The 120,808-nt window shown below is 45.1% G+C and overlaps 11 protein-coding genes and 1 long non-coding RNA gene across 16 annotated transcripts; 6 read left to right on the top strand and 6 right to left on the bottom strand.

Moving 5' to 3' along the window:
- Window positions 1-1,764: 1,764 nt before the first annotated feature.
- Window positions 1,765-9,496, top strand: LOC131266385 (nucleolar and coiled-body phosphoprotein 1-like). Of its 3 annotated transcripts, XR_009178369.1 has the most exons (7): window positions 1,765-1,935; window positions 2,617-3,276; window positions 5,357-6,128; window positions 6,165-7,261; window positions 7,360-7,548; window positions 8,070-8,670; window positions 8,760-8,885. XR_009178369.1 is itself a non-coding variant. In XM_058268882.1 (5 exons), the coding sequence occupies exons 1-5, from the start codon at window positions 1,834-1,836 to the stop codon at window positions 8,913-8,915; spliced, it is 3,012 nt and encodes a 1,003-aa protein (XP_058124865.1). In that variant the 5' UTR covers window positions 1,765-1,833; the 3' UTR covers window positions 8,916-9,496. The 3 variants fall into 3 exon arrangements, 1 of the variants encoding a protein (XP_058124865.1); XR_009178368.1 differs by having other exon boundaries at window positions 5,357-7,261; XM_058268882.1 differs by lacking the exon at window positions 8,070-8,670 and having other exon boundaries at window positions 5,357-7,261; window positions 8,760-9,496.
- A 17,884-nt stretch (window positions 9,497-27,380) lies between these two features.
- LOC131265132 (uncharacterized) lies at window positions 27,381-39,658 on the top strand. Its single transcript, XM_058267394.1, has 4 exons — window positions 27,381-27,404; window positions 27,618-27,993; window positions 34,356-34,524; window positions 39,466-39,658. Exons 1-4 carry the CDS (start codon window positions 27,381-27,383, stop codon window positions 39,656-39,658), a joined length of 762 nt encoding a protein of 253 aa, XP_058123377.1.
- A 2,784-nt stretch (window positions 39,659-42,442) lies between these two features.
- Window positions 42,443-48,603, bottom strand: LOC131261848 (serine/arginine repetitive matrix protein 1). The gene is made up of 5 exons (XM_058263689.1): window positions 48,216-48,603; window positions 47,032-48,049; window positions 46,615-46,813; window positions 45,922-46,518; window positions 42,443-45,764 (listed from the first exon to the last, which is right to left on the bottom strand). The coding sequence occupies exons 1-5, from the start codon at window positions 48,225-48,227 to the stop codon at window positions 43,505-43,507; spliced, it is 4,086 nt and encodes a 1,361-aa protein (XP_058119672.1). The 5' UTR covers window positions 48,228-48,603; the 3' UTR covers window positions 42,443-43,504.
- Window positions 48,604-48,807: 204 nt separating this feature from the next.
- LOC131263176 (ribosome biogenesis protein BRX1 homolog) lies at window positions 48,808-50,339 on the top strand. The gene is made up of 2 exons (XM_058265337.1): window positions 48,808-49,072; window positions 49,150-50,339. Exons 1-2 carry the CDS (start codon window positions 48,881-48,883, stop codon window positions 50,182-50,184), a joined length of 1,227 nt encoding a protein of 408 aa, XP_058121320.1. The 5' UTR covers window positions 48,808-48,880; the 3' UTR covers window positions 50,185-50,339.
- A 31-nt stretch (window positions 50,340-50,370) lies between these two features.
- LOC131263175 (phosphatidylserine lipase ABHD16A) lies at window positions 50,371-53,587 on the bottom strand. Its single transcript, XM_058265336.1, has 9 exons — window positions 53,176-53,587; window positions 53,034-53,087; window positions 52,639-52,952; window positions 52,424-52,563; window positions 52,099-52,352; window positions 51,667-52,016; window positions 51,454-51,593; window positions 51,232-51,368; window positions 50,371-51,156 (listed from the first exon to the last, which is right to left on the bottom strand). The coding sequence occupies exons 1-9, from the start codon at window positions 53,233-53,235 to the stop codon at window positions 51,046-51,048; spliced, it is 1,560 nt and encodes a 519-aa protein (XP_058121319.1). The 5' UTR covers window positions 53,236-53,587; the 3' UTR covers window positions 50,371-51,045.
- Window positions 53,588-53,944: 357 nt separating this feature from the next.
- LOC131263491 (uncharacterized) lies at window positions 53,945-55,189 on the top strand. The gene is made up of 2 exons (XM_058265696.1): window positions 53,945-54,169; window positions 54,244-55,189. The coding sequence occupies exons 1-2, from the start codon at window positions 54,038-54,040 to the stop codon at window positions 55,096-55,098; spliced, it is 987 nt and encodes a 328-aa protein (XP_058121679.1). The 5' UTR covers window positions 53,945-54,037; the 3' UTR covers window positions 55,099-55,189.
- A 122-nt stretch (window positions 55,190-55,311) lies between these two features.
- Window positions 55,312-58,517, top strand: LOC131261966 (NF-X1-type zinc finger protein NFXL1). Its single transcript, XM_058263846.1, has 5 exons — window positions 55,312-55,870; window positions 55,932-56,384; window positions 56,457-57,115; window positions 57,190-57,946; window positions 58,019-58,517. The coding sequence occupies exons 1-5, from the start codon at window positions 55,385-55,387 to the stop codon at window positions 58,427-58,429; spliced, it is 2,766 nt and encodes a 921-aa protein (XP_058119829.1). The 5' UTR covers window positions 55,312-55,384; the 3' UTR covers window positions 58,430-58,517.
- A 48-nt stretch (window positions 58,518-58,565) lies between these two features.
- Window positions 58,566-60,033, bottom strand: LOC131265131 (uncharacterized). The gene is made up of 4 exons (XM_058267393.1): window positions 59,989-60,033; window positions 59,630-59,915; window positions 59,043-59,565; window positions 58,566-58,974 (listed from the first exon to the last, which is right to left on the bottom strand). Exons 1-4 carry the CDS (start codon window positions 60,031-60,033, stop codon window positions 58,566-58,568), a joined length of 1,263 nt encoding a protein of 420 aa, XP_058123376.1.
- A 366-nt stretch (window positions 60,034-60,399) lies between these two features.
- On the bottom strand, window positions 60,400-61,796 carry LOC131265419 (solute carrier family 66 member 3). The gene is made up of 4 exons (XM_058267679.1): window positions 61,686-61,796; window positions 61,106-61,575; window positions 60,926-61,046; window positions 60,400-60,850 (listed from the first exon to the last, which is right to left on the bottom strand). The coding sequence occupies exons 2-4, from the start codon at window positions 61,493-61,495 to the stop codon at window positions 60,723-60,725; spliced, it is 639 nt and encodes a 212-aa protein (XP_058123662.1). The 5' UTR covers window positions 61,496-61,575; window positions 61,686-61,796; the 3' UTR covers window positions 60,400-60,722.
- Window positions 61,797-63,459: 1,663 nt separating this feature from the next.
- Window positions 63,460-93,601, bottom strand: LOC131266475 (F-box/WD repeat-containing protein 7). 3 transcript variants are annotated; one of them, XM_058269019.1, is made up of 11 exons: window positions 93,495-93,601; window positions 91,872-92,495; window positions 87,234-87,262; window positions 67,057-70,578; window positions 66,860-66,973; window positions 66,258-66,776; window positions 65,980-66,161; window positions 65,662-65,887; window positions 65,368-65,578; window positions 65,113-65,284; window positions 63,460-65,017 (listed from the first exon to the last, which is right to left on the bottom strand). In XM_058269019.1, exons 4-11 carry the CDS (start codon window positions 70,510-70,512, stop codon window positions 64,906-64,908), a joined length of 4,992 nt encoding a protein of 1,663 aa, XP_058125002.1. In that variant the 5' UTR covers window positions 70,513-70,578; window positions 87,234-87,262; window positions 91,872-92,495; window positions 93,495-93,601; the 3' UTR covers window positions 63,460-64,905. The 3 variants fall into 3 exon arrangements, with proteins under 3 accessions (XP_058125002.1, XP_058125003.1, XP_058125004.1); XM_058269020.1 differs by having other exon boundaries at window positions 91,872-92,515; window positions 93,495-93,561; XM_058269021.1 differs by lacking the exon at window positions 93,495-93,601 and adding an exon at window positions 93,225-93,324 and having other exon boundaries at window positions 91,872-92,515.
- Window positions 93,602-93,999: 398 nt separating this feature from the next.
- LOC131266499 (uncharacterized) lies at window positions 94,000-96,023 on the top strand. The gene is made up of 2 exons (XR_009178370.1): window positions 94,000-94,060; window positions 94,308-96,023. It is a non-coding gene; the product is annotated as an uncharacterized LOC131266499 (long non-coding RNA).
- Window positions 96,024-97,505: 1,482 nt separating this feature from the next.
- On the bottom strand, window positions 97,506-101,748 carry LOC131266487 (melatonin receptor type 1B-like). The gene is made up of 3 exons (XM_058269032.1): window positions 101,178-101,748; window positions 99,325-99,497; window positions 97,506-98,225 (listed from the first exon to the last, which is right to left on the bottom strand). The coding sequence occupies exons 1-3, from the start codon at window positions 101,746-101,748 to the stop codon at window positions 97,506-97,508; spliced, it is 1,464 nt and encodes a 487-aa protein (XP_058125015.1).
- Window positions 101,749-120,808: the final 19,060 nt, after the last annotated feature.

Raw genomic sequence — 120,808 nt, 5'->3', positions numbered from 1 at the left:
AATATGTTCTACTGTCGTTATTCAGCAGTTATTTTAAATTATGACCGCACTGTTTGTTCAACTAACCTTGTTCATCGCCTGGCAACTAGTGGTGGGTAGATTCGACAAAAAATCGGAGCCGCTTCCAAATGATCCACCAATATCGGAAGCGGCTCCATAGGGTAGGTGCAATACTCCGAGCTCGGAACCATCCGGAGCCGTCCGGAACTGACCGGAGCCAGAGCCGTCCGGAGCCGTCTGGAGCCGTTCGGAGCCGTCCCGAGCCGGCTCCAACTGCCGACTAGCGGCTCCGGACGGTTCCGGAAGGAATCGTGGGTTTTACTAAGGCTGGTGTCAGTGCTTTATCGCACGATGTTTTGTCGGACGACAGGTCCACCAATTTTTCTGTATTTTTTCAAATTCTACGACGATTAAATAAATTTTATTATTTTTCTTAAATGAAAGCCACAAATCCGAGTTTATAAAGTCCAACTTTATTGACAGATAACACACAGAATACAACAGACAGTTGTTTGTTGACAGATTGTTTGTTGACAGCGGTAAAGCAATGCACGAGTTTCAGTTCGGTAGTGCATCAGAGCGGATGTTAGCAGTGCACAAGTTTCCTGAAAGGGTTAGCGGAAAAGTAAGGTTACGGCACGACCGCGTGGTCACCCCGAGCTGGAGCTCAGGTCAGAAAAATCCTAGCTGCCGCACATCTCGTTCTGTTTGAGTCAATCAAGCGGACCACGAGTTCTTGTGTCCTGACAACGGAAGGAATTATCCCTCCCGTGGCCGGCGGGTGGACATATGGCTATTATTAGCCGGTCCTAAAGGACGAGCCCCTTCATAGGAGTTCGGACAGAGTCGGTACGCCTCTGATTACGAGTAAGGGAACAAACGTTCGACTTAGCGTAGGAGGATATACCCCGACTCGCATAGCGAAAGAAGAAGAAGGTAAAGCAATGACACCAGCCTAAGCCGGATGATGATGATTTAATTATTTATAGAGGTTTTGAGCCGGGAGGCTTCTTTCACCTCTTAGCCTAAGCCGGAATCGGAGCCGGTTTAACACGTTGACTGCCACGCTTATTTTGGTCATGTTTCCCGGCAGGCCAAACTTTTTCTTCATACAATATCGCTGGCTATCATTTTTGATAGCCATGGCCTGCTGGGAAGTGCACAGGTGCTCGAAGCGCACACACACAGCTCGGCAATTGATATTTTTTTGGTTTTTTGCCTTTAACACCTTATTGTTTATTTCTATTGGCGTTATTATTAAATATATAGCGCCTCAAGATTTCTCCAATAAACGGCTTACGTATTAGCAGCGTGACTGCATCCGTCTCGTTCACCCAATAGACACGCAACGACATTTAGCGAAAGAGACAAAGCGATTCACATGTGATTCAATAAACAAAAACCTTCCACTAAAACAGCTTGTAACTTTTTTCATACCACAGTTATTGTAAAACCAACCACAAATTAAGCTAGACAAGAGATGAAACTATGTAACTACCAAAGGATTTGTAGGTAAGAGTTGTCATTTAGAAGATATAGTACTTCAAAAATCATGGTAGGTGGCTATCAAAAATGATAGCCATGGCCCCCCAGGAAACATCACTGGCTATCAAAAATGATAGCCATGGCAGTCAACGTGTTAAAGGTGTTCGGTAGTAGTTCCGGGCGGTGGGTGCGGTTCCGAGAACCCATCACTACTGGCAACACTGCTGACAGTTTTGATCTGTCAGTTTGCGAACGACAGTCGCAGTTCCGCATTTCCCAGTTCGAAGCACATTCTTGTGACAGACATCGTGCAGTGCAGTTCATTGTCTGTCTTTTCATTTGTTCATCATGGCTGCAATAAGTGAAACTGTCCTCGATGCGCTCGTGCTAGAACATTTGGCGACAAAAGATAAAACCTTGGCAGATATTTACCAGAAAAAGTACAAATCGGTAAGTGGTTCATCGTGCTGGGCGTGTTCCTTTGAAGTGGGCAGAAGGCGACAATAGTGCGACTCTTAACCTCAATGCGGAGCACCGGCCGGGGGCTTTTGCTGTGAAAACACGTGTTGGCATGAGGTGTGACGCAGTAGCTTAATTCGAGTGAAAAATGAAAATCGGACAGATCTGTAGATGCATTTTCAGGTTGAAATCATCACTACAGTGAAATGTTGTTCCGAAATGTGGTTTTTAGGCATTTTTATGATGATTTCGTAGAAAATCAAGATGGCGTCTTCAATACCTCGTGTTAGCTATCATTGCTGGCACACGCGTTTTCTACCCCACGGCTACCCCCCGCATCGATCATCCATGCATCCGTCCGCTTCATCAATGACCGCGTGGTTTTGGTTGACGCGGGAGACCTTGAAATTCGGTGTAATTTTTAATACTTCCTGGTTCCGGAGCTATGCACAGTAGGGTTGGAGGTTATAATTCACACTCTTTTCCCTCATTCCAATGCTCCTAGATAAAACCACGCGGGAATCGTGACTTGCTTAGAGAATAATGAATTTTTTATTATTCTTGTTTTGGCACCGATTCCAAACAGCTTATGTTTACTCTCTTGTATTCTTTTTATAGTGGTTTGTTAGTTTCTGTAATTATAATTTGTTTGTTACCAATATTTATTCGCAGCCGAAACTCCCCAAAGGTTCACCCCGTCTGGGTGAGATCGTGAAGCACTATCAGGCCACCAAGAAACAGCTTGTGTTGCCCGGCAAAGCCGGAGCAAAGGAAGAATCGTCTGAAGAAGAAGACGAGGAAGATTCCGATGATGATGAGGAGGAAGAGCAGGCGGCAGTAACGCCGGCGAAAAAACCCGTGGCCAACGGTAAGGCCGCCACGAACGGCAATGCGGCTGCCAATGGAAAGAAGGCTGCTGCATCGCAGGAAGAGGAGGAAGATGATGATGACGACGATGACGATGATGATGAGGAGGAGGAGGAAGATGACAGTGAGGAAGAGGAGGATACGCCAGCAGTGAAAGCCCCGGTCAACAAAGTGTCCCCGGTAGTGGCCAAGCAACAGCAGGCGGAAGAGGATGACGATGACGAGGATGACGACGATGATGATGATGATGAGGATGATGACGATGAGGATGAGGAGGAAGATGAAAAGCCCAAACAGTTGCCGCTTGTTAAGCCGGGACAAAAACGCAAGGCCGACGAAAAGCAGAACAACGAAGAGGAGGATGATGAAGACGACGAAGATGAGGATGAGGAGGAAGAGGAAGAGGCCGAAGAGCAGAAACCTCCAGCGAAGAAAGCAAACAAACAGCAGCAGCCTCAAGGCAAGGTAAGTGAAGTATAATTTTATGTTTTTTGTTTGTTAACGATAAACCAATTTGAACGCAATCTACAAAAACACAGTTGTGGCCATAATCATTGAAAGGCGAGATTAATTTCGAACTTTTGCTTTATCTCATGGAAACGCAGTCCCATGGCATTCCTTGTCACTGTCTTGTAAGGATTGTCAGGGCCGTTAGTGTATGTTTCTTCTTGGCGTGGAGAGAGGGGGGGGGACTTGGCGAAACACAATTGATTGGAGCTCTTCAGGAGGGCTTAGAAGAGATCAATAACGACTTCTACTCCCTTAATCAGATGCTCCTACAGAAAACCACGAGGGAATCGCGCCTTTCTTTGGGAATGGTTTTATCCTTGACCACCCTCCTGTGTTGGCAAAGATTCCGGACAGTTCATCCGTGTAATGCGCATGCGACGATTCTTCCAATTGTATTTGGTAGTATCAGAATAGCTGGTTTATTTTCCCCTTCAGTTACCGATGGGAAGAACAGAAATAGAGAAAAGTGCACTTCATATTTTATTTGCCGTTGTCGTTTTTGTACAGGTTTGTTTTAGTTTCCGTGTACTAAACATACCGTATCTCATTTTTGTTCAACACAAAAATCTCAACAACTGCTATGTTGTTTTTCGGATTGCTTTTCCGCTTATTTGTTTAAACTAAGATTGTTCCTTATGGTGTAACTGTGGGCTGTGGAAAGTGGCAAACAACGGCCATAACGGTACGGGTATTTTTTAATTTTATATCAAACGATGTTGAACGCAAGTGCTAATATTTTTCTCTATTTCTCTTCTTTCTCGATTCTCTCGCATTCATTATGACAGCACCAAAACGACCGGAAATCGTTCGGCGGTTACGACAACGGTGACCAGTCGAATAACAAGAGGCCGGGAGATTGGGATTGCCCGAGCTGTGGAATGTCCAACTTCCGAAGCCGAGCGAACTGCTACAAGTGCCAGGAAGCCAATCCGGATCCACCTGCGGAGAACTGGGCATGCCCAAGCTGCAGCTTCTCCAATTTTGCAAGCCGTTGGAGTTGTTTCAAGTGTCAAACGAAAAACCCGGACGATACCGGCCGTCCAGAACGGAAAAGCTTCGGTGAAGGAGGAGGACGAGGTGGCGGCGGCCGCGGGGGATTCCGTGGAGGTCGTGGATTTGGTGGTGGCCGTGGAGGTGGTGGTGGATTTGGTGGTGGCCGTGGAGGTGGTGGTGGATTCGGCGGTGGCCGTGGGGGACGTGGAGGTCCCGGTGGACGTGGGGCAGGAGGTCGGGGAGGAGGCCGAGGCTTCAATCGAGGAGGTGCTGGGGGCGGCAACAACAGAAAAACTTTCGATGAGTAGTGACCATATTCAGTTGGTCAATTCAATATATCCTGTTAGTTATAATGTTTGAGTTCAGAGGATTTAGATTGTATTTTTTTGTTTTTAAGCAAAACAAACACAACATTTTCTAAAAGCAACAAAGCACCTCGGGTATCGAGTTTAGGAGCGGCCATTTCCCTATTTGTTTGAGCCCTGCGTTGAAAGGATATGCTTTTTGTATATTAGACAGACGTGGCATTTATTACAGGATAGAAGTTTTAGATCAGAACCGTTCAGAAGTGAGGCATATTGACATGCACATGAACGGCATTCAAGAGAAGACAAGTTAAAACCGATGTCATGCGTCACTAGTTGATGTTATAATTCACGAATCAACAAGATAAGGATTTTTCTAGAATTAAGATGAAGGTTTTGTGTGTTCTGAAACACAAAAAAAATAAGGATTGAACCCCCTCCACAGCCCCAGACGTTTAGGAGAAACAAAATTGTACTGCATCGGGCAACTAATACATTACATAGAGTTTGTATTATTGCTGGTGTTTATAACTACACTCTTCTATATTGTCATACAAATATACAACTACAATTATCTCACTTAACACCGAAAACAATCGATAGAGTGGCTTTTATTTCTGTGTGGTATTATTCTTCATCAAAAAGGTGGCGAATAATATGTTTATTGATTTTTATTCCAGTTCTGCTTTCGGTCGTATCATATTTTTTCTCATATCATCAAATTTTATTTTATGTAGGTCCCTACTAAACCTGACAAAACGGCCAACGGTAAAGCGGTCCTCAACGGCAAACCGGTCCTTAACGGAAAGGCGCAAGAACAATCCAAGAAACCGGCTACTCCTAATGTAGTAGCAAAATCGCCAGGAGTTGTTGCCAAGAAGGCAGAATCTTCAGACAGCTCGGATGATAGCTCAGAGGAAGATACTCCGAAACCGGCGGCGAAGACTGCAGCGCCAGCTAAAGCTACGCCTGCTAAGGTCGCTCTTGTGAAAGCTACTCCAGCTAAAGTAGTAGCGAAACCAGCAGCCCCTGTTGCCCAAAAGAAGCAGGAATCGTCGGATGATAGCTCGGACGATAGCTCTGATGAAGATGATGCAAAGCCGGCGTTGAAAGCTTCGGCAAATACACCAGCAAAAGCACCTGCTAAAGGTGCTCCTGTAGTTGCTAAGAAACAACAGGAAGATTCGAGCAGCGAGGATTCGTCCAGCGATGAAGAAACTGCGAAGAAACCAGCCGCTCCTGTGAAAGCTACTCCAGCAAAAGTAGTACCAAAACCAGCAGCTTCTGTTGCTCAAAAGAAGCAAGAATCTTCAGATGATAGCTCTGATGAAGAAGATGCAAAGCCGGCTTCGAAGTCTTTGGCAAATACACCAGCAAAGACACCTGCTAAGGTCGCTCCTGTAGTTGCTAAGAAACAACAGGAAGAATCGAGCAGCGACGATACATCAAGCGAAGAGGAAACAGCCAAAAAACCAGCTGCTCCAGTGAAAGCAACACCAGCAAAGACATCTGCTGCTCCAGCGAAAGCAACACCAGCAAAGACACCTGCTAAGGTCGCTCCTGTAGTTGCTAAGAAACAGCAGGAAGAATCGAGCAGCGATGATTCATCAAGCGAAGAGGAACCAGCAAAACAACCTGCTGCTCCAGCGAAAGCAACACCAGCAAAGACGCCTGCTAAGGCCGCTCCTGTAGTTGCTAAGAAACAGCAGGAAGAATCGAGCAGTGAGGATTCGTCAAGCGAAGAGGAAACTGCAAAGAAACCAGCTGCTCCAGTCAAAGCTACTCCTGCTAAGACACCTGCTAAGGTCGCTCCTGTAGTTGCTAAGAAACAGCAGGAAGAATCGAGCAGTGAGGATTCGTCAAGCGAAGAGGAATCTGCAACGAAACCAGCTGCTCCAGCCAAAGCAGTTGTAGCAAAACCAACAGGAGTTGCTGCTAAGAACCAAGAATCTTCGGACAGTTCGGATGACAGCTCAGACGAGGAAGATGCGAAGCCAGCCGCGAAGGGAGCTGCAAACAAATCGGCCAAGGCTCCGGTGAAGTCCGCTCCTGTTACTAAGCAAAAAGAAGCATCGAGCAGCGACGATTCTTCCAGTGATGAGGAAACTGCAAAGAAACCAGCGGTTCCAGCTAAAGCATTGGCAAAACCATCTGCTGGTACTGCCCAGAAAAAGGAAGAATCTTCGGACGACAGCACGGACGATAGTTCTGATGAGGACGCGGCGAACTCTACCACGAAAGTAGCAAAGAAGGCCCCCGCCGTTGTGCCGGTAGTTGTGAAGAAAAAGCAGGAGGAATCAAGCAGCGACGATTCATCCAGTGAGGAGGAGAAGGAAACGGCGAAGAAGCCTACAGCCGCTTCAGTTGCCAAACCAGTAGCATCATCCACTGCCGCTAAAAGGAAACAAGAATCCGAAGAAAGTTCGGATGACAGCTCTGACGAGGAACCGGCGACTAAGAAACCTACTCTAACTGCATCAACACCGAAACCGGCCGCAACAAAGGCGACAAATTCTGGCGACACGAAACAAGCGGCGGGTCAAAAGCGCAAGGCTCAAGATAGTCCTGCTGTAAATGCACCAGCAAAGAAACCCTACAGCAACTTTGTTCGAGCTGCTGATCAGGAAGGAACCATCAATAAGGTAACTTAAATTTCTTCGTACTGCAGTTTGGCGCCCAAAATTGTCTGTTACCAACTACAAAAACATTATTTTTCTTTTCAAAATAATCATGTTTGCAGTTTGAAACGCCCCCGAACAAAAAAAAAATCAATCAACAGAACGGCTCCAGTAGCAGCGGGTTTGGAGGAAGTGGACGGAAATCATTTACAAACAGCGACGAGAAGCGTGGTGTAGAAAGGTTTCGCCGAGTGAAAGAGGAAGCCATTCAGATCGACAAAAGGCTGAAGGATAATTCCTACGAAGCCAAGGTAAGTAGTGAGTAAACAACGTGGTGCTTCAACGATAGGTTTTGGGAGCATGGGGGTAATCATAATTTACGATTGTTGGTCATTCCTGTTTGCTACATCAATTCGCGAAACAAAAAAGCACGGAAACTGGTGTTTAAGACAGAAAAACACTACAGAAAGCCCTCGATTGGTAGTCATGGCCAAAGCAACGGGCAACACGCCAATCTACAAGATTGCTTATCTTCATAGGTTAGGTTCAGCACGATACTCGCTAAACTGGTCACTAGCGACAGGTGCTAGTTTTCCCTTTCCTAATCAGTTGCAATAGACCGGTAAACATTACAGATTATCATCGGTTACGAAAGGATGTAAAATTTGGGATCAAATCTTCGAATGGTCCAAATATCCATTCAATTGTTTTAACCCAATACGGGATGCAAATAACTGTGGATTATGATTTCTTCCTTCTCTTGGAACCATTTGAGTGAATTAAGTAAATCACACTTCTTTCATCCTTCACCTTCCTCCTGTCTATCAATTAGAAAAAAAACATTAGCTTTCTGGAGCAAAAACCAAATCCTAATCAAACGAATGAGCCGAGAAAGATGAACACACGCCATGGCGATTGGAAGTGCACCGGTTGTTCCGGTATCAACTTTACCACCCAAACCGCATGCTCACACTGCAGACTGGCTCGGAAAGGCTGGAAATGTAAAAATTGTGGTGAATCAAACGACGTGAAAAACCGACAGTCGGATAAATGTAAAACGTGCGAAACCGATGCCCCCTACGTCATAGCTCGCGTTGTCAACAGAAACCTCTTTTGGCAATGTGAGAAGTGCCAGCAGTGGAATAAGCCTAGCTTTGATTTTTGTCATTGCAAAAGAAAGGAAATCGAAGAAAAGCGTAAGGAAGAGGAAGAAAAGCGTAAGAAAGAGGAAGAAAAGCGTAAGGAAGAGGAAGCCAGAGCTGCAGCAAAAAAACAAGCTAAAATTCGAAGGCCTGGCGATTGGGTGTGTGCAGATTGTAAGAAATCGAATTTCTCAAAGAACCTGAAGTGCGTCAGATGCTTGGCACTAAAGCCACTCTGAAACCGTTAATGTCAACGGGGAATGATCGCTAGTCGTAAATTATGTTTCCAATGTACGTCTCACTGTAAATAGTTTAGTCACCTGCATAATATATAGGCGGGCGTAGGTTTTCAAATTTTATTTGTTCATTATATTTCCCAGAAAAACGCCCATGGTGCTTACGGAGAGAAGGCGAACATGGTCCTGAAGAATGTAAGGGGTAAAATGTTCCGCCACGAGAAGACGAAAAAGAAGCGCGCCGGATACTTTGGTGGGATGATCGATACGTCGGTGAATTCGATCAAATTCGACAATTAAAATAGGCACCATCAAGCTCGTCAACGGAGAGAACGCCTGGCACATTCACTCGCTTCTTTTGGGTATATTTTATCATCCGTTCATTTGTTGTCCAGTGTCTCACGTTTAGTCGGTCCTTGGAGCTGCGCGTGTGTTTGGGAGAAGGAAAAATATGCTACCGTCTGAATAGTGGTTTCTGCATTATATGTAACGAAGTCGTATTGTTCAATGCTTGTTCAACGAGAAATTGTACTTCGTGCAAACAGTACTAGTTTATAAGCGTCACATTCTTTGCATTAGAGGAGTCTCTATCTGTGGGTAAAATAATGGACAGTGGACAAAAGTGAGATCAGGTGTATACTTTTTATCTGTATGAGTACATTATCCTTTATAACCGTTTTGAATCAATTTACCACACAACCCAAACAGGAAGTAGATTCAGGACAACAATCTTGTTCTTGAGTATAAATGAGTATATAAGTATCACAAAATATGCTATTGTGAAAACTAAAGTGGTAAACATGAACTACGATTATTGTGTCATTATATAAAACAGTTACAAACATACATAAACAGTACAATAAATCTGTCACACAATAGAATCTGCGATTTCAATTGTTATGTGTGAAATTATTTATATGTAGCGTTAGGCAAAGCCGAAACCTAAAAACATTTTCAGTCCATTTTAAACGGTAGCGACTTTCATCGATTGATTACATTCAACCATCTTAGTTACACTAAACTTAAAGTTGCCAGATAAAGGTTTTTCATTCATGGCATGCGACTTTGAGGCAACGTTTAAGCTTCAACCATTCGTTCCGATTTAACTCCAATCCACTACAATACAATGAAAAATAATCAGAGCAATAGCAAGTCTTATTAAAGACGAAGAAGAAACTCGTATTCCCATTTGGTATTTTGTTATAACAATTGCCGGTTTGATGTTCAACGGGTATTTGATAAATAACGTTCAATGAAAGTCGATATTGTTCAAACTGGCTTTAATATTCATTAGTTAGGCGACTTCTTAATCATTCAAGTCTTTCCTTTTGCGGAGTATCATTTCCTTCCCGCATCTTGAACTTGAACCAACCGCGCGTTTTCCGGGATTTTCCCACCCATTGCTCCTTGACCGAAGGAATAGCTTGTTTTCGCCAATTGGAGAGGCCTTGCGTTGAAAAGGGAAACTTGATGCGATTGCAAAAGGTGAGCTATGGGTTTTATCTCCGCACTGATGACCGAGCTGAAGTAGTCGTACAAAATGTAGCCAGTGTAGGGAGTATTTATTTGAAATGTTCAAACCGCCACGATTATCACTAAAGCTCGCGGATTTGGATGGCGCGTTGAATGATCGCTACCAGCAGGCTTCAACGCCGTTGGTCTGCACGCGCAGGAAGACCATCAAAGCTGAAGAGAATGTTGGAGAGCGATCGAGCGAGCAAGAGATCCGCCGAGCTGCGCGATCATATGAGAGGATCTTATGTTGCTGCGTCGTACGCCAAGCGTTTAGCTTTCTCGACCTTATGCTAAAGGTGAGTGGAACATCTTCTCCGCTCTCGTCGCGTGTTGATCGAGCGATGATCGCGCGCATTCCAGAACCGGAACGGAAGAAGGAGAGAAAGACTGACGAACGACCGAAGAGGATTGGGTGAGAAAGCTACCGGCGGTGGTTGTGGGAAACCACCACCGTGCATGTGTACCGCGGTATACCACCAACCCGAACCCCTTGGGCACCACCGCATTTTTCCTTTGCGCCACAGTCTCGGCGTGTTAATTTGAGAGGTTCGCCTCATTTGCGCCAGCTCAGTTCTGCCCCGACGTTCGGCTCGTGTGGACGGATTTCTTCTGCGTACGCGTAGTGAGCTTGTACGGGTTTCTGCATTTTCTTTAGCGTTTCTTTTCTCAATCTGCTACTGGGTGCTTTGCTGTGTGTCCGGGTCGACCCGGATCTTCCCCCCGGGTTGGTGCTTCCCCAAGGAACTTGAACCATACCATCCATCCCCGGAAGCGGTTCGCATTCGATGACGGAGGAAGGCAAAAAGACTCACTTGCATTAAACTGACGGAAACACGAAAGGAACGAGTCACATTCTGTCCGGATTCCAGGTGTGGACCGAATCGCGGATAGCAAGTGTGTGTTTTAATTGTTTTGAACCTTTCGGAGGGTTTGGAACCGTGCCCAGGGATCACGTGCAGTGCGTGTGTATGTGTATGTGTTTGTGTTTGTGTTGAAGAGAACAGGCTAAGGTGCATCCTGCTCGGAGGCTAGGGATCCTCTTCACCAGTGTATGCGTGTCCCTGTGACTGTCGGTGTTGGGTGCGGAGATTCGGTTTTTCCCTCCGCGAGATCAGCACCCCACGATCTCTTTGCCTGCTTTCGTGTGGTACCTGTTCGATGCGCAAAGGCAACAACCTATTTACTGCACCGTCAGCACCGGATTTCTTACCTCCGTGCTAGAGAGTGAACCTTTCCGTTAGAAAACATTCAGTTAATTAAAAAGCGAACAAGAAAATCCCTTAGAAGAACTCCTTGCCGGTGATGATGAATTGAACCGAAAGTAAATTAATTTTTTTAGGACATTTTAAAATCTTCACGCAAGGAAAAATATCCACGAACCTGAAGTTAAACGTTTTAACCGGGGAACGAACGCCAATCAGGGTACACATTTTGAAGCTACCGTTGCAAGAATATCTTAACAGAAATCACCCATTCTTCGGCAAGCAGCAGCAGTTGGCAACCGGAAGTAAAAGCGTCCCGCATTCCCCTCGGCCAGAGGCAAAGTGGTTCAGTGCTATTTTCTTCTCCTTAACGCTCCTTCCTATTCCTTCTCGAGCAGCATCAGTAGCAGCAGCAGTAGCAGCAGCAGCAGCATCAACAGCAGCATCAACAGCATAAGGCAGCAGGGTAATTGACCTGCTAAAGAGTGCACAAGATACGAGCGAAGCGAGAATAAGAATTCAGTGCCGGTCGGTGTGTGTTCGAAGGCGATTGTGCGCTCCTCGTCTTGTGTGTTCGACGGTGTCCGTCTGTGACGAGTCGGGCGGAGGCAACTCCAAACCGCCTACCCCGGACCAACCAAGATCTTCTTCCAACCCCCGCGCCCACCACCCAGGGTTGAGGAAAAAAAAATTGCGCGCGGACGATCGTTAACCTGCCGCTTGTTAATTGGCCTGAAATGTGTTGTTGCTGAAATTATACGCAAACAGGCACACACACACGCACACGCACCGACGCTCGTACACACACGCGACTTGTGTTTCCCTTCATCGATCTAAGCAGGCCCTCAAACACTTCAGGAAAACCATCGGTAGTGTAGGCTGCGGCAGCATCACCATCATCATCATCATCATCATCATGGAACAGCGGTGGATTTGCTATTTGGCACAGGTAAGTGCGTTTAAGATAAGCATCCGGCCGCCATTGGCCGCCGGTTTCATTTGTGGGGCGAAGAAGAAGCAGTTCAAATTTTCCCTCCAGAGACCGGCCCACTCGAAAAACCGTGGCCACGAATCTCTGGGGCTTCCGTGTCCGAGCCAGCTGCTTTTCTCCTTTGTTTATTTTAATTTCGTTTCCTGCTCATTCCCGGGCATTCTCCGGGCGAATGGGTTTTCCCACTCGCCGCAATTACCCGACAATTCGGCAATCCGGTGGCCACTGCACTGCCATCCCCCTCGCTTCCCCCGGGTGGCATGGTGTGGGCATGGCTGGGTTTAACAAAAAAAAACGGGATCATCGCCGAGCGAGAAACAAACGTCCAGATCCGGATCGTGGAGGGCCCTGGCGTGGTAAAACTTTCTCGTACCGTGCAGTTTTTTTCCCCCCCGGACGAGTGTGCCATTTTTGGTTGCGTTTCTTATGCTGTTAATTTAAAGTGTTTTTGTTCAGCGAAATACGGGTCAAGAATAAAATTGCCCAGTCTAAGCCTACTAAACGCCGCAAACCTCGTAAAGCTCGTGCTCCCGTTCAAACGATTCAACTCTATTTTGGGGATCAATCATCATCCATCACAGCCGCTTGAAAGACCTTGTGTTGTAGGATTCCGTCCAAAAAGGCAGAGCCTACTTCCATCACTACCATCGAACCTCATTCCCATCTCCATGGTGCTACTACATGATGCTCATTATGAAGATGAAAAACGCGATGGTACAGTTTTCGGGTACTTCCCTAGACAATGATCTGGCGTCTAGGGAACAACCCGCCCATTGCCAGGGGGCGGCCATTCCCAACAGTCACCTCAATTAGTCAAATGTTGTGTGCCGAGCTTCATTGCGCTTTCCTCACCCCTCCAGCCACGTGGGGGAGCGAAGTGAATCATTCGTTATCCGTGCACGATGAAGCACGATCACTTCATCTTCTGTTTTGGGGCGGAAGAGTTTGCCCACCGATGATTCAACGTGTGTCCGTTCGTCCCTCGGTTGACCGAAATGCGCCCCCCGTTTGCGGGAGCTTTCTCTTCTCTCTGTCGGGCGAAACTCCGCCGCCGCCGCCGCCACGGAAAATCCGACCAATTTCCACCGCTTGAGTCGCAAAATTAGTCAGCGGGAATCGAGTTGGGCCGGGGGAGTAGTAGAGGGGGTAGCGGTACCATATAGTGTCGGCGAGTTTTCCGAAACCGAAGATCTCGGTGCCGCGGATCCGAACAATACGCTGCTGAAGTGGAACGAAATTGTCGAATTCGGTTCGAAACTTAATGTTACTTTACGAGTGTTGGTTTTTATGGAAAATTTAACTAGAGCACAATTTTTATCAATGCGGCACCACGAATCACACGTTGGTGGAGTTCTCTTTTTTTTAAATATGCTTTGTAAAAATTATGTAAATGACAATCTTTTGTATTATCAAAGTGCAAAACTCCTTGGTGTTCCTCCTCTATCATGTTTTTCTTGAAAATAAATGAAGATGGCCCAGATTTGGATATGAGTATTGCTATTTCCTTTGCCCAACACTAACGATTTTTTGTAGAAGAATATTTACATACATAATAAAAAATAATAATAGAAACCAACATTTGCATTGCATCTGCCTTAATGGTAAACCAGTATTTCTGTTAAATCCGGATGTGGTTTTACTTTTCGTAAAAAGGTTTTAGGAATATGCTGATTAACTTCGGCTTGAGAAACACGTCATGATTAGATACGTATATTTCATAGATTTAAAAATCGTTTTTGAAAATTAAAGCAATAATATGTTGCGCTACATTTCTTCAATCATTGTTTGGATGTTATTCGTTCAGTCACGGAAAAAAAATTACCATTGGTGTCGATTTCTGAATTTTTGAATATTGAACCAACATCAACACTGAAATAAGAACAAAAGCACATGAGTAGTGCATCGGAGACATGCAGACAGTCATAATGACTCCGGATGATCGGCCCCCGGGTGGACTTTCTCTTGTGTGGCGCGAGCAGGGGTTTAAGGAAACCATAATTTTCCTACATCGACTATCCATTGTTGTGTTTTTTTTATTTCGGCATAAGACGACCGCATCGGCATAGACAGAGGTGTATCATTTGACGTAGGGCGTACGGCATTATGTTTTTCCTCTCGAGCAAACGAACGATCGGTTCGTTTGGGGGCTCCAATTTGCATACAAAAAAATCGTTACTTTTCACGATTTCGTCAGCGTTACTGCGCGTGGGGTGAGATGGGTGGAAATACGCATGAAAAGAAGCGGGAGAGACACTGCAACACGCAGCGGTGTTTATGGTGGATTGTCTTCCCAAAGGGCTCCCCCCCGACCAGTCGTTCGATTGTTCTGGGAAGCAAAACCGCGGACGGATGGGTTTCGTCGGTTGGCTTCTCCTGCGCGCGCGTCCTCCGCCGGTGACAGATGACCCTGATCCCGGGGACCTGTAGGAACCTCCGCACTGTAGACGCTGGCGTACCTGGAAACGTACGAAAGAAGTAAATCAAAAACGAGCGGACCAGAATTCAACCAGCCTGGCCCATCATCCCTCTCGGCTGGCAGAGAAAACTGGTCTGCTGGTGCCAGTACGAGCCACAAGCCAACGCCAAGCCGTCGTCGCTTTTCGTCGGCGTGACACCGTTCAAGTTCAAGATCGCACACGATCATCTTGAGCGAAAAAGTGCGGCCCCACGAACTGGTCTGCCCCTTTCGGGGACCAACATTCAACGGGGAGCAGAAGGAGCTCAGAGTAGAGTGGAGGGGTTGCGCTGCTCAACGGAGCAATTTGTTGTCGGACGGCTTTTGCACCGGCAAACGACGACGACGACGACGACGACCAAGACGATGGTATCGGTGGCAACCTTCGAAAAGTGTGTGCATTATATCTTGGAGGTTCGTTTCAAACCTAGCCTTACGATGGACCATAAAAGCCTGTCTTAATGGCTGCTTTTTTCGCTAATGCTTCCCTCTCGTACTAGACGCTGATTGTATCTATTTTCGTTGAAAAATATGATAAAAAGTCGAAGAACCTATTTATCCTTTTTTTGTACAGTAAATATCTCCTCTACAACTAGAAAATCACCACAATAGAATGATTAACCTCGGCAAAGTTTGTTTCAATAGTTAATCGACAAAGTTGACATTCAAATGCCACAAAACGCACAACCTAATCTGGTAATAAATGTTCCAAGTCACACTTTTTTTTAGAAAAAAGAAAAAAAAACACAGCCAAAAAGGAATAATCAAAGAACACATTCAAGGTTAATACGGCAGACATTAGGGAGTATAAACATAAGTACACGAAAAACCCAAACCAAGCCGGTTGAGGGTTCGTCGCTTATACCATCACGTAAAACTTTTCTTTTTAGTTTTTGAGTAAAATCTCCAACTACAAGTTTTTCAGTTCACAAATAAAATAAAAAATTAAGGAAGAAACAAATACCCGTCCGTCCACGATGCACCCACTCGATCGAGGACAATCGGGCGACCCAAGTAGGCCATCGGTTTTCCAAATCGAAACCCTGATTCGGACGGGGCATTCACTTTTCATATAAATCGGTTCACGATCGAACCGGGAACCTGTTCCCAGAGGTGGAGTGGTGGCATGGCAGATGGTGCGTTTGTGTGTGTGTGTGTATGTGTATGTGTATGTCCGGTCCTTCTTCGGAGGAAGCCTGGCGCGTAAATGAAAGCCGAATCGATCGATCGATCGATCGGTGGAATCGAATAAGAAACGCCCGCAGAATGCCCGGCCCAATCTGGCGTACACCAACACACCACACCGACCGAGCATCATGGGAGGAGAAGGAACCGAGCGGAATTGGCACGTTTTAAACATTTATAATCGATTACAACGTGTACGATCGCGCGGAGTCGAGGCGCTGCAGGGAGGTTGTTGCGGTGAGGGCCGGTTTTTGCTTTCGATTTGGTCGGAACGTAGGTGGCCGGTGGGTGGGTAATGGGAAGCGGGTGGGCCGGTTTTTCGGTGGCGCTTTTCGTGCCGCACCGACCGACGGCAGGTTTTTCTAGGGCTCAAGCAAGGGTGGGCGAAAGTGAAATTTTTTCCAAGCATAAGCTGTGAGCCAAAATTTATGTTGCAGCTGGTGCCGAAGTCGGACACACGTGGACAGCATACTTTTAAGTTGGCAGACGCATTGTTGGCAAATTGTTGTAGAGGAGACTGGAGAAAACTGTAATATTGAGAATTTTTGAACACTGGATTTTAATTTGAGTAAAATATAATGCAGCTCAGCTTCAACATTCAAACGAATTAAATACCAAATGAAAACATTTAAAAAAGTTTCACCAAAAGCGTAACCTTTATTGCATTGTATCATGGCTGGACCAGTGGATATAAAATTGTTTTCACTCAAACGCACTTGTTCCACAAATGTACGCATCAACAAGCATAAAACAAGCCTTCGGTGCGGATTGTTTTCACCATCGCATGTTCAAAGGATGGCCATAAATCATCCAGTTGCACCTTCCTGTCAAACAAAAGCACATCAATTGGATGAAATGATATCGTTAACTTTCTTAACTACCTCACTTCTGCTCGCTACCGATTTCGTCGCTTCTTGCGAAAGCTTTCGACGCACAACGCTACTGACGTATTTTGGTGAAATTGCTAAACTATATAACCAAACACACGCCCACCAACGGATTGATATTGTTGAAGCGCACCGGCGAATAAACTCATCGCCGATGGATGGATGGATTGCCCTAATCTTCACAAATGCCCTCATCATCGTTTGCTGATGGTTACCTTTTCCCCGGTACAAAATGGACCGCTTAGATGGAGGATCGTTTCATAAAGACATAAAACAATTCCACCTGCTACGATACGTCGATGAACCAATGGCGAAGGCACGGTGGTGGAAAGCGACGTCCGGCAAGGTGCGCAAGGTTGAAAAATGCCCACGGTCAAGTTCAAACGGTGCCCGCTGGCACGCTGGGGCCCCTCGAGCGATCCGATCCGACGAGGGGACCACACACAACCCGGGCGGCAATTTCAAGGTTGCGGCAGGAGCAACGGCGCGTATCGCGACGTGTCGAGTTGAAAGCATGACTGGTGGAAAATCAAACGGAGGAAAGTCGGGACTAGCAACAAGTCGAGTAGAGAAAAGGCGATAAGCCAGCATGTAAGCTGCTAATGGTGAGTTGTTTTTGTCGTTTAGCAAAACGCTGCATTTAATTTATTTTACCGCAACGAAATAATCAAGCGGGTTCGTGTCTTTCCTACCGCGCAAGTCTTTTGATTTAAATCGTGCGCGGGAGGCTATTGAATGTTTTAATTGTTTTCCATTTTTAAAGGCACCCCATGAGAAATGCCACTGCTTGTTGAGGGAGGGTTTTGAAACCGCCTTTTTCACCGTCACTCCTTTTTTTTCCTTGCCCAACCGTCTCTTCTCCATTTTGCCTTGAAAAAAGATTGACGAAAGAAAAAATAATTAGCACCAGACGGCAGTTGGAATTTGGGTCATCCTTTTTTTTCTTCCTTCGTTTTTTTGCTTTGCTTTCCGACCAGATCCACAACGCTCGAAACGCTAACGAACCAATTTTCGGCAGCAAAATCTATCGCGACGCATCATCGAACACCGGCAGATAGCGCTCGGGGTTTTGGCCCACGCGGACCCGTGGCGTCCCGTTATCTCAATTGCTTTGCCTCCGATTCTGTCACGTTGTCATTCGGTCTATACGCATTTATCTTCTTTTTTTTTGTGTTTGATTGTTTCTTCAATACCATTTCTCGTCTAATTCTTCCTATCACCGTTTTATTCTACTCGTACTCTGCATCGTCGCTTACGTCTTTTACGTCTTAATGCCGGGTCTAAAGTTTTCCCTCATTGGAAAGCAACTGGGGTTGATTTATCTTGACCACACATCACCGTGTGTTTTTTTCTTTAGCGTATTTTTATTAGAATAATTTGTCAAGCTAACTGGGAAAAGCGGTACATTCGATGGGGTTTAGAACCGGGAGGGAAAATCACCGGCCACGACATGTTCCATCGAGCTGAAGAATAAGGGAAGAGTCAAGGGCGGTTAGAAGAGTAATTGGCCCCGGTAGCTGCTGTCGGTGGACGGACACGAGTTGACGACGTGAATGGTTAAGTGTTTCCGTTTTCTCGAACGCTGTGCGATTGGGTTGTGTTTGCGTTCTTGTGCTTCTTTTTTGTAAAAGATTTAGTTAAGTATCACTCCTAAGATTAAAAAAAAAGAAAATGCTTTTCGATGATATAAAAATCAGGTCTAAGACGATGACCTTATAAGATCAGGTTAAATGTGCATAAACTGGAATTCGTTATCGAAAATTTAATACAAACGTCCTCATCAAGTAACGAGCTAACGGAATCTAGAGCACTCAAACCATTAGAACTGGTTACATCATGTGGTCCAAGTGGGATGGGTTTGCAATGCCAAAGCCAAATAAAAAAACAATCCTAATGTCCATCCTAGCCACCGTCCGCTACCCCAGTGTGCGAAAGGCTCAACCGGCGCGATCTGGCTGGCGAGAAGCGCCGTTAAGCATATGTGGCCATCACATAGAGAAACGGAACTGTAGAACAGCTGCAGGAGAAGTGGCAACGTTCGCGGGCGCAAGGCGAGGATACCGTTAAATTTATCTCCACTGTTAACACGAAACAGCTCCGGCAAGAGGGGAAGGGATCGGAAGGGAAGGTACGATACTGGTTTTCCGCGGACGTAGACTTTGGGCTTGCAAATGTACTGAAGTAAAAACTTGTGCGCTTGTGAGGGTGACAAACTTACGTGGTTAATGTTTGCCCGTCCGCAAACAACCCTTCTCGCTGTGTAACCGTTTCTTGGATGCTGGCAAATTTCGTCCGGTAAGTCAATGACCCGGTCCGGTGCACAAACGTCTCTAAGTGGGTTCCCTTTTTTGGGAACGATCCCAACCCAACGATGACACCTACGCAGTTGGACAGTTTTTAACACCCGATTATGGGGTCGATTTGAATAGGATTAGATCGGAATCGGGTTGTGGCACGTGGGACGAGCTGGAAGGAAGCATAAATCAACCGTGTTACTGCCAGCCTCGGAGCTCCACACGCCCCTTCAAACACCTTACAGCTCCAATCCCTCGGGATTTTATCTTCCCTCAGTGGAGCTGGATTCTGTCGCTGACCCAAATATGAAGTGTGATATTTTATTCCTCCCATTCATTCTTGGGACCTTGGCGCTCGGCCCGTTGGGGTGGGGTTTGGAAAGTTGAACGCTGCGAGCCGAGCAGACGGTAAGGGAGTGTAGGGAGAAACGCACGGAACGCATCGAAAATGGGTCAAGCAGTGAGCGGAATGGAGAAGAACGAAAACTCCCGTCCCGTTGGGGAGAAACAAAAGTAAGCTTCCTTTCTTTACGTTTCGTCCGACTGTTTGATTGTTTCCTTCGCGTTTTCGTCAGCCACCGCGCGCCACGAAGTCACGGTCCGACGTGTGACTGGAAGATAGGGTGATCGATTAGGGAAGAAGGAAGATCATCTTGAATTGGCAGCAGCGAGAGGAGGCCTTATCGGCTCGTGCGATTGGAATGGAGCCGAATGGATTGGAGAGTTTTTTGTTTTGGGCTTTTCCCTTTTCCCCAACGCCAAGGAAAGGGAAGTGGGGCATGAAAGGCGGTTCATTAGCATAGAAACCTATGCACCGGGATTTGTTTCACACACAGGTGCGTCACAATGTTGGCCTAGTTCTCGCTCCGGCCGATGCTGTAAGATTCCGTTCTTTATTGCTTGCGGTGGCTTACATTGGGGTCTGATGTCTGCAGCTGCTAATTGATGGTATGTTGTGTAACAGCTTTTTTTGTTCTCCCTCCTTTCGGGAACCGTTATGAAAGTGATGAGTTAATAGATCGAGAATCTTTTCGGTGGGGGGGAATAATTTTCCACGGAGAAACTAACGTGTGAGTTTTTGGTTTTTTGTTTTTGGAACTTTGTTTTACGGTCCGCGATTTGTTACCCGTTTTATTTCTCTCTCTAATTTTGTTTCGAAAGCAATACGTGGTTGCAATTGTACGTCTCAGAATTATCTCTTCCATTACATTCTGTTACATTTATCGTGCTACGGTTGAGATGTATTCATTTCTTGCTCATACAGTACCTGAACTTGTTCGTAAGTTTGTTCATTTTTTTTTTGTTGAAAAAATATTGTTCTACTGTTTTCACATTATACGCATACTTTTTACCCCTGAAATCATAAAACAATACTGAATACATGAATTTGTATTGTTGTTTTTGAATACTTAGGCTGGTGTCATTGCTTTACCGCGTCAGGTTTTGACATGCGAAAATGTATGGGATTACGCATCCAATTTTATCAGTCAACAAATTTGGACTTTATAAACTCGGAGTTGTGGTTTTCATTTAAGAAAAATAATAAAATTCATTTAATCGAGTTAGAATTTGAAAATTGCAGAAAAACTGGCGGACCTGTCGTCCGACAAAACATCGTGCGACAAAGCACTGACACCAGCCTTACTTTGTACCATATTTGATATAATTTGCATATAAGTTGCTTGAAGAAAAAATTTGCGATAAAAATTTTGCCACGTGGTAATGTAGGTGCTGAAATTAAAATCATGTTAATTGGATTTTGTACACCTATTAGTTTAATGATAAAGTTCTTACAAGCCTGCTGTAATGATCATTTGATACAATAATAATCGTAAGCTGGTGGTTGTAGATTTTAAAATAGAAAACAAATATACAACCGCCTTACATTTATTGTGCAAATAAAAAAAACAAGCCGAAAGTAAAACTAATTGAAGTTCATGGTTAAACCTCATCAATTTTCCATCGTCACTTACCTTTATTTCTTTGAGCTGGGAAAATAACACTTTGTCACTTTCTCTACATTTGTTTTTTTTTAATCTGAGCTAGGAAGTAATCACGCTATGGTAATTTCCAGCGGAACCTCTAATCGAATCAATAGTGAATGGTCGGAAAAGAAACATTTGCAACCTAACGGCCACCGGCGAGAAAACAGCTGCCGCCTTATGTTGCAAATCATAATTTCCCCACATTCGTCCCATATCACACGGGTTCGATGAATGCAATTTGCCTGCATAGAATAGCCCCGCGAAGCCCTACGTTTTCTCTACGTTTTTTCTTTTCTTTCAGCTGGGCAGGTTTCATTTTTGTGCTCCCCACGATCCCTTCGCCATAACCTCAACCTTCTCGCAAAACCCTCATCGAACGGTGTCAACTTTCTTTCCTCGTACACACCACCCGCGTCACCGCGCTGTGTAAAAACAACTCGTTGAAGTCGAAAGTTTTCGTTTTCCGAAACCACCCATCGAGTTTTCCGCCTGACCGGGGAGGGGGAGCGAAAACCTTTTGATCTGTCGCTGGCAAAAGAATTTCCCGCACGATTTGCATATGACTCTGGCGGGAGAGTGGAGAAGGGGGGGTTCTTGCCATGATCAAACTTGCCAGATGGAAGAAAATATGCCCGTGAGAAACCTGGAAGCATGCCAATAATGTTCAACTTCCCTCTCGGCATGCAATCAAACGGCACAAGACGGCACTAACTGGACAATGTACGTGTGTTTCCCTGTGAGTGGAGTGTATGTGTGTGTGTGTTTATAGATTCCCCTCCTCTTCCCTCTACCTTCTACCAACGATGCCAACGGCCATCTTCAGCCACCGGAGGATCGACCGATCGAGTCATCTTCATTGAAGTGGCGTGGAAAGGCGAAAAACGGGGTCAAGCTCATCAGGCGGGCGGAAAACTGCCGAGGCGGGGAGGGGGATGGAACATTTTCCCCGCCGACGGTCGGTCGCCACGGGGGGATGGAATTTCCATTGAAATTGAAAACCATAATCACCACCACGCCACCGTAATGGCCTAAGACAGCGCGTCAACAACGTGTGAAGACGCTTCCTCTCTTTCTCAAAGTAAGTGTGTGTGTGTGCCTCGCACTTACCCCGGGCTGAAATGGTGGAAAATCGATTGCGTACAAGAAGCCGTGTACCGCAGTATCTCCGTGTCAAGCGGTCGATTTGTATTGCCAACGGTCTCTCTTTCCTTTCGTTGGATTTGCTGGGATAACTTTTACCTTCCATCCGGTGGATGTGAGATACTGGTGACATTCCCAGCGCCCCTGGGAAGTACCGTTTTTCCCCTGCTGGGAAGTGGAACGTACTGCGTTGTGCTAAAGGGCAACAGGGCACCGATTGGCGACAACAACGTGCACCACGCCATGGGAGGTGTTTGCGAGCCGGAAACGTCGACACGATCAGGACATTCCGTTTGCCGGGAATGTTTCCCAGGTGCGAAACATTGAAGGGGAAAACATGGCTCAAGTTCTTAAGACAGTGTGCATCAAGCTGTTTTAAAGCGGTTGTTTACATGCTACAAGGGGCAAGTAAATATAAAACATATCTTAGCACAATTAAGTGCTTTGTTTTAAACTGCCACAACATCGATACAAAACTAAGAATGCTACATCGGTGGATTATTTTGGATTGGGTATTAAGAGATCTCAAATACAACAATTCTTTAATGATTTTCTATGTTGCTTTAATCTTTTAATAATCTTATTTATTTATAAATATTTACCAGATAGCGGTAATATATTTCCATTGATTATAATTCAAGTTAAAGTCGCAAGAACTCTTCAATGACATTGTTTTTTCCAATCGTAGAAAACACATATTCTTAAATATATTTTCACTAATTTGTATGAATGTTCTAACAAATAATATGCTTGGTTTTATTCAAAAGATCTGCTTTGAAACAACTAGTTTCAATAACCAAGACATCTAATCATTATAATTATTTTAATTCATACTGGAATAATCGGGTGATGTTACCTTTCAAATATTTGTTAAATTAATTCTCTTCAAAGTTTCCTCATCGTACGACGGCTTTTTATCGAAATTTTACAATATATTTTTATTCTAACAATCATCTTGAAAGTGTTCACAGATAAAAAAAAATGCTCAAAATATGCTTAGATATGTAAAAAAAGCATGTTGGGAATCACCCTGTCGAAAAAGGACCTAGCTTATGTGTTTACTTCTCCAAACCATCGGCTATGGAGAACGCCGCCATGCAAAAATTCAATTTTTGTACATTGTTCCACCGTTCGCTTGTGGGTTGAAGCATCTTTTCAATAAAGCTTTCTTCTTGCCACCTTTCTCATCTATTCACGCCTGCGACACATGCAAATGCTGTCGATGCTTCTGTCGGTTGGTAGGAAAACAAAAAGGCCTTATGATGACGGACCCACTGGAGGGGAAAACTTTCGATCGTTTGGCGGTTCCTTACCGTTGCTGCACCAGAGCGGGTTGGCGTCTCTTAGCATATCCGATTTGCATTTCCCTTTCTCCGGAACATTGGCAAGGAAGGTTTCACTTTTCGATATTCGTTCAATAGTTTTCACTAGGATACAAGACAAAAAAAAACCTTCGACTTCTTGTATCCTGTATTTAGTAAACCAGTCTCTATTTGTATGAATGATCAATAACAAGTTGTGTTTGATTATTCATTTCTAAAATACAACCGCAAAACTACCGTTAAATTGTCCCGGGGTAGCGATACGTGCAAACATTTGAGAGAAAGTGCTTCAAACGATCATATCGCGTGTCTGGACACGTTCTTGGCTTTATGAGGAAAATTTTCCTTCATAATTGGCAAACAAGGGCTCCCGAAGGGCAACGGTGTGCCAGCATGCACGATGCACGAAGCTCATTAGGTTAGGACAGAGACACTTTTATCACAGGCAATCTGATAAATTGTGGCAGGTTCGCTTCAGCAGAGGCTGTTTAAATGTTCATCCATGTGGCCTAAAATCGTGCATCGAAGGATGAATAGTCAAACCCCGTTACATTCCCGAAACAGTTACGGAAGATAATGAAGCGTCAGGTAATCTGTTTTGATCAATGAAACATAGATGGACTACGCTACTGCACGATAGTAAGCTTCGTGATGTAATGAAGCCCAATTTCTCCAAGGTGGAAACAATCTGTAAGCTAATCCATCGTTACCATCTGGGAACACTGCACACTCCGGTGAAAATTAAGCCAAGAACTGGCAGGAAATTTTCTTCTCATGGCGAAAGCCGATCTCAAAATTGCAGATCGAGCGATCTCGCGTTTCCGACATTGCTAATTATTACGGCATTTGCGGAGAAAATTGTTGCCGAAAAATTAGCAAACAGGAGAATGCAATGTGTAAGTTTACAATACAAAAATGAATAAATAAAATAACAAGATCCCTTTAAATGGATCCTCTTTTGGAAAGTTTGCCTATAAGCAAACTAAGCATATGCTTGGGGCTTCCTCCGGCTTTCGAGAGTCTCGTACTTTTTGCCTATGTTTTTATTAATTTTTATAATTTAATCTTTTTAATTTGTCGAATATTTGCTTGACTTAGTTAGATTTGACCCGATCACATGATCTAAGGACTAACTCACTGCTTCATTCTGTTTTCTTGTTCTTGCATCTTATGTTCCACGTAAACTTTGATTTTCTCCAGCTGCTCAGTGTGGAACTCGAGCGACAATTGTAGATTGTCTAATATTTCCTTCCGAAAGTCGATCATAATGCGAACGATCGCTTCCATCACGGTTAGCATATTGGCAGTAGCTTCTCCGTCTGCTGTCCACCCTATACGCACCAAATGACACATAATCACACACAAAAACGCCCTTTTTAACAGCATGTTTCACAAACTTGCAGTATATGGCCGAAACCCAAGCACACTTCTAAGTTTAATACTGTGCTTTGGGTTTTGCCACCAGTTTAACTCTAGACTGTTCCGTCCAACCTTCTACAAAGAACCGAACTTGTAAAATTTAAGAAATATTGCTCGAGTAACGAACGATCGTACCCTATAGTTAACTTCGGTTGATTTTACTTTTATAAAAAACTTTTCTTAGTAATGACTTCGATGGCATTTTTTTAAGGCACAATTTGAAGGTTCATTTTAAGATTTGTTTTTATAACTGGATGATTTTTCGTTGTGTTCTGATGTTTTTTTTTGTGTGGTTTAATGTGATTGTTGGGGGTCCGCGACAGCCGAGCGGTAGCGCCGGTTAGAAAATCGGCCCATGAGCGTCGGGGCTCACCACCACGACGGCGTGGGTTCGAATCCCAACCGAGACCGGACCCTCCCCTGTACGAGAGGACTGACTATCCACGTACGACAACAGGGAAACAAGTCTCGTAAGCCCTTAACGGGCAGGCATGACCAAGAGGTCGTTACGCCAAGAAGAGAAAAAAAAGAAAATGTGATTGTTTGTCACATAACATATGTACAAAAACTTTTACATGGAATCAAAACTTTCATATTTCACTTTCTTCCAAATTATAAAACTTTAGCGAAAATAATAGTCACCTCTCACTAACTGTTTGTTACTTTAAACTCAATTGAAAGTCTGAAAATTTTAAGGAGCTTATTGTTATTAAATGTTCGATTTCAATATCAGTGAAGTGGCAAAGAAAAAGCATAATTTTATTCGCACAGAAACCTTTACCAGAGATATGCTCTTTGCTACCCATTAAGGAATGAATTTAGGATAAATTATCTGCCTCGACGTATCTGTTAATCAAGAGGTAAACATTATGTTGAATAGACGGGCCAAGATACTACGATACAGCTTAATTTTTTCAATTTTCGTTAATTAATTTATCTGGCCTTATGGCCTACATAAATCTTAAGACTAGACTTAACAATTAAGCGCGAGCATAGCGTAAAATATGATAAACCGAATCCGCAGTCATATTAAAGTCCAAGGAATGCGTCAAGTTATACACGGAGGCCATCCGGAGCAATGGATCACGAGCACAAAAAACATTACGACGAAAAGGAACGCTTAACAAAGGTCTAGATCTGAGGGCTCGACTTGGTGCGTAGAAATCGATTTCTGCCAGAATAAACGGAGTATCAATTTGGTCAGTTAGCAATTTATGTAGAAAAACAACCTCGGAAATCGTCCTCCGGCGTTCCAACGTGTTAATACCAAGCAGCAGGCACCGAGTCGGGTAGTCCGGCAGGGACGCACCGTTCCACCAGGGAAGACGGGCAAGAGCAACTCGAGTAAACCTGCGTTGGACAGCTTCTAAACGATCGATCCTATTTCTGTGCACAGGTGACCAAACCACAGACGCAAATTCGACAACGGGTAACACTAAACTGCAGTATAAAGACTTAAGGCACATCGGATCACGGAAATCTTTGCACGCACGCAACAAAAATCCTAGCATTTAGTTCGCTTTCACTATAGTAGCATCCACATGCACGTTAAGGCTAAGCTTAGAGTCTAGTAAAACGCCAAGATCACGTATGACATCACAGCGAGAAAGATCAGAGTCACAAAGCTTGTAGTTAAAGGTAATCGGTGACTTTTTTCGCGTAAACGAGATGACAGAACATTTACTAACATTAAGTGACAAACCGTTGGATAAACACCAACAGTTAAAGACATTCAAACAGTTCTGGAGTTGAAAGCAGTCACTTGTGTCGCGAATAGTCAAGTACAGTTTTAGGTCGTCAGCGTATAATAACATGGAACAATGATCTATGGCTAGGGTGACGTCATTAATAAATAGAATAAATAAGAGGGGTCCAAGAATGCTGCCCTGAGGTACCCCGGTCTGATTTGAAAACGCGTCAGACAAACTGTCGCAAATCTTAACTCTAAGTGAACGATTAGACAAGTAAGACTCGAGCCAACAAACAAGGTCCCAGTGCACTCCCATTTTCGTCAGTTTCTTCAGCAGGATGGCAATGTTAACGGTATCGAAAGCAGCGTTGAAGTCAGAATAGTCAGCTTAGATCTCGCCTTTAGCCAACGATCAAATCATAGCTGAGGAATCTTCACTAGAGTTTCAAATTTATACCGGAAATGCCAAACAAAGAAATCACGAAAAAGAAGGACTGAAGCGTGAGCTGATGCTAGTCCCATTTGCAGTAATTCCAATTCACCGCCGGGAAAATACTAGGTTAACACCTTAGCATGAGACCTGGTGCTTCGTGCCGGGGATGCTTATGACGTTGGGAATTATGCTGCTTGATGCCATTTTGAATGTTCCGATCGTCAAAGGCATTAGCCCTCCACAAGGGATGGTTTATTGTTACGGTTGCACGGTAGGTTAATTAACCTCACGTGTGAATTGGTGCAGCTAGGTTGAGGTGATCTCGTGGTTTCCGTTAGTGGGTGATCCAAGAAACGCAACATATTTCGAATGCCCGGAAAAAAGACAAACCGTTACTCAGTAATTGAATATTTCCACATCAAATGCAGATTTGCTTGTGTTATCTTTCCTAACCGTGTCCATTTGTTTCTCTCCCATTCGGCAGCTTGTCACATTCCTGCTTCTCCCCGCGTACGGTCCACAGCTGGTCAGTTCGTCCGCCCGGGCACACACGCTTTGGTCCGACGGTCCGACGAATGGTGGCGCGGCTCCGGAACGATGCACCAGCAGTGGCAGCCTGAAGTACCTGTCCGGCGACGCGCTGACGGACAGCACGAACTGCATCGGGCCCAACAACGCCCCGTACCCGGCCAGTTTGGTCGCGCGGACATTCTCCAACTGGGCGCCGGGAGGTTCGTCGCGGCGCGGAAGGATGAGCCAACTGCCTACACTCGACCCCAAGCTCACCCAGAGGGCGCTCCTGCAGGCCTACGGCGATGCTAACGAGGCGGCCACGCTCGAGACTGCCCGGACACGATACAGTAAGTCCATGCCATAGTAAAGACATTTTAAAACATTCGGCAACCGAAAACAGCTTTTCTATACGAAGATCTTTTCTATGTAGTTTTTTTAAATCATGAGTTATTACAAAAACCTTGTGCCTTTATGACGTAAACATTTCTTTTTTCAGCTAAACGTTAGATAAATTTTTTATCGTATTTTTTATTAAATTATGTTTATGTATTTTTGTCATGTTTATTCAAATACATGACGTAAATAGAGGAATTGATTCCGAGAAACAATTATATTTAAAAACAAATTTTATTTTCAAATACCGCTGGTTCTGATATCGAGGTGTTTTTTTTATTTAACTTGAGTTTCATGGTTTCAAAACTATTGCAATTTATCGTTTGTTTCGTTTTTTCTTTACTTTAATTCGATACTTCAACTTAATATACTACTGTGTCCAAAAAGTAAGGTGACTGTGGTGCTCAAACGGGGTGCGTCAAAGGTATTGGTGGATTGTTATTTTTTTATTCTTGCTATATGTGTTTTTGATTTTTACAGCAAGTTTCATGTAAAAATATTCATCCGGATAGGAGATACGATTTATTTTGTGCGCTACTACACGTATGACCCTCGTTGGGCTAGTTTTTCAGTTCTGGCTTATTCCTGGCACGGTATTTATTCGAATGATTGGTTGTTGTACAGTCTGAAGCATAGTTACAAGTCTCGTCTAGAGTAATAATGCACTTCGTCTTGTCAATTTAGTCGGATAGCGCTGTTTCACTCATTTCAACGCAACCCCTTTTTTCAAAAAAATTCAACGATATTGGTACCAGTCGAGTTCCAGGCCCAAAACCACCTCTAAAATTATATTTACTGATACTTTTGATAATTTATTATTATCGGTGAAGTCTCTTATCATCAATCGACGATTATTTAACATTGATTCCCTAATATTTTGAACGTGAGCTTCGTCAAATGAGGAATCGTTGAGGGTAATGTGTCCCATGACGCCCTTTTGGCCATTGTGGCCCAGGCGGCCATTTTGGAATTCACTAAACCCCTAGCAAACATTTTTTTTTCGACATTACTGCATCACCAAAAGCTATTTCAACGAATCCGCAGCTAAAAATTAGTTACGCATACAAAATTTTAAGCAAATTCTTTGCTCCCCAAATGTGGCCAGGGACGAAAAACGAGGGTCATACGTGTAGTAGGCCACAAAAAAAATCATATCTCCTATCCTGATGAATATTTTTACATGAAATTTGCTGAAGAAGCCAAAAACATATATTTCATCATTAAAAAAATAATAATCCGCCAATACCTTGGACGCGCACAGTTTGCGTACCAAAGTCACCTTACTTTTTGGACACAGTAGTACAAATCAACAGTCGCAAAAAACGGTAGCGTACAGTCATTGCCTAACCCTGCACAAACAGAGATAAGAATGTGTTCGATTTTTTGTAGACTTAAAGACTTCTCATTTTTCCAATTTTGAATAGTTCTTGAAAAACTTTGAACAGCACTTGAAAAGTTTGAACATTATAATATTGCAGCCGATTAAAACAGCCCATATGTTATTTTGCTACAATTTTTATGAGTTTTGCATAAATTCCCCCAAACCGGACATTCCGTTCAAGCTAAGGCCATAGGAAGCATTTGAAGTGTTTGTTTTGCGAAAGCTTGTTAGAAAGTCATCTCGAAATCACACTTGACATGGAGATAAGCAATTGGCAGTACTTTAAAAACATTTCCTACGAGATGATCATGGTCGACAACTTGATCCCCGTTTGCTAAACAAATTCCAGTCCTCTACACGTAACATGAGGGTTTGAAGACAATTAGTGTAAGCAGAACTTGGAAAAAAAACGTTCCCAAACGTAGGAAAACATCCCCTCAATATCGATCTGGTAAAACATACTAGGCTTAAGTGTTTAAACACCTAATTCCTTACAATTTTGTTTTGTACATAAGACTCTTAGCTGTTGGGATAAATTGCTAGATAAAATACCTTTCGCCCCCCTCCCTAAGATTAGTAACACGTGAAACCCGTTCCGCAACGTGGTGGTCAAGAAAACCGAAAGCTCGCGTGGTGTATGGAAAATGTAAGTCTCGAAGAAGAAAACAAACCACGCCACCTGCGCTGTGGCGCAAACCGGAAGTGAATGTGAAAAATTAATCGCTTTCGATGTGCATCGAACAGAACGTCGGAGGGTGGAGGAGAAGATGGAAGCAAAACTCACTTTCCCGTTCGTCCAGCGCTGGGGCAGGAAAAGCGAAGCTAACGGGCCGGCCTACCATTTTCACGGTTCTTTAGCACCTTTTTTTCCGCTCCACCTTTCAACAGCCCTCCCTCTAGGGGTGGTGACGTCGGGAGCCGCTAAACGGGGCGCACTTTATGGTCAAGGCAGTGTCGAAAGTGCCCACAAGCTTCACAAGGTTCAGGGTCGTGGTGGTATGGCATGCAAGCGATTGTTTTCGCGTTCCAGGCGTGGGAAAAACTCGACACATCGATCGTACCGAATCGTGACCATTTGGAGAGATGCTGAAGTTCTGCAAGGTAAAAGTTGTCACTGGCTCGAAAACCCTTAAAGTTGTGGTGCAAAAGTGGCGTGAGATTTAATTTCGCCACTGTCCGACCCGAGTAGGTCGTCTCGTGGTGCGCGCTAAATAGGGCGGTGAGGGAATGGGCTTTCCACTCTCCGGCTCGATGGCGTGCGGAATTTAGCGCAACCCGAAAACCCGGCTTCCGAAGGGCTCCAACGAGGGCAACGACTCTACCTTTTTTTTCTTTTTCCACCCACCAAGCGGTACGTGCGCGTGAATGCGTGCGAAATTTCCACAATTTCACATCGATTAAAACAAATGACCAACGCGAATTGCACGCCACTGTTAGGCTACTCGCTTGTTGTTCAGGTGCTGTTCGGTCTGTTAGTGTCGATTAATGAAGTTAACCGGCAAGATTTCGGACGAATGATGTTGAGATTAAAATGGGTAACATTTGCTATTTTTTGTGTACGAAACATATAAAGCCCATTTTAAACGATAACAACTCTCACTGAACGCCAGATGCCTTCCGGAACATCACAATATCATGTATTGTCTCAAATTACCATGGCAACTAACGACACATTTTTCGTTGTCAATTTAAATTTATGTTAAAAGGTGCTTGTATTTGGTTCAGAACGTGTTTAAAAGTAAATGATGAATGAAAAGTTAAAAATATGCATTCGCAATTTACAGTTTTCTAACGAACCAACAATGTTGCTGACAAAAATTACCATGGCAACTAACGACACATTTTTCGTTATCAATTTAAATTTATGTTAAAAGGTAAAGGCTTGTATTAGGTTCAGATCGTGTTTCCAAGTAGATGATAAATGAAAAGTTACAGTTTTCTAACGAACCAACAATGTTGCTGTCAAAAATTATATGTTTTATCAGAATACATTGAGCAAGAAGGTCTCAAAGTGTTTAAATATTCTAAGAATGATTTCAAGACGGGCAAGATCGTTTCCTTCGATGGCTTTTACTCTTTCTTTTGAACCGCTACGAATCGTTGTAACGGATCTCAAGTAACTGTTCTGCCAATGCGCGTCTGGTTTAACATACTCTTATCGACCAACCGGAAACACACGCCTCTTGGGAGGTGAACTGGCAGGAAGATGTTAACGTGACAATATGCTAATATCATCCCATCTGTTTGATTAACACAACGCCTCGGGGTTCTAGAAGCGGGCCCATGAACTTGGTTGAATAAAAACTGTCTTCAATGAGTCACAAGATATCGTTACGCAGGGTAACAAACACTTAATTTTTTTTGTTAGTACAGCGATGGTAACATTACGAAAAAGTTCCATGGTATTTTTTGCTTAAAATATTTCAAGACATGATGAATCAAATTGCTTTTGTTCAAAATGTTTGTGTTACTCTTTAGCACGCTATTTTTCCAGTATTACTTATCTCTGGCTTCGGTTGAAAGTTTCTTGAACCCACCAATTTGCACTCGAAATATATGTGTGATATTTAAATTTAACCATTTCAAAAATCTTAATTTGGAGTGTCAGAAGTTGTTTGGTTAAACAAGGACCTATTCCAAACAAGGACTTATTCCAGAAAAATCACTAATAAATCAAGAGGGCCCATAAACTCTTCCTAGCCCAATGTGATGGAATGTAGTTAGTATTCGGGACATTTCTCAGTGCTCTCTTTTATGTGATTGCCACGATTAATGTTTCTTTTCACAATTTTCAACACGTCAAAACAGAGAAAAAAAATGTTTACGCATCATTTTTTCTCACCAAATTTATTTAAAAATGTAGAAATATAGAAATAAACATTTTGCAAGACACTTTCATTTAACGTTAAGACGATATTTTGGTTATACTAAAAGAAGCCTTTTTGATTATGATAACAATTTCAATGCAATTTCATAGCTTTGATACATCTGTTGAGGGGGATATTCTATCAAAAATTCATTGCAAATCCTACGATTGGCCAAGGGCATCCGAGAGCTAGTTAGAGGGACGACTGCGAAACATCATTGTTGCTGATTTCAACGAGTACAAATGTCGAAATGAGTCCCAATCCAATCCATAATGCTTATGATCACCGTTATGTCTATATGGTCGATATGGGCCGTTCAAATGACTGCAATATAAAGAAAAGAAAACAAAATTTGTATGTGTTGAGACACGATATGTGTGGCTATGTTTTACATGTGGTATACATACGAGTCCCAATCGTTTCTAAACCACCATGCTCCTTCTAAGATTCTAGCAAGGTTATGATCGGATCCACCATTATCTTGATCAAATGTAGAGAAATTCTTCCCATTATGGACTTCCAACGAGTCACCAGCGGTACCCGAATACTTTCCCACGGTGAGCTTGTACTTTTCCTCCTCGCTCGCAATCTTGAACTCATCATAAAGCGCATAGGTTGAGTTTCCTTCGAAATCTTCCAACAGCACCAACAGCTCGTGTCTTCTCGATCTCGTCATAGCATGAAGCTTTTCCAAACCCAGCCAATGCTCTCCCTTTATGTCTCCAAATCCGTACTTGTACATCGTCCAGTTGCGGAAAAAATCGACGGACCCATCAATCCGTCGCTGGAACACTGTGAAGTTACCGCCGAGGTTGAAGTTGTTTTCAAAGTTACAAAACACCAAGAATTTTTGTGCAATGTTTCCATAAGGACCAACGTAAAAAATTCCTGAGGACTTAGATTTCATCCGGTCACATGAGCTAGGAACCAACACGCTGCTCATCTCATCTAGTGCTTTTTCAATACTCATGATTTGTTGAGAAGTTTCATTGCAAAGTTTATTTGTATCTTCCCGAAGCATTTTGTTCTTTTCGGTGCTTTGATTATTCAGGTTTTGTATTTGAAAGTATAAGCTATTATGTTGTCGGTCCAATGTGCTATTTAGCTCCTCACGAAGTTCTTTAAACCTTGATTCAATCTCAGTTTTCATCTTTTTGTCTTGTTCTTCTATCATATACTTCGTGTGTTGCTTTATTTCCTCCAGCTGCTCCGTGTGGAACTCAAGCGACAGTTGCAGGTTGTCCAAGATTTCCCTGCGAAAATCGATCATAGCGTGAACGATCGCTTCCATCACGGTTGGCATATCGGCTGTAGCTTCTCTTTCTGCTGTCCATCCTAAGCACACCATATTGCACATAATCACACACAACAGCGCATTTTTAAACAGCATGTTTCATAAAATTGCAGTCATGGCCGAAATCCAAGAAAATTCAAGTGTAATACTGTGCTTTGGGTTTTGCCACCAGTCTAACTTTAAACTGTTCCGTCCAACCTTATACAAAGAACTGAACTTGTAGAATTTAAGAAATAGTCTTCAAAGAGTACGAATAACATTTTATCTTGAATTTGAGCACGATAATTTTTTCCAGTTTTTTTATCTTTTACTTCGGTTGAAATTTTCTCGAACCCAAAAATTTGCATTCGAAGTATATTTGTGCTGTTTAAATTTTCCCGTTTAAAAAAAACTGAATTTTAAAGTTTTTAACTTCCCCAACTTTTTGCAGTGTTAGAAGTTGTTGGTTAAACAAGGTCCTACTCCAAATTCTAATAGTATAATCTTGGCGCATAAACTCTCAAACAAACATCTATTACGATTCTGTAGCCAAACTCGGGCCTGCTAGTCCAATGTGATGGGATGTAGTTAGTATTCCACTGGTTCCCCAATCCCATGGCGATCTAAACTTAGAACGAGTTAAGCCACCTGAAGAAAAATGAGCGAAAGAAACTCCACGGACGGAAGGAAACTTTCAATTTTAACCTCACCACCATCAACCGTCGGCACATTATCCATTCTTCCCGGCACGTCTTCTAATCCACGATCGTTTCGATTTCCATTTCTGCCCCGAAGGTCGCTCGCTGGACGGCAGCCAGTGCCGGGACACGCCGTCGCGCCTGTGCAAGACCCGCTACAACACCACGGCCCCGATGTACGGCGTCAGCCTCACTTCCGGCCAGCCGGTCACGATCGTGCAGAAGTTTCCCGATCTCCTGCAGCAAGTTGTCTTCGAGGTGTGCGAGTAAGTATCCGGGGGGGAATGGGGCTGAAGAAGGGAGCACCGATTAAATTTATTTTTATTGCAACTCCATAAATCAACAGAATATGATTTCTCCCGGCCCCGGGTAGCATCCACCGTATCATTTTTCGCCGGAAAATCATCGCCGTATCATTTTTCGTCGGAAAATGGCGCGCCAAAACAGAGCAGCCAACCTCCATCCCCAGGAGCATTAATTTATGCGTCGTGCGACAAATCGCGTACATTAACATACAAAAGAAGAGCGTACATTTAGCGTTTATTAGAAGAGATACAAACGCCTTATTGTACGCTCTCGTAACGTTTCGACCTGGCGGTTGTCTACATGTAGGCGCTAAATTTAAACGGTTTTTTCGGTTTAAATATTCCAAATTCCAATTTACTGTTTAATTTTCGGTTTTATTTTTTTTTTTTGTTCATTTCATTACAACATCCATGTTTTTTCAAATTATGTCATCAAATGAACGGTATTTGTCCTGAACGTATTTACGTTGCTCTCATGATGGTTCTAGGTTGTGAAGTCTGTAAAATAAAATACCCTATTATTGCAAACGTTTCAAATATTTAAATGCATACTTACATTGTTTGTTAATTCAACTGCTGTTAATAAGCAAGCTGGTGGTTTCATCCATCTTTTAGTTGCTTCGCCTTAGCAGGTGCTGTCAGTGAAGATTATTTATTTACATTTATAAAACATGTTGAGAGCGGCAGAAATATTTGATTAGTGAAAAAATAAAAATTCCACTATTCATAAAATGTAACTTACACAAAAAGGAATGAAGGCTTGCGCTGTTTAATACACACAACGCATGTAGTCTATATACAACCGGCCGCATGTTCTACCGGAAGCCGGACGCCTGCGGCAACTTGTGCAGTAAGGAAATTTTCGAGCCGGAAATTTCAGAGCCTCTCACACTACCTGAAGATCAATCAATGGGCATGAGAAAAGAAAGATAAAATTGGACAGCAACATAACCTCTACCTATACCTGAGTTTCCCGGGCAGCGACACGATTCCGTTCGGTATACGGGTGATGGTCAGCTAATACGGGTGATGGGGTGATCCTCACAATTTGATTCTTCTTCTGGTTTACGTCACACTTACTTGTTTCCAACGCGCAAACACTGTCCGCGTCACTGGTCGAAACAGCGATAACTGGAACAGCAGGGTAACGGTGCTACCTTCTTTGATAAGCTCATCAATCCTGCAATAAGACTTTTATGGGTTTTATTGATTACGCACCATACCAACATCAAACTGCATCTAACTTACCAACTGCCTCCTTACTGCTGGCTCAGGATGTAAGAGTGGAGCCGTAATGCACAATGCAGTTTTAACTTGACTGAAATGTAAACAACTACATTCACCTTTAATTCTCGTGCCAAAGTTTGCCAAATGATTTATATTTTCCGTGTAGAGAAATACCTTTATCGTCTTCATTTTTACACTGTACATTAACTTTTCACGATGATTCTGCTGTTAAAGCAAAAATATTCTTTCGAATGGAGTCTTCTAAGCGCTGCGCACAAGTTTGTTTTGGTACGAAGACGTCAAACAACAACAAGACCCAAGAAGAGTTAATACGGAGGTTACCTCATATAGCATCTGATTGAATTTGAATGTGGTACTGAACAAGAGTTTTGCCTACTGAGATGAGAGGAAATCAATTTTTCACCATCACAACCAACAACATTTCGTAAGCAGACGACAATGAGTGCAAAAAAATACGTTTAATGTTTTCTTTTTCAATCAACGCTTTTTGTTCTAGATGAACCAACCTCCTTTTCATATGTGTGTTGCGCGGAGCACACTAGCGCCCCTTCTGGTTGTTCCTGTGTGACGCGGATGGTTTGAGAACCTTTGGGGTTATAGCCGTCCCCAGCTACGTTAAAAGATGCGATCGTACGATAGCCATAGTAACGATTCGTTAATCGATGAGATGGGCAACATAACACCACAGCATAACGGCTGTAACCCCAAAGCTTCCCAAACCATCCGCGTCACACAGGAACAATAAGAAGAGGCGCTAGTGTGCTCCGCGATACACACACATAAAAAGGAGGTTGGTTCATTTAGAACAAATTGCGTCGATTGAATAATAAAACATTAAACGTATTTTTTGGACCACTTTGTCTTCTGCCTACGAAATGTTGTTGGTTGGGATGGTGAAAAATTGATTTCCATGCACCTCAATAGGCAAAACTGAAGTTTAATACCACATTCAAAATTCAATTAGATTATGAGGTAACCTCCGTGTGAACTCTTCTTGGGTCTTGTTGTTGTTTGACGTCTTCGAACCAAAACAAACTTGTGCTCAGCGCTTAGAGGACTCTAATCGGTAATAAAAGACTGTTTTTGGTTTAGCAGCAAAAGCAACGTGAAAAGTGAGTGTCCAGTGTAAGTTTTGAAACATTAAACATGTTTTCTGTACAAAGAAAACGTGGATCGTTTAACAAAACGGTACGGGAACCGGTAATTGAGGAATGTTTGTTTATGGTCGTGAATGCATTGTGCATTTCAGTCCCACTTCCTTATCCTGACACGGCAGAGTGGTTGGTAAGTTGAATGCAATTGTATTTCGGTATGGTTCAAACACAATAAGTGCCAACAATATCTTATTGCAGGTTTGATGAGATCGTCAACGGAGGTGGTCCCGTTACGCCTCAGTTCCAGCGGTCGCCGTTCCGACCACTGTTTGTGCCCTGGAATTAAGTAAGGGTGGCGTTAGATGGTGGACACAAATAACAAGGTGTAGAGCGACTCCACTGAAGGAACCGGGACGTATCACGAGGATCACACCGTATTTCGAAGACTACCCCAGGCCGACTATGGGTAGACCATTTTGCATTATACAGAGCAAGCCGGCATTCCGTATTGCGTAAGTAATAATAAGTAATTTGTTATTACGTGGTTGGCGGAATTTTCTAGCGGAATAGATTGCTTACTATTAGCAGTAATATCATCAAACAATGTAAGTATGTTATTAAATTTCAGTCAAACTTTTGCAATAATGTGGCGTTTTATTTTACAGAACCGGGAAAATCAACAATTTAAGTTCATCGACAGTACATGAGCGACAAAACTAGTTAATTTTAGAAAATTAAGATTTAAATTTGTTAAAAATATGGGTGAGGTAATAGAAATAATAAAATGATTCAATAAAACTAAAAAGTAACAGTAAATTTGAATTTTCAATTTTTAAACCGAAAAAACCGTTTACATTTAGCGCCTACATGTAGGCAACCGCCAGGTCGAAACGTTACGAGAGCGTACAATAAGGCGTTTGTATCTCTTCTAATAGACGCTAAATGTACGCTCTTATTTTGTATGTTAATGTACGCGATTTGTCGCACGACGCATGAATTAATGCAGCTGGGGGTTATGCTGTGGTGTGATGTTGCCCATCGCATCGATTAACGAATCGTTACTATGGCTATCGTACGATCGCATCATTTAACGTAGCTGGGGATGGCACACGTGATCGATCGAAAGTTTGCCACCCGTTAAATGTTTCCTTCTTTCCAAACGCCCCGCTTTGTTGTTTCGCGGGCTACTTTGCGGACGATTACTTATGCAAACAGTTCCAGCGCTGGCCATTTCTAGCGTGGTCGGATACATTCGCGCATTTGTGGTTTCACTCGTTCCGCCCCCCGTTTCGCCGTCACACGAACCACTGTGTGTGCGCTTTGTTTTATATCGCGAAATACTTAATGCCGCTTTATTTGTCCACCGAAAGCGAACGAAAGAGCGTGACTTTCGGACGATGGGAAAGTTTTAACTTTTACTGCCGTAGGTTTCCCTCCCCCTTCTGCCGCTTATCGTGCGAATTTATACCGGCATTAACATATCGCTTGGCTGGCCGGAATTTAGTCGACTATGGTTTCCTTTTCTTCAGCCTCAGCAACCAAGCGCCGTTTTGCTGGCCTTTAAACTTGACCGATTTTCTCCCGGGGCGAGGGACATGGCCGGTGGGGGATGGTTGGATGATACATATGTGCATTGAGAGTTTGTCCACGGCGAAATTCTGCATCGATTTCGGTGCACCGGTACGGTGAAGCGAAACCGGACAGACCGTCCTTCGAGGACGGGTGGATGACTTACTTTCGTTTGCGTTGACTTTCGAGAAATCGTCGCCTACCAAGTAGCAAGCAATTTTTTGGGTATTTATTTGAATACGTGATGAGAAAAATCAGTAACCTAAATTATTTAGTTTTAGGTAGCTAAAAAACATTAAGGTATGCCTTTCTATATATGGCCGCGGGCCATATGCTTTTCTAAAGTAATGTAAAGTAAAGTTACATAAAAAGTAGTTGAAGACAAAATATTTTAAACCGTTAAACTTTTTTTTAACATTTTCATATTTATTTTTGTTGAATTTTAAGTTTATTCAAACATATGTATATGTATTCAAACATATGAATTTTGGGGAAGAAAACAACCCTGACGTCGCGAAGAAATCCGATCAAAATTGAGATGGGTTTTTGTATGAAGCACTAAAATTTTCGTACGGGCCCGATAAAGTCAGTTGGCGGGCCGAACTTTGTCGACCCCTGGTGTAGAATATAGATTTAATTTTAAAAAATGTCAAGGATAAGTAGCTTTAACTTTCGATGTTAGAATTTAAAAAGAAGAACGAATTTAAATGCTGTCATAATTTATGTTCATAGATAAAAGTGAAAAAAATGAAGAAATATTATCAAACAATTTTATTTTGCCTAACCACGAACGTTAAATTTGTTTCACTATGTTTTCATGAAAAAAACTGCAATGAATTAGAGATAAGTCTTAGATAAAAATAGAAAAATCATAAGAGCAAAATCTCGAGTTTCTAGAAATCGGCAGAACGGAGAATATCAGGGGCGTTACAGTAAAATAATTATAATAATACTAATCCAATTTTTTCCATCGACTCCATCCCATCAACAGATCGTCCGAATGTGATGTCGTGCGAGGCGAGTGCACACAGACGTACGTGCCGTACCTGTTCCTAGTGATTCCCCTCGGACCCGTCACGCTCACCGGCCAGGACTACGTGCTGGTGGAGAGTGGATGTGTCTGTAAACCGAAGTACGCCACGGACAAACCGCGGGAGACGGGCGGCGGTAACTTCATCCCCTAGGGCGAGCTAGATCGGAGGCATGCAGTGGCGACTCCTATACCGAACACAACCCGCTGACACGGACCCCGCTTCAAAGGGTCACTAGGAGAAAAATTTAGCTGAGAATCCAGAGTAGAAGCTGGAACACTGGAAACACCCGGATGGGGGTCGATGAGAAAAAAACGGGGCCCACAACGCTGGCCAGGGAAAACGTTAGCTGTTTTAAATTATTTGACACTCGTCCTTTGCTCGATCGCAAAGTACATTCTTTTTTTTCCTCGACGCAACAAAAGACGTAAATGACGCATTTTTTTTCGGATAAAGAATGATATTGAATAATGTTTCGTTCGTTTCGAAAGGGCGCAATCATTGGTCGCCAATCCTCCAAGGGCCCTCGCTCGAGCCCGGGGCGCGACTTATCGTAAGTGGAACGTGAAACATGGCCGAATGGAATAGCCTCCGGCAAGGGAACTAATGTGAGTTATTGATAGGTTTACGTAAGAGCAGCCGCCTTTAGTATATTTTTTGTAAATACAAATAAATATTTCTATCCCTTACACTGCACTTGGCTTTTTATCTCGGTGCGGGAACGACCGGAAAGAACGGAACTAGTGATAAGAATGTTTTTGACCATGGAGCTTAATGTTAAAAACAAAACTAAATGAACGCATACGCTCCACAATGGCACACCATACAGATGTGATTATCGGACTAAAATGAACATTTACAAAAACATTAGCAAAGAAGAAGAGGCGTCCATTTAAAATGATCAATATCATCACTTACATTATGTAAAAGTTTTATTCTAAGATATAACGACTTTACCAGAGAGAAAAAAAACAGTAAGATCCGGCGTTCAATTCTAGGCAGTTCCTTGGAGCATATCATCCATCCTTACGCCAACAAACAAACGAAGTTTGGCTTTCTTTCGCGATCCATCCAATGCAAGACAGCCGTATGCAGTTTTCAATCTTTTTTTTCTGAGATACAGTGAAATATTTTCTATGGTTAATCTTTATTTGTGTTTCGCTTGTGTGGTTTATGCCGCAAGCCGCAACTCGTCGTGGGTCGTTCATGCTTGTTGGCGTGGCGCCAAATTCAGACCCCCACCCTTCCCCCCATCCCGAATGGCGGCTCGTAGTGAGAGTACATTGTTTTAGCGCTATTTCTCTTCTTCTGGATGCATTTCATTCTTCGATCTGCCTTGCCCTGTCGTCTGCTATCAAGTTGGTGTCGCTTTCATGCTTCACTCGAGGAGAGGATTTAATTATTTGTGGTTTTCTTTTTTTTAATTTCTTTTATTACTTTTCTTACTATCGGTAGCCAATTCATAGTCTAGTTTGGTCACTTAATCGCTAAGAATCTTGGTTAATGTCGTTTTTTTTTACTCCAATACTAAATACTACGTCTCATCGCATCACAAAAGGACACACACACACACACACGTACACACACGCACACACATTACACGGCACACACCGCGGTCAGCCTCATCAAGGAGCCAGCAGAGAACGGGAGAAAGCGACAAAGAAGTTGTCGTACAAAAGGCAGGAAAAAGACAAATACAGCATAAATGTCCTTTTAATTCCGTACATTAGTTTATACTCAAATTGTTGGGAATATGGATTAAAAATTGTCTATGAGAGATAAGATTTACCAAGTCGTTTAGTTCAAGCGAAACGATAGCTTCTTTTGCTTTCATGAATGAATTGATTCAATTTTTCAATATGATTGATTTTGGCTAACTTGCCGGTTAGAAAATCGGCCCATGAGTGCCGGAGTTAACCACCTCGACGGCGTGGGTTCGAATCCCAACCGAAACCGGACCCTCTCCTGTACGAGAGGACTGACTATCCACGTACACAAAGGGAAAAAGTCTTGTAAGCCCCTAACGAGGGCAGGCATGACCAAAAACGGTCGTTGCTAGTGTTGTGCCTTATGAATCTTATGGTGAGAATCATTCATATTCATCTTTCACCTAAGATTCATTCAGATGGATTGATGAATCATTTGGGATTCGAATCTTCAACCGTTCATGATTCTTCCGAAACCTTAATGAATCTTTCATGGATCATTCACGAATCTGCATGATTGTTTCATTGGCGTGGATCATACGATCAAAAACAAACATAAAAGAGGTTCCTCTACCCATTTTATTCTCATCACTTTTCATCAGTTGCTGAATCTTTGAGATTCATGAATCTCTCATTAACACTCTGCCGTCCGGATACACGCATAGGTGTAATTTCCTTAAGGACGAGCCCGTACATAGGAGTTCGGACAGAGTCGGTATGGCTCTGATTACGAGTAAGGGAACAAATTGTTCGACTTAGCGTAGGAGGATATACCCCGGCTCGTATACGCCAAGAAGAAGAAAGATTTGGCTCGCTCAGAATGGGTTGGCCAAAGGGTCACAAAAAATGGGGTTTTGATTGGTCGCATGATCTACGCACCATTACTAATCGTTATGATTCCTTTTACGCAAGAGAGTAAGTCAAATCATTTTGAGCGAGTTAAAGAATTGACTCTCCATTCCAACTCACTCACTCTGAATTGGCATATTTTACTGAATCGTTATTCTCAGCACTAAACGCTAGCTGCCAAATGCCTTCTGAACTTCAAACCAGCAATCAAAACTGAAAATTACCATGGCGACTGATGAAACAATCCACGTTGCCATGGTAATTGTTACAATTTATTCTACTGGTTTGCAGAAACACAGATTTTTTTTTTTAATTTAACTAATGCTGCTTCGTATTGCGCATAACGTAAGGGGCTGGGTTACGCGAACTAGGTCGTTCGGTGTCATTCGCATAACATGACTATTTTGAAAATCCAACCTTTTCCATACTTTTCTCTCTTTCTCACTGCCTCTTTCATGATCTCGGAGCGCGCACACTCTACTAGAAAACAAAAAAATATAGCCTACCAAGAATACTACCAAAATGGCAAAATGGTACCTTTCTTCAAACAGTGGACTACTTCCGGCCGGAGCCGATGGTGGAGAGCAGGGACCCTCTGCACCGGTCGCTAGAGCATTTTTCAATCTGCTTTACACTAAAACCACCCATGTATCAGCGAGACTATTCCGCTTTTTTCGGCTAGAACATTTTCTCATACATACAAACACACACACACACGCAGACACACAAACCCATATTTGCACACAATCATACGCACACGTGCATACATGCTCAAAGTAGTGGGGCATTCTTTGTTTTTTTTGTTTTTTCTTTTGTTTTGTGGCATTATTATAATATTTTGCTTCAAATATTCGTGAAAAGTGCTGCATGTCAACACACGAACAAAGTTAACCCCCCTTTTTCCGTACGTTATCTAGTAGTAGTAATAGTAGTAATAAAGTAGCGTGCGCCTTCGTCAAACACGATACGATAAAGGCTATCGTATCCGACTGGTCATCCCGCATTAAAATAGTACGTTAAAGACTCTGCTTGGGGTGCGCAACCGCCTCTCACTGCCCTTGCCGCTCCCCCTTCCATCTCCTGGCAATTAAAGAAACGACGCGCAGCTTTTTAGCGTCGTAGTGAAATCTTCGGCCGGCAGGACGACTGTCGGTTGGTTTCCTAGGACACCGTCGTTATTATCAAGATACATCCCAACTACGAACTCTTATGGATTATGGTCTATCTATACAAATGTGTGTGTGTGTTTTTTTATAGTTTCTCCTTCGCCACGGAATACGAAGGAGTTTTCCTCGCGTCCTGTCTCTACTCCTGTTTTTTTTTCTATCGACAAACCGTGAACCTTGTCTTACTTGAGTCGAACGTTGGCGGCGGGATCCATCATCATCCTGGTGCGCTCGTGGCGAGAATAGGCATCCTGCCGCAGCCACCGGCTGCCACGCTCTCAGTCCGAGATGCTTTGCTGTTTCTTCATCGACTTCAGGGCTCGTTCGCGCAGCTGCTTCTCCAGATCGTCGTTCACCGCCGTACCGGGTGCCGTACCCGGGAGTCCCAACATGCCACTTCCCTTCTTCGAGCGCACCGCCACCACCACTCCGTCCTCGTCGTCCGAGGAAGACGAGGAACTGCCTCCACCACCTCCACCTCGGTGATACTTTTTGCTGCTCTTTTTGTGTTTCTTGTGTTTCTTGTGTTTTTTCGCGTGCTTCCGGTGCTTCTTGTGCTTCTTGCTGCGCTTGCTACCGGATGCGGACGAACTGCCCTCGTCCAGTGAGCCATCCCGTGGGCGTTTCTTCTCCTTGCGTCTCTTCTTGCGCTGCTGAACCCGCTCGTCCGAGTCCGAGCTGCTCGACGAGGACGAGCCGTCCGGTGGTTCGGCAACAAGCCCCTTCGATCCGGACGCTCCTGTCTTTCCGGTGGAGGTGGTGCCACCCTTGGCGGATGAGGCACTGTTGTTGGTACCGGGATGGGCCTTCGCTTTCGATGGTTCTTCCGCCGTCGGGGCGGTACCTCGGTTCGCTTCCGTAGACTTTTGCTCGGTGCTCGTGAGCCTTCGTTTCTTTGCCGTCGTGGTGGCGCTATCCAGTGGGGAACTTTTGTCACGGTGCTGATCTTTGCGCTCTTCTGCTCTGTCGCCCTTCGTCGGCGCCGTCGGTGGTGGTGGTGGTGGTGCCGTATTGCCGGATGCTGGTTTTGTTCGCCGTTGATCTTCCGCTGGTGCCGACGATAACATCTCCGCCGTCTTCGAGGGAGCTGCTTTCTTTGGTACCCGCCGGTCCTTATCCTTTGCCGACTTACGCTTCTCCTCAACATCGCTTCCACCGTTGCCGGCGTCGTCCGGATGATGATCATCCTCATCATCATCGTCGTCGTCGTCACTGCTGGACGAGGAGGATGACGACGAGCGGCGGTGGTGCTTGCCTCCACGTTTCTTCGCCTCCGGCTTTCGCTTCAGCTTTTGCTTCTTGCGGGCTTCCTCTTCACGCTGCTTCCGATCGTCGTCCTCCCCCCGCCGGGTCGGCTTCTTCACAGCCTCAACTTCCCGGGAGTCATCACTATCGCTGCCGGTACTGTCGTCGTCTTCACTGTCCGGCGAACTGGCACGCTTCTGCTGCTGTGGTTTACCTTTGACGACCGTTTTCTGTGACTTCTTTTCCGACACAGCTCCGATCGCGTGCGGTTTGTCCTCCCTACCGCCAACGGATTGTGTTGCAGCGGCTGCGGCTTCACGCTCGTGAGGTTTCAGGAACGGCGACGGTGTCCTCGAAAGGCTACTTGTGTAGTCCCTTGCAGTCCTTCTTGCAACAGTGGCGGCATTGACCTGGGATGATGATGAAGATGATTTCGCCTGTTTCTTTCCACCGTCTGACACCGCCGGTGGGGCCACCGTTTTCGATTCCTCTCGAGGTTTGCTTACAGAACCAGATGTACGTTCTTTCGATTTCCGCGCGTCACTTTGCACGACGACTTCATGTGGTTGCTGTTTACGGGCTCCGGCAGCGCGTGTCTTTTCCTCCCGCCCATCAACACTGTTGTCTCTGGTGGAGCTTTTATCGACTGAACCACGTGTGGGACGATCCGTTGAATTCTGCTCGCGTCGGTCAGACGTTCCACGACCATTGCCAGTACCGCCACCACCGCCGCCGTCATCAAACGCCATCTCGCTAGATTCACGTGCATTCGAGCCCCTCGTAACCGACCGTCGATTGCCAGTCGACCCGGCCGGACTCTCCGAAGTCTTGCGCACGGCTCGACCCGCCGCTCCGGACGCCTTTGTACGATCCTGGCGTTCGGCACTATTGTCCCGATCCTGGCTTCCGCGACGTCCGCCGCCTGAAGCACGATTTCCGGTACCATCGCGATGGTTCCGTTCGCGTTCGTCGTACCGATTGGATGCCGGTGGTCCCATTTGCTGCCGTTGCTGCTGCGACTCATCCGAACGGCGCCATTTAGAAGAATTATTCGAAGCACCACCAGCACCACCACGGTCACGTTCCCGCTCACGGTCACGATCGCGCGATCCTCCTCGACGACCCCGTGACGGAGGGCTTCCACCATATCGTTGAGCCGTACGATCACGATCGCGGTCTCGCTCGCGCTGCTGTTGCTGCTGGTCACGATCTCGGTCCTTATCCGAACCGCGTCCGGGGCCTCCGGAACGCGAGCCCGGAGGTGATCGGCGACGGCCACCATAATTACTATCGCTAGGAGAAGGATGATTGAAGAAAAACGATTGTGACAATGGTTACTAACCACGAATGTTCGGAAAATATGCAGACAACACAAAGAAACATCCAAAATCACACTCGTCCTGAAAAAAAGCAGATAAAATGCTCACTGGTTGCGAGTGACATTTCTTACCGAGCATTCCCACGCATGGTCTGGCGTCCTGGCGACCGGGAGCGTCTTCGAGGCGATCTCGAACGGTTCCTCGAGCGGGACCTATTCTTCGACCGTGACCGTGAACGACCGCCGCCTCGTCCCCGTGGCCCATCGTCGCGCCCTCGACCACGGGAAACCGAGCGTCGATCACGCTCTCGATCGCGGTCTCTATCACGTCCAGCGGGCGATCTTCTCGCACCCCTGCCACCACCCCGAGACGACGAACCAGCACCCCCCCTCGAGCCTTGATTGCCTTCCGCCTCCGAATCCGACGAGTCTTTGTTCGAACGATAGTGGCGCTTCTTCTGCACACTGTTCTCTTTCTTGTGGATCTCAAAGTCATCCTTCTTTCGCCCGCGTGACGACGACGATCGGCTGCTTCCGGAACGGCTGCGGGACGTATCACGCCGGCTCCGACTGCGGCTGCTGCGCCCATTCCGTTTCTTGCTGGCGCTTGGTTTCGTTGCATTCTTGCCCTCCGCCGCATCGCTGCCGCTGGACGACGAGGAACCTGACGAGTTCGAGTTGGTACTTTGCGACCGTGAACTGGGGCGAGCTTTCTTTTGCTTTCTAGACCTACAACACCCGGAACGATGCAGAATACAAGCCATTTAATTGCAAAAGAAGAGTAATGAAATAATTGACTGTTAAGAAGAACAACACCACGCCTACCTTGACTTGGACCGTGATCGAGGAGATCGACTAGCACTTTTCTTGCGATTGCTTGGTTTGGCCGAACCGGAACGGCTCCGGGAACGGGAACCGGCTGTTGATCGACTGGGACTCTTTTTGCTCGTCGAGTTCTTCTTCCCTTCGGCCATGTTCATCAGCTTCGACTGTAGCTTCGACAGAGCGGCCGAGTTTCCGTTGCCTGGCAACGACAATGATTTGACCAGCGTTAAATTATGGTTTGGGTTCATGATTTTTTTTTCATGAATTATGGTTTGGGTTCATATCGATCAAAAATGTGTACACATTGACATCGCATGATGGTGGATGGTTTAGAATTTCTGTTTTACTTTGTTCATGGATAGCAGAAAGATGGAATTAATTTTACATGGACATGGAGAAACTATTTGCGTGACTTACTATTCTTATTTTCTTTTCTAGAAACAGAACCGCTGCGCGACCTACGTCGATCACGATCGTTGCCCCGTTTATCTCGCGGCGAACGGCTAGAACGTTTGCGAGACCGATCCACCGACCGACGACCCGATCTAGATCGGCGCCGATCACGGGAAGATCTACGTTCTCGCGATGATCCTCGCCGGTCACGGGATGTCGCCCGACGGTCCGTACGCGATCTTGACCGATCTCGAGACTTTCTCCTTCCCTTATCGTTGTTGCGTTCGCCCGATTTACCCCGATCGGACGATTTCCTACGACTCCCCGCCGTTCCCTGGTGCTCTTTGGAGCTTTTGTCCGCTGGAGCAGAGTGCTTGCTATCGCCTTTAGCCACCTCCGGGGGCTGCTCCGTGGCAGCGACAGCCGCTGCAGCTGCAGCCGGTGGTACCTTTTTCGATTCCTTCGGCACGTCCGCCTCCACGAACTCTTCGATCATTTTTTCCTCCTCGTCCAGGTAATCCTCCGGTTCGGGTTTGTACATTTGCCGCACGGAGTTCTTCTGCTTCGCCTTGTTGCCTCCACCGTCGTCCTTGTCGCGCGTGCGACTCCTGGAGCGCTGTCCGCGCGCGCCATCCTCCAGCAGTCGCGCATCTTCCTCCCGCTTCATAATCTCATCCTTTTTCTGCTGTATAAACTCTGCCGGTATGCCCGTGTCGGAGTCCTGTGCCGAGAGCAGCAGCGACCAGAGGTCCTCCATGAACAGGCGGGCGTTTTTGCCATTCAGAAAGCCCGTCAGATTGATTTGCATCTTTTTCGGGCAAGGGAACTTTTCCTCCTCCAGCTGATTGTACACAAACTCGACGATAACATCGTCCTCGATGTTAAGCATGTCGGTTATCTTCTGGCTGATCCACGGACGCAGCACGTCCAGTTTCACCTTCGACATGTCAACGCGTTTATTGAGATTGTCACTGAACTTCATCTGCTTCAGCAGCTTCTTCTCCTTGTCCGAGAACCGGGAGTCCTGCTGCTGGTTGGTACCCTGCGCAAGAAAGGAAACCAAAGGGAACGCATTAGATGCGGCATCACCGAGGGGTATCCTTAAGTTTCGTAACACTAGAACAGGTGTGTTTGGGTGTCGGATCGCTAGCAGCATTGAATTGCACAATTTGTCCCCTTTCCCTCACCGCGTATCGGGTGTTACTTACAGTGAACATCATCTTGAAAGGGATGAATAAAAAAAAGCACGCCAACTAGATGAAGCAACACCACACGACGTCGCCCGGGTTCGGATTTAGGCGCACAGACCGATTACAGCACTAGCTAAACAGGGGCAAACGCAAACTACCGAGTGTACAACTTTTTCTCCTTCTGTGACCACCAGTTTCACCCCGGCAAAACTTTCGGCCGCCCTGCCGGGCAATAGAGCCACCCCGAGGCGAAATGCGGATCAATTCCTGTGCACAGCAACCGACTCGATTCACGAACACATTGTCCACCGATGCATCGACGGCAACCACGCCACGAGGTCCACTTCGATTTGCAAGCTATTTAGCAAAAGAACACTCGACTGCAAACACCGTAAAGTGTACGCGCGGCCTTTGCAAAATGGCGTTCTCGGCAGTCGGATCGGAGAAAAATACGGCAAAAAAAAGCAAGAACCCGTCAAAGGGGGCTGTCAATTGTGGATCGAAACCAAGATCTATAGGCATTACAATGTGTGGTACATCTATCTGCATCTTGGGCTGTGGCCGATCCTGTCAAAATAGCTCGTGTCTGCTGTCAAACGAATTATTTACCTCATTTGTGAAGGTACCAAACCGCGTGTCTTCTGTTTGTTGAGTTAAATTTGTTAATTAAAACCAGATTCACGATGAAACAGTTGGAAACAGGAAAGAAAGGTGCCAAAGGCAAGGAGCAGCCAAACTTGAAAAAGAAACTTAAACCGGCGAAGAAACAGAAGGGCAAACAGAAGCTCAAACCAATAGACTCGGATCAATCATCCGACGAGGACATTCCGCCACTGAAGGATACGCGTACTTCGGATGAGCCGGTGCCTGAAAAGGTATGTTTAGTAAGAAGTAATCGTTTCGAAAAGATGCTTTCGTAACGTTTACGTTTTATGGTTTTTCTAATTCGTAGAAACGATGGACGAACAAGCAGCGTGTGTTGGTTTTGTGTGCCCGCGGTATCAATCACCGGGATCGGCACCTCATGAAGGATTTGAAAACGTTAATGCCGCACCACCGTTCCGAGCCGAAAATGGAACGCTGGAAGACGCTCGCGGTGGTGAACGAGATGTGCGAAATGAAGCACTGCAACAAGGTGATCCTTTTCGAGGGCCGTCGAAAACGCGATCTGTACATGTGGCTCGCGAACGCCGAACGTGGACCGTCGGTGAAGTTTCTCATCGAAAACATTCACACCATGGGCGAGATGAAGTTGACGGGAAACTGTCTACGCGGTTCGCGCCCACTACTGTCGTTCGATGAGGAATTCGAAAAGCAACCACACTTGGTTCTCATCAAGGAGCTACTGACGCAGATTTTCGGCGTACCGAACTATCACCCGAAAAGCCAACCGTTCATCGATCGTGTGATAACATTCACCTTTCTGGACAACCGTATCTGGTACCGGCACTTCCAGATCTTGTCAGAGGACGGTGGGTTGTCCGAGATCGGTCCCCGGTTTGTGATGAATCCGATCAGGATTTTCGACGGTTCGTTCACCGGCGCACCGATCTGGGAGAATGCCGACTACCAGAGTCCGGCCAAGCATCGCCAAATGCTTCGAAAGGCCGCCAGCGAGAAGTATAAGGCCAGCATAAAGCACAAGATCGATAAGGAGCTGCATGCGCCGCAGGTTACGCACGAACTCGATCCTTACGGAGACATCTTCCAAGGAAATGAGAAGGATCGGGCGAAGCAGATGATCGAAAAGGAGAAGAAACAGGGCGTACCGGACAAGGAACGCCAGAAGGTGGAAGAGATGCAGAAGCGAATGAAACAGAAGGATTCGATGCGTAAGCTTAAATTGGCCGCCATTAAGCGAAGCAAAACCAGCAATGTTATTAACAAAAACACCATACCGAAAGGAAACACTAAAACGGGCAACAAGAAGATTGCCAAGAGAGGCGACAAGAATAAGAAAAAGGCCTTTGGTAGGTCGAAAAAATAACAGGGCTCTGTTAGAATACATATTTTAAGTCAGCAGTGTCGCAAAATTTATGCAAAATAAAACCGTCTACAAAACAAGCCTCATGTTCATGTTTTCCCTTCAGCTGGAATTGGATTAATTTGTTAATTTACATTTTCAGCTTTTCGCTCTCTGTAACATTTTTTTGTCAACAATTAAGAACGAAGCAGCCATGCTTTACCAGTAATAAATACTTTACGATGTGAGGTTTTATTTTGTTTCCACCCTTTGGGTATTACACTATATTGTTATAGTTTCATCTTGCAAATAGGAAAATATTCCTTACTCAGTTGAACTATCCCTACACCAGAAGTATTCCGACCGACCTGCCTCCATTCCATCGTCTCACTGTAATACCACTTCCAGTATACATATACGAAAAGAATGTAGTAATTTTTAATATTTTTGTAGTCATAAAGACTAATGACTCATTGTTTCAATTTGCCCCTCGATTCTTTTGTAAGGTTAATAAATATCAAAGGAATTTTCTATGTCGCACTAACATCCATGGTAGTATGCCATTAAAAGCACTAACATCCCACATTGGATGTGTTTCATTAAATTTAAGACTTCACGAGTAGCTATAGTAGCGTTTTAATGTAGAATGTAGCCATTTCTTGCCGATAAACTACACACCACACAGATATACAGCGAATGAAAAACTCAAAACAAACCAACTGTTTCCCCTTACCTATGCACGACGGAACAAACCAAAGTCGAAGCGGAATCCGATGTACAGTTTTAAAAACCACCATGTCATAAAATATAGCACACGGATGTAGTGCGAAGTTTGGTCGAATATAAAGCGTCTTTCTTATGAGCGATAGAGAGAGGGGAAGAGATTTAGGTGAATACGTAATCCGTCTCGGATGGAATTTCCCACGGCGTCTGGAAGAATTCCTCCGGCAAGGGTGTGCAGTGCGTCGATTTAAAGTCCGACAAATGTTTCTTTATCTGCAACGGGAAGAATAGGGACCGAAATTGAGTATTGTTGCGTTTCCAAAGCAAAAGATATGAAAGAATTATTACCAGGAACTTGACCATCGTGTTGCGTTGCTCACTGGAAAATTCAGCACCGATCTCAATCGGATAGCTCCGGCTGGTACCATTGTTACCGTTGTCGGTAAGGTAGGACATTAGCAGCGAAATACAAAGATCATCCGGGACTGAAAAATCAAAGACAATCGTTTAACATACCTATTTCGTACAAGAATGGAATGAATTTTGCGTTTGAAATTGAATTGCGTTTACCATTCTTGATAAAATCAATCGGCTTCGATAGCAGCTCCTTGGCGAAGGCTTCCTGTTCTGGCTTGAAAATGTTGGGGAAGCGATACTTGAGCATATTGATCAGCAGGTAATTTCCTCGATTGGTGCCGAGGTTAGCATCTCTGTAGAGGGACGGAAGGAAGGTACAATATTTATTGTTGTCGACTCTAGTCGAAGGTATCCAGTAAAACTTACTCTGAGCAAATGATTTCATCCTCCGTGCGACGAATCAACAGCACCGGCCCATTGTATCGCGTGATCAGTTCCGTATTGTTCAGATTCACGTAGTCCCGAATGGCAATCTTTACAATGTTTGATATACGCTCCGGCATCCGGGGTAGGGCCAGTTGCAGCACGTCGTCGAAAGTCGCATCCAAAACCACTCCTTTCACTTCCGGATACTGCGAGGCGGCGTAAAGCGTCGAATAACCACCGATGCTCCACCCGTAGAGGATGATATTTTCCGGCTTGAAACCGAGCTCCCTAATAGCGAACTGCATCACGGCGTCGATGGCGTTCTGATCTTGATCCGGATACGGACGACCCTGGAATGGTCCACAGTGAACATCCGTTTGAGCAACCAGGAATCGGTAGGCATGCGATAATAGAGAGGTCAATTTTACATACGCTACTTCCTGCGAATCCAGGATGGTTCCAACCCAGCACGGAATACTTCAAATCAAGCGGTGTGGACATGATGCCGATTTCGTAAAAACTTGCATTTCCCTCCGAGCAAATGACTAACGTTTTACCGTTCGTGCTCTTATGACGGTTGTCGATAATGATTGTATCGATTTCATTACCGTCAGCGGTCTTCACTTTGTTCCGTTGTCCGCTACACTGGGTGACCAACTTCGTGCGCCCTTCGATGAGCATAGGTTCTGCGTTGGAGGAATAGATAATCATGTACGACATTAAATTGAACGCTAAGAAAATCATCGGCTATGCATACCAACGTAATTTTGCAGCAATCTAACCGAGCCTGGGTAAATCATTCTGATTCCAAATGTATGGATAGCTACGTAAGCTGCTACTTGACAGGGTAAGGAGGAGATCCAGAAGTTCTTGTTACGCTGAGCGATCGTTTTACGACTGAAAGGGACATACATCGTTAAAATCAGGTTTCATTAAATTTTTCATTGGAATATTCTGCACTCTAACACGAACCTTCCTCCTTTGACGGTGTAATCAATTGGCCACTGGTTGAAATCGAAATCGTACCGCCGAAGGGCCGTCTTTGGTTCGCCACAGCGGTCACTGTTGCGACGGGCGTTTTCAAGCGTTTCCGCAAACCGCACATAAACCATATTCATTGAGCGCCCCAGGCCACGCATACACAATGATACGGCCACCAGCAGTCCGATTCCGGTTGTCACCTTCGCGAACGTTCCCACGGACTCGGCCACGAAATATCCTCTTCGGTACAGGATGGAAACTAGGAAGGGTGAAGTGTAGTAGCTGAAACTCCACATCAGGTTCAACTGTGAGAATAATGAAGGAATATTTATCGATTATTACACTTTCGATTATTTTTCACGTCGTTAAATTTTCGTAACACTAACAGCTGTCAGCAGCTGGTCTCCATATTTCTCCAGTGGCCCGGGCTCATAATGCTCCTAGTATCGAAACGAATGGCACAAAAGTAAATTCAATTAATTAGTCATTCTTGTCTCGTGTGACAGGGCCAGATTAAATGATAATTACCCTTGATCCTTCGTAATCCTTGAACAGTTTTGGAGTGAAAATGTACTTGTGGAATGGCATATTTGCGAAATCGAAATAGTTTTCCCGCAATCTAAACTGGTCACAGCTATGGGTACGTCGTCAGCAAATTTTACCACATGGAACGTATGCGCACAACTTTCTCGCTCGTTAACACGACACGGTGGAAAGGACACCGTTGCTTAGAGGATATCTTGTCCACTGCGCCACCAAATGTGGCTCGCCTTGGGCACCTGCTGATCGAGATTTTGTTCAATGTGTGTACAACCGTGAACTGTAGCGGTCGCCGGAAGCTTTCTGACGAAATGGTTTGAGCCGATTAACCGATGACCGATTCAGTAGTAATGTGCCATGCAGACTGCGCTACCACTTATCTAACAAAACAGAGAGTGCGGAAGAAACTGCTGTTTGTTGCTTTCATTCGTGTTTTTTTCTACTGTTATGATTAAAAAAATGGCAATCTTGTGAATGACATTTCTTCGACGAACTAAGAATTACCGATTCTGAAGGGCTACATAAAATTAATATTTTTTGAATGTTTAGTACAATCTAATCTACACGAAGTTATATGCTTTGATAAATAAGCAATATTTCTTATGATTTAAGTGTTTTTATCTGAATTTTCATGATAAATGGTAAGTAAACTAAACGAACATTCAAATTCACAGCGGCATAGCTGTACGTAGCAACCTTGTTTGTGTGACAGCTGTCAAAAAGAGTCGTTATTTCAATCGCCTCTATTTCCAAACCGCCAAAGGAACACATCCCACTTCATTCAACAGCCGTCAGTAGAAATCGCAGTCGATTATTTGGTACCGTGTGAACTAATTTTGCGTGGTTTGAAATGGGCGCCTTAAACAGTAAGATATCGCCATCCTCGGAAATACTGCCGACCATCGAGCAAGGTGAAGGGCCATTTATAGATCCACGTTCACCGACGCTCAACATCAACAGAAGTCCAATCCATCAGCAGGAGGTAAGTACAAGCAAAATGCGTCATTTCCATTGTTTCCACATTTCATTCGTCCCTTTTTATTTGATTATCCTAAGGGTATTGCTACGCGTGCTACAATTACAAAGGGCAAAAACCTTGCGACGGAACTAACGGAAATGGATCCGTCCTTCCACCTACATACGCCGATTAACCTCCTGCCGAAGCGTTTCCAATCGATCATCGACCCCCGTTCACCGAGCACATTCACCAGGACACCGCTGGTAGTAGATCCGGCTTCGCCAGCTATCGATAGCAATGATAGTAGCTTAACGACCGTTGTTTCCTCGCTTGCATATGAAGACAGTATCATCCAGGAGGAGGACAACATGGATGCCTCATTTAAAGACTGTGAATCTCAACTGCCAGGAATATGCAACCTACAAATTGAGTACGACGATTCGGCTCCGATCATCGAACCGAAGGACGAAGCCAACGAGGACACCGTTTTTGAGGACGCGTTAGTGGTTCCTTTTGCAGGCTATGATCCTCGCTCACCGTCAATCGCTATTGCTCGAACCCCCATGGTCCTTGTGCACGATGATGCCGAAACGGACGAAGCGAACAACGAACAGCAGGTAGAGAGTGTGTTGAAACTAACGGCGCACACAAAGGAAATTACGGAAAGTCAACAGTGCACTCCGCCGCAGGGTATTCAGGGTAGCGCTGTACGGGGCGAGCAAACGCCTAAAAAAGATAACATTACCCCGAAGGCAGGTAACCGTACCCCGCTTGGGTGCGTTACTAACACAGGAGGAATTCGTAAAATAGCACTCTTGGGCCAAATGAAGAAAACTATTGGCAGCGATGAGCAAAAGCTACTCTCACTTACCAGCAATTCCAGCAGCGCGGAATCAAACGTATCGTCGAAAAACATTAACCGCTCACGCATTCCCAAATTGCGACTGTCATAATCATTTCTCACTCGATTTTTCTGTAATTTTATTTTTTAATTATGTTTTACTACGTAGACAAATAAATACGATGGACTTCTCAAAACGATAATTCTAATTTTATATGGTTGATTTAAAATTGGGTTTAATCGTTGCTGTTGAAAATGTTCTTCGTATTATTTTCACCGGGAGTTTCGGCTTCGCGCACGTCATTCGCAATCTTTCCACGTAAAAGCAACATAGCAGGCACCGGTAGAAACATTTGATTATCTGAACCAGAGGAGGACTTTTGAGCGACTGCAATAAAATGGCCAACCGCAACCGTAAGTTTGCGCCAAAGGAACAAAATGTGTGGAAAGTGCCTGTAGAACCGAATGGGCCAGCTGCCAGTGCTGGTGGTGGAGGTGATGGCGTAAAGAACAAACCCCAAAAACCCGCAAAAACAGCTAGCCCAGCTGATGATAACGCCGTTAGTGGTTCGAAAATCCCTGTCTCCAGAACGGCGACCAGCATGATAAAGAAATCGCAGGAAAAGTTCAACCAAGTGCAACGGCAACATGCTGAAACGGCTCGGAAGTATGCCACCGAGTACGTATCGAGTGACGAGGACGACGACGGAACCACGGGTGGTGCCTCCGATGCGTCGACACAGGCCATTCTGGGGGACGTGCTGAAAAATTACCATGGGATCGATGCGGACGTGGGCAGAACGCAGGAGTATTTGCAGAACTTGCTCGAATCACGTAACGCCGTATGCCTGATCTGCATCGAGACGGTGAAGCGCGCGGATAAGGTAGGAAGAGGCGGAATGCAGTCCCGATTTCGTAACGCTCCAGCATGGGTTCTATTTTCAGATTTGGTCGTGTCACTCGTGCTACACATTCTTTCACCTCATGTGCATCCAACGCTGGGCAAACGATAGTATGTCGATGAAGCGGATAAACCATGAGCAGCAGGAAGGCTATTACAACAACCGGGGGGAATACATCCCTAAGCCGGTCCTTTCGGTGCACTGGGATTGTCCGAAATGCCGCAAGGAATACCAGCCGCAAGATATTCCGCGCCATTACGAATGTTTCTGCCGGAAGGAGCAGAATCCGTCCGCTCACCCATGGTTGATTCCGCACTCGTGCGGTGAACCGTGCGAGAAAAATTTAAACCCCGAATGTGGTCACACTTGCCGACTCCTCTGCCATCCGGGACCGTGTCCTCCATGTCCGCAAACGATCAGTGTATCGTGCCGTTGTGGCAGCTCTGCTTTAAAAACCATACGCTGCTCACAAAAGTCATGGACGTGCGTGAAAAAGGTAAATGTTGGAATCTGTCAGCCATAGCGCGGGTGTCATAGTAGGCAATGAATGTTTCTTTTTCTTTTCCAGTGTACTCGTAAGCTGAGCTGTGGAATACACGAGTGTGGCGCACAGTGTCACGAGCCCGGCAAATGTCCGCCGTGCAAAAACCGCAGCAAGCAGCAGTGTCTCTGTGGAGCAAAAACCAAGGAAGTTAACTGCCACGAATCGCGCTGGCAGTGTGGAACGGTTTGCAATAAACCGTTTCCGTGCAGCATTCACAAGTGCGAGCTCAAGTGTCACGATGGACCGTGTGGAGAGTGTCCTCTCGGGTTGCCACGGTCGTGTCCCTGTGGTAAGACGGAAACGCGTGCCGCATCCTGCTCGGAGCGCATAGGTACGTGTGGCGACACGTGCCAGAAGGTGCTCGAGTGCGGACAACATCACTGCACGGAACGTTGCCACCAGGGACCGTGCGGAAGCTGTCTGGTGCTGGTTGGCAAAGTGTGTCGCTGTGGGGCCACGACGAAGGAGGTGGGCTGCCACCGTGAGGCAACCTGCGAGAGCAAGTGTAAGAAAGTGCGCACCTGTGGAAAGCATCCCTGCAACCGGAAGTGCTGCGATGGGCAGTGTCCGGAATGCGATAAGGTGTGTGGAAAGACGCTCCCGTGCGGAAAGCACAAATGTACCTCACTCTGCCACCAGGGACTGTGCTATCCGTGCAACCAAAAGTCGGCTGTTAAATGTCGGTTAGTATTGTGCCACGTGGAAAATGGCCGCAACATAAGATAAAACTTTTACACAATTTACCCAAATATTTCAGTTGCGGCGGAACATCCATCGAGGTGCAGTGCGGGCGCGAGAAAAAGGCAAACGCACCAAAGTGTAAATTGCCCTGTCGGATTCACTCCAAGTGTCATCATCAGAATCCGCACGACTGCCACCAGGGCGAGTGCCCACCGTGCACACAATTGTGCGGACAACCGAACGACACAACCAACTGCGAGCATCCTTGTGAGGCCCGGTGCCATGCGGCCGTAAAAGTAGTAACCAAAGACAAAAACTTTAAACCTGTCGGACCGTGGGATGTGCCACAGGAAGTGGTGGAAATCAAAACGCTCCCGCATCCACCCTGTCCCGTGAAGGTGCCGGTAATGTGTCTGGGTGGGCACGAAACGGCCGACTGGCCATGCTCTAACTCAAAACCGTCCTCGTGTGGACGCGCCTGTGGCAGGAAGCTTCGATGCGGGCTGCACCAGTGTCCACTCATCTGTCATAAAGTTACCCACCGTGCGAGCACGACGCAAGATTCACGATGCGAAGCGTGTACGGCAGGTTGCGCCATTCCACGGCCAACCGGATGTGTTCATCCATGTCAGCGCGCTTGTCACAATCCACCGTGCAATCCGTGCCAGGTTGCTATCAAGACAAATTGCTATTGCGGTCTTACGCAGGTGTTTTACAAATGTCACGAGTTCTATCCTCCGGACTTGGATGGGAAGGAGAAGGGAGAGCTGGTGGAAGCGTTGAAGCAACGTCGGGCGTCCGTAATGAGCTGTGGACAAAAGTGCATCAAAAATGTATGTTTGCAATTATTGTCCGCTTCACAACATTCTAAAACATTCGATCGAATGACACTATTTTATTTCCAGCTTCCTTGTGGCCACCGGTGCTCTGCCACCTGCCACCCAGGACGATGCCCAAATCCGGAGCTGTGCGCAAAGAAGGTTAAAATCACTTGCAAATGTGGCCATCGTAAGGCGGAAGTTAATTGCAACGCCGCAAGGGTCACTCCAACTCTCGGTTGTGACGACCAGTGCACGTTGCTGCAGGAACGGAAACGGGCGGAGTTGGAGAAACAACAGGAGGAGGAGCGCGCCCGCCAAGCGATCGAAAACCAGAAAGAGCTGGAGGAGTATGAGCGCAAGTTTAACCGGCGGAAGCACCGCGAGCGGAAGCGTCAGGAAGTGGAGCAGGAAGAAGGTGGCCGTAGCTGGATGTATCTACTTCCGGTGGCTGTTGTGTTGATAGCTATAGCTGTATACTTTTTGATGCTACAGTAAATTTAGGTCCATTTTGTTATTTTCAAATAGGATTGCTGTGTGTTCCGTCAGAATGAATTGTGATAAATTACCTGAATGTGTGACGCTATTTCCATTTGTTTCATTATCTATTTGAGAACATGCCTCGAGGAGGGGTTTACTTAAGTTTCTTTGCCTTTGTTCCAGTGGAGGAATTTTTCTTTACAAATTCATACACCTTAAACCGCACATCGTAGTCGTAGTGTACTGTACGATGGATCATCGTAGCCAGGAACGTGATGACGATCAGCACAAACACGAACTCGGCTCGATGCTCAAACGGTGTGCCACAAATAGTATACCAGTACGATCCTTCCTTCGGTAGTTTTGGTAAGCAGTGAAAATCAAAGTCCTCCTTACGGAAGGAATCGAGGCACAGGAAGGTGCGCGGGTTCAGGCAATCGCCAATCGGTTGATGTCTTCCGGTCGAAGATGCTTCTTGCGGGTTTAAGAAAACTGCCACGACGAGGTAGAGCCAAAAGTGTCCCACTGCACACCCGGTTAGCACGTGATCGACGAAGCTTTGCCTTTAACGAATAGAATGGATAGATCTAATTAGTAGGCGGTATATTCGAGTTTCAATGTATTGGCTTACTTGAAAGGTAGCCTTCGATTACTTTTTCGATCAAATTTCCAAAAGATGGTTGCCACGCAGAGAAATACTCCTACGACGACAATCTTGTTCGAAATACCGAGCAACGTGTGCAAAGGATAATTGACAGCCAAGAACAGTGTCGAACCCAACGAAACCGAGAAGATAGCCGTTCCGATCGAAGCAGCCAGCTCCACCAGAATCGTACTCCGGGTGGCGAACGGGTCGCTCACAGTGGCCTGCGCTGGGCGACCATCGAACAACTTGCGAAGATGCCGGAACGCGTAGGAAAATGTGAAGGTACTACCGAAGAAGAACAGCAACAGCGTCCAGGGGGCAGAGTAGATCCGTTCGGCAAACATCTGCTCCGTGTCGTGCAGCGTCCAGTGCAAAAACTTCACGCTGACCATATCGAACGGTAGATCAAACAGGACGACCAGCAGCCCGACGGCAATGTGCTCGGACCACCGGCATTTCAGCTGCAGTTTTGAAACGGCCCAAAACGCTTGGTAGTAGAAGAAGGGATCTTAAAAGAGAAGCAGACTGTAGGAGATCCGGAACCGGACTGTGGCAAACGGTGGCTTACTTACACACGAAGAATATGAACGACGGAATCCGCTGGCCAAACAAGTCAATCACGGTCGGGGCGAACCAAATGGTTTCTCCGAATGGTGACAAATAGACGGCACTTTCTATCAGTACGCCGGCGAAAGTGCTCGCGAGCCACAGGAATGGCCATCGACCGCCACGGTGAAGTGCATGTGCTAGACAAACTAACGCTCCAACGGTGCAGTACACTTGGCTCGCCAGGTAACTCGGTTGCCGGCGAAACAACTCCACCGGATCATGGAAATTAACCATCCATCGGGGAAAATCCTGCACAGTAGAACCGGTGGAATCAATACTTTTTTAAAGGCGAATTATCCGTTTTAGAATGAAATAAGAAAACCTTTTGGAAAAGTTCAAACGTTCGTTCCTTGGTGAAATCGGCCATCTTAACACACGGTAGGCACGATAAGGACTACGCTTCGATTATACTTTGGTGGCTTGAGGGAACGTTTATCTGGTCGGTGGCTTGCATTGAAGCGGCCAAGGGTCGGGTTGTTTAATAAGATTATCTACGACACAACTACATGCCTGTCTACACAACTACATGTGTACATCCAGGAACATAGATTATGAATTAGTTTCATAATTTCTATCATAGAGAATGTGAATCTCTAAACCTTCGTTCGGTTTAAAAATTGAATTAATATTGTATTGTTAACAATACTAATTTACAAGCGATTTCTTTAGACGCCATAAAATAACACATTCCTTTTATGACATTTTCATTATCTTTGGAAAGAAAACACGTGTAGTTTTATTTATGTTCGTTCGTAATTAGTAGAATCTCGTGGGTCAATATAGTTAAAATTGTTCGATAAATATCCCTATCTGGTAACTGAAGCGTGCAAAAATGAGACGTAGCATCGCTTTGCAATCAATCATCAATGCCTCCTTCCGAAGGCAAGTCACTTCATTTGGTGCGTGTGTGATAAGCGTTTGGTTTGCGTTGAGACTTCCTTTCTCCACCGAATTCCGATCGAAGCAGCAAGCAGCTAGCGGCGGTGCCGGTTACGCTTGAGCAAATCGATTGTGCCGTCGTCGAAAACGACGCAAAGGGTGGTAGACGTTGGTTGGTTAGTCCTTCTTTGGTTTCTTGTAGTACCATGCGGCCAGCAGGACGGCCGAGCTGAGGAAGGTGGATATGCCAAAGTTGGCCAGCAGCATCTTGTCACCGGAGTCCAGCATGATGGTGTAGATGCGCGCTGTGGACATGGAGAGAGGAAAAGGGAATGTTTTTTTATTAGTCCTTATTGGAGGCTACTGGAGGTGCATCTTACTAGAGTTTGTGAACGCCGATATTCCCCACGTGAGCAAACTGACCGACTGCGAGTCCTTCGAGCGTAGGATGGCAATCAGCTGCATGACCTTACTCGTGGCACCGACCGGCGTGGTGAAGGGCTGGCAAAAGGAACAATTGAGTTAGAAAGTTGTCTATCTTTTTTGGAGGTTCTACATACCACCAGCATCATCAGAACCGAGGAAGGAATGATGGCGGTGGCGAAACCGAGAAACACCGCCACATAGATGCCGGACCACATGTACGCCCGTTGGCCAAGGAGCGACTCGTAGCGCAGCACGTAGTACACCAGGACGTACTCCTGGGCGAGCAGAATCGGATACTCCAGGTACGACAGGAAGGCGTACCCGTTGGTGTAGTTGTACAGCATCGTCACGGTGTAGCTGCACAATTCCATCAGCAGACCGTTCACGCTGAGTCCCTTGGCCGACTGCAGTTGCTGGACGGTTCGAATCTGCGGCACCTTCGAGATGAGGCATGACGCGATGGTGACGATCGACAGCAGATCCGCCAGCACGTACAGGAAACCACGCTCGTCGAGAAAAGCCATCCTGGAGCCTTGCACTTCTTTCGAACCGAAATGAAAAGATCAAAGTCGGCTGGGTAGAAAAATCAGCTGCTTCGATGCACCTAAAAATAGCGTTGATAGACAGTTGACAGTGGTTGCATCACAGTAAGTAGGAAAATTGGTGGAATCTACCACGCCTTAGAACAATTGACCAGGAACTGCATTTACTCACCCTTGTGATGAATGGCTGCGCTCTCGGGATTGGTAATCCCAAACCTACTGTTCTGCCGACGCCGACTGTCCGATGTTAGGAAACCCACTGGCTCGGACGCTAATTATCGACCTCTCGACATTTTTAGCGATAACAACACATAACGGCACAACGGCATCCGCGCGGCGAGGGCCGGACGAGAATACACACTTCGAGGTACGAAAGTCGGGGAGATTAAAAAATTAAACACATCCAGCCTTATGCCCCGTCAGCTGTGCCCCGCGTGTGTTAGCCTACTTGGCTGCCAAATTCAGCCGCATCTTCCTTCCTGCTCATCCGCGGATTTTTTATTGTTCATTGCAAAGCATACTGCTTTGTTCGTTCGCACCAACACCACCATAGAAACCGACAGCATAAAACGCGCGCATTGTTTACAATCGTGTGAAAAGTATGCTTCTGTTTAACAATACTGCTTGGTGGTGTGAGTATGTAGGAGCGCAGGGTGACATAGAGATGCACATGCGCATTAGGAGGGTTAAAGCATTGTTGTCAAAAAATGATTTAAAGTGCAACTGCAACGCACATTGCGATGCCATTCGAACTGGACATAGTTTTTAGAAAAGGGGGTTTTAACATTTTTAAATTTATTAAACGAAAAACGAAACATGTCATCTTTACTTCAATGTATGTGGCGAAAATTATCACAAGAATGTAAAAATAAAATATAACGGATGATTATACATCTCCAATCGAAACGGATACCATTTTAGCTGATTGCACCCTCAAATGCATACAACGATTTTCCACTCCACATCGCATCACGAAGGTTTCGGATCCCCAAACGACATTCAAAACTCGTTACACAAACGTTTATGATTCTCGCTAGTGTTTTTTTTGTGGTTGTTGTTGTTGTTGTGAGTGTTATTTAATTTCATTTTATCATTTTCTCTGAGTTTACGTGGAATACGTGTTCCGGAGTTGTGGTTTTGTTTTCTTATTTTTTTTCGCTACGATAAACTAAAGCACATGCACATAATAATAGAATCTCTACAACGTGAAGAAAACTTAAAGAATTAATTATTTCGCTTGGAAAGCAAACGAACAACACAATACACGCAGAAGAGACGCGTTGGGAGGCGCTAGTGAGTCGCGTCTAAACACTAAAACATTACAAAAGTACGCCTTTTCGAATTCCCCCTATGACCGACTTAATCCCGAAACGAGCATTATTTTTAAAAGAAACAGTTGAAATACACATAAGACCGAAAAATTAATAATAAGTAAACAAAAAAAAAAAAAAGATAAGGGAAAGAATAAAATAAACAAAACAAGGAGGAAAAGTATTGTTATTCCTACACGGCATGTTCTGTCGCTACGCTGGCAGTCTCAGGCCCGGGCGAGAGCACATAATTTGAACTGTTTGCATACATTCCTACCCTTTGCGTGTCGACTCAATCTGGTTGTGGTTGTGAGAATCGTCTGTTGTGCTTCGTTTCCGTGTGTACCTATGTTTATTCTTGCTAAATCTTTCCCTTAGCGTTACCGTTTATATATTTCGTTTCCGCCCGATGCCCGGAGCTTTTTTGCTGGCGGATAGATTTGTTACGAGAGTAAGCTGTTTGCATCTTCTTCGTTTTATTAGCCGTAGCATGCAATTGCCACCATTTCTAATACCTTCGTCCCATATATTGTATTGCTTCCTACACGCGCTTTCCCTCTCTCTCTCTCCTCTCCTCTCCTCTCTAACGCAAACACACGTTACGAATTGTTTCCTGTTTTTAATATTTTCTGCAGGCTACACTACAAACTAACATTACATAAAAATAAAGCATTGATCCATGGATCTTGGGTGTGCAATTATGAGTAATTTGTTGTTTTTTTTCTTTCTCGTTATTTCTTTACTGCCCTGCACGAGGAGTTTGTTGTGTGTTTGTTGCTTACAATAGTCCCGAAACGCAGCCTTGTGGCGGTGGAGGCGCGTGGTAAGTTGGTGGTTAAACGGTGCGAATTGACTAGTCGATAATACATCAGTGATCATGTGGAAAAAAAACCGATTGAAAAGAACATCGAACATAGTTCGCAGCGGCAACATATGGAATATTCAACGTAGTTGTGAAAGGACCTTCGTTGAACACTCTGACCATGTACTTTCGCACTTCTCAAATCAGACCAAACAGGATGGAATGAAGCGTAGACAAAATACCAATTGGAATTGGCAAACAGAAGTTCGATAGACTTTACGAAGAACACGCAGAAAAAAAAAACACATTAGCGCAAACGATATAGCGAGAACAAGTTCATGGTAGGATGATAACAAAAACTAACAATAAAGGTGGTGGTTTAAAAAATTTCAACAAGAGAACAGGAAACACGAACACGTAAAACAAACAATGAGTTTAAAACAAATTTTCAAAAAGGTTTAACTATAAAATTTCACTACATTATTTGCTACTAAAATATGTTTTAAATAGAAAAAGAAAATCCTTCGACAGAGTGCAGTTCCTCGGCCGACGGAACTAAGGACGGAGTGGTAAGTGCTAGTACGAATTATTGCAACTGGTTGCGGTGCGGTGGGACACCCGAGATGTTGTCCCGTTCACCTTTAAACTGAGTTGGGGTTACAGTTCCATGCAAATGGAAACCCATTGGTTTCTTCCGTCCCGAACGAGGCGAAAAAAGGAGTATTTTGCTTGCGGTTTGATGCTGCTGCATATGTTCGCCGTTCTCTTCGTGGCCTCTCCTCCTTTTTGTTATCCTTTCCCAACCATGTTCACCGAATATCTCAAACCATCATCATCCACCGGTGTATGTATGTGTGTTTGTGTGTGTGACTTGAACAGCGCTCGCGCGACCACAATCTACCTACACCTGCTGTCTTGCCCAACGCGGTACGGGCGGGCTTATTCTCGCTCCGGGATTTTATGCGCAACCACCCTTCTGCTTTGCGCACAGCAGAGCGCGAGAGAGAGAGTGCGAGTTTAACCTTTTTCGCTTCTATGTTTTATACTTATGAGTTAAATATTTTACCCTACTCGAGTGTGAGGAGTGTGTGATACGGAAAGTGGAAGGTTAGTAGGACGAAGGAAAGTGTAGTTGAAGGAAGGAAAAGACGTTACATAACCTTGACCAAAAGAGCTAAGCAACGCAGGGGGGGTTAAGGGTTGTTAGAGAAAACCTTTCTGGAGAAGAGTGGGGGAGGAATTGGTGTTGGTTGGTTGGTTGGTTGTGTTCACCTTAATAATTATGAGCATTTCAAGCAGGCACCTTCCACGTCGAAATCGAGTACCATCAGTTTGGTTTCTTCCGTGCCGTTGCGGGATCCAACGGCGCAAATAAGCTTTGTATCGTTCGCTCTAAAAGAGAAACAAAAGGGCATGGTTTAAATCACAGTGTTGGTTTTCGCTGGCTGTCCCCCTGAGAGGGACAGGAGGACAATAACTCCACATACCGTATACGCCAGACAACTCCACCGGAACCACCCGATTCCAGGGCCACCAGGTTGCGGATGAAATCGCCCGTCTTTACGTCCCACAGCTTCACCGTGCCATCGTCCGAGCTGGTGATGACGAAGCGCGAATTGAACTGCAGGCAAGTGACGGCCGACTGATGCTTGTTAGGTCCTACAATAAAAACAAAACGAATGCCATATCTCGTTAATAAGGGAAGGAGGTAAGGAGGAGAGTGAAAATCAGCAGCTCCTTACCCGAAAGTGTCTGCAAACACTGGCCGGTGATGATGTCCCACACCTTGACGGTGGAGTCGGCATTGCCGGATACGAGTATGTTCTGTCGCAGCTCCATGCCGGACGTGAGGCTCTGGTGGCCCATCAGGGCGTGCTTGCACGAGCCCGTTTCGGCGTCCCACACGCGGATCGAAGTGTCCAGCGAACCGGAAACGACGTGCACTCCATCAAACTATGGACGAAGGAGTAAAAAAAAGACAAAAACATTTTTCAATAGGGATGAACCTAAAGCCTTCCGACAACCCGGTTACTTACCTGGAGTGAATAGACGCGATTGGTGTGCCCCTGGAGCGTATGGAGACACTCCTGGCGTTCGGGGTTCCACACCTTCACCATGTAGTCGTACGCACCGGACACGATCAGCTTGCCATCGTACTGGACACACCGGACCGCGGCCAGATGACCCACCAGCATATGCAGGCAGGTGCCAAGGTTGACGTCCCACACGCGAAGTGTTGCATCACGGGAACCACTCACGACTCTGTAACGAAGCAAAGGAGGAGAATGAAAAATAAGAATTTACCATTGAACGAGAACTTAATGAGTGGCCATTCTCGGAGGAAAGAAACCTACTTGTTGCCGTGTAAATGCATGCAGCGCACGGTCGACGTATGTCCGTGCAGGATGTGCATGCACTGTCCGGTGTCCGCATTCCACACGCGCAGCGTACGATCCGTGCTGCCGGAGATGATAACATTGCCCGCCATTTGCGATGACCAGACGCCGCCCGTATGTCCGGTGAGCGTTCGAAGGCACTGTGTGTGTGTGTGTGTGTGTGTGGGGAGGGTGAGAAAACAAAGGTGTTAGTTGAGATTTGTTTATGTACTATGTTTCAGACACTGTTGGCTTACCTTCCCCGTGATGGCGGACCAAACTTTCAGCGTATTGTCGTCGGAACCGGATACGATGCGGTTGCCGCAGAATTGAAGGCACGTAATGACGTGATCGTCGTGGCCCTTCAGTACCTTGGCCGTGCGGATTGGCCGCGAGCGCCAGTTCATCTCGATGATATGCTGGCGCATGTAGGCCGCCTTCCAGGGGGACGAGATCGGTGGCATGTTGCCGGTGCGGCCCCGCTTCGGGCGGTCGGTCGACGGTTCGATCACGATGCCGCCCTCCTTGCACTTTTCCTTCCACAGCAGATTGTCGTCCGCCAGGAAGCGCCAGCTGCGGCACGTTTGGGCCGCCCGCAGCAGATCCTTCGGCTCGAGGTAGGACAGCACCTGGAGCGCTAGCTCTTTCGGGAGCAGCGAGATGAAGTCCCGCTGGAACTGGGGCTCGATCACCTTCATCATGTGGCGCACCTGGGTGGGCTCGCAGTGTTCGATCAACCGATCGACCGCCACTAGTCGTTCGACGTGTGTCCATCGCTGTTGGGAAGGATCAGAAGAAGTCGTTACAGAACCAGTCGCAGAAGTGGGGGGCCACATTGTGAGCCACTCAACACACTTACCTGGAATTGAAGCAACCACTCATTTAACTCGGGAGGAGGATTATCTTTGGTTGGTATAATGGTTCTAGGGGTTTTACGCTCTCCCAAAGTGGATGAAGTTGGTGTCGTTGCAATCTGCAAAAAACATAAAGATTAGGGTAGTGAAAATTATATTAAATACCTCCACACTACAGCTCCGCGCTCATGTAATTACTCACATTCATTGGGCTACGCAGTGACGATCGCGGTGTGGTGGCCATTAGAGCCCCAGTGACCGACGTTAATCCCGTCGCACCCGATGATGACCCGTTGCCGTTCGAGGATGTACCGCCGGGCGTCGTTACCGTGCCGGCGCCCGTAGCGGATCCGTCCAACGCAAGCCGCTTCCGGCTGCTGTAGTTCAGCGTTTCCGTCGACGGACTGCCACTCTCACTGCCGTACGGGGCAGCGGTGCGGTTCTCCGTAAGCTTCCGTTTCCGGTGCATCCTGGGTGTTTGTGCTTCGTGCAGCAAATCCTCCGGGATCGTATCGAGATGCGTGTAGCTGGAGAGGTCTACGTCGCGCGATGGCAGCTCGTCTTCGCTGCTCGCGAAACCCTCCTCGTCCGTGTAGTCCCGGCAGGTGCATACCTCCTCGTCGGTACCCTCCTCGCAGTCGGCCCAGTCCTCCTCGTCGATTTCCGGCTCGCTCGATTCGGGAGAGTTCGAAGTGTTGGTACTAGCGTCACGCTGCTGATGGAACGGTACGGCCGCTACGGCAGCCACTATCGCTAGCTGATCTGCGGATGCTGCTGGTGCGGCGGAGGAGGATGAGGCGGCGGCAACGGTAGACCCAGTGGGCCCGGCATTCGTCGCAGAAGATGATGATGCAGTCGCGGTGGACGATGAAGAAGCTGAGCTTGCGGACGATGCTGCTGCTCCTGCGGCACGATGGTGGTGGTGGTGATGATGGTGATGATGGTGATGGTACTGACGTCTATGTTGGTGATGTTGAGAGGATTGTCCGCCGGCCGAAGGGGAGCCAGCAGCTTTGCCCGCCGCGGATGAAGACGTCGATGGTGCCTGCTGCCTGCTATCCTCCTTCGAGAACGGACAGCTAAGCGATGATACGGTATCTTCTTCCTTTCTTGCCTTGGTACCTTGATCGCCTCGGGTCAGTTCGCTTTCTTCCTTCTCAACCACCGTGGCCACCTCGTCGAGCTGTTCCGACGTTGACGATGCCGATGCACCACAACCAGCCGATGAGGTTGACTCGGAAAGCGAAGCCGTCGGTGGTAGTTCCGTGGAACAGACTACCATCGGGACATCCCCACCGTGCTGTGTCTGGGGCGGTGATGGTGACGAAGAGGACGAGTACGACGCGGTAGAGCTGCTCGTCGAGCAAGGATCATTCGTTGCGCTTTCGTCCTGTGTCAACAAATCCGCCGTACCGGCGATGATACTGCTACGGGTGGAGCTGGTCGTGCTCGCTGTTTTGCCTCCTCTCGCCACAAGCGAATCCTTCTCGGAAGCCAGCAGTCGGTTGTTCGTTATCACCTCCATTTGGTCGCCGCCCTCAGGTGGTAACTCTACGATCAACCCATCGCGCAGAAGCGTCTCTGCGGCACGGGCCGCCAACAGACTGTTGTTTGTGATCGCTTTCAAAAACGCCTCGGCCAGTTGATGCTGCGGTTTTCCCAACGATCCACCAGACACTTGCTGTTGCTGCTGCTGCTGGTCTTTCTCGTTGACCTTTTCCACCACACTGCCACCTTCCACCGTCGACGAGGAGCCCGAGACGGACACGTACAGCGAGTAGTTCGAGGACGACGACGACGCAAGCGACGACACCGACGACGAAACGGACGAGTTGATGGAAAGTGATTTTGCTGATCTGGAAGCGGCACCTTCGGCCACGTCGCAAAGGTCATCGGCCGCACTTTTGCTCTCACATCCTTCCACGTCCACATTTCGCTTCTCATCGCAATACGCTAGACTAGCGGAGAGGTTTCTCGTAAGCTTATGCACTGCAGACTTGGTTGTACTATTGTTCTCATTTTCCCTACTAAAACTACTACTAAAGCTATCGCCATTGTTGGCCACCTGCTGGTGCTGCTGCTGTTTGATGACACCGGTGGCCAATTTGGCTTCCCGGCCAAGCTGGTGTTGTTGCGGTTGGTGATGATGATGATGATGATGGTGAAAGTGAGGATCATGCTTGTACTGATGTCTACTACTAGTTGGCGTTGTTGTAAGCTGTGCCGTCGTCACCGATGTCGGGGACGCAGTGCAGGATGAGGAGAATGAGGAGCAAGCAAGAATAAGCTCGCCAACAACATCATCATCATCAGCTCGATCGAGTGACTTCGTCCTCGGCCCTTCGTCGTCGGCGTTGGTGGTGTGCGACTTTTGCGATGATGAAGACGCCACCGGCACCTTCTCATCGTGGGCACCGGCGGCTGGGGGAGAGCGCTGTTGCGCCGGTTGGCTAATGGTATTTAAAAATTCTAAGTTCAGTCTATCGGCAGATATCAGTGATTTGTTGCGTATCAAAAAGCCACCCGTCAGGCGCTGCTCCTGCTCGAAGTCGCGCCGCTCGATCGCGTCCATCGATTGCACGTCGTCCAGAAAATCCTCGTCCTCGTCTTCGGCCTCACCATCGCCGTCTTCATCGCTAGCGTCACCAGCGTGGTGATGGTGATGGTGATGATGGTGGCGCTCTTCATCGTTTTCCTCCTTTCTGTTGTCCCGGTGCTTCGAGCCGGACGGAGCGTCGGACGATTTTCCTCCACCCGTTTGCTCCCGTTTGGGGCAGTTGATCGAGTTTTCCGCATCCTGCTCCTCGTCCTCCCGCTGCTCGGTTTCACCTCCAAGGCGGCAACTACGACTTTGACCCCCATTGCAGGTGATGGTTAGATTTTTTATCTCGCTTAAACTGGCCTGGGCTTCGCAATCACCATTACCCACACTTCCACTCTTCGGGACATCACCACCGGAAGAGAGGGTAACCGAACCGCCCTTTGCGTGTTCGCCCTCGTCGTCCTCGCGATCATCATCGTCTTCATCGTCGTCGTCGTCATCGTCGTTGTCGTCGGCGGAGAAAAATTCATCACTGAGCCGCTTTGGTTTGGCCGACGCCAGCTTATCGCTGATGATTACCAGCTTCGCCGTTGGGCTAAGCTCGGCCTCGTCCATGCGCTCGACGGCAGGGGTTTCGAGAAAGGCGGCAACTTCCATCTGCTGCTGGTGCTGCTGGTCGTGGTCACTCTCCTGCCCCTGCTGCAGGCTATCCAAATCGTCACTCCCATGGCTATCGGTGCGATGCAGCAGCGGATGATGCTCACGCTCGATGTCCTCGCCGGAGAACAACCAGCATCGCTTAGCGAGCCCAGCGCCATCGGTACCGCCACCGACGGCGGACAGTGGTGTCACACCACCACCGACGCCGCCGCCGCCGCCACCCCCACCGGAGGTCGGCGTAGAAAGGTTGGGCGTGCTGAGACCATCGCTCCCGGCGGATCCACTGTCGACGTCGTCCCGATGGTGGATGGCGTTCACGGGGGCCACCGCTGCACACGTGGGCGATTCGATGCGGCTCACTGGACTGGCGGGATGCAGCGGGCTGTCAGTGGCATCGTGCGAGGCGGGTGGTTGCTGCTGACTATCTTCAATGCCGATGACACATTGTTCTGCCATTCTTCGATACGGCGACAAAGGCAACGTGCCGCGGTTGCATGCACTGTGAGCGGGGTGTAGTATCAGCTGGAAAGGACAAAAGAAAACGCCACACAAAGATCTGTTAGTATTTGTTTTGTCTTAATGATCGTGCCAAATGCATTAAACATGGTTCATTTGTTTTATTCTTCTTCTTCTTCTTCTTCTTGGCGTAACGACCTCTTGGTCATGCCTGCCCCGTTAGGGGCTTACGAGACTTGTTTCCCTGTTGTACGTGGATAGTCAGTCCTCTCGTACAGGGGAGGGTCCGGTCTCGGTTGGGATTCGAACCCACGCCGTCGAGGTGGTGAGCCCCGGCGGCGCTCATGGGCCGATGTTTTATTCATTTACCTTTATTTGTGTTCAAGGGACATTTAACCCTCATTGAACAATCAATAGAAAATGATGAACCTTTTCTTTTTGAAAAAAAGAAAAAATCCCATTTTGAAGCAATCTCCTCCGAAATACCTTGGGTTGTATACCATTCCCAAAACGATGTAAGTTCAATCCATGCAAATGGTTTCTATGGTTTTTATGGTAATTCTAAAACCTGAGCTAGTGTTCCTTAGTATGATCCAAATACTAGAGTTGTGTAATTTAGATTAAGATTCGTGAATCTGAATGATTCTTTGCATCGATTCATGAACCTTTTAATAAGAGATTATTGAATCCCAAAGAATAATTAATGTTAGGAGAATCGAAACTAGAGACTAAAAAATGGATAGAGGAACCCCTATTCCAATGAAAGACTGATGAAGGTCCCAGGAAAGATTCATGAAGATTCATTGAGGTTTCGAAAGATTCATCAAAGTTTGAAGATCTGAATCCCAAAAGATTCATGAATCAATCTGAATGAATCTTAGGTGAAAGATTTATATGAATGAATCTCGCTGTTAATGTGCTCTCAAGGAGGCATACTTCAGCAAGTTTCATTTTTTCAAAATAAATTATTCTTTATACTCCTCGGTAACAGTTCGGCTCGGTTTATTTCATTCGAAAATTCATGATTCGATCAGTTGTCCAAGTCCGTTTTAAGATGGATCTGAACGTCGATGCAACAGTCGAAGGATCATTCAGATGTGGCATCCGATTAGTTATAGTTCAACAATAAAAATGATTTAATGCTGAAACTCTACCAATAGGTATGAGAAGACCTTTATGATAAGTTCTTATGGAACGGTCCATCTGTTATCCAACACTTTATATTGAACTTTCACCAACATCAGCGTTTTGCCACAACAGTTAAGGTCGACCTTAGCGGGGTTGTATCTACGTGTTGGACAACTGTCTGCATCATCATCAGAAGTGCGCAAAATAAAGGCACTGCTGGCTGCTGCTGTTGCTGCTACTGCTGACTGCACAGTTGTGCACATTCGGAAGGGTGCATCAGCATCATCAGCTTGGCCACCAAGGCTGGCACGAAAAACAGTGACCACGCGGTCGGAACACTGTACTACGGTTCGCGAACGGCGCGGTCTAAAATTAACCTCAAGCGCAGAACCAAACGGCTGATTTTGTTCTTTTCGCGCAAGACGACTCTCACCGGGGGGTGGGGTGTGTTTGTGAGTGGAAAGGTCGAGTGAGTGAAGGCGGAAAGGTGCTATTTCTTCCCGTCTTCAATTAAATGATCGGGAGATTCATCGGATAGTGAAGGAATACGACAGTGAACAAACGGTCAATCAACATCGCCAGCATGGCGAATCGTGTGACGCATCACAACGACGTCATCAACCATCAGCATATAAATAAACACACACAAGCATGCATTTTTTTTCCTTTCCCATGCTGACACCACGTACGCCGTACCTTTTTGCATAATAACCTTCACTTATGGGGCCATTTATGCCACCTCTCTTGGTCGTTTTGGTGCAAAGAGAGAGAGAGGGAGAGACAGCGGAAAAAAAGGAAATAATACAAACTTGCACCTCATTCACTTTTCCTTGGGCGCGAATAAATGTAACTTTCCCCCCTTTTCCTCCCCTCACAACCCAGATCTTAAGCTGACCCCACCGTTTATCAGGCAAGATGATGACGTAGGTAGGTTGGGTACCGAACAAGACGACACCGTAAACAGGGTTGGTGGTGTGTGGCGCCGTTTTTTCTTGATTTCCTCTCCAAACCCCGCGCGCGGCATATGGTGTGGTCACTCGAACGCTGCGAACTATGTACATGTGTGGCGCAACATACTCCAAATAGGCCACATAGCAGGAACCGGAGGGGTGTAAGGGGAAGGGCCTGCTTTGATTACGTCCCCGGGCCCCGTTTGTGTCTGTGCGGTGACCGAAGAACAACACGCAGAATGAATGTCGCGTTAGCGCAAAGCATGGGAATGTGTGGTTAGTGATTTCTGTTCTTTTTTTTTGTTCACCTCAGCTTCATCGCCAATCGAAACGAAGAGTACGCGAAACCCCTAATGCGCCATTGGCGACATTGGAAGGTTAAGAGGAAGGTTGTGGCATATTTTGCTGCTCCGGTTTTTTTTTTTTGTTAATCGCCTCTGTCTATTGAAAGTTACAACGACGACGACTGCTGATTTTATTCGCGCCGTAAATTAAAATGGAGCACAAAAACCACCACCTTCTCCCCCCCCCCCGGCTTAACATTTTCATTACATTTTTCTCTTTTTTCCATCTTCATCGATAAGCACCCCTCCTCTCAAGGAGAATGGCTGGACCCGCCGGGCCGACCGACGCCGTGTTGATTACGCCGGGGAGAACCACGAGAAAACGGGTTTTTCTCGCCTCTCGGTGTCGCGGAAACCGCAACAGCAGACAACAACAATCTCGAAGGGCTGGGTAAGGAGAAACAAAAAAAAAAACCCAACGAAATCGATATCAAATATAACAACTATCAATCGGACACCCATTGGAAGCCAACATAATGCAAAAGCGCACAGCAGCCACAAAACCACAGCAGCGAAGGCGTCGAGGAGTTCGGGCTCTCGATCGAGGATCAGCAAGATCAGGTTTATTCTAATGACCGTCTAGACGTAAACCGAACCGATCAGCGGTTGGCGAAATGAAAGCAAGAAGGCTCTCGTTCTTCAACTTTTTGTGTTTCGAACTAAACTAAAAAGTGAATTGAAGATAAAATTTGCTTCGCAAGGTTTTAAAATAAAAAAAAAAGAACATACAGTAGACTTCCCATTCAAATCCATATTTGATACAAATCCCTCATTCAAACAAAAAAAAAAATCCAGTAGGCTTCGCATCCAAATCCGAATTTGAAACAGTCAATTATCTAAAAAAAAAATCCTGCTTCAAAGTTGCCTAGTTGCATAAGTTAACGTGTTTATGTTTAAAAACAAATCAGTCGTCAGCATACAACATAGAATAATTGTGGAAAACCCACATTGAGGATAACCGGGAGTTTACTGCAACTAAATTGGTTTCCTCTCCTTCGAAATAATTATCAGTTTTTTATACATGTATTTATTTATGTAAGAGACATGGACATGTAAGAGACTTTGCACTTTAGAAAAGACATTCGTCTCTGATAATAAATGTAATAAAATCAGAATTATCCACCATTATTAACAAAATAATTCATACAAACATTTGAAAAAAAAAACTTTACTAAAAAAACGCAAAGTAATCACTAATTTTCAAGGAAATTTATTGAGTTTTTTTTGTTGAAAAATAAATCACCAACAAGGCAGTATTCAGTATTCAGATAATCAATTTTCCCTTACTTTTTGTGCATTTTTTAATAACCGAGCCGAGGTAGTAGCATAAATAGTGAAATAGAAACTGAACGAACGTGGATAAACCTCAAATATCAGATAATCGGGGAGTCTACTGTAGTTTTTGGAACATGAAGCCAAAATAATATTATTATCACGCTGTAGATACACATGATTGGTTTTCCTTTCGTTCGTAAATAAAATATTTATTTTATCATTAATACCACACCACACCAACCTAAAGTGGCTAAAGAGGAAGATTCGTTGTCTTGGGCGATAAAATTGATTAAAAAGAAAAAAAAGAGAAAAGAAATACAACTCCCAGCTGCCGATGGTTGACATACGTGCACAAAGTTACAAAAAGATGGGCCCAAAATGTGTCCACTACCGAAATTATCTCCCATGATCACCGCGTTGATCGGTCGGCCCGGCAGACGGTAAGATAAAGTGGAAAGCAATGGAGTAAAGTTTCGTGTCGCGCGAATTTTTCGGTTTTTTAATATTTAAATTATAGTCCAGTTGACAATAATTACGCTACGGGCATTTGTCTTCTCCTTCATCTTCACGCACTTTGGAAAACGTTTCGCCACGGTTTGGACCGATTAATGCTGGCTTGCTGGTGGTGGTTCTTTTTTTTTTCCTGTGCCGACCCGGTGGTAAAACCTACAATTACGCCGCCCTTAAAACGCATATCACTCGTTCTTGTGCGCGTTTATGAGTATTCGGATATCAAAGGGGCGTTCGAAATACATTCCTCAGGTGGGACGCAGAGGGGTGGGTGGGTTTGCGTGTGTGTATTTGCACAAAACCACCATACACACCATTGCCCACAAGTGGTCATCGCTTCAATACCTGTCCGAGTAAAAAAAAAAATCAAGAGCCACTTCTTCCTAAGCCTTTGCTGAAATTATTCAGCAATGAAACCACCGAAAAGTTGAAGTTATTCGTTCTGAAATTAAACAAAACGAAAGACGAATTGCAGGCATGGGAAATCGGGCTCGGATCGAGGAGATGGGCTTCTTTCGGGTGTGGGGGGTGGGGGGGGGGGGGGGGGGGGGGGGGACTCATGTCGTTTGCAGCTGATCGATGTTCGCAAAACCGAGAAAATAAAAAAAAAAAAAGGTGGCCACCGGATGGCATAAAGCAAGCGGCAGCCAAGCCAGCAACAGCTGCCCCGACAACATGCCGAGGCACATGCATGTGCTGCACACAGCTGATGATGAAGAGACGAGGAAAAAAAAACACACACGCACACATTCGGATGCTGCTGTCTCGCGGTGCAGGATGCAGCGATGAAAGATGGATGCACCGGTACGCTGCTGCACCGGATGTGTGTGTCTTCTTCCACGACGATGATGCTGCTCTGGCAATCGTCCGTTCCTTTTTCACCTTGGTGCAATTTCTGCTGCAGGAACGGGCCCTTCTTCTCGGAGCAATGCAAAAAGACTTCAGACCTTCAGTTGCCGATTTGTGTATGCGCGTAAATTTGGCACAAATGGACAACTTCCTGCTCAGCGTTCATCTTCGCGAATGTGGTTTTCCCAAACCCAAGCTCGAAATCCCCAAAAGTAGGTTCAAGGTAGAGATTTTCATCCCAGCCAGGACACGAACGATAAATGACGTCCTTTTCAACCTGCCTTATAGGACGACGACTAATTTGCATACAAATATACCTTTGATTCACTTTCTTGAGAGAAAAAGGATCCGACTCGGCGTATGATGTACGAGTCGGTGGTGGTGGATGCGGCATAGTAGATAAATACATAAAACCCGAAGCATTTCATTCATGCAGATTATCTTCTTCGGGCTTAGGAAGGAAAGGGAAGCGAGGAGGGGGAAGAAAACACTGCAGTAATCTCGGAGGGCAGAGGGTGCGCAGAGCAAGTGTACACACAACAGACTGTTATTGTCCCTTCCCCTTCGGCCAACTTCCTCCTCTTCCTCCTCCTGGGAGGGGGTCAATGGCTTATGTAAATACGGTCAGCATTTCGCCGGCATGTTTTCGAGCACCTGTTTTCGGAGGCTGTTATGCTTTCGGTACCGCAGCGCACCAGCCTCGCGCGTTACCTGCTGAACGCCACATTTGTTCTACATTGGAAGTTGTGGTCTTCTGTTGTACTTTTTTTTTAGTACGCCACCGTCGTACCATCTGTCGTGGCGAAGGTGTAAAAAAGCGAGGATGAGAAAAGGAAAACAAAACAAAAAAAAACAAAAGAAACACCCAAAGATGTTGGAATCCGCAGTCAGTGGAAGAAGAAAATCCCGGTGGGAGAGTAAAGAAGAAAAACTGGGCAACACAAAAGTGGATCATCATCATCTGTTTAATTTCTCTCGCGTTTGCCGAGTTGTTCAACTCGGGATCCCGCCAAGGTGGCGGCGGTGGGGAGGGGGAAAGGAAACAAGGTTTTAGAATTTCCATTTCTAAAAGAACCCAACCCACACCACACCACACCACGTTGTCGACGGTGCCCTCTTCCTGTCGACCATTTAAAAGTACACAGCCCGTCGAAAGAAAAAAAAAACCGACCGAGGAAAATATGAAGATGTCGTTTTCGAATAGTGGGTCGCTGGAGGGAAAAAAAAACATGGAACGAACCTTCGAGTGGCAAAGGAAGCACCTTTTAGGACTTACCACTTATCATGCAAATGCGGATAATCCGATTTGGAACACATCCTCCGAACGATCGCTGCAGGAGAGATTGTTTTTTCTTTTTTATATACCTTTTCGGAAAACTTCGTAAAGTTTAAATGGGGTTTGGGATTCATTTTGGTAGGTGACTGAAATAGTTTTCTCGACTTACTTCCAGCTCCAAAAAAAAACTGTTTTAGTTGGTTCAATCAAATTTCGAGGAACAGATAATTTTTCATAACTTTTTCTCTAACCACTCAAATTGAGTCAGCAGTGCAGAGAGCGTTTGAAAAAGATTACCCTTTGTTTATGCGTTACGTTAATATTTATTTGCAGCGCAATTCCTAGAACCTAAGATATTCGACGAACGGAATCGAGCTGAAATCTAATCGTTATCAGCCATAAACGTACGTCAAACGCTTTAATCCTTCACACACTGTTTGCGCTTTAAACCTACGAATAAATATGTCTCATATTTCAGCCATCATCACCCTCAAAAATCGGAAGGTGATGGCTTAAATTTGCATCGCAAAATTCGCCTGATTAACACGTAACATCATCCATACAACGCGGCCTTGGATGGACGTGGCGTTTTTCTTTTTTTTCGGGAATAGAAAAGAAAGTTGCCTAAATGTTGGAATTGGGTAAAAAAAGAAACCCCCTCCCCCTTTACCCCTCTGTGCTCTGTGCGGTCCCCGCCGAAACGGCATTCCATAAACCGGTGGGAAAATGTGAACCACAAACAAACCGCACACAGCATACCATTCCACGCGGCGCGGTTTTATATTGTCCGGGGAGAGGAGACTTGACTCTGGGCCACGACTTCCATGTCTTTGAAAAGAAAAAAAAAAAACAAAAAACACATATGTATGTGAACGATAGCGATGATCGTCGTCGTCGTTCTTGAGGGTGTCAGGTTGTGTGGGCAGGTTCAACGGAGCGTCTTTAAAGCGAGAAAAAAAGAAACAAAACAAGAAAAAAAAACCCCACGAGAAGAAGAGAAAAGTCAAAGAAACAACAACTGGCCCCCGATCGAACGGGGAACGGGTCGCCCCCGACGTGGTCGGGGGGCCGCGAAGTCGTGATAACTCCGACGACGATCAAGCCCTGCCAACACAAAAACACGATGGTGGTGGTGGTGGTGGCCGGTTGGAGGAAAAATCTCACGTTACCCATATTTTTCTCACGATGAAAAATCAAACAAAACGGACAAACGCGTTTCGGTTGGGTGAACGACGACGACGGGGTGGTGGTAGTGGAGGGCGCAACGGAGGGGTTTGGGAAGAAGAAGCAACCGCTACGATCAGGGGTTGGTCGGAAAAGGAAGATGATGAAGAAGAAAGAAGATTGAAGAGAAGCATAAAAGAAGCACTTCAACATCACGTCTATCGTAGTGGATGATGATGATATGTGTGTATGTGTGTGTGTGTGTTTTTGTGTCTGGATATGGGAAGAAAAACATCCCTAGTGGCGGAAGATGCGACGATCAAGGAATAAGAAGGCTGCAAGCAACCATCAAGGGCAGAATGTGCGTGCGTGTGTGTTGTGATTTATCCACAATACGCATACGCACACAAGCTACTGGTTGGCCATAGATTTGGCCAGGGCATGCAGGCAGGAGACGGGATGGGTAGGGGTGCGAAAACGAGCCACGATAACCCTGGCGCGTAAACCAAAACCCCCGGCTCGTTCCATTTCCTTCCCTGCCCTCGGAGGCTGGATCGAAAAAGTGAACAGCAACTCAAAGGGCCACGACGACGAAGAAGAAGAAGGAGGGAAACACACCGGGGTGAAGAAGGAAACTGGAGGAAATCAGAGCCGTCGATAAGCGTACCCCGACGGCAACGGCGTCGGTACGAGAGACGGAAGCAACGGCTCTCGCGGGGCTGCGACGTTCCGAAAAGAAATGGACTAAAGAAACGTCCCGCCGGAGCAGGGGAAGCGGCACAAAATGGGGGAACAGGAAAAGAAGAACATCGAAAAACACAAGATTTGGTGATCTTGCAATGGGCATTGGGAAAAGGAGGAAGAAGCCCACCACCATCAAATCTCACCAACCAACAACAGCAACAAGCTGTTGTGGAGTTATAAAATAATAAATTATATCTGCACCCAAGCCAGCCCGTTCCCCCCGTTGCCACTTCTTCCGCAAACGATACGCGACCGTGAAATGATGGGTGAGTTTCAAAAATAAAGTTCTACACTCTTTTTTTATAATAATCAGAACGTTAAGGAGAAAAAAAAAACTAGAAAAATTCTTTCAACACATCTGGTGAACACAAATCCATAGACGAAACCATCGGAACGTCTCAAAACATTTGTTTTGCAATCTCTCGTTTCGTGATCGACACAAAACGAACTCTTCAGGCGGAATCGAGAGGAAATTGATACTTCTTTTAAGACTTAGTTCATTTTTTCCGTTATCAAATATTTTGTAGCTTTATAGGTACTCATTCTACTTTCCAATTAAATCACCAGCATTCATCAATCCTCCTATCGTTTCAAAATATGCAATTGTGCAATATTTAAAGAGATCCCCGGATATACCGGGGAAAAAATTAAAAACGATTGATATACGTCTTTTTTTGAGTTAATCAAATGCTACATAAAAGGGATTTATTAAATAATGCTTCGAAAAAGCACTTTAAAGCCATTTCTACTGAGTACAGAGTTGTGTCTTATCAATCTGTCGACGAGATTTATGAGTACGAATTTTTTATCCAAAATTATAAACATTTTAAAAGTTATAAATATTTTGAAGCTTGAAATCTCTACGCATTGATGCACCTTTATGATTTATATCTTTAAGAATTCATTAATCCCTCAATGAAATTTTCAAAAAGTTTCTCTCATTCCAACTAAAGAGTTATTTTGATTCATGAATCTGAGTGTAAATTTTTTTGCTTGGTTATTTTGTTCTAAAGAAGTCCCCAAGAGAAAAAAGTTATATTCATTTCAGTCAGTAGAGTTCATTTAGAACATTCCTTAGCTAGCAAAAAGAAACAGGAATTTTCAAATATTTCTATTCTGAAAATTATGTACAATAATAAATAATAATAAATAATAGGTGAAGTTTCAACAACGCGAGATATTTCGATGAACATTTCCTCATCAACTCTGGTAAAAACAACATTTTCAGAAACTTTAGAAAAAAAAAACAAGTCGATTTGGACATCCTGCCACTTCCAGTAGCGTGACGGTGTCCATAAATTAAACTCGACTACAAATGAGCGTAGAACCTCTTCGAAACGAAGAAAAAAATGCTACCTCCGAGGGTTGTTATTATATTTTCCAGTGAAAATGTTCTCCCCCAGCAGCGGTGACCAGAGTTGCATTCCGGAGAGTTGCACCGGAAAGCGATTCCCCAAGTCCAACCCAGTGAGGAGGGGTGCAAGACAAAATTACTAACAAGACGGACGGTTACGTGCCGGTACTTTTATTTCCCGTGACCGAGAGGATCGGAAACCAGGCTGGGGGTTCGTTTCCTGTTGGCCTGAGGGAGGCATTCTGATATGCTCCGCTCTTTTTTTTTTGTTATCTCCTCAACCCATTTCTTGTACCTTTCATCACCGGAAGTCCGAGGGAACACTCAAGGTGGTGAACAGGTAAACAAGAGTAGGAGGTGTTTGTCTCGTTGTTCGGTGATCGGTTTTTCGTTGGCTCCGGGGGTTCCTTTCCTACGTACGACGATTACACGATCATGATCACTGTGATTTCTGTAATGACACGATGATGATGCTGCTGCTCCTGCGCGCTTGGGTAGCAATTTATTCCTTCCCCAAAAATGCAACCGAAAAAAAAGGAGTCCATCATTCCCATGCCCGAAGAAGCGTGGATATATGGATGTAGTTTAATATATGTGAGAAATTGTCATCCCTTGGAACAACGATCGAGCGGACCGATCGACCGACCCTAGGCACCGCTTCTCTTCAGCTTTCGGATGCTGCCTTACGACGTGATTGCGATCGCCGTCTTATCTGTCCTCTTCCTTTATCGCCTTCGTCGATTTTTCCGATCGCCGCGACTTATGATTATATGTGGCCGGGAATCGGGAATCGGTCCCGTCCGTTGCCGTTTGGATCATTAACTTAATTTATGGCCACACCAAGGGGGACCCTTGGCGTGCGTAACGGGGCGGGGCCATAATACGAAAGCGTGGTTCGGTGTTCGGCCCGGGAGCGATGAATTCTCCCGGTGATTTCCAAATTATGGCCCATATAACATCGATGATCGATTAGTTCTGCACCGCACGGTGACATTTGGAGCGTTTAGGATCGCACCACGGTCGTTAGGGAAGAAGGGGCTCTAAAAACCCCTGCCATTCCGTTGCTGAAGGAATAAAAACGTTATGTGTCGAGAGGTAAAAAAATAACACGTTGAGGCATGTTTTTTTTTGTATTTTACCACCGATCGACGAAGAGAAATACAGTACGGTTTGATTCCCTTCCACGAAGAATGCTTCCTCGTAGCAGAAATAAATTCCGCCACATAAAATACCATCTCACTAGAGAGCCTGCATACACCTTTCAGTTAGGCGCATCAGCACAATTTATGGTCAAGCACATAGCTTAACGCCAACCACCCTATCACCTCAAGAATATTCCCACGAGGTCCGAACGAGACGTACAAGTACTCGGGAACCTCTATCTTTGCGACGTTAAGGCTGCAGAACGTCGCCCCCTTTCGGTAACCTAGGTCAGGAAGAGGGCAACCCCCAAGCAAGAGTGCTAGAGTTCCCACCAAACACACACACATACTCGAACCTAATGACATTGGTAGTGTGGAGTTATATATCAGGGGCGAATTTCATGGCCACCTGCCATGTTCGTCACGATTAAGCCTAAAATCCGAAGCTTATACGGCGCGACGCTCTAAATACAGGACCATCGGACACAAGGGCTGAACCGATCGGAATATGCCCTTGAGAGACGGATTTGCGTCGCAACACGGAATTTCCCATCCGGCTGGTCACATGTGTGAGTCACCAGACGTGTTATAAACGAGTTTCATTTAACTGTGTTTAAGCTTAATATTTCCAATCAATTGTTGATCGAAACGCAACTACAAACACTGCCTCCTCAAGCTGCCGCGAGTGCGCGCCTTAGTTCTCCAAAAAAGGTAAGTCAGAATACCACGCGGGATCCTGACAACGCTGCCTTTCCTTCCCCGAGAACCATCCAAAGCCAATATGCCTTCGGATCATCAATCAACGGATGTCCCGTGGAAGTATATCTGTGGGAAAATCTGTGGCCCACCGATCGAACCGACCGGCCGGTTTTGCGACGTTGACAGCGACGCACTCTTCGCACACATTGCGTATACAACACGCCACACCTCGACTACATCGACCATCATCATCATCACATTCTTTCCGATATCTGAGCCTATAAGCATCCTCTCCACGTCTAGCCCCGGCCATATAAGTCCAGCGTGCACCCGTATGTGTGTGTGTGTGTGCGTGTTTGTCTTGCAAGACGAAGACACCGTTCCCTTTTCCAGCAGCAGCTTTCCCTTTTTTGCTGCTTCTTTTCCTGGTTCCGCTTTGAAGATGCGCGATGCGACGCCGACCCCGGCAAGGGTCTCCAAGATCGTAGAATATCAAACCGTAGGACGACAGACTTTATATTTCTCGAGTGGCGATCATCCCACCACCGGTTGGAGTTGTACCTCTTCAAAGGCATGATAGGAAACGACGCGGGCTGGAATCGAATAAAGTCGAAGTAGAGACCACGGACACTCTGGGAACTGGCTTGCGTTCGCTTCGTTTGTTTTCGATTTTGGTTCTTTGGAGTTCTCCTCCGTTGCAAGATCCCCCCCCGCCGCCAGGGACATCTAATCCATTTGGAGTGAAGGCTGAAGGTGAAGCTTACATCGCCGTCTACGGTATGGACCCGACGCTGGTTCCTACGGGAGATCGTCGTAAAGAAATGATTGTTTGTCTGGCGGACTAACTGAATGTAACTTCAAGAACCACGCTCTGGCATGCTGTGTCGTATCCCATAGGCTGGACCAAGAATGAACCCAAAGGGCGGAAGAAGAGCCGAGGGCCACGAAGAGAGATTTTACACATAGAAACAGAAACGAACACAACAGCGAAGGTGGAGTGAGGTGGGAACTATCCGCCCGCCATGGGGCCTCCGATCTTGAGAAGGTCGTCGTCGGTGTCGGAGGCGAAAAGCGCGTCCGTTGGAAAAGAAAAGAGGAAGATCATCAGACTCACCCCCCGTCCTTCGTACATCACAAACACAAACACACCCCTGGGAGGGACAGGTTGATGAAGCATTCTTTGGATTTGTTGCTGCTCGCTGGTGAAAACAAAGTGGGAAGAAGGAATAAAAAAAAAACAAGCAAACCAAACGAAGCGAGGAACGTGTTAAGGGCTTCAAGAGGTCCATTCTTGGCCGCTTGGGAAGCTGGCTTGGCTACGGAGATTTTGAGACCAATCCCACCATCAAGCAGTGGGAGAATAGATCGACGCATTTCGTGCCGATCGTGCCACGGTTCGGAGGCTTTTACCTGGACGATGCTAGGAAGGGGGCAGGGCGGAGGGGGAGGAGTTAAAGGTCAGAAAATGGAAGAGAACTAATACAAGGGCGAGAAAGACTAAACAACGAACCCCAAAACCAAGCCCAAGCCACGACTGCCTTGCCTAAATCTTTAACGATTTTATTTATCGTTTAAATATTTCCCGCGCTGATAGGGATCTGAAGAATTTATCTTCTTCTTCTTGGCGTAACGACCGTCTTGGTCATGCCTGCCCATTAAGGGCTTACGAGACTTGTTTCCCTGTTGTACGTGGATAGTCAGTCCTCTCGTACAGGGGAGGGTCCGGTCTCGGTTGGGATTCGAACCCACGCCGTCGAGGTGGTGAGCCCCGGCGCTCATGGGCCGATTTTCTAACCGGCGCTACCGCTCGGCTGTCGCAGACCCCCTGAAGAATTTATCTGGAGGCTAAATATGGAAGAGCTACCGTTTTGGCGGTCGGGAGTTATCAGACCTTTTGTGTTTTTAATTCTTCTGGGAAGCTTCGAGCGGAATAATGCTGGACCCATCATCGTCGTGCGATGAGGTTTTATCTAGTGGGAAAATCTCCCGATAGGGATCGCTTTTCTGATTTCAATATTGTAATAATTTGATACTACCACTTGGTAGAGGAAATCCCCAGAGGCGATACCACGAATCTCCGACGACCGAAGACAAATGTCGAGAATATCATTCGCCAAAAAAGTAATCTAACTAGCGCACAAACCAAACGGTGAAGCTCTCCTATAAGAGGCGTTATATCTGAGGCGTTTCCTGGAGTAATCGCCTTAGTATCATTCATATGCTCGACACAACCGTATGGATATAGCATTTGGAAGCAAGCAGCTTACGCGAGGGATTTCAAATCCTCCACGCTGGATAAATTGTAGACCTTCCTTCGTTCCTTCCTTCCTGCCAGGCGGATCAAATGTTCTCTTCGCGTGGGATTTTTGGAAGATGGCGTGAGAATCTCGGTACCGAGGGTGCTAAAAAAAAGCGTCGGAGGATTTAGACGATACAGGACGACCGCAAAGCGTCGTGAGTCAATGGTCGGAAGGAGCCGGGAGATATGGAAGGGAAGAACGGCCGACGCAGAACTCCCACAACTGGTGGTTTTGGGTTGGCGGAATGATCAGAGCGTAGGGGAAATCTCCTTTCGTCCGATAATCGCTAGGAGAGAACGAACGAAGCCAAAACCACGAACGCCGACATCTGATCTGAGCGCCTTTGAGAAGACTTTCAAGCCACATTTGAGGAGCACTAGGAGTAGCACCCTTGGCCTGTAGTTCGTCACTTGCAGCACACCACTTGCATTCGTTCGAAAGCGTTCTCCCCAGTCAAGCATTCTGCAACACGGCGCCTTATGCGGACGAAACCGAAAGTCACGAACTCAAATCGGTGAGTCTCGATCGCGGTTTTGGAAACGAACGGAAAAAACAATCTGCCACGAAAGAACGTGTTCTTAATTAGCTCGCTCGAGAGTGTTGTCCTCGGGGAGGGAGCGGGATTCGCGACGTTGGTGGAAGGAGTCTCTATCCCAAAAAAAAAAAGGAACAAAATCCCGGCCAAGACCTTCACACAAAGACAACCCATTAAAAACTGGAGAACGAAAAAAAGGCAAGGAAAACCTTCCCACCCGAAAAGAGCACAATCGTGGGAGTTTAAAATGTCCAAACCCGAGAAGGAAAAGGTGAAGAATAAGAGGCCCAGCTCCCGGCCCACGGGATTGATCTCCGGCGGGTGAAGAATATGATCGGCTGGATCCGGGCGAAGAATGAAACACACACACACAGAACGGACGGACGGACGGACGGACGAACGAACGAGGAGGATGATCGAAAGCGAGAAGTGCTGTTTTGCTTGAAAAATAACCTTCCCACGCACCCCAAACTGATCCCAAGCGACGACGTCGTCGTGGTCGTCTTCGTCAAAAAGCAAAAAGGAAAAGCAGCACGAACGTACCGTAACACAACGTTTCACATGAGAGCCTTATACTTGAACCTGCGAGGATCAAGCGCTGGGCTGGGAAGGATTCGTTCGATCCCAACCCGCGTTCGGGTTCTTCAAGTGAGCCTCTTTTATGATTATTATTTTTTTTTTTCGGAAACCATACAACTCCCACCAACGATGCAAATTATACCGACGACACGATGATCAAGAAAATGAGGATGATTGTTGCAGTTTTTTTCTGCTTCTCTCTGTTGCTTTAATCCGGACACCACCACCGGGGTGGGAATTCGTGGAAAGATCATTTTTGATGGTTATATGTGACTTTTTTATTTCCCCATAAGCGGCTTCATTATATGCCATTCAAATATCCCAAAATAATTCCCAAAACACGGAAGCACCTTTGAAATTCCGCGCAGTTTGAGTCATTCCCAATGGCACATTTGGGTGTGTGTGTGTGTGGTCAGATGACGAGCATCTCATTTTAGTGTCAAATTTATACGAAATAGCTTCTTGATACGAAAATAAATCACGAGCTGTAATATTTGGCAAAGGTGCGAGGGAAAACTTTTAAAATACCTTCACATTATTTCCTAATAAGTATACTTGAATGATTAAAATTGCAGATATGTTTACAAAACTACCATGAAAAACTCTTTCAGCTAAATCAAAAGTTTGATGATAAACATTCAATATCTTAAGATACATTCGCCCTTCTTAATTCTGTGTAGGGGACTTATCTTCATAAAGAGTAAAAAATCAACAGTTTTCTTAACGTCAACTCGACCAAACAGTTCTGAAATGCAGATGCAGAGTAGCATATTTGTCAAGCATACCGAGGCCATATAAATAATCGCCATCGAGAAATGATTGCACGAAAACGAGCGAGATAGTGAACGTGATGATCGATCGATCGATTAACCAAATCGGTCTCCATCTGTTCAGCAAAATGACATTTCCGACGAACCCCATCGCCGGTAACAAACAAACACCGCCGAAACTATTTACTTTGGAGCACATTTTTATCATTCAACGTCATGTCTCACAGCGACGATGGATGTAAATGGGGGCAGACATGGATCCGGAAAATTACCAACGCAACATGGATGACGCGGTAGTGGATGGATAACAGATTCCTAAAGGGCTTTCTACTCCGCGAAATGACGATGCAGTTGTAGCAAAACAATAAAACTAACTGCCATCATCATTGTAAACAGTAATTGCCGCACACATAAATGACTCGCGGCCCAGAGCCACCCAACACCAGCCACTAATTTACCCTTGATTCCGGACATTTTTCAGCTTGGACCACATGTTGCACACACGACGACAAACTTGGCGAAGTTGTTGTAAGTTTTGTGCATCGGGAATGGATAGAAAAGAATGCATCACTGGTTAGACAAAAGGCAATTTAATGCTAATGTTATCCTCTTTGTTTCAGCCTCTGATGAATGAATGATGCTTCTTTTTGTCCTTTGCATCTGCACAATCGGAGGAAGCAGCTTCGAGCATCGTTTTGCTAACTCATAAAACTCTAATAGTATACATAACCAAAAAAAAAACACAAAACAAGTTATTTCTCAAATCACACAAATTCTGCGAATAATTTCAAGGTATAGCTTCCCTTTGACCAACATGAGTAGATTAAGTGAAGAAACACTCTACCCCGTAAATGTCCTTCTTCGTCTTTAGAGGAAAGATAATCTTAGGGAAGATATATAAAGGCATGTCCGTCCCTCTGAGGGGAGCCCTCATGCACGAGGCTAATTTGTTGTAATGACGCCCATAACAATAAACGTTATAGTGTACACACGTACACGCTCTGGGGTATTATCATCGTCGAGGGATTCAGTTTGCCCCCTCGACTGTGGAGAAGTAAAGCGGGCGCCTTAGGTGGTTAGTAAAATGGTCCATTTTACTTACTTAATGGGATACTGCAGGACAACATCAATCTGAAATGAAGAGAATGGAAGAAAGTGGATTAGTGGACGGTGAAAGAGGTGTTTTTTTGCATTTCATACGAAATGTAAAGTGAGTGTTGCGCTAATAAAACGTGATTAAAAAAACCCAAGGTTTTGTTTCGTGCTTTGGCAAAAAAAAAGGGAAATTTTAAACCTCTCCTCTCAGAAAGTGCAAGCTCAACCTTCTTCCAGTGGCAAATGGAATTGTAATGCTGGTTCCGCAGACCGACATCTGATTGCAAGAAGACAATTCAGCTCAGCTTCTTTCCCCCAAGCGTCCCACAGACTAACAGGAATAAAATACAAAGGACGACATACCGCCAGCATCAGCAAAGGAGGAATGGAAAAACGGACCAGTTCCTCCTGACGGCGATAGAAATTGTGCAGTGCCAGCGTGAGGCAAAATTTTAGATCCTGCCCATCTTTGCGCGTTTGCGTGAAGTGAAATGGCAAAGCTCAGCAAAGCGCTTGGGACACTTTACTACGACCCGGCGAACATCCTTGGGCGCTGGACGGGACCACGCTTCCCTTGGCGATCTAGTATAGACCATGTACAAACACACACACACCCATCGAACCCGGTACGCCGCAGGAAGCTGCGAATAAAAGCCATGCCTGGCCTCACCTTTCCTTCCATCCCTTTCATCGTACGAGCACGAAAAGCACGAAATCAGCAGCTACTCCTGGATTGAAACAATTTATTCGGAAATGTTTCTTTTTTGAAAGAGAAAAAGAAAGGGAAAAGGACCGGAGGGAGGGTGTGATGAACGGTTCGCTTCCAGGGCCTTCTCACGTCAATGCACACACACAACCCACACAGACACACTATGGGCTGAAGGCGCGGCACGTCCTTGCGCTAAAATCGGTAAGGATGAAAGGATACACAAACCGAACTGGGACTGGGGAAAATGGGAAAGAAAGCAAGAAAGAAGCTAACAAAATAGACTCGGGCTTAGAAATGAATTTGAACAGACAATCGCACGGATGTGTCGGAATGTAGGTGGAATGGTTGTGCATTGGAATGCGAAGCGGAGGATTGACATCGACGCTCCTGGAGTTCCAATGAATTGAAATGGTTAGGTTTGAAAGAGAGTCCTTTTTAATGTGCCCGAGGCGTTGCCGTCAATGAGGATAGCCTTGTTAGAAGGGATAGCAGAAAAGTAAAATAAAAACACACAAGCAATTTAAGCAATGTGTGTGTACGTTTAACAAATGAAAGCTTTTAAGTTTTTTAATTTATAGGAAAAAAAAGAAAACCGTTCCATTTGCCACAAAAATGAAGTAGAGCTCGGTTTTCCCTTCCTCTAGAACTGGTAACAACTTTACCCAAAGAATGTAGAACGATGTGCGGAAGGATCGTGTTTCAGCGCAAACGGATGCATCGAATGAAAGCGATACTTTGCAAAACACGCTGCTGGCTTACAGAGCTGTATGTAGTGTGAAAAGAAAGAAATGCACTGCATCCACCGAAGGATGTTTTCGAAAGGATTCTGATTCACACGACAAAAATAGTTTTTTTTTGGTAAAAGCTGTTCAAACATGAAAAGAAAAAAGTTATCCGTACTCATAGAATTGCACCAGCAATGGAGAAAATCGCGTTTGTATGTACTTTTTCTACGCTAAACGGAAGCTTTTTCTTCGATGGATTACCAGCTCTTAGCACGACATTGAGAAAGTATTTTCAAATGGATCTGTGGTTCTAAATATACAAACGCATTGGCAGAAGTTCAATTTAAACCTCAATACAAAGAAAAGTAAGTTTGAACTTAACCGAAAAGAAAGGAATTTAATCTCTTTATTGTGTGAGAAACCTATTTCAAATTAAACGTGTATACGGTAAAAGGGTTAAAACAATAAAAAAAAACTTGAACAACATGTTTATAAGAATGTTTTACACAAAGAAGCAATGATATAGTGTGAACTGGCGGTCGTAAAATACGTTCGCGCAACTTTCCTGAGACGTTTATTAACGAAAGCGAGCGAACGAAAGGAAGAAACAAGCCTACGTAAGCGTAAAACAACGCCAGCACAAAGAACAAAAGATTGGAGAAAAGCATAATTTTTCTCCCCATTGTGCCAAAGTGCGCGCAGAGAAACGGACGATCAATGGAAGGGATGGAATTGCACGGGCGGCGCGGCGCAAAAGAAAGCAAAGAAACTCGAGGCCCTCGAGAGCATAATGGCACACATGCGTGAAGAAACTCGCACGCCGGCCCAGCAAGAGTGAGCCGATTCTGGCCGGCATGAGACGACGACGAGATGGGTCATAAAGTAAGTGAAAACAATGGTCAAAGGGCCCCGTGTAATGGGGCCTGGTGGTGGAAGCGACGGGAGCCGATGATACGAGAGCCCGCGCTCCGCTACTATTAAATGCACAATAATTGCATCGAACCCGCACGACGGGCCGCAATTCGGGTGGAGGTCGCGCAATTGATGGAGGGTACCAGAAGAAACGAAAAAACAAAAAATTGTGCATAATCGGGCTACTTATGCTGGTCTGTCGTCTACGTCCAGGACTCAGAGCCAGGCACTGAGTAGCACGATGTAAACTTTCGATTTTTTTAGTCCAAAGGACCGCATGATTATGATCGGCCAGCAAGATGGCGAAGGCAAAGTATCAAAAACCTTCACATAAATGATAAGATAATGTGGCACCAGCGAGAAGTACATGACGGGCCAATATGTCTGTATATTGACGATTTTTACTCGAGAAAACAAGGAGTAATAACTTTCAATGTTCAATTAAAAAGAACTAGGTTATGCTATTAAACAGGGCAAGATAATTTAAATTTCCCTTTAACCTATGAATATTTAAATTCTCCGCAGATGGAAGTAACGGGTTAAAGCTTTTCCCTTTTTTCAGCAGCACCGGAAGCAACAAGATGCATTCATTAAAAAATTGTAATTTTAAATTGCTACCCTTGGTGTCCCTAAGCTTCATTCTCGTCCCAAATCCTGTTCCACGGTGGATCAGATCAGCAGCATTAGTCTCCCGTCCAGAAGAGATGAGTTTTTCGTCCATCTTCGCTCCTCAAATACGTTGCTCCAGGGTGCTGACGGAAAGGCCGGAACCTTTTATTCGATTTCCTCCATGTTGCTCCCTTGCACAGCCCCCACGGCGATGGGTTTCTCTTTGCTGCAGCCCAACGAAGGCGTCTCAGCCGATCATACCACATCTCGTAGGGAGGGAGGAAGCAACCCGCCCAGTTCTCCCCAAAATCGGCCGCGACCAACCACCACCACCACCACCAAACGGTCGTCCCCGTCCTGAAAGACTCGTTTTCGTTCCCATCCTGCGCACGACGAACGACGACACGGAAAGGACACCACACAACCGTCGTCGCCGCCTCCCTTACGACGCCCTGGGGGCACTGGCTGTCCCGGTGTTTTCTGAGACCTCCGCAGCATGTACACGTTACGTTGCACACCGAAGTGGGAAGGGCAGGACGGGCAGTAAGAAACAGAAAACTTCGATGCTTACGGGATGCCACGGGATCGAAACACACACGCACAACAGGATGTCGATCGTTGATGGGATGGGACATTGGATCGAGAGGACAAGACAAGGAACAGAAGGAAGAAGAAGAGAGAAAAAAAATGCAGCGCACGTAGGCAACCGTCAATAACACGTTGGTAAAGGGAAAAAAGGCATGAACGTAAGCATGGAACGAGGCGTCTTTCTACTTTTCCCACAGCCAAACGCCACTCGTTCGTGGCAGGACGACCTTTGAAATGTTCAATAAACACATTTGTTGTCTCCTAGATTCAATAATGAGAAAAAAAACGAACGGAATCACTGCCCGTATCTCTTCCCGGGTCGATGGATTCGCTCAACCTCAATATGGTTAGGGCTAGAATATACAAGATTCCTTATTCGTTTCCTGTGTTTGGATTACCTCCTTCTGCTTTTAGGATACGTAAACACTCGATGCAGTCCTACTTTGCATTTCCGGTTCTCGATTCCGGTTCCAACGGTGTCTGTCTGTCTGTTGGTGACCTTTAGCGGAGCGAAACAGAACCGGGAAGGATTGTGTCTCTCGTACGAACGGGGAGCTTTGGTCGATGGGAAAAAAGTGAACCTCTGTCCGTTTATTATAAACGCCAAAGAAACATGAAAGGTTTTCGGGCATCCAAGTATTAAAGGTTGTCCGAGGTGAATAGTAGACACCGTGGGATTTTCAATGCCTTCACCCGTTTGTTGAAGAAGGCAACACAACCAAGTGTGCATTTTCAAGATTCTCTTATCAGAATGCGTGATCTTCATTTGTTACATCACAATATAGTACAGTTAACATTACGAGTGGATGCCTTTATGAAAGCTAGTGTGTGGTTGAAATATAGAAAAAGATTGCATCACACAAAACGACTGGTGATGCAGTAATAATTCAAGGCCGCGAGGAAATACATGCTAATATGTCTTCATATCCATTGCATTAAGTTTCTTCCTCGATACGGCATTCCGTAACCACCAACAGGAAGAATCCATTCCTAACCTCAAATGGAAGACACCAAATCAAGGCAACTAAAAGAAGTGATAGATTAGCCATGGAACCGTTTAATAATTATGTCTGCTGAATTCGAAATTTGGTTGAGAACTTACCCACAACACGTTGGCCAAAAGCGGGATTCCAACTCGTAAAACTCCAACAAACGCAGTCGACCTTGGGGAGGGATCTGTCACCTCCGCCGTGTACGCCTTTTTCCAGCCTTCTGCGTGATGCACCGTCCTTGAGATCCACGATTTGGTTCTTCGTGGCCACTCAACAACGGTTCGACGAAAATCGCCTGCGATGACGTTGGAAAGCAGCGACGTTGGTTCCGCGATTACGGCGAAGACTTTTTGTGGATGCCGTTCCCTGCGCGAGGAAGCCGTGGGGTGCTATGCAGCAGCTTTTTCCAGCAGCTGCGCCTACTGCTCTAGCAATGTGCCATTATTTTGAAGCTATGTTTCTTTTTTCCTTGCAGCAAACACAACGCGTCACGCGTCACTATTTGAGAGGGGTTGCTTTCGGGAAATCGTGTTGAAGATGAGAGGAATTCCGTGTGCACTATTTTGTCTGTTTTTTGTTGTTGTTGCTGCTTATCTTTTCGGTGTAAACTTTCACACTAACTATTCATTGAACAACCTCAAAAATACTGAACACCGCACACAAGTTGTACAACCACACACTCACAGGCGCGCGCGCGCACGTAACCATAGACGAAGAGAAGATAACATATGACACTAAACAAACAAAAAAGCCACTGTTATAGTAGGATAAAGAAAATACTTTAGGATCTTCAGCGGGAAATGGAACTAATTGGAACAAGCCGCCGAAATAAGGGCGCTTGCTTCAACAACCCGACTTCACGGTCAACGGCTACGGGAGCATAACTTCGTAGAAATAAATCTCGGTTTGCACGTCGAAACAACTGCAGCAGAGATGGGAAACGAACACACCTTCAAACACTCACTACTCACAGTAGTGCACCGATAGATACACTAGATGCAACATCATTGTTTATGCACAGCTTTGCAATGAGTACTAAGATTTCCTCAAAGGCTCGCTTGCTTGCAGCTGCTCGGACATCTGTGTTATGGCTGCCAAGGGCCTACGCTGCTTCTTAAAGCTCGATGCACCAAGACGAGTTTCGCACACAAAAATACCTGGCTCGAGATGCTTCGTCCGCCTTCGTCGTCGATCTGCCGTTTCCCTGGGTGTGGATATATTGATGTTTGACTACTCAAGGACAAGGAAAGTTGGGAAATGAAACTAGAAAATTTCTTAATGAAGACGAATAAAATGCGATGACACAATGCGGTCGCACGCACACAGGTAACCAAAACATACTGGACGCGAAGAAAACGGGAACACTGGGCTGACGGCAGATGACGACTACGGCGAACAATGGAAAAAATTGAAATATTTTTCTTTTCCTTCTACTGCAACCAGATCAAGGCTTGCTGCACCACCTGTGTACCAGATATTTCCATTTCCCATGCGATGCACATTCCATGGTGGCATTTGGTGGCGAATACCGCACCGTTTCGGCACCACTTGGGTCAATCGAAAAAGACTGGAAAAATGTGCTCCACTCCGAGTTGATGGCGGCGCGATGGCGTTTGCGTTGGTTCCAAATGCGTAAATATCCGCCCTCGCACACTTCCTCCCCGACGCTGCTGCCGTTGCACTTTGCAAACTACAGAACTAAACCGTAAACGCCAGGTAAACCCGAATTTTACCTTTTCTCGTGGGATCGATGATGGCCAGGGATGGTTTTGCTGCAACTATTTGCGTCCACAGCGAAACCGTTCGTAACCGAAGTGGAAGCACGAACCTCCGAACGCGCTTTCAAACTGAACAGCAGAGGAACGAAAAATCGCATAAATCCAAGGTGTTTTTGCGGTGGCAGTAGCGATCTTGCTTGCTCCTGTGTACCAGTGGTGTTAGCTGCTATACCACTAGCTCTTTTTCCCATCGCGTGTCACATCTGTCAAATCCGGCAGCATGCCTATGCAGCAAGGTTACTATAGAATTGCGACAACTGATTTGTGCGTGGCACAGGAAAAGGATAAAAATGCAGCGAAAAATGTGATTTTTCATGAACTAATAATTTTAACTATAATTTAAAATGTTAGGCGATATTATAGATGTATGTTTATCATTTTTGATGCGATATAAACCTCGGGTGAATAAAATAAAAAAAATCGTACTGTCAAATGTCATTTGTCAAATGCATAGATGTCAGAATCAACCGTCACATGCCGACATTAAACAAAATATTTTTGGCGGAACGGCAATGCTTCGGGTAAGTAATTTTGTTCTTTTGATTATTTGATGGTGATGGAGATTAATCCGTTTTACAATGATGTCGATAGTAAAAGGTTTGATTCAAAGTTGAGCCGGTGCATGATGAGTCATCTGCACCAGTTGTTCCTTGGACGAATGACGAAAAGTTTCTTCTGAGTGAAACGGGTCCTTCAAGCCACCAAATGCGACTCAGAACGAACCATATCGAAAAACTGAATGTCCTTTATATTTTGGTTTGTTTTTAGATGCAGTCCTAGCATGATGCTGTAAAACCTTGTTTGACGATGGTTTTGCATTGGGCACAGGATGTATGAATGAAGATAAACATGACGATTGCTCGGTAGGAAAGTCGAAACCCTTCCGGTAAGAAAACGGGGAGAAACGGGGACTGAGTTTCAGATATTTTGGAACTAGTTTTGGTGAAAATCATTACTTACTATCTAGATCTAATCTTATGCTATCATGATAAACTTACAAAATTGCAAAACATGTAAAGAAACCCCATATGAAGAAAAACACACGCTACGCATCTTTGTAAGTCGTCCAGTTAAAACGTTTTATTACATCGTTCTGATTAACATGATACCACGGGTACAAAGTAGATCCGTTTTCACTATTCTATCGCTTCTCTTAGGATGTATTCGCTCTCAGCATAACGACATGCACGCCACAGTTTTTACAATGCAACATAATCTAGACTGATCCAAATAAATATTTACCCTGGGTAATTACTGTTCAAAGTTTAACGACAATCTAAAGAATCTTTATTGGTGAAAAGAAAGCATAACCAGAGAGAATTTTCGCTTGTGTCGTGAAGATAACATAATCGAACTGTATCTTGGCTGCAGATGGTTCTCGTTTACATCCCCGTTACATCCTCATCATCACAGCTATTAATGTGTGTGTGGAGAAAGGCAATTAAAAATGGCTAAACTACAAGGACATACATACACACACGTACACTCACGAACACAGAGCTACCCACCGACCCCGATCGATGGTGGATAGATGATTTTCCAATAGTTTTCAACCGGCAAATAGGTGCCCCTTAATGCCACCGTTCTCTCCCGCTTTACGGATTTCTCTGTAAACATTCATAACGATAACACGGTAAACACTGAGGCACGAGGACGACACAATGATCACGAGAAAGGACAACGACGATAACAGCGATGATGTAGTGGATGATCAGTGCCCCGTAAACAGGGACATTTGCTCCCTTTCGAATGACTGTGACTGTTTGCATACACTTTAGTCATTCGAAAGGACGGCGTGAACGAAAGTAGTTAAAGAGTCTTTCATCCACCATCGATCGGAACTTAATCATTGCTGCCGGAGCAGCCAGTACATATACGTCCATAAGATCCATCCTACATTGTTCCCTTGGAATCGTATTGTTTGTTTTACAACTATTTATTATCTGATCGCTTTCTTGTTGTTCCTCCTGGCCTCCTTCATTGGCTTTGAATTTTCATTTGAATAAAATATGTTTTATTCTACATTCTGATTTCCTTCAATTCTACCAACGATACCATTTTCGGTCGTTGATTTTCGTCGAGTCCTTTCGATCAGCTATTTCTAGGTGCCGTATGACAATAACGTCAACGATCGATGTTAATGTAATAATTTCAGTTTAACAATCACGGTTGGTTCTAGCAGGGCTAACGCATTTGCCACCTACAGGGTATATCGCCCATGAATATGTATAGTGTATATGTATAGTACGAATATATACAAAGACACGTGTTAATCTTGTATATTGTTTTAAAATAGTTCGCTACCCCGCTTTCGAGCGACGGTGTCTGCCTTCATGCGCTTTCAGTACAGTTGTTGATTTGCTTTTCTCTCGCCTAAGTCTTTGGTAGTATGTCGGGTGCATATATTTAATTATAATTATTGTGTAAATAAAACAGCTACTCCTGCGGTGCAGCACGATGTCATCCCGCGAGGGATGCAAATCACGTTTTGCCGAGTTTTATTGTGTGGCGCCTTCTGGATTGCATTCCATTCTACGACCCCAAAGTCTGGTCGGGTTCTATTTTGATATTAAAAAAAAAAATGCCATCAGTGCGTTGGATAATGTTACTCTACTCATACCGTTCCCTCAAAGGTTCGGTTTGGATCAGCAATTACAATTCTCGCCCTCAGTCATATGCACTTAACGTTGTTTCCCTACATCTGGTTTTTTGATAAAACGTGATAGTTTTCCCCTGTGCTCGATCGATGTATTTTCTTGATGCTATCCATCGGTTCGGTTCTCTACTAATCTAGCAATCACGGATATACATTCAATGGACATCTTGGATGATGGTTACATCAAATCTACGGCTCTACACACATGGAGATTTTCACGTGCCACGTGCTCAAACACAGACTATGGGACGCTAACGGGTGACAGTGAGAAGTAGGCTTTTATACTGTTTTATTTATGTGTGTAATTCATCTGGACGTGATTTATTGTTCCTGCTTTGACTCTGAACTCTTATTTGTTTGCTTGTTGATAAAACCAAGTTGTACTAAAAAGCAAAATCTTGTTCCTTCGAACATATGGAACTGAACGGATAAGGTTGCCCCGCGTTGGACAATGGTTAATATCATTCTCGTGGACGTTGCAGCCTGCGAAAGACTGCGACCATGGATAGTTGAAATTGAGTGCCCAGCGTAAAACATTGATTAAGCACATTTATGTTTATAGCTTCACCAGATGGTGGATAAGGTTAATAGTGTTAGATAGTTAAACAGTCGACAGATGAAGAGGGGGGTTGTAGATAATAGATGGATTTAAAGTTACTGTTCGCAGGCCCTTTACAAGGGAAATGCGTGTGAAGGATGTTAGTAAGTTTGTGGAAAACTCTAACCTGCGTTTTGCTTTGTTACAATTGCATGTAGCTTCAGAATTTCTCATCCCTTCCGTTTGCCTTGCGCCACGATAAGATGCACGTGTTTGTGGTTGTTTGAGGACAAATATTACTTCAACAACGAAAGCTATTTATGTATACTTGGAATGAAATTATGATGAAAAAGGGCTTAGTAACCCGTTCTTTGGGCGACCCTTTTCCACGCCTTGCAAGGTATCGCACGCTATCATAAATAGATTTTCAACGGAACGTGCACTGCGAACCCGACGGGTTCAGCTGCAAGGTTAACGGACGAAAGGTCTCGTCCCCGCGAGTAACGAGGGCGTCGGTTAAACCGTTCCAGCAACTGGTCGCCTTCAGATTACTTTCAGTCCCACGAACCGGAAGGCGACACATGGGAACGTTCTCACCCACCGTCTTCTAGAAACTGCACCCGTGCTTTGCCGGGTGGCAAAGTGAAGGGATGGAAAAAAGCGGGTAAAAAGAAGGTGTCTGTTGGCAGCCGTTAAATCAATCGACCCGCCGCGGGCGCGCACCGGTGGTGGACGGAGCGGTGCGGTTCGATTAATTTAGCTACGTTTCCGATCATAACTCGTGACAGTCGCGCTTGCCCCAGTGGCCGTGGCAGTTGCCGGAGCGCTGCGGGCTGGTGTACGAGTACATGTTGTAGCCCGGGATGATGTGAACGCGCACGTCCGCCGTCGGGCGATTACCGTCGGCCCGCTGGCGTCGCGAGACGGCGACCGTCGTCTTGCAGCAGCAGTAGTTGAACAGGCTGATGTAGGCGCTCCGGAAGTGCCGGTTCGTGAGGCAGTAGATGACGTTGTGGAAGCAGGACTTGGACAGCCCGATCCAGACGGTCGTGTAGAAGACGCGGTTCGAGACGAACCGGGCGGTGCCGTACGCGAAGATGACACAGAACGGCAGCCAGAACACGACGAAGATCAGGAAGCTGTAGAAGTTGGTGCGCGCCAGCGACAGGTCCCAGGTGTAGGCGAGGCTCGGCTTGAACGCGGGCAGGGCCATCGTCCGCTTGACATCCACTATGAGGCGGACGTGCGTGATGAAGGTCAGCAGAAGGGGTAGTAGCACCGCCAGCCCTACCACGCCAGCCTCTTGCGGAATCACCTGCTGCACCTTCCAGTTGCAGTAGTCGAACCGGATGTCGTACATGAACTGCATGCCGGACGCAATGCAGGCCACGGTCCAGATCAGCAGCAAGATAGCGGTCGTTTTGGTTTTGTTGAACCAACCGCGCTCATTCTGGAACGTGCACAACCGTAGGTAGTTCTCGATAGCCATCATCTGTCCGCAAGAAGACGAGTGGTTGAGGAAGGGATGATGGGAAAATAAAGCCATTAGTAGAAGTTAGTAAGCGCTGCACGTTTCAGTTTATATAGAAGGGTTTTCGTTGGTGTTTATTTTTTCTCGTATCGTGTTGTTGCTTCGGTTCATCATTGCCATCGGGCCTCTTGGACACCGAGCAGGATTCGACCGGCTACAGAAACATCGACATGTAACAACAAATAAAGCACACAGCCCTACAGTTGACTTCTCTTTCCCCGCCTTACTTGTCCTATAACATTGGTACGTGGTACACACACACTTCGTCGTTGGATACTCTATTGGAGAAATCCTGATGAATTACCCTTACCTGACTGTCGACCGATGGCGTTCAGGCATTCTGATCGACAACGCCCAGATGTGGGTTTTATAGTGGGGGTCGGGAATGGGAATTACTGGGCAGAATTTCCATGCAACTTGCTGTGGCTGCCTCCGATTGTTCCGGTGCTTGCGAACTTGCGACATTGTGCACACTCTACTGACCTACTTCCGGTGTGGTATTTTCGGTCGCCAGGGATTTTATGGCAGACGTTAATTGAGAGTGCCTGACATTTAAAACCAGCTCGTTCGCTAAATTACCAACGAGTTACTGTGCGCAGTGGAACGTATTATTGTGCTGTGCACAATTTGTAATGGAATGTCCTGTTTAGCAATCTGAAGCAGGTAATCAATGGCATGGATGTGATTGGGAAGGAGTTTTTATAATTAAATGCTTTATTATTCAAAAGCGGCTTATTGGATCCGACGTTCTTCGAAGCGTTGGACATGGTATTGGTTGTTTGAGTGAACTATCAGAGCGTATCTTACTTTACCTTTTGTGCAATGTACTATTAACGTTCGATCTTTGTGTTTTACTTATGGCGCAGCCTACTAATTACTATCCCATTGTGATGTCATCCAGGATACTAGTGCATATGATTATTTTCTTCCTAGAAAACTTTCTAATGAATAATTATCTACTTGTTTAACAAGTTAACATGCTTTTAATACTGATAATACAACAACAAGCAACAGCAAACGAACACGAATTTGAGATCGAAAATGTAGCAAAAATACTTACGGCTAGTGTTAAAATGCTAACCAAAAACGAGCAAGCAGCTAAGAACCAGTGAAAGTTGCATACTTCCGTGTCGGAATTGTCGATGCCAGCCAGCAGGACGATCGTGGACGCTGGCATCACTACGCTAGTGATAAGTAAGTCTGCGAGCGCTATGTTCACTATGAATGCATTGCCTGTAAAATAGTATTCGGGACGGTAGCAGCAGCGGCAAGATATGGAAAGGGAAGTGGTATTGTAGTTGTATGGTGAACTAACTGTATCGAAGCGTTAAGAAGAGATACATCTATTTTGTGATCGTTGAATAAGTGTAAGGTTGTATGAATAGTAATGGTTTAATGAAAAGTAAAACATGAATGCAGAATTTAAAATAATTCGTACGTTTGAAGAGAGATTACAAAATGCGATAGAATAGACGATAATGTCTTGATTTAAAAAAAAAAGAAAAATAAAAGACTAACTGAAGAAAGAACGAGATTGAAGAAGGTTGTCAAGGAGAAAATGTAAAGAAAAATCAAACAGTTTCAGCGGAAAGATCTATATTGAACCGTATCTACTGGACTAGAAATGCTACTACTGCAAGGACACTACTCCCGATGCCGTTGTGTAATACTATAATGCCTTTTTCTGTTCCTATCAAACTCACTACTGAAACACGAAGAAATAAGTAATGGGGAAAAGAGTAATGCTATCCGTTCAAACTATTTCTGTGCCACATTCGGTCCGCTGTTCCACGACAAACACCGAACCTCAACCGGAAAGCGGATGACAGAACGTTTTTTGAAGCCAACACTAGCGAGGAAAACATTACGGGAAAGAAAGATCTTTACTCTGTTGTTTGCCGAAGAATCGTTACTGTCGAGAGGGTTTTTGTTTCAAATGTTTTAGCCGAAAGAGAGAGAATCTGAAGTACTTGTTTTAATAGAAGAAAATAGCAAAAACAGGCAGAGTTAAAGCGGTAAAAAAACGGAACGTAGCGAAACTATTCTAGGGAACGGCAATAGTTGAAAGTCGATGAAAAAAGGTCCCTTCAGTCGTGTTGGTGTTGGTTTCTTTCCTTTGTGTTGTGCACTCGTAAACCAACAAAGTTTGCTCCTAAGGTTCAATTTTTCGCTTCTCTACGCTTTCGCTTTGTCGTTGAGCCCTTCGGATGGAGATAAGGAAACTAAAGGCGGACGTTTCTCGGGTTGATCTGTACCACTTTTTGTCTGCTTATGCAATTTATGTGTTTTTCCACACGTTTAACACATAAAATACACTTTTGGACACTTATTTGTATCTTGTGCTTACCTTTACATACTTATTTGTATCTTGTGAATACCACAGAAACCCGGATTGATAACTTTTGAATTTTGAAAAACAATTCGTGAATTGGAAGAAAATTCTAAAAGGTGAAAGTAAAAAAAAATAAAACTATGGTGTGTAAACCATAAGAAAAGGATGCATTTCAGTTGCATTTAACAGAAAATTGGTTTCATCTATCCCCCAGTTGGTTGTATTATATTTCGAAAAAATGTTTCTATTTAGGGTTTTGTCATAAAACATAATCACTACGACATCGCCCGTTAAGGAAGAAACGTTTCTTGCATATGTTACAAGCGCTATCACCATGTCGGGGCTATAAACTATTTTCGTCAGCTTCTAATCTTCCCTTAACGACCGAGAATCAATCACGAATGTTCTTCCAACAGACACAAGGCAAACGTGAGGGCACAGATTGTTCCACATCCTTGACTCATTTCCATCCGAGGGCTCACGGGGCTGACGGCGACCTAATTGAGCACTATCGTCTCCAGCTCAACGGGCTCAACGAAAGAAGGACGAGAAACAACACCTTCACTCCGTGCTCTCCGTACCTGCTTTCTTCAGATGGTCCTCGATCATAACGGACGATATCATGAACACGTTGCCGATGCTGCCGACGACGGACAGCCCGGCGAGCAGCAGCAACCGGGCGAGCCGGGGCCACTCGGTCGAGAGGGTGACCGGTGACACGTTGCCCACGCCGCTCTCCCCGCCCGCGCCAGAGTGCTGAAGGTGCTGGTTTTGCTGCTGCTGTTGCTGTTGGTTTTGCTGGTTCTGCTGATGCTGCTGCTGCTGTTGCTGCGATCGGGACGACAGGGCTAACGAGGTTACGAACCATAAATTAGACTGGCCGCTCCCATCCGGTCCCGGCCCTAGGAACTGTTCCGGCTCGTCCGTAACGTTGTACGGTGTGCCGTACCGATCTCGAGCGGTTGGCGTGGTGGTACCGGTGGACGGTTGTTGCTGTGCGGTTTTAGTTGTTGTTGCCGCCGTCACGAGCTGGGCCAGCAGTGTTGACATGACGGCGCCAGCCAGCTGGCCCGCTGTCACCGCGATCGGGTAGCTTTCCGTTCCCGCCAGGCTGCCGGTGACGTTTGACAGTTCACTGGTAAGGTTTTCCATGTCGACCTTTACGCCTAGCGTCGGTTTCTTTTACGCGAGTGAGGAAGGTTGCAGTTGCTTTGCTCGCCCTTGGACGGACGACCACCGATTGCTCGCTTCAAAGACCACTTGTACAAACGATGTTTGCGGCCCGTTGGAACCGTTGGAATCGGTGTTTCTCCCCTCGGGAGCGTGCGTATTCACCGGTGCGGTCTGTGGGAGATGAAAATGAAATAATTCAAACCACATTAGATCGATTAGGCCACGGCGTGAGAGGCTGCCGGCCCATTAAACACACCACACCCGGCCCCCGGGGACGCAATCGCCTTCGTAGAAGACGGGCGGATGTAGACGGTGGTAAGTTAATTTCATTCTTACGATACCCGACCGACCGACCCGGCCCGGGTACACTAGTGGTCGGTTAAAAACAACTTCATTAGAGTGTGTGCGTGTGTGTGTTGGGAGCATGAAGAAAGGAGAGAGAGTGGAAGAGAAAGAAGCAAGAAGTCGAGACCGCCGGTCGACCGTGGTCGCCACGTGAAGTAAACAACTTTCCCGATTTAACGTTGAACGGCCGCTGAGATGGGTGTCAATTGAATTTTGCAAACGAGGAAAAGTTCACACTGGCCGACATTTCTTGTCGAGGCCTTCCTACTTTACTGGTCAAGGAGAAAACTATTAAATATTGCAAAGATTTTCCAACCTTTTATAGTAACCAGCCTGTTAGACCTTCCTGCAGGAGGGATTGGTTTGTTTTATATTGCCTGATAGCAGAGCAAAACGCATATGGACCATAGCAGGTAAGGCTCAATTAAATTGTAATATTTTCTTTATAATAGAGCAAAATCTAATTATAATTCGTAAAATGTTAATAAGATCAATAAAATCATTCTAAAAACACTTTCAAAGCAGAATTGTATTACCTAACACATAAATAAATAACTCTTAGGCACATAACAACAAGTTTTCACCAAATTTTCCGAAGTCGATTTCCTTTTTTGAGTAATAATTGACTGGCTGGTCAATTTTTTATACATTTTGCATAATATTTACAATCTATCTCTTCATTTTCTTCTATTAAATGAGCGCATAACATAGAAAAAAAAAACTAAAATCAAACCTGAAACGGAAAACCTGCAAAGCGGGAAAATCGAGGGTATTAAATTCATGTGCATTGCAATTTGAATAGTAACTTTGAGAACTTTTTTTACTAAAATTTACAAGCAAATATACTTATTGTATTTTCAATCGTTGTTGTTACTGTTGGCTTGCCAAGGTTCCTCTAGGTTTACATGTTACCCATTTGTAAATAATTTGTACCGATAAATTTTATTCCTTTTCTCCACACCGTACGCTTTCCTACAAATTGCCATACCAGGAATAAAAACCATATATTGTTTTGCAGAATTCATCGCAGCATTCCATTTCCGAGACACTGACGCTAATATATTTCAAGATTTTATTGATTTCGCTGCACTGTTCTGTCGTTCAAGCAGAATCTTCCTCGCGTGAGGTTTTGCAGCCTTTGTTGCCTGAAATGTGTGGTGAAAGTGCGTGACGTTGTGGTCGCTTTTCTTGTGCTTCTGTGAAAATGTTCCAGATCTTCGTCTCCATCAGATCCCGTGACCCCTTCGTTCCTGCAACAACAGAGCTTGCACGTCACCAACCACCAGGCGCCTCCATCGGATTCGCTCCACGGAGTGTTGGAATTGTTCTTTTTCTTTTCGATTCTCTTTTCCTTGTCCCAAACGCAATTCCATCCCACCCGAGCATCTGGGACGACGTGACAAGCATTCGCAAGTGCTCTCGCATGTCACATCGTCGTGCAATGCTTATCTTATCACGTTCCGCACGACCGGCCGTGTCCCGCCCCAGTCTTGCCTTCCCGCGCTGAATATGAACCATTCCAGACGTTACAAATCCCATGATACACATTCGCTTTTAAGGGACAGAAAATTGTTACTGCCTTATGGTGATTGCAACGGACCTTCGTTGTCTTCCGGTTTTGGCAAAATGTTGGGCAAAGCGTATTTGTTTGGGATCGTTCGGTTGTGTGGGCAGATTGGAGGTTCTTCGGTTGCCTTTGGCATGGCGAAACGTAAATAACTTAACCGCAGCTACAAAGTTACAAATAATCTATTTCCAGCGATGTTCCTTTGTTGTTTGTTTTTAACCGAACACGTAGTGGAGAAGCCATCGATGCAACTAGAACGACCCAGTTGAGAGTATCTGTTATCAACTTTAATGCTTATGCAAATGCTATCTTTTAATCCATGGACGTTTGCTACCAACTTGTGTTTCAAAACGAACTAGTTTTCCACGTTAAATGACCTCATTTGAACGTAATTAGAGTGATTAAACTTTCTCCACCTCCTTTTCGCCATCCTGATGGCTGTGCAGCACATTGCAAATAGTGTAATTAGCGTTCCGGAACTAATGTTTTTGTGTCTACTGAACGGTGGTTTTACTTTGGTAGCACAACTTGTACAAAAAGAGATAATAAAACTTTTTCTTTTTTAGCCTCCGCTACTTCCCTTGAGGGAACGAGAGTAGAATAAACCATCTGAAAGCGGAAAAGTATGATTTTATTTATTTACCCTCTTTTTTATTTGTTGTTCCTCGACCATCAAAAACGTACAAACCACCAGGCGCCTCCATAAACCATTCGGGAGGAGTTTTTTCACTGTTTTCGATACGCGGGTTGCTTTGTTTTATTTGTGAGTTTGTGCGTACTCGTTATTTCTACCTATCGAAAGATTCATTTGTAGATTTCTTCCGCTTGCCTTTGTGGAAAGTTTTTTCATTAAGCTCACATAGTTTGCGCGAAGGTACTCTGAAGTGATTTCATTACATCAAACGCCCCAGCCCGTCGATTGGAAAGCAAACAAGCACAAGCTGCATGTTCTTTCCTCGTGGCCTCTTGCCTTGTGCAAAGCTGTGCGGAACCCGCGAGATGAACAACGTGGAAGGTGATGCGTTTCTCGGATAATCGAATTCATTCGCCCACCAGAGCGGACGGTTGGGGGTGAGTTTTCCAATCAGATTTCCATCGATGGATAGAGGAAGCCAACGAGTTTAATTATTTTCACTCACTTGTTTGAAGAACGGCAAAACCAGATAACCGGCTCGCCCGGGAGGTCGACGAGAGCCATCGAACTCGAGATGAGAACTTGCCGCAAGGGTAGGCTTTCGCGGCCGGAGAGTTTCGAGATCCGAGCCGGAGGGTTTCGAGTGGACAAGTGACAAGGATCACGAGCCCAAAGCGTAATGATAATAAGCGACCTCATTTACCGAGACGCCAGTTACAGAAGCAAACCCTTTTTCCGGCCGGCCGGTTCAATCCGAACCGGCGGGAACAACCGCAAGATGGCGCCACAGTGCCTTGGTGGGTTCTGTAAGCGATGGAATCGATCGGGAAACGATTGTAATGGCATGTAAAGCGCTGCTTTTGAACGAACTCGCTTCCCGGGGGTGGTTTGAAGGAACCGAAGATGCGGAGGAAATTACATTATTTTCGACAGCCACTGTAATTGGCGCGACGCGTCGGGGTAGGGTCAAGATATTAGTTTAATGGACGGATACAAAAAGAAAAGGCGTGGAGTGTTATATCCTGTTCGAAAAGGGCTCCTTCTCGGTTTGATGAAGGTTGATAAATTATTCATTTAGAGGTTTTTTTTAATGGAATTTAAAAGATGGTCAATTTATAAAAAATCTGAATGGTATTTGTTTCAAGAAAATTCATTTATTAAAATAAGAATCAATGCAAACGGTAAAGATTTTTTAAATTAAGCCTTTAGAAGCCAAAATTATACCTATTTTAATAGAAAAATAAATCAACAAAATTACAAAAGTCCAATAATACCTCAAAATATTTAATCTGATGACATTAATATGAAATATTTCATTTAAAAAAGTAGTAAAAATGTTGTACAAGTTCTGCACTCACAAATCTATCACGTTCCACTTGAAACTCTGCACAATTGAGCTGTGCTGTTTTTTAAAAATAGTTTGAATAATTATTGCTATCCATTAGTTCTATTCACCTCCAAAAGTGTTTCTGATCAACAGGGTGGTCGGTGATAGTGAATCCTTTTATATTTTCCTTTGATGTCCAACTACGCCACGGTCTCTAAAACGCTGGCGTTTCTACGGGCCGATCAAATAGAACCGCACGGTGATATCACCCAGTTGAAGCGTAATTTATTCTGCTGATGAAATGTTACCCTATTTTATCCGGGAGCTATAACTTAAAAGGCTTGGCAACGCATTTTCCACAGCTCACTTCGATCGAATCACTGTTGAATAACTACGACGCGGTGGAAGTAGCAGCTAGCGAGAATGTATTATTCATGCGATAGGCCATTAACAGGGCTGTTAATAGGCGTTTTTTTCGCTTCCTCGTTTCATCCCGCTCTGGCAGACACTTTGACGTTCGATCACCGGACCAGCGAGAGTGGGAAGTGACATCAAAAACTGCGTATCGCGTATCGACACGGTCGTAACGGGTGAAAAAGCGCAACGACAACGCCCCACACGAAAGCCTACGCACTTCATTTGAATGGAAACCAAATGAAGGTGTGCCGCAAGCCGTGTTATTTCTGTAATTCTTTCCGGCAGTGCCAGCGTGGTTTTTACTAGGAGTTTTCCGCCCCCTTGCTCTTCCTCGCGCGTGGTCGGAAAAACAGGGATTGTCTTCACTATCGGCACACTATGTAAAAGAAGAAAAAAGTGAGTACATTGTCACCTTTTATGAATTCTCCGACGGTGGAAAGCGATACCGCACGATGTGAATGTTACCGGACGGCCATTAATACCTTTGTGTTGCGCTAATGACAGTGATGCCGGGGTGGAAAATCATTGTTCCCGGTAAGCGCATTACGGCAGTAATACTGCTAATTTGTCACGGGTAAAAACGAGTGTTGTTGAAACAACCAGGAAGTGGGTTGGAAAAACAAGGCTTGGTTGCTAGCGCTGCTGTTGTTTGGAAAGAGAAGGGCAGCTTGTTTAGTATGATAATCTTGAGTATTTTTTTAAAACTCAATTTGCTCGGTTTGGGTTGATAGTGAAACTAACAACGAATGAAATATTAAATGAAGTATTTTTGAATCTGATACCAGTTTATGAAATATTCGTATATTTTACATGGATTTATTTTTAGAACACTACGATAGAAAACTTCTTTATTTTAAACCTCATTGGACATAGTAATAGAAAATAAATTAATATGGTCAGTACTTGTTTCGAAAATGAAACAACAGGAAAGAAAATATAAAACCAAATAATCAAACAATCGAATCGACTGAGTAAAATTTGTAACAACCTTTGCAACGAGCAACAAATTACAGGAAACTGTAAGCTTAATAATCATTATAACGTTTCCTCTTTACTTTACATTGAATAAGTCTAAGTATCACACCCAGTTAAAACTGGATCTCACCAAAGTCAGCGGAGTGGCAACGAACGGAGCGACATTTAAATTTGGTGCTTACGACAACGACTCAGCACGAAGGAGCACTTGAGACCGCTTAGCAGCGCCGATGACGGAAGGAAAACGGAAGAAAAGAAATTGCAGAACGGAAACTTGCGACTGACAGAACCCTTTGGAACGAGCAAGGCAGTGTGGCTTCGAAATGGGCAACGCTTGGGTAAACACTAAATTGCTCCAAAATAAGAGGACAAGAGCGGAAAAAACGATGAAGAATAATGTGCTCGTTTGTAGTCGCCCCCTTCTTCTGCTGGCAGGCGCTGGGACTATTATCGTGGACGATGTTCTGTGCCACGATGGGCAGTCGTTCGGGAGCGTTTGTTGTTTGGCCTTTGGCGTACAATTGTTGCCGGAGCACTCGGTGGGGGTGCGGTTGCAATTAAGATAGCACTGACGCGGAAAGCACACTTTTTTGGTCGAACGAACGCCGAAGGACGGAGGTGTTGTTAAGCTTTGGTGACATTTGAATCCCAGAGCTGGGGTTTGTGAAAGCTCCATTCAGTAAAGAAAATATGCAAGTAAATGAAAACTTTAACAGCGAACGAGTAGCATTCGGGTTGTTTGTGAATGCAAAACAGTAGTTACGCGTATTCTAGATAGATAATTTAAAGCTATTCCATCCAATATCTTCCAGTGTCCAGTGAAGCACAATCTTTTTCATGAACGTAGCGAAAAACAAGTTATATTCCAAAATAAGACACCATCCAAATGGATGTACAATGATAAACATTGCCTACTAGAAACGAGAATAAAAACATGCCAAAATAGGCTTTATGACAAGGGTTCGCAATAATTACGTCCCAGATTTCCTCGAATTCAACATACCGATTCAACTGTCCAATCAAACCATAATACTTCGTAGCTGGATTGCGGTTGTTTTCTAGGAAATATTTGTGATAACAACTTTGAAATAATGTGCCTCTGAGAACCGGTTAACCAATCCACCCCGGGAGAGGGAAGGATCGACCAGGCCGTCGTCTTGTGACTACACGCCATTTAAGGAATGCTTGCAATCTTACCGTTGGCCTTACGTAATCTGACCAATCTCGATTAGGGTCTTGTTTTCGATACAGACACCACTATTAAGGGAACCCTAGGTTTCTTCCCAGAAAAAGCTAATGGAGCCGAGAGAGAGAGAGCCGGTGGGAGGTGGTTGGCAATCCTGATGTCGATTTGCAATAACATTTTAGCCCGTTCGGGAACACATCTAACCGAAGCGAACTAGAATACGAGACAGTAATGGCGAAGATGGGAATCGCCGGGAGAACGTCATCGAGTTGAACGGCAATCGTAGGTGGATGTGACATTTCTAGCACTTCTTGTATTATTCAGTCGGTTGTGCGCGGAAAGGACCGTTACTTGTCGATGGGATTTTGGTAGAAATCTGTGTTTGTTGTTGTTCTTTTCTAATTTGCTAACGTTGTGTAAGAGAATCATTGACATTTACATTGCCTATTTGTTCTGAGGAATTATAGTTTTATTTGATTTAGTTATACTTGGTTCATTTCTAGGATGATAACAATTTACATTTATTAAAGTGATAAAGAAATCACGAATATGTATAATTTAATCAATTTAAAATTAATCGGAAATGATATTTAAAACGTGAAAATGGAAGAATTTACGTATGCAAAATAGGAACTGCTCAAACTGTGCATTTTCAAACAAAAAGCCTTTCCTACATCTCGTTACACGGTTGGCATTTCAATGGATCGCTTTTTGCTACCATAATTTCCACATATTCATCATGTGGCGCTGGCCTATTTCGGCGATTGGGCCCGGATGTAGACTCGAGCGAATGGCCAATCATAGTGAAAGGAAGACAAAAAAAAAGAAAATGAAACCAAAACTAACGAGCACCGGGAACTCGGTTAGCAGTAGTAGCAGTAGGTACAGCAATAAATTTTCCCAACACATTTTCCAACCGCCCAAGCCGCCGAGTGATGGTCATAAATCTCGCCCCGATAAACCCCTATGTCGCCGTTCACCTTGTCTGGTTTGTTCGGCCCCAAGGTTTAGGTTTTTGTGCGGGTGTGTGTGTTCGAGCATAGGAAATAAAATACTAGATTCGAACTGGAAAGTTCGTGCAACCCGTTGGTCCGTGGCACGTGGTAGCCATTTGTACGAGCAAGTGAAAATTAAGCCGATCATTTTGGTGAGTGCTTTCAATTTTTCACCAATTTGTAGGTTAAGGCTGTTAGCGTATGAAGGTTTGCCCGCAGGAAAAGTAATGGTTTCTTGATTTGTTACACGAAAAAGAACGAGAATTGAATCATCTAAGAGCACAATTCAATTTGGTTAATTCTGAAAACAAACCATCAAGTGGAAAAGAAATTTTCAAAATCATAATTTTCAAGAGTTGGAAAAACAGAATGACCTACAAAATAACAAAATGGAAATTTCGAGCGAACCAAGCCCCGGGATGGAACTGAATCGGTAAACTGGAGGAAGACATCATTAAATTTTATTGCCACTTTAACTACGGTAATTATAATTAACCCGGCAATTAAGCGTTGAAAAAAGTTCGCTGCGATCGTCAGTACCCGAACCGTTTTTATGCATAAATATTCCATACCAGTCCGCCGGTGCGCATACCGAAAATATCAATCACATTTGTTACGCGAGCGTTCCACCGAATGGATGGAAAAAATAATTTTCCCCTGACCAGCGTTCCATACATTCACCTTTATTGACGCGTCCCTGCATCGAGTTTTCCGGAACGCGAGGGAACATTCCTTTCATTCATGACGCACTTGGAAAAAAATACGTATGAAAAATAAAAGGAAATCCTAAACGATCGAGATGTTGTTTGTTTTGTTTTTCCTTTCATCGGACGGTTTTGGATTTCGCAGTAGATCGAAGCGAACGTAATACCAGTCAATCCAGGGAGATGCCCCCGACGAGGATTTATTATCAAATGATCCAATGGTTGGGTTGAACCTTGGAAATGTATACATTTCGTTTTTAAACTTGATATTTATTCGGAGGCTCCATTTTCTTACCGCAATGTTGTATTGTAATGTTGGCAATGGAGCATGTAAAATATCGCCACCATTTGAGAGAAATGTATACTTGAAGCAAAAGTACAATCGTATCTAATCTAGTCGAATTTATGACTAAATAATAAATTAAAATATTTTTAGAAAATTTACAAGCTCTAAATATTCAATACCAAGAAAACCATATTTTATAGAAGCTGAATGAAATCGAAATATACCCATAAAGAGTAGTCTCGTGGAGGGTATGCATATTTCTCAGGCCAATGTGGCCAGTGCGTAGATGTGCGCGTGTGTGTGTGTGTGGGAAGTGGAGGTTGGTGGGTCGGTGGTCGGTGGGTAGTTGGTTGGATTGGAGGCAAAGTTCAAGTGAAAAATCTCATCCGAACAGCTGGAAGGTGAACTCGTGTGCCCAGATTTGCATATTTTATGCATTACTCTCCCACGTCCACCCCCCCCCCCCCCCCCTCCCCCCCTCCATCCTGACGAGCCGCCCTCGCATCCGGTGCCGGTATAAGTTCAACATTTTCCAACCCATGTTCGACGCCGCTGCGTTTTTCCTAGTTTTTCCCGCATTATTATCCACCGTTCGTACATTGTTCGGGAAAATTGTTTCATTTCCTATCCCGTATTCGGGGCGATGCCCGGTTTCGAGGGCCCGGAAATCTCGGGGGCGTTTTGAAAAGTCCGACTCCGGGGAAAGGGGAGGTGGAAAAATCAGATCCCGGTCGTGTTTGAGTTTCTTCGAGATTTTGCATGAATTTTCCATAGGCTGGAGCCGGTTCGGACAAACCTTCGGCGAGGTCAGCTGCCGTCTAAGGACGGGAGCACTGGTTCCGGTGGGAGGCAAAAGATTTAATGGGAAATCACAAGGTGTATTAAATCACCCCCACGCATCGTGGGCTGACGCTGTGAACTGCAACAACAATGATGGGAATAATAATGTGCGACGGTTATGAGAACTTATTGCATCCGTTGATTTCCCCGGGCAGCATGAACCGAGCTTCGATCCTGGACCGTGAGACGGAATCATGCCATGCCAACAGGATGCTAACTTCGAGCTTTCGTCGAAGGCGGGAGAAAGACAAACGATCCGGTCGGTGATTGGTACAAATACGAAATTGTCTACACCACTTCAAATGGCGCCGGTGCGTGCGGTGGAAGTTGAAGGAAAAAGCACCAACGAGGGTAATATTTTTCCCAATTTCACGCGTCACTGCCCAGGGCTCCAGGGGGTTTGAAGCTAAGGATAATGGGTTTAGTGGCCACGAACAACACCAGTTAAATTTATCACCATAAAAACGTTGAATCTGTATTTGTCTCACAGGTTCAACACCCGTAAATGAATTGTTTTGATTTACGTTCTTCTAAAACTTTCTGAATTTTGATACTTTGAGAATAGTTTTATACACTTATTTAGGCTACTTCAAACCTAGATATGTAACGTGATTTTAAAAATAAAATTAAGAAAAACAAACCCATCGCCTTCGATGGTTCGAATAACAGCATTTAAAAAAAAGCTTCCTGCACTTAAAGAATCCGGTTCGGGAAGCACGTAACGGCAACTAAAATCCACAAAGTGAACTAATAAATTCAGCACCAAAAGAACGCACCGTGCACCCGTCGGTATGCTGAACTGGAAAGTTCCGCCCTCGAAGCACTCGCTGGAGAATGTAAAAGTAAGAAAAACTTAACCTTCCCGGAGCGAATATCGGATTGTGCCTTTTTTTCTCCACGAAACGTTCTCCAAGTGCTTGCGTGGGCACGATGACTATGAAGAAATCCCGGTCTGTTCAAACGCGGGGTTTTAGCTTTTCTTTCCGACCCCGATGTTCTTGCCGCAGACACAGATAAGATAAGGGTCGCTAATGGTTATTTAATTTTTGCTTACCATATCTATTTTAAACGTGCCCGAGTACGGAGCGTTTGCGTTGGTGTGTTTGGACGTCTTTGCTTGCCCATTTTACAGTCGGATGTTTTTCTCAACCTCGACGAAGAAAACTGCGCTTTAAAGACGGACCTTAGTTGAGATGTTTTTCCAGCTGTTCACTGTTCAGAACTGTTTGTGCAGATTTGCTGCTTTCGCTCCATGACCTTTTGAAGTGAGATTTTACTTCAATTATGCACCGTCATTACCCCTACTGCAGTTTTTACCTCAGTTTTATACCTCTGTTTGATGTGAATCTCATTGTGACTTCGCTTTAATCAGAACCGCACCTCTTTGTCGGGGACAAAAATAATTAAAAATTCTTTCGCGCTCCGTTGCGAAGAATGTTTTATTATTAAAATGGGAAGGCAATACATGTCTGTGCTTTTCAGTTTCTACGAGCTCATTAATATATAGTGGGCAAAATCCGACAGTATCGAGCGGAAGAGATTGAATGAAACACATTTAATCTGTGGAAATTCGATTACCTCAATTTCGTGGATTCGTAATTGTACTCCGAATGGCAAAATTAAATATTTAATAACGTTTAAAAAGTAGTTAACTTTTCTTTTTTCGAATGTTATTTATTGATTGCCTCTACAATTTGATGGTATCGCACAGTTCAAAAACATCTTTTAAAAACCACAGAAAATGAGCCATTGATTTAAGGTGTGCAGAAAAGCTTTAAGAAGATGGAATGCAAAAAGAAAAGGCGGATCGAAGAATCTTTCGTGCGAAGGTTATTGCAATAAACATTTCATCGCCATCGCACTTTGGTGCTTCGGTTTTGCGGGTATTGCGATAATTTTACCGCGTTTTACGACCATTGCCATTTTTACGAGCAGTTTCACGCCGCAAGCATTACGTCGACATTAGGCTAGGGTGGAAGTATTGGTTTTTCACGCCGGGGGCTTGCCGAGACCGGTGGGGTACCGTACCGTTCCAGTACGTACGGGCATTTTCTTTGCTTTTGCGGGAGAAAATCGCCCACACGTTGCGAGGTCATGCGTGGGATGGTTCATTTCGAGAGCGTTTATTGACGTACGTCGGATAAAATTTTCTTACGTTGGTAAGTTAGTTGGCGTGAGCGGTGGTGGGGATCTTTTGGGGATAAAGGAAGATCGCACCACGACGTGTCTGGGAGCTTAAAATCTTCCTCAGACCGTTACTGCTAAGTATTTTCTTTTGGAGATCCAAATGGGAAAGGAAGGAAATTTAATTCCTTCACATCGTCAGAGCCGACTTCAGTGGTGACAATTTATTATGCAAACTCGTCATTGCATCTCGATCTGCGCTCCAAATACGTGCGTGTACGAATCCGTGTTTTCAGTCATAAGTTTTTCAGGATGATGATCATCGCCTCCGACCATGGGGAAGATAACTGCGGCCCATTCGATCGCTATATGCATATCGTCGAGCCTTTATTGACGTCGGTTTTATTCCCTGCGTCCGCGACATAAACTGTACAATGACCCGGGCCAAGGACTGCGATTTCGCTTTTGAAGCGTCCAAATATTCATAACATAAAGTTTATTGTTCCGTGTCTAGCCGGAGACCGAACATTGGCCGGGGCTTGAAGGAAAAGGGAAGTGGATGTGAAAATCGTAACTTTCTGCTATAACTTCCACTTGGTGTAATTTTGGGCTTATTTTGTGAATGCGTTTATGTCCCGTAATTTCCCTAACATATGTCAGGATTGTGGCAATCATCCAAAATGGTAACGAAGTAGTGTTAGTTAGTTTTGGTTGATAACATTTAATTTTTCTAGAATATGAACGAGTTGAAAATTAAGACTGTGAGTTTAAAAGAATGGTTAGAAGGTAGACTACAGACTTTTCAGGCCGTTTAGTTTGTAACATAAAGATCGTGATCTTCATAAATAATATTTTCCTTTTTCTGGTGTAACAATAATGAGTTTTTACTATTTTCGAAATTTATGGTTTCGACCCAATTAAAGGGTCAAGTTAATCAATGAATCGATCGAAATGAATTGTCAACTTTTCTCCAATTAATGCAATATTGAGCCTCAAGTACGGTAATACGAATTGCCATTCAGCTTTATAATTTCCCAATCCCATTCGTCACCTCTAAATGCCAACGTTGCTACGCTTTTCAGGCTGCAACGAGCCGTAGGAAATGCCATTCTTGTTCACTTTCCACCAGAATTTGCACCCCGATTGTGCATGGCCAGATAACTATGCCCTATGGTCGATGGTTAAGCCCGGAACGTACGACAAAAATACTATCGTCGTCACATTTTCACCGAAATCCGAACGGAACTGCCTGTCCGGTATGCATCCGTTCGGGAGGGGGCGTTTTCCATCCCGAACCACCGACGCACCCACAACGCAACCCACATTTTATTAGAACCATCTCGCTCCTGAACCTGTCCCCGTTCCGTGTCGTTTCTATAGCATTCCCAGGGGCATTCGCCTCGTCCTTTCCGAAAACGTTCGATGTTTGGATGCGATCCAATTTGCAACAGTGTCTATTGGCGAACGTTTTCCACCCGGATGCGTTGCAACACCCTCTCCCCGTCGCTTCCCTTCTAGGCCATTGGGTGGTTAGTTGAATTAAATGGACCTGCTCGACGGGCTTTGGGAAATGTCAGCATATTCATGAAAGCCACCCTTTTTCGGCTATGGCTGGCGATTTCATACCCTAACATCGTATCGAAAATGTTTCGGGGTGTTGATTTGGTTTGGATTTTTCTTTTTGGTTAGTCGTGGGATTCCATAGCAATCTGGAAACTCAGCATAACAATTAGACGTTTGAATGGAAGAGTGCAACGTGATGGAACGTATGATGGAGGATGTACGAATTTGCACTCACATTGGGGTTTCAAATTATTCCGAGTGAGCGAAACCATTGAAACTTTTCCATACGATTAAGTTTGGATTAAAGGAAATGCCATACTTTAACGTGAATGTATACTAGCTTTAGATTACATTATTAACTACCAGTTGCACGAAGAATTTAAAGAAGCATAGTTGATCGTAAGGATTAAATGTTGGGGGTTTATTGAGGAATGTTAACAAAACATTTTCAAAATGTAAATGTTATGAACTGAAACACGCAATATGCGTTCGAAGAGGTGACATTTTACATTGTGTATTATTTAATTGCTATTTAAAGTATAAAAATTAAACAACTGAACTAATAAAACCAATTCACTTCGTGAGATTAATGAAAAAGTACACAATATGGTGAAGAAGAAAATATTAATCTAATAAAGATGAATATTCATTCATTTTATTTAGAACATACAACTCATAAACACCACAGTATTACCAGCTAAATGTGATGCTGTAAGTTGCTCAAGGCACAGAACATAGGCAAACTGTCTTACCAAACAACTTACCATCGACATTCAGGTAGAAGTGAAACGCTCGGTGTGATAAATAACAATAGAGTTTGGATTGGCGCAATCGCATCCCTGGTAGCAAAAAACCGAAGCGCAATACAAAAAACAACAGCTTGCGAACAATGAACAGAAGACCCTAGCTTAGGAGAACAATAGTTACGCTCGCTGCATTCCGGGCACGCGGCGATAAATCATTCGTGCCTTTGTCCGGCGGCCACCCAGCGGAGATCGTTTTTCATAATGTTTGTCCTCTTGGGGGTGGAGAGCTTATTTTATTCTTTTACGCCAACTCTCAACTCTACTTGTTCGCAACGCATTCGATAACTCGTTCGCCAAGGTAAAAGAAAATTGATTGCTCGGGAAAAAGGCTCACCCAAGGGCGATTCCCCGGGTAGTTACCCGGTCGAACGCTGCGGTCAAAGGGCAATGGATATAATGGGAATCCTTTTCCGGCGCAGGGAAGATTTTCTCGATTCGCTCGAATGGGAGAACGAAGCCGCAGGCACGGACTCCTCGTGCGATGACGATTGAGAATCGAAGGTAAAATTTATTGCAAAGTTGTGAACTTTGACCGCCATGATGCCATGGGTTGCTTTTCTTCGGAAATTTCCAGTCTCCGAAGTAGAGCTCGGTTGCTCTGTTTGTTCAAAACAGCCGTTGCTGCCATGGAATGTTTCTTCGACTAGGACATTTCTTCGTGAGATATGAACTATGGTTCTTTTTCGTTGTAGGTTGTGTTTGTTTGCCTGAATGTCAGTAGAATATTGAACAAGCCTCGATCCGTGGAAGGCAAAGTATATGTTGCTTGAAGTCGTGTAGTGTTTTCCTAGGATGGAGCACTTTATAACCGAGAGAGCACAGAACATAAGAAGTTTGTGACGGTTCTGCTGATACAGAGAATAAGTACTTCTCTGCTTGGTTCATGTGAGTTACCGTCCAAGAAAACGGTTCGAGTAGGGAAGTTTATTAAACAATTTCCTTGAAGTGTGTTCGTTAGAGAACTAAGCAGAGTTAGGAGACGAGAAACGTGTTCGATTTGAAGAAAACTTTCCTACAATTTCAACTGAATTGCAGTTATTTAGTTAATAGTTAAAAGCACGCTTAATAATTGTAATTATATTAGATTTCGTTTTTCGTATAATTATATTAGACTTTGTCACCAACTTAACCTCACTTCCCGGAAACCAAACGCATCCGGCCTAACCACCTCTTCCGCCCTTGCTTCTCCGTTGTAGCTCGAACACAAAACATCACTCCCTTTACCACCCACCGGGAGTCAAAACAAGCGGGGAGCATCCGCTTGGGATAATAATCGTAAAATATGACCTCCAGCAGAAACAGCGGGATATCCCTGATCCGCCGGGCCGTTCCTTCCTTCCGCCCGCGAACGCCCTTTTTCCGGTGTGGGCTCCGGAAACGGTGGCCCGAAATGTGCCTACAATGGCTTTCTGCCATTATCGGTAACCGGCCGACATCAAATCCAAAAGCCACACGGGCTTGGATCGGTGCTTGTGTGTGTGTGCTTTGGTGGATAAAGGCTCCAAGACGCCAATGGATGCCAATTTTCCTCCCTATTTCCTTTCCGTTTGGAGATCGCGTCCGTAGAACGGTAATTTATTTGTTCACGTTTGTACGCCTTCATAGTTGAGCTTGTCGTGAGCTTTGGCCGACAAATACTTCGTTTCAAATTGACACGATCTCACAAGAAGTTCCTGAGAAACCACCCATGAAGAAGGTCATGTCGAAGCCATTGGATATTAGTGGATAACATTTGTCGTTCTATTGTTGTTTTATCTACTACAATATTGTTGTTTCATTATCTTTTTGAAATAATTGGAAAAGGGTAGATAAAATGCTTCATTTTATTTTGTTTCATCATTTACAAAATGTTGATTTCATCGGGATTCTAGAAGAAATCTTATTTGACATTTCTTGGAGTAGAAATGCAGTTGTTTTTCAAACGCATCTGGAAAGTGAAAGAAATGTTATTTAAATTTTCCCAAGCGACCAATCAACGGGAAAACTAGGTATTGACAAGCTACATTATTCATGGTTGTAAAATCGTTTCTCAAAATGGCGTTCGTTCCGCGTGCTGCATGCATGGTAAGGAACCGTACGTTTAACATCCATTTTTGCCTAATATATTCCACCCACTTTCCACGATGCTAATGACGCCGGTGACCGCAGCAGAGATCGCACACCTCGCGGAACCCGCTCCTCCCGGGCGAGATGAACATATGCTCCGGGTTCAGGGTAATTACGACCGCTTCGAAGGCGCCGGTCTGCCTATTTTTAGCAACCAATAAAACACACAACCCTTCACAGGCGTATCCTTTCGAGCGTTCCAAATGGGCCACGCCGTACTTGGAAGCAATTTTCCCTTCCCTTGCGCGAAAGCTCCCAACCGGCGGTAGACATTGTGCTCGCGTTTCAATGCCGTTCGACGATAATCGATGAAAAGCTTCCCACCTCCTCGCGGAAAACACGCCGGACCGGCCGGAAAAGGCAGCCGCTGCCTTGATGTTTAGAGTTGTGCGTGCCACGGTGAAATTAATACAGCATAACATCATATTAGGTTCCAGCTCTTCTTTGACCTTTCTCGTATTTCTTGCGCTCGCTCGTGGCGTTTGTTTTTCCTTCGCCCTAGCGACGACAGTGACTTGTGCCATAAGAAAATGTGTTACTTAATCAAAAAACTTACCCCTGCCCATAGCCCACAGAAGGCATGAAGAGCGAAGGTTCCGCTGGAGCTCGTGGAGTGAAAACATCGTAGCTCGAAGGAATCAATTTGTTGCGCGAGCGGGCTAAACCTTATTTCGTGCCGTCAACGGTAAGATAATTGTTTGAAATTTTCGTTTTGCCAAGCAAATTGGTTCGGTCGATGAGGAACTCGATTTAATGGCGGCTTGCACGAGGCAATTAATGCATCTCATATTTCGAACATGATGGGGACCAATCATGGATACTTTTCAATGCCAATTTTCAACACTTTCCATCAAGTTGGCTTTGGGAAATTGAATTTTCTATCGAATGGTGAAAATATGTAACCAGGAATAAATTGAATGAAAAAGGTTGAGTTGGAGTTGCTTTCATTAATAATTGAGGTAACGAATACTTTTCCTTATATTTTTCATACCTTATCTGTTTTGTCTCAAACGCCATGGAAATTAAAGAACAAATGGCGCAGAAAAACGGCTCGATTTGCTCATGGTATCGAACGCAACAATAGACTTTAATCGATTCGTGTGCGTTTCGTGCGAGTGTTGAACGGCGATGAATAATTTTCACGGTCTTCCATCGACATTCTGCATTTTTTCCCACTGCAAACTTTTCCCATTTCCAACCATTGGTGGGAATTCATGTGATAAATTTTAAAACGAAACTCCAACGGGTAATCGAGGCGCTTGGATTGGTAGGAAACAATCGACCGTGGCTCGTGGTTTGTTTTTTGCCAGGGCATCAGAACTTTCGGTTGGACTACCGCTTTCCATATTTGATAACGTATTGATTGCAGTTTCGCAGTCTCGAACGGGGCATAACAGAAGCTTGAAAGGGGGAAAATGAACGGTTTGTCCGACAAAGCATTTTCCCACCATGGAGCCCAGTAGTTATGCGATGAAAAACAAACCGTTCCATAAACCGGTTGTTGTGAAAATAGAACAAGTAAAATGATTTTTGTAAAGCAGGAAAATAGAGGGGGTTTCTTTTTGCAACGATGCAGCCGAGCTACTGGCCATTCAATCCGTCTGCTACTGGCCATTCAATCCGTTTCTACCTTCACTCTATCAGTTTCGTTGAGAGACGTGCTCCGTTTTTATTTGCTACAAATCGCTTTTGGATCACCGATTTTTATTTCGATGGAATCCGTTGCATCGATGCAAAAAGGATTTTTTACGTGGATCTACATTGTAACAGATGGAGAGGGGATGAAGGGACCGGCGTGGGCCGTCGGAGTGCAGTGGGCGTCGGTTCCTGACCCATCCGAATATCTTCATTTCCTTCCGAGTTCGTTTCTGGTGGAATAAAAACAACAATAAGACAAAAAGGACTTTCACGAGCCGTGCGAACCCACACAGTGAAACGATGGTCACGAAGATCCGTTCCCGAAGCTCAGACACTCCCTCCTTTCCTCCCACCCCATCCCTTGCCGACTGTTTCGGTGAAATGTGACACGCAAGGATGCGCCGTTCCCGAAAACAGGACCGAGAAGTAATAATAGCGAGTGGTTTATCTTTTCCAACCTGCGCCATTTGCGACGTCCTTTGTGCGGTCGTCTGCCTGTGCGTGTACGTGTGTACGTGTGAGTGTGTTCGTGGGTGTGGGGTTGTCTGGCACTTTAACCCCTCAAGACGCAAGACTTGCGTTCCCCGATATTCCCCTTATCATTAACAGGGTTCGTTCGATATGAGATGATTCTAGGAAAAGAATATATTTAGCTCTCCTTTTTACTCTCACTCCCAGTGGGCTCGTCTTTCTTTCTCTCTTTTTCTTACGTTGCTCCCATCCCCTTCAGTATCACGCTTACCTTGTAATTGAACTTTTGTGTTGCTTATTATTTTCACATCACGTAATTCAATTTGCTCGAAAGGTCGATCAGCAAGCACTTGTCGAACAACCGACGATGTCTTTATGATTTCTTCTGCTTTCCCCGTGCAAGCACTTGTTGGCATTCAACCAGCCGGTGGCTGATTCGTTCGTTTGTTGTGACGAATCAAAGCAATCCAATGAAAAAAAAAAACAGAAAAGCTCCTGTCCTACTTCGATGCAAGGATATCCAGCGAGCGAACGCAAACTTCACACACAAACGTGTTGAATCAACGGAGCAATGGAGCTTTTCCTTCTTTCTTCCACGTGTTTTTCCACTGTTTCGTATGATTAAGCAGATTTATAGGAGAAGCATCCATTTTGTTGGTGGTCTACGTTCTGCATGTCCACCCCACTAGACGGCCGACGGCCGTTTCTTCTACCAAAAAGCTCAATGACCTCCGCAAGCGTCCTGCAATGGGTAGCGTCGATAGTTTTTCCGGCCGAACGCAGCGCAAAAACAATAATTGGAGGCGTCGTCGGCGGCGCCTACAAGGTTTGCAAACATTGTATTCGTCTTTTAGTGTTTGTGTTTGTGTGTGTGCTTGGTACACACTCACCCACGCACCCTCTCTGGATGGCCAATGACCGAGATGGTTTGTTAGACTGTTTACCGATTGCAAACGGGGAACATTTTCATTCGGAAAAGCGAAAGTTTCTGGCAAAGTGGTTCGTTTCCGAGGGACGCCTTTGATGAACGGTACACAATGGGAAGATTTTTCATC

The sequence above is a fragment of the Anopheles coustani genome, chromosome 2 (genome assembly GCF_943734705.1).
Source record: "Anopheles coustani chromosome 2, idAnoCousDA_361_x.2, whole genome shotgun sequence".
Lineage (NCBI taxonomy): Eukaryota > Metazoa > Arthropoda > Insecta > Diptera > Culicidae > Anopheles > Anopheles coustani.
The sequence above is the reverse complement of the archived record's forward strand: the minus strand, read 5'-3'. Positions and strand labels throughout refer to the sequence as shown.

Excerpts from the sequence above, each read along its gene's own strand:
- LOC131266385 (XM_058268882.1), top strand. The coding sequence starts at position 1,834 with ATGGCTGCAATAAGTGAAACTGTCCTCGATGCGCTCGTGCTAGAACAT. Across the intron at positions 3,277-5,356 it reads AGCAGCAGCCTCAAGGCAAG|GTCCCTACTAAACCTGACAA; the intron begins GTAAGTGAAGTA and ends TATTTTATGTAG. Across the intron at positions 7,549-8,759 it reads ATAATTCCTACGAAGCCAAG|AAAAACGCCCATGGTGCTTA; the intron begins GTAAGTAGTGAG and ends TATATTTCCCAG.
- LOC131265132 (XM_058267394.1), top strand. The coding sequence starts at position 27,381 with ATGGTTTATTGTTACGGTTGCACG. Across the intron at positions 27,405-27,617 it reads TTTATTGTTACGGTTGCACG|CTTGTCACATTCCTGCTTCT; the intron begins GTAGGTTAATTA and ends CCCATTCGGCAG. Across the intron at positions 27,994-34,355 it reads GACTGCCCGGACACGATACA|GTCGCTCGCTGGACGGCAGC; the intron begins GTAAGTCCATGC and ends TCTGCCCCGAAG.
- LOC131261848 (XM_058263689.1), bottom strand. Across the intron at positions 46,814-47,031 it reads TAGAAAAGAAAATAAGAATA|GCAACGGAAACTCGGCCGCT; the intron begins GTAAGTCACGCA and ends TGTCGTTGCCAG. Across the intron at positions 45,765-45,921 it reads ACCATGCGTGGGAATGCTCG|CGATAGTAATTATGGTGGCC; the intron begins GTAAGAAATGTC and ends TCCTTCTCCTAG.
- LOC131263176 (XM_058265337.1), top strand. The coding sequence starts at position 48,881 with ATGAAACAGTTGGAAACAGGAAAGAAAGGTGCCAAAGGCAAGGAGCAG. Across the intron at positions 49,073-49,149 it reads ATGAGCCGGTGCCTGAAAAG|AAACGATGGACGAACAAGCA; the intron begins GTATGTTTAGTA and ends TCTAATTCGTAG.
- LOC131263175 (XM_058265336.1), bottom strand. The coding sequence starts at position 53,235 with ATGCCATTCCACAAGTACATTTTCACTCCAAAACTGTTCAAGGATTAC. Across the intron at positions 53,088-53,175 it reads AGGATTACGAAGGATCAAGG|GAGCATTATGAGCCCGGGCC; the intron begins GTAATTATCATT and ends TTTCGATACTAG. Across the intron at positions 52,953-53,033 it reads GAGACCAGCTGCTGACAGCT|TTGAACCTGATGTGGAGTTT; the intron begins GTTAGTGTTACG and ends TTATTCTCACAG.
- LOC131263491 (XM_058265696.1), top strand. The coding sequence starts at position 54,038 with ATGGGCGCCTTAAACAGTAAGATATCGCCATCCTCGGAAATACTGCCG. Across the intron at positions 54,170-54,243 it reads GTCCAATCCATCAGCAGGAG|GGTATTGCTACGCGTGCTAC; the intron begins GTAAGTACAAGC and ends GATTATCCTAAG.
- LOC131261966 (XM_058263846.1), top strand. The coding sequence starts at position 55,385 with ATGGCCAACCGCAACCGTAAGTTTGCGCCAAAGGAACAAAATGTGTGG. Across the intron at positions 56,385-56,456 it reads CATGGACGTGCGTGAAAAAG|TGTACTCGTAAGCTGAGCTG; the intron begins GTAAATGTTGGA and ends TTTCTTTTCCAG. Across the intron at positions 57,116-57,189 it reads AAGTCGGCTGTTAAATGTCG|TTGCGGCGGAACATCCATCG; the intron begins GTTAGTATTGTG and ends CAAATATTTCAG.
- LOC131265131 (XM_058267393.1), bottom strand. The coding sequence starts at position 60,033 with ATGGCCGATTTCACCAAGGAACGAACGTTTGAACTTTTCCAAAAG. Across the intron at positions 59,916-59,988 it reads CGTTTGAACTTTTCCAAAAG|GATTTTCCCCGATGGATGGT; the intron begins GTTTTCTTATTT and ends TCTACTGTGCAG. Across the intron at positions 59,566-59,629 it reads GTCGTTCATATTCTTCGTGT|ATCCCTTCTTCTACTACCAA; the intron begins GTAAGTAAGCCA and ends TTCTCTTTTAAG.
- LOC131265419 (XM_058267679.1), bottom strand. The coding sequence starts at position 61,495 with ATGGCTTTTCTCGACGAGCGTGGTTTCCTGTACGTGCTGGCGGATCTG. Across the intron at positions 61,047-61,105 it reads CGGTTCTGATGATGCTGGTG|CCCTTCACCACGCCGGTCGG; the intron begins GTATGTAGAACC and ends TCCTTTTGCCAG. Across the intron at positions 60,851-60,925 it reads ATCGGCGTTCACAAACTCTA|CGCGCATCTACACCATCATG; the intron begins GTAAGATGCACC and ends CCATGTCCACAG.
- LOC131266475 (XM_058269019.1), bottom strand. The coding sequence starts at position 70,512 with ATGGCAGAACAATGTGTCATCGGCATTGAAGATAGTCAGCAGCAACCA. Across the intron at positions 66,974-67,056 it reads CACTGCGTAGCCCAATGAAT|ATTGCAACGACACCAACTTC; the intron begins GTGAGTAATTAC and ends TGTTTTTTGCAG. Across the intron at positions 66,162-66,257 it reads GGTCCGCCATCACGGGGAAG|TGCCTTCGAACGCTCACCGG; the intron begins GTAAGCCAACAG and ends ACACACACACAG.
- LOC131266487 (XM_058269032.1), bottom strand. The coding sequence starts at position 101,748 with ATGGAAAACCTTACCAGTGAACTGTCAAACGTCACCGGCAGCCTGGCG. Across the intron at positions 99,498-101,177 it reads GGACCATCTGAAGAAAGCAG|GCAATGCATTCATAGTGAAC; the intron begins GTACGGAGAGCA and ends ACTATTTTACAG. Across the intron at positions 98,226-99,324 it reads TTAGCATTTTAACACTAGCC|ATGATGGCTATCGAGAACTA; the intron begins GTAAGTATTTTT and ends TCTTGCGGACAG.